This window comes from Emys orbicularis, chromosome 7 (genome assembly GCF_028017835.1).
Source record: "Emys orbicularis isolate rEmyOrb1 chromosome 7, rEmyOrb1.hap1, whole genome shotgun sequence".
Classification (NCBI taxonomy): domain Eukaryota; kingdom Metazoa; phylum Chordata; order Testudines; family Emydidae; genus Emys; species Emys orbicularis.
The window spans coordinates 59086283-59230461 of NC_088689.1; the positions used below are offsets into that span (position 1 = coordinate 59086283).

General features: G+C 44.9%; 3 protein-coding genes across 6 annotated transcripts; all 3 read right to left on the reverse strand.

The window, feature by feature from the left end:
- Window positions 1-1870: 1870 nt before the first annotated feature.
- Window positions 1871-82525, reverse strand: TSPAN14 (tetraspanin 14). Of its 3 annotated transcripts, none has more exons than XM_065407178.1 (9): window positions 82305-82525; window positions 46610-46707; window positions 25475-25525; window positions 17533-17679; window positions 16550-16720; window positions 12355-12480; window positions 10430-10474; window positions 9363-9482; window positions 1871-6584 (listed from the first exon to the last, which is right to left on the reverse strand). In XM_065407178.1, exons 2-9 carry the CDS (start codon window positions 46688-46690, stop codon window positions 6513-6515), a joined length of 813 nt encoding a protein of 270 aa, XP_065263250.1. In that variant the 5' UTR covers window positions 46691-46707; window positions 82305-82525; the 3' UTR covers window positions 1871-6512. The 3 variants fall into 3 exon arrangements, with proteins under 3 accessions (XP_065263250.1, XP_065263251.1, XP_065263252.1); XM_065407179.1 differs by having other exon boundaries at window positions 82088-82525; XM_065407180.1 differs by lacking the exon at window positions 82305-82525 and adding an exon at window positions 47051-47095.
- Window positions 82526-96643: 14118 nt separating this feature from the next.
- PRXL2A (peroxiredoxin like 2A) lies at window positions 96644-118144 on the reverse strand. Of its 2 annotated transcripts, none has more exons than XM_065407717.1 (6): window positions 117951-118144; window positions 109628-109807; window positions 107555-107646; window positions 101155-101295; window positions 99868-100032; window positions 96644-97190 (listed from the first exon to the last, which is right to left on the reverse strand). In XM_065407717.1, exons 2-6 carry the CDS (start codon window positions 109803-109805, stop codon window positions 97083-97085), a joined length of 684 nt encoding a protein of 227 aa, XP_065263789.1. In that variant the 5' UTR covers window positions 109806-109807; window positions 117951-118144; the 3' UTR covers window positions 96644-97082. The 2 variants fall into 2 exon arrangements, with proteins under 2 accessions (XP_065263789.1, XP_065263788.1); XM_065407716.1 differs by lacking the exon at window positions 117951-118144 and adding an exon at window positions 113235-113400.
- A 14970-nt stretch (window positions 118145-133114) lies between these two features.
- EXOSC3 (exosome component 3) lies at window positions 133115-143475 on the reverse strand. Its single transcript, XM_065407825.1, has 4 exons — window positions 143191-143475; window positions 138578-138727; window positions 135276-135427; window positions 133115-133913 (listed from the first exon to the last, which is right to left on the reverse strand). Exons 1-4 carry the CDS (start codon window positions 143473-143475, stop codon window positions 133712-133714), a joined length of 789 nt encoding a protein of 262 aa, XP_065263897.1. The 3' UTR covers window positions 133115-133711.
- Window positions 143476-144179: the final 704 nt, after the last annotated feature.

Sequence of the window (144179 nt, forward strand, 5' to 3'; positions counted from 1 at the left end):
TTACACCCTGGCTGCTGTGGTAATCTGTTTGGGAAGTGGGCCAGGACCACTGCAATTTTTTCTTCCCAACATGCACAGAGTCCTCTGCTGAGGCAGTGTTGGCAGGAGGCCTCGGAGCTGAGAGTCTTGACATGCACACTGTGTGAGATGGATGGAGCAGTTCCCACTCTCTGGGCTTTCAGAATGTCTGCTGACTCATTACGTGACTCATTAAAATTATTCTCATTTTAAAATAAGATCCCTTTATGCTGGTCTGGCAGAGTAAAGTGGCCCTAAAATGGAAGTAAGCTGTATTTACATTCCTTTAAAGGCTCCGTTACAGCACCAGAGTAGCTCTCATGGTCTCAGATTCTGTTTTCCTCCCTAATTACAGCAGCTTTCCTGATCATGATGCATGACCAAATGTCTTTTTAAGGAATAAATTTCAGTAACTGCATGTATATACTAGGTTGTGTTTTGTTTTAAATCTTCCATGGTTATGCGTATTGTTCCTGGGGAAAGGACCGTCCCCACACTCCTTGCAGTATGCTTCACTACATTACTGACTGCACCAACTGAGAGGGGCCTAGCATCTACAGCTGCATGAGATGCTCCAAGAGACACTGCAACATGTCAGACTTTATAAGGTGACATGGGACAGATTCTGCCCCCCACTTGCCAGATCAGAAGCATAAAGGGCCAGGACTGTGCTGTAAGGGGCTGGGGAAGAACTCAGCTCCTGCACACTCTAGGGCTGCCATGAACAGACCTACCCTGGCCTTCTCTGAATCCCTGGCACAGGGGACACATCCAGGGTGAGAGAGGGAATCTCCACAGTCCAGGTCATTATGAAGATTCTGGAGCAGTTCATGGACAGCCTGCAAGAAACTGTTTTAAATTGGCGCATCCCTCAGAGTAAATCAAACATTTGTACCCTAGAACAAACATTTGTGGAATATTTAGATTAAACCTTTACAAAGGTGTTAGTCAACTCCAGCTAATTAGCAATCTCTCAACTCAGATTAGAATAGGGCTCTAAACTCCAGTCTAAATGTATTCTAAAAGGAGAATCAGGGCCAAAAAAGTTTAGTTCTGAATGATTTCAAATATTCAATCTCTACACCAAGGGGCATATTCAGTCAGTTTTCTATAATAGGAATCTTACATGGCTGCATGAATATTCTTGTAAAAAATATTTAAATGTCAGCCATGTGACATCAGAAAAGCTAGTCATTAAGTAAAGGAAGACAATTCAAATCGAATGGAATGTTGATAGAAACCAAGGTGCAACAGCATAGAAGACTCATTACACACAAGGAATTAATAGAGGTTTGTGCATATTTGTAACACACACGTGTACAACTCACCTTTCAGCAAGGGCTGAAATACAAAATATTGTCTCAATTTAATGCTTTCAAATTCAATTTCAGATATCTTCATTTTTATCCCTAGACCCTTCCGCCTCCTGGTGAAGGATTTATTGTTTAAACATGGTTTAAATTTTTCAATAAATTCCAAGTACACCGCTACCCCTATATAATGCGACCCAATATAACATGAATTCGGATATAACACGGTAAAGCAGTGCTCCGGGGGGGGGGCGGGGCTGCACACTCTGGTGGATCAAAGCAAGTTCGATATAACGCGGTTTCACCTATAATGCCGTAAGATTTTTTTGGCTCCCGAGGACAGCATTATATCGAGGTAGAGGTGTATAGAAGACATTTTTCAAATTAGCTATATTTTTTTTTTAAATTGTCCATGTAGCTGGTCTCAGAAGCCTAGGAATGTGCAATATCATCAAGTGCTGAAATTAACAGACCAGAAGTGTCATGGCAGAGAGGCGTTAAAGTCCTTTCTTAAAAAAAATAAAATTAAAAAGAATGTGATACATGTAATGAAAATTAACTTTATTTATACAAATTTTAGGGACTCTGCCACTGTTTCTCTACAACGCATTTTACAGTTCTCCTTGAAACACTTTGACACTGGCTTTCAACACTCACTCAATTACAGTCTTTGAAGCAGACCATACAGAACGCATCTGTGCAATAAATCATAAGCAACATTTGGCAGCTAGGAGTGCAACATAAGAATGAATTAAAAAGGTCTCGATATAAAAACATACCAAAAGCACCTATGCTAAAGGCACCATCTCATTTGTTTGTGCTGGTCATCAAAAGCAACAATAAAGAATTTAAACCTCAGCAATAAAAACACTCAATTTACAAATGATTGGGTCCAACAAGTCTCAGAGCTGAAAAGAAAACACGGCTCCAGTGATGAGAGACATGAGGTTTGATATATTAAGTCAATTTATTTTAAGGCTTAGAAGACAAAGGTATTGGAAGAAAAGGAAACCAAACTCCAAGGAAAACAATTGGGGAGCAGAGTTTGATCCATCCTTTTGTGGATTAGAAACACTGTTAAAGCTACATGCCTAGCTTCTGGAAGAGGGGAGCCGCTTGACATACAACTCAGGCTGAGTTGTGGAGCAGCCTTGACAGACTCTGGTGGGAGCACACTTCAGCCTTCTTGTGCTGTAGAAAAGATCGTTGCAACATGGGGTGGGGATTGTTCAGATTCCCAGGAGAAGGTTCTCCCTTGGGAAGAGGATACACTTCTGTGTGCTTTGCTCAGTCTGGGGCTCACAAAAGCATCTATTCTCATCTTGATCCGTAAGCAGTTGTGTGTCTGAATCCAGGTGCATTAAGCGGAGACCAAAGCCTATTATCACTGTCACTCATAACGGTGAAAAAGTAAATAAAGATAAAGTATCCCAGAAATAAAAGCACTCACTTCCTAGAAATTAAATGTCCTCTCATAGCCCAGTCCATTAGTTCTGCTTGTGTCTCTCAAGTTCAGGTCATATAAGTTAGAGCTCACATCTGATATCTTCATTTAAAAAAAAAAAAAAAAAAAAAAAAAGAACTTGTTTCTATTGTAGTGTGGTGGACTTGGTCTGAATGCTACCATTGAGATCTCAACTTCAAGCAGTTATGAAGTTTGGTGGTGGAATGATTTGAGTTGCTCCTCATTAGGAGCCTTAGAGGCAGCAGAAGCAGTTAGCTGGTTAGCTTTGCAGGACTCAGGCAATCAGAACCTACATATCTCTAGCAATTAAGGCACTGCAGGTTCATAAAGGATGTTCTGTTTAAAGATGTGTTTAATAAGCAACGGGCAAATGTTCATGTTTCACATCAATTCAGGGATCTAGTTTTTGTTAACTATATTTGCCACTGCCAGCAGAACTGCTCTTTAAAATGGCTGGGGACAAAATTTCCAGAAGTACCTAAGTGACTTAGGAGCCAAACTCCCATATTGAAAGTCACTTTTAAATACACTTAGGCTCCTAAGTCCCCAAAGTTGCTTTTATATGTGGGATTTAGGTACTTTTGAAAATTCAAAAGCAGAAAAGTGAAAAATGATATAAAACCCTATTCTCTGCTTTCTTGAGGCGTTAAGCATTATTTACAAGAGCACTGAAGCAGTGTTGTAAATAGCTGCTATTAACTTTAAGTGTTAACAGGAGTAAAAGCAACAGGAATAAGCATCTAATTGTGAAAAGCTACACTTCAGATTAATTTTGTTTTGCATAGAAGACATGATTGATAAGACAAGAGGAGTTAGACACTAATTTGCCATCAAGCAAGCAGAAGAAACCTGATGATACAGAGAACTACAGAGAGGTCTTACTCCAGCCCAGATCCTCAGCTGGTGTTGGGGTAGTTCCAATGAAGCTAGTGGAGCTATGTTGATTTTCCCCAGCTAAAGAAATGGCCTGCTGGTTTTATTGGTCTTTCAGGAAAGTGCTACCTCTTTACAAGTTCAGAGAATAGTGAAATCTATTCCCGAGATGCAATTCAGGTGCATTTCACAAGCAGAATGTAGTGTTTTCAAACTAAATGGATTACTGTATCGTCACAGGTCACAAGCATAAATTGGTTGATGTGGCTTTACGCCTTGGGTTGTCTGGCACTGCAAACCAACGTTCTTAGTGGAAGAACTTGAAGCAATAACTATAGACACTGCTGTGCTCCCTACTAAATGCAAATATCAGCAGAGAGTTTGAGCCTTTTGCCGCTGCAATAGATACAGCAAACATGTGGCACAGACTTCAGTTTCAGGGCTCTGTAGAAGAAGTTTCTTTTGCCCTCTTTCCAGCTTCTCCTACTTACTGTTTTTCTTCTTGTTGCAGATCAAAGAAAAAAAAAGAAAAAAAAGTCACAGCATATGCCTGGAGATTTTACCTTCAGGTCTTGCAGAAGAATACAATAGACACTGTATTCTTTGTCGGTCTCTGAAGAAATCAGCCATTCTTAGACAGGCTTCCTTTTCCCGTTCTGTCTCAGTCATTGGCCAGAAAAAGAAACATGAAAGCTCAGCTGAAAGCCACATACAAAATATAGCATTGTCCATGAAATGTTTCACAGAATGTCAAAGCAGCCTTCTTCTAGCTTTCATGGAAGAAAGGCTGGTACAGATCCCTATTGGTATCACCTTTCTTCCAGTGAATTGCTCATTAATACTTAGATAACACATAAAATGTTACACACATGTATATAAAAAGATATATTCAGAAGTTTGGCATTCTAAGAAAGCATAACACTTTGGAAACACAAGCATTAATGTAGTAAAATATAATTACAAAAATATATACTTTACTAGAATTTACACTACGTTAGGCACTGCAAGTAACTGCTATCCCTGAAAAATAGGGTGCCATTACAAGCAGTGAACAGTTTGTTAGTAAATAACCCATAGTAAAATTGACACTGCAACAACTATTTAAAAGAGTTTCTTATTACGTATCACACCTTTCAGCTTTTACAGTTAATTCTATTCTGACTTTTGATTTCACAGAAGAGCAGAAGAATGATTTGGACTAGCACTACAGGCCTGATCCAAAGGACACTGAAGTCAATGGGAGTCTTTTCATTGGCCTCCGAGGACTTTGGATCAGGTCTTAAGCACCCCAGTTTGCAGGAAACGTCATAAGGCCTTAATTTCATCCCTGGTGTAAACAGGAGCCACACCCATTTGATTTCAATGGAGGCTGCACTCACTTTGGGCCAGGGCCTACAGCATTATTCTGGAGACGCAGCTCTGAGCATTTCTTCAGCATGACTGGATCTGGCATTTTTGCAGGAAAGTCTGAGCAGCAAAGAACAAATGGAATGGGAAACAACAATGCATTCAAAAGATTTTTTTAAATAAATTAATGCTAGTAACTCCAGTGCTCCACTAGACTCTTATGTACGTTATATTAGCTTTTGACTAGCCTGGAAAATCCTGAATCAAAGGCTTAACAGAGTTTAGCTTGTCCTTTAATTTCTTTTTAGTCCTAATATAGCAATCAACAGTCAAAGAAGATGATAAACAACAGTGCAGTGGACAGGTGTGAAAGAGAACAGATGGCAGACTAGAGAGCTCTTGACGGATACAATCACATATTCAGTGATCTCTTGTACCAAGCAGCATTTTTAAATGCCTTCAGCCCAGCAGATATCACTCTTTTTAGAAGTAATTGCTCTACAAAACAGTGTAAGCAAACGGTGAGATTTTCTCCTCTATAAATTAAAACTATTTACAAACATCTAAAAAGGAGAAATAGCATCAGAGAATCCACCTACCCTCATGAAAAGATTTCCAAATATGCTATTAATGTATAATTAAATTACTCCCTCTTGAGAAACGTATGTTGGCAAGAACTTTCAAAATAAGTGGCTTCTGTTACTCAAGCATTTGAGTCCCTACTGAAATATCTACATTAGCTCAGGTCATATAGGGACATTCCCTACTTCTGCACAGCTGAGGTTCCATCTGACAACTGGAGACTTAATGGCATTTTTTTACGGTCTCTAATACCAAGACTATCATGACTCCCAATAATCCAATGACATAACTACCTGGGCCTTCCATTCAAATAGGACACAATGAAATGCTTGGTGTTTCGAGAACTACAATGTTTTGAGAATAGACATTAAGTAACCTCCTTTGCCTATTCCATCAACGTGGTCATTGTCGATCTTTAGGACACTCTCTTCTAAGACCATGACAAACACCATAACAGATGCAGCTATGATCCACATAATGAATGCAACATTTGCAACCTCCAATGATAGTAGCTGGGAGCCAAGACAAAACAGCCCTTACAGCAGCAAGTTCTTCAAGGTACGGGACTGGTTTATAGCAGTTTCCATTTCTGCTTACTGGAGTCTTTTAGTCCATCCCTCATACATTTAGGGGAATCTCTTCCACATCAAAAGAGGTTTAAATCTAGTCTTCCCCTTGGAAAAAGAAACCGATGTTGCATTGGGGAGAAGGGGATCTGGGGGAGGAAGCAGTGTGTTCTTTCTGCACCAGCCTGCAGCAAAAGCAGAAGCAGAGTAACATCTGGCTGATACAAAAATAAGGCTTTTAAAACCTGGAACACTCCAAGGCCTGTGTGTGTGTCAATTTCTTTTCACCTTGATGTCAAATCAATAGCAGTGAAATGTATTTGTCTTCACAGCTGGTGTCTGCTTTAGTCTTCAGAAAAGATGACCTGCCTTTACAACTTCAATATCCGAAATCAGTGACCTGGCCAGGAAAATCCCAAAAATCTAAAGACAAACACAAAAAGACACAAAACCTGTAAGCAGTCTGGGAGGGAAAACACACATTCAGAAGATTACCAAGTTGTGAGGCTGCTCTGAGTAAAGGGCCAGATTCTGCTACCCTTAGTCAGGCTCCAATTCTGCAAACACTTAAGCACATGTATAACTCTTCTCAAATGAGTGTTCCCATTAAAGTTAATGAAACTACTCATGTGAGTGAAGTTATGCTTAAGATATTTGCAGGCTCAGGGACTTCTCACCCTACACACTACCCGGGGGTAAGGGTGGCATAATCTGGCCCATAAAACAAAAAAAGATGCTTTCATGCAACACTTCTACAGGGCTGGGAACAATCACATGACTTCTGTGTGTCCGAGTGGGGAGCCAGGCACAGCTAGGTTCCTTTAGGTCTAACACTCTCCCATTACTTCAGTTACTTTTAAACATTTCAGGCATTTCCATTTTTCTGCCCAGTTCAGTGATTCAACTTGAAGATTTTTAAAATCAGAGGGTTAGAAGGGACCTCAAGGGTCATCTACTCAGTCTAACCCTCTGCCAAAATGCAGGATTTGTTGTGTCTAATCCATCCAAGACAGATGGCTGTCCAACCTCATTTTGAAAACCTCCAGTGTAGGAGCTTCCACAACCTCCGTAGGCAGTCTGTTCCATTGTCCTACTGTTCTTAAAGTTAGAAAGTTTTTCCTGAGAATTTAATCTAAAACTGCTATGCAGTAGTTTGAACACATTGTCCTTTGTCCTGCCCTCTGTGATAAGAGAGAGGGGGGAAAAAAAAAACTTTTCTCCATCTTTTTTTAGGGCAGCCTTTCAAGTATTTGAAAACCACTATCACATCCCTCCTCAATTTCCTCTTTTCCAAACTAAACATACTCAGTTCCTTCAGTCTTTGCTCATATGCCTTGCATTCCATCCCTTTGATCATCATATAGCCTGACCCTCTCTCTCTCTCTCTTTCAGTCAATATTCCACTTTGAAAGCTTTTTGTAGGTTTAATTCACATTTAACTGTGCCAAAGGGATGAAACATTTACCACAAACTTTAGTGTGAAAAATATCATATCATTTTGAGCCTTTCACCAAAACTGATTTTCAAAAAAAATTGCCATGAAATGGCCTTTTTCAAATTAAACACCCACCCACCCCCAACATTCAAACTTTTGCAATGTTTCAATGAAAACTGGTTTTGGTTGAAAATTTTGGGAAAAGGTTGTGCGTGTGCATGTGTTTCCCCCCCCCCCCCCAAAAAGCGGTAAAACTTAAGTTTTTCACAAAAAGTTGGGCCATTTTTGAAAATTCAATTTTCTCAGATTACATTTCATTGTGGGTACATCATGCAGTGTAAAATAATTTACTGATTTAAGGAGAAGACCTAGTCACTGAAGACTTCTATGATAGGGTTACCATAATTAAAAATTTAAAAAAAAAAAAAAAAAGAGGACACACTCCACAGGGCCCTGGCCCCGCCCCCCGCCCCCACCCCAACTCCGCCCCCCTCCCCTGAGCGCCCCGCATTCCCCCTCCTCCCTCCCAGCCACGCGAAACAGCTGCCCGAGCGCTACCGGCTTCACAGTTTGCCGGGCAGCCCCCAGACCTTCAGACCCTGTGCCCCCAGCCGGGTGCTTCCCCAGTGCATCCGGAGCCCGGGAGGGGAAGCGCCCGGCCAGGGGCGCAGGGTCTGGAGGTCTGGGGGCTACCCGGCAAACCGTGAAGCCGGTAGCGCTCGGGCAGCTGCACAGAGCTGAGGTGTCTGGGGGGAGCTGCAGGCGGATTCCCCCGCGGTGGTGGCGGCGGCTGCTGCTCCCCCCCCCAGATACCTCAGCTCTGTGCAGCTGAAGAGCCGAGCTGCCCGAGCGCTACCGGCTTCACTGTTTGCCAGGCAGCCCCCAGACCTCCAGACCCTGCGCCCCCGGCCGGGCGCTTCCCCTCCCGGGCTCCAGCTGCGCTGGGGAAGCGCCCGGCCAGGGGCGCAGGGTCTGGAGGTCTGGGGGCTGCCCGGCAAACAGTGAAGCCGGTAGCGCTCGGGCAGCTCGGCTCTTCAGCTACACAAAGCTGAGGTGTCTGGGGGGGAGCAGCAGCAGCCGCCGCCGCGGGGGAATCCGCCTGCAGCTCGCAGCCTGCCGGAGCCGCTCTAAGGTAAGCAGGGGACTAGTATTTTCCCGGACATGTTCGGCTTTTTGGCAATTCCCCCCAGATGGGGATTTGAGGACCAAAAAGCCGGACATGTCCGGGAAAATCCAGACGTATGGTAACCCTATTCTATGATCTCAAAGATGAGCCAGTTAAAGATCAGACATTGCTACTGTTCTAGTCCTGGGCTTCTCCTGAGCACAGATTACCAAATAGGTTCATTGGTACCAGATCATGTGGTGGTTTTAGGATATTGACGAAAAGGGGCATGAAAATGCAATGAGACCAGCAAACCCACTTTAACTTGTGACAAAGGCAAGCTTGAACATAGGTCTATGGAAATGAGAGGTTACAACATCTCCCCAATTTGCAGCCTTGTCCTTACTAGTGACTAAAAAACCTAAAAACCATGCATTTTTTTCCCTTAAAGAGAGTTAACATTTCACAAAGCTAAGAAATTAAAATAAAACCACATACACTTTCATCCTGCAAAACACAGTGTTAAATTTTTCCCATACTGTTCTCACAAAACACAAGGATTTCAAATTTTCTAAAATATTATTTTCCTCCAACTACCATATATTAGGCAGATGAGAGGCTGAAGCTTTTACTGTAGCAGTAGAAGAATGAAACCACTGACCTGCAGCAATGAGATAGCTATGAAGGCTCCTGCAACAATGTAGATGTTTCGGGGTAGCCAAGCTTCAAGAGCAGGGATACAACCCTTGGTGAAAATTAAATTGTCCCATTGGTTTTTCTTCTGTGTAGAGAGAGGGGGGAGAAAAAGCATGTTACTTTTTCCACTTATATTTACTATAACTATGCAGCCAACATTTATTTGTATGGGTCTGTAGTTGACAGAACTAGTATTTTTAAAAGGAATCCAGAAGTACAAGAACTAGAGACTTGTAACTCAGATCATCTTCAGTTTCATGAATCAGTACATGTTTCTTGCTGCAAATGGACTATTAATTAGGAACACCCTTCAAAAGTTCAGATAAATAACCAGAAGCATAGAAACTTATTTAGAATACACTTGAACTTTGAGTCTCTTCTTTCAGTGATAACAGCCCCACCTCACCACCTCCCGCCGATGAAACACATCCAGGGCCGGCGCTTCCATTTAGGCGACCGCACCAGGATTTGGGGGGGCGGCATTTTGCCGCCCTCAGCGGCAATTCGGCGGCGGGGGGTCCTTCCGTGCTCCGGGTCTTCGGCGGCAATTCTGCGGCGGGTCCTTCACTCGCTCCGGGACCCGCCGCCGAAGTGCCACGAAGACCGGGAGCGCGGAAGGACCCCCCCGCCGCAGAATTGCCGACGACGACCAGGAGCACGGAAGGACCCCCGCCTAGGGCGCCAAAAACCCTGGTGCCGCTCCTGAACATATCCATGGTCTCTCTCCCCCTGTCCCTAGTACAGGCAGACCCTCTGACTGGGTACAGGAAATTCCCAGAGCAGCTTCCATGCAGGTGATGTTATAGACCAGCATACAGTTATTTGTTCTCATAGTTTTGCCTTGCTGATCTATGTTATAGTTCCTGAATAAACATTGACTATTACTCTTAGTTTCTCAAATTTAAAAGATAGGCCAAAATATTTAAGTTTTCTTTTAAAAGAGTGACCCAATCTAATTTATCAGTGTGTTAGATCACACATCTGAACAACCACCAGCTAGAAACACCAACACTGTGGGTAGCAGATGCTCACCTGTGCTCTGATGTCATATCCACATTGCGTATTCACAACCTTTTGCTGGGAGGGGGGGAAAAAGTTAGAAATATTAATATAATCCTACCAGCTTGAGTTGACAGGAAGATGTTTATCTGTTAGAAGACTCATGATCAAACTACAACCAACACCAACTGAGGGAACTTTTCTGTCTTCTGTTCATGCTCCACAATTTCATTTTTTTTTAAAGCTTATCTTTTTATAAGACCATGATACATGCTGAAGTACATGGATGTGTTATCCCATTACTTTATAGGCCCCACATATCCTTACAAACTTGTTTCTTCCACCCCTCAGCTTTTATCACCAAGGCCTACCCAACATAATAAATTACAGCCCCCTTAGCTGTATCACTATTCTGCAGACATCTCCAACACCTACTTCTTGAAAGGCTAACGACCAAATACCTACACCTTCAAAAACTTGTGTCACTTCAGCCAACTGACTTCAACCAGCTTTATGTAGTTGTGTGGCTGAAGTCCCACGCAACGACAGTTGAACATTTTGAAGAAGGGATTAAAAAAAAAAAACCCAGCCTATTTATTTACACAAGAATGCAGGGGATTTTTGTAAGCCAGTCGTGCTCCCTTTCTTCCCCCTTTTGGTGACATGTTTGTGATTTTGATCAGCTAATAGCTGGACTCCTACATATCACAAGCTATTTGACTTGGATTATTTTTAGTGCATTTAGTTCAAAAGTCTACCAAGTAACCAGACTCTAAAATTCTAACAAACCCTAAAAATAGGACCGGATATTGAAGCGCACTGAACTCTAAGCCTTACAGAGCACAGAGAGTACTGAAATTACTTGTGGCCTCAATAGATAAAGAGATACTTGTGTGTGTGAGCAATTCTGAGATTCATTTCAAGACCACAGTTTTGTTAAGAGGAAAGCAAAGAAAAATAAAATAAAAATGAAAACCTGTTTGCTTCATAATTATAGTTGTCAATTTACCATAATTTGCAGTTATAGGAATTAAATGCCAAAAATAGCATCTTGTGCAAAGAGGTGTTTCAGAGTAGCAAATGCCAGAAACAACAGTTTGTGATGAAATCAAACTGAGTGGTACTAATTCAGGCTGCTATTAAAAAAAAAAAAAAACATACACACACACAAACACAAACCTTGAGAGAGGGGCATCCTTCAAATCTCTTCTGAAGCACTGAGATCCTACAGTCCTCATGCCCAACTCAAGGTTCATGTCACTGCCAGGCAAGCAAGCCAGACCAACTGCTTTTGGACCCGAATCCAGCAAAGCACTAAAGCGCATAAATCCCACTGAGGCCAATATGATTACTCATTTTATCAATACAGCCAGTGAGTCCTTGCTATTGTATCTATCACAAGGGTGGGTATAGAACAGTTTTAAGACCCTTCACCCTAGGGGCTGAGCACACTGCTCAGACAGAACTCCCAGATCCCATCAACTTTGGGAACAAGAGACCAGGAACTCAAGGAAACAATGGATTTCTAACAAAACAATACCTAAACCCAACATCCACAGGCTTCGGGGGTACAAAAATAGTTTCTCTAGTTCTGACACCAGTGTGTTTCAGCAATAGACTAAGGTTTCTTTGGATCTCTGCGGAATCTGGAATAGCAATGTACAGCGAGACAGATTCTCCAGCAAGATAGGAGCAAATGTAGCATACATTCTCAGAGGCTCTCCCCTCCATCATCTTCATTTACTCTTCCAGTTCTTTTTCTTTAGGTCTTTTCATACTCTTCCCACTCCCAAACACATAGAAAAGGAGAAAATATGCTGGAAAATAAACTCTCTCTTCCTCCCAATCTTTATTTCCCTTCTTCTTAAAACCCTAGACATTACAGCATATTCAGGAAGCACATCCCTTCAAAATTCTCCAATAATAATATAGAAATACAAAGCCAGGAAACAACTCACAGCAGGATCAGGTACACAGCAGGAAAAGGGGACCCCACACTTCTCACGACTTTTGCTTTCAGTACTGCAGTTGAAGTAAATGTTAAGATCCCAGTCATCTGGCCCCTGAGCACCACAGCAATGGTTCTGCAACAGATGAAGAAAAACTTAGAAGTGCTGTATAAAGAAAATCATCTTCATAATAGTCCTGTGAGATAGACAAGTGTTATCAGCTCAGTTTAACAGATAGAGAAACTGAGGCAGAGAGGTAAAGTGACTTTTCTAAGGCCACACAGTAAATCAATGGCCAAGCAAGAATTAGAATTCTGAAGTCCCTAATATCCAGCTCCATGTTGCTTACCCTAGACAAGTGGTTTTCAAACTTTTTTTCTGGCAATCCAGTTGAAGAAAATTGTTGATGCCCGTGACCCAACGGAGCTGGGGATGAGGGGTTTGGGAGGGGCTCAGAGCTGGGGCAAGAGGTTGGGGCACGGTCTTATCTTGGGCGGCTCCCAGTCAGCGGAGCAGCAGGGATGCTAATGCAGGCTTCCTGCCTGTCCTGGCACCGCAGACCGTGCTGCACCCCGGAAGCGGCCAGTTGCACGTCCGGCTCCTAGGCAGAGGCACGCAAGCAGCTCTGTGTGGCTCTTGCCTGCAGGCATCACCGCCCTCCACCCCAGCTCCCATTGGCTGGGAGCCAGTGCTCGGAGTGGGGGCAGCCCCACTGGGGCAGCCTAGGATCCGGACCTCCTGCTGGCCACTTCTGGGGTGCAGTGCGGTGTCAGAACAGGTAGAGACTAGCCTGCCTTAGCCGGGCAGGACCGACAGAACTTTTAATGGGACTTTTAACTTTTAACGGCCCGGTCGGCGGTACTGACTGGAACTGCCATGACCCAGTGCCTTACATTCCGCGACCCAGTACTGGGTTGCGACCCGCAGTTTGAAAACCATTGCCCTAGACCATGGTATCTGTTAAAATTGTAACTTCCATCCAGTTCCTGGAGACAGACATCAGCATGACAAGAAATGTCATCACAACTGGCACTCTAAATGGTAGAATCAGAAGAAAGGCTATGGACAGACTTGGGCTCAGAAAATGAAATATCACTTCACTTCTATGAGTTGACCCCACCGGTTTCAGGTAGATACATTATGGAAACCATGCACTTCCACTGTCCACTTATGCTGTACCCATTTTATATAAAGAGGGCTTCATTCTCATATTAATCAAGCAATTTATGTGTTTATATACTTTAGATGAGGTACTGTTAAGCAAAGCAAAACTACAGCTGGCAAATTTTGAATAGTTATGGGGTACAACTTTGTCCCACCCTCTACAGACCAGTTACACAAGCATTTGCCATAAGCAAATATAGAAAAATGTTACAGAGATTGAACTTTCCCAAAATGTCAGTGTTTTATGAAACTGTAATTAAACACTTAAAATCTCCACTACAAAGTAGGATTTTCCCATTCCCATTTTACTATGAAATTTGTATACAAAACCCACAAAATTCACAAAGCTTAATCAGAAACACATTCGTGAAATGTTTTCACCAAAAAGATATATACATGATTTGAGCTAACAAAACAAAGAATCAAACAAACAAATTTACTGATCCAGAGAAAATAGCCTGGTTAATGAAACAAGACATTTTCAAAAGTCTCCATTATAATTTTAAAATGTTATGGGAAGTGTGGACCAAATATACTGTGTTCCATTAGAGAGAAAAAACTAAACAACATCCAACACTCAACACTGGAAAATAAGTTTGTTTTAGAATGGATAGTGTCACAATAGTTTGGGCAATTCAGAAAAAATGCATTAAACTTTGGAGGAAAAAAGGTTTGCAATAGTGGCTAGAAGGAGGGGGGGGAACTGCTAAAAATTATTCTGGGTCAATACCTTCCTTCTACTTCCTTATATCAATATGGTTCAGAGGTTGTACATAAAAACTTGGAGACAACAGTAAGTGGATTTCCGCCTTTTCATCCACCACTTCTCCCTTCCCACTCTCCCCCCGCACCCCCCCCCCCGCCCAAAAATCACTGCTAGAAGCCATGCACCTACTAAAACTGCCAATCAGTCTGTGCAAGTAAGGTAAGGCTATAAAGGAGAAGCCCTGCTCAAATGTAAGCCACAAGGTAATATGACTTTGCATTAGTCAGTGCAATGAGCTGTATACAAAAAGCTCTTTCACTATCCCGGAGTCACATATTGAAGGCACTGCAAGTCGGCCCATGCCTAGTTAGAAGACAGATTTCAACGTGGCACTGAAAGAATATGGCAGTACCTTCTTCAAGGGTTTCCTCAATCTTACAGAGCTACATTTAGTGATGGATGTCAAGTTGTTTCCCTGTTGCCTAACTGTTACCCACTGGGTGAGTGAGGCTTATTCAGAGATTTTCTGGCTTTGTTATTTCCACTTTTCTTAGCCTGATAATCTAGCCGTGGAACTCTCTTTCGGGGAAATTTAGCCTTTTATTTTTATTAAGAGCATTTAATAAGGGTTCACCTGTAAATCAGCTTAGCACATTAGCCTGTCTCATTGCATTAAACCTGGATCAATAGCAACACCAGGAAATATGAAAATAGTATGCTGAGCTGAGACATTTACTGATGCTGAGAACTCATTGCGAGCAGGTAAGAATGAGCTGTGGTGACCTAATCGAGTCTACTAAAGAGCACCACATTGCACAAATTGCCTATGGCATCTGCCAGTGTAGAAATCTGAGAATTAGAACATCTCCAAGGGTCTACATGACTATCTGAGCTAGCAGAAAGATAGTCTTTCTGCTAGTCTTTAACCACTTCTACATCTAGTGGTTAACACCTGGAGGAATGGACAAAAAGAGCATTGGGGCAGGGGAAGCTGTTGCTGGTGCTACTTGCATCAACCATCCAAGTGGAAGGCAAGTGCAAGATTGCCAAGGATTCAGAAACTGGTAGCAATGCTAAGAGACTGATTTCTGGTTCTTAGCCCATAAAGGATGGAAAGAAATTGCCTGTAAAAATCTTCTGTGCCATGGGGGAAAAACACTGGACAGAGGAAGTTGACCCCCTTCACCACAGCCTGTGTGAGATCACATACACAATGGTTATTCTTTGAAGTTCTATTAGAAAGTTTGTCCCTAATGAAGTGCTTACTGAGCACCTGGGTAGCATTAGAGGTGTTCTTTGCCTTGCATACTTACATTATGGTAAGAAGCTGTTGGCCAACTGATCTAGAAACCATCACTCAATTATTACTGTAGGCCTTGTAATATCCTGGTGTGTGCATGCATGCCATCTAATGGATGGAATGTTAGCACCACTCCCATTAGTAGAATTGTCTTACTCTTTAGGATAGGCCTTCACTGCACAGAGTGACCTGGGCTCTTGCTCAGGTGTTGTTCTTAACTCCCCTCCTGCCATACACACAGACCTCTCATCTGAGTATAGTGGTGCTTTCAATCTGGGCTAGCTGGCCCAGGGTTAGAGCCCAGGTTCTGCTTTCAGTGAGACTGGTAACTTGCCAACTTTGCAGGACACAAGCTAAATCACTTGAGTGCTGATAGGCCTGCAATGCCTTCCCACATACCCAGAAGGGCAGAGAAGTTCTCCAACAAATCATTTTGAAAGAACCAGAGAGCAGCTCAGCTTACTGAAGCACAAAAGCCCATGGGACATGCCCCCCAGAAGTCCTCATAATACATGCAGGTGAGTGCACAGTAATTCGGGTAGGGCTTTGCAGTATGGCTGCTCACCCCTGAGCTAGGCTAACCTGGGCACCCAGGCGTTGATCACCCAGGCTAACTGTAGGGAAGAAGTACCCTTTGAGACTGGCCCCTTGAGGATAAGACCCAATATCACTATACTTGAGATATTCTCCTTTGGCTCAAGTGGTAGAGGTCTAGGTTTCTGAAACAGAAAGGTCCTGCACAGTGAAGTCCATGTAAACACAATGTGACAATTAAGTCAACAACTATGCAGTTTGCTTGGTAGCAGAATTATTTTAGGGTATTGAGAGTTATCTTCATTTTGCTGGAGGGACACAGCTATTGACACCATTGAGTAAAATCAAGGCAGTCCAAAGAAGGCAGAACGTAAGTAATTTTTTTTTTTTAGTCTCCTGTGAGGAAATGCTATCCCAACAACTGGAAAACCTCAAAAGACTAAGATTGTTCTTAGGGTGAAAAAGAGGAAGAAAATGTGACAAGTTAAAGGATGACTTACAATTTTCTGCAATGAGTCAATGAGGTTCTGTAGGTCGATGTCATCTCGGTAGGATTTAATGTTATTCTCAAAGAATTCCTTGAACCGGTCCCTCACCCAGTCCTGGAACAAGAAAGCCAGCACGGCCGCAGCCAGCTCCAATGTAAATATAAGTACGATTGCTCCACAGAACTGCAAAATAAAGTCACAGGACATAGATTATAAAACTCTTATTTCAAATATAACCACGTCTCAACTCAATTAAAAGTAGATACAAGGACTTCAGTAAAATGCTCACAAAGTACAAATCTGATCAAGACACAAGGCCAATTAAATTAAACACAGTGGGAAACAAAATACAATAGGTGGAGTTATCTTCTTATTTGGTCGTCTTAAAGTCTGCAGGGAACATAGACACTGTCATAGTCCCATTTCACAGAGATAATGAAAAAGGAATAAGCCAGTCAGAGATGGCAACACACGAAAATAATGGTCCTGACAAAGGTAGCTAGCTGGATTTTTATTTCAATTCTTTTCTCAATTTAGCAGTTAGCTTCTGGATCCAGTGTAACATTAAAATTAAAACTGAGTTAAGCATTGATTTCTGTGCTGGGGTCCTACAGTTCCACCTACCAACCATTCAGAAGAGAAATGCATTTTAACTTAAGAAAATAAAAATTATAAAAACTTTCCACGAAATCCTTTCAACATTTCCTGTTTCATTGAAGGTATCCTAGAATGCCTAATTTTATGACATTACAAGTGCTATGGGTTGCAGTGAGACTTCTGGTATTGGAACACATTCCAGAATGTAAGCGAAAGAAAGAGGTAAGTCTAAATGTACTGCTGTTCTGGATACCAGCCCCAGCCACGTCAGCAGGAACATTGACCACACACATCTGCACTTAATTCAAATGTCTGGTTTCACTTAGCAGTTCTCCTTTAACTGTGACACCATCCTCTCTTTTCCCTGAGCCACCATACAGCACCACCAAGTTACTTACAAACTTCAGAAGGCAGATGTTTTCCCTCAATGCTCCTACGCAACCAGCAAATCCCAGAATGAACATCACTCCTCCAACCACCAAGACAAGTACCACCGGGTCAAAGCCATGGAGACCGGTTACCTTCGTGAGATCAGATAATACACCCTAAAGAGAATAATCACACGGGAAAATAGGTAAACAAAATGAGCATGTTTTTCATGATCAGGAGATGTATTTTATCCCCTCCTCTCCCCCCCCCCCCCCCAAGTTCTACTTCTGTCTCCTCCTGCATTCATTACTTGCTTATTAATTCAACGTATTTGCAAATAGCCATCATAACACAGAAATACTCTCCGGAAAATTTTTAATATGCAATCTTCCACATGCTAATTTGTGTATTATACCTACAGATATGTCCCACAAAGGTCAAGCCATCCAAACACCAGGCCTCCCTAACCTTCAGCTTCTCCAGCTCCCTGACCTGCCTCCCCACAGGTCACCCAACAAACCAGAAAAAATAGAAGGGACAGAGTGGGAGGGAAAAGAGATGGGAAGCTCAGAGGGAAAGAGAGCAGTGTGATGCCTTTCTGCCCCAGAGGGAATGAGACAGTGAGATTACCCCAGGAAGACATGGCAGAGCCCAATCCTCTCCCATTTCACACCTGGAAACACAGAAAGCTAGAAAAAAAATACTCTGATTCATGGTAATCTGCAGCTATGCACATTTATGTCAACTTTCCACAAACGTAAGCTTTCTTTTACCCTTGTGTAGGCAGAGCTGCTGAAACTATCAGGGAGAGAAGAGTTTCAAATGTGTGAAATCTTTATTTTAAACAAAGTCTACTTTATTTTGTTATTGTCTTATGCCAAATTAGAGCTAGGGCAGGCTTTCAGTAAAGGGAATGCAAAGGCACTTAAAAAAAAAAAATTAAGCATGGAGGAGCCACTAATGCCACATTGATGTTTTAGAGGAAATTCTGGAACACGAGTAAAAAGGTGCATAGACAAAAGTCTACTTGCAAGTGTAACCCACACACCTCGTGGGTGTGGTGTTCTGTCCCACTTGTAACACTGACAGACCCTGGTCGTGGGCAGGCAGGATCGAATGGACCTCTGGAGCTTAGTGCATGAGCCTCTACCACATGAGCTAAAAGCCAACTGGCTATTAGGTAAGGCGTAGAGCAGACTCATTAATTGCTCTCTAAGTGGTCTTGGTGCCACTAGATGGGACAGAACACCACATCCAGGAGATGTGTGGGTTACATACTTCCCCTAGCTGAGGAAGCACGTCCCGAGCTTCAGTCTCTTCCCAGTTGAAATCCCAGACAAGCTCCCACTTGTAACGGTGACAGACCCTACTCATCAGCGGGCGGGATCAAACTTGGGCCCTCTGGAGCTTAGTGCATGAGCCTCTACCACATGAGCTAAAAAGCCAACTGGCTGTTAGCTAAGGCTGTAGAGCACACTCATTAATTGCTCTCTAAGTGGTCTCTGTGCCACTAGATGGGACAGAACACCACACACAGAAGGTGTGTTGGTTACACAAGGCCCATGAACACCTTTTGCATGTGACCCTCTAGGCCTAGGGGAAGCTTGCACACCACAAGAAGGTTTTCCTGGAAAATTGTTTATAAATAGGTGTTTGATCAGAGACACCATTTCTTCATCCAGAACAGCAAATTAGTTGAAGCAGAGTTGAGGTAAGAAAAGGTGACAGAAAACTCACAATGGAGCACTAGCTTTGCAGAAAAATAATCTTCATGGAGATTTCAACTAAACAGGCTACCACAAGATGGTGCTAAAAGCCTGGAACCATCACAGCATTTCCACCTAGCTTCAAGCCATAGGATTTCACTAGGGCCACAGCAAAACAATTAGCATGCTGAGTGTGGCAAGGGAGCTTTCACGCTTCAGAACCACCTTTTCCCATTAAAGCCCTGAACAATGTCACAGCTGCTAAGGAACCGGTTACAGATGATAGATCTGTGAGGGATGTTTTTGTCTTGAGAGACATGGGTGTTTTCCCCTCAAGACATTTTGCTGTGCTCTTGAATTCTATTCATCTTGACTCCTACCATGCTTTGGGTGTCTCCTTGGACATCTTGCTGCAAACTGAGGGAAAGCAATGTATTAACAAACAATCTTATGCCAGTGTTACAGGGGAACCTACATCAAATTAATAGTTCCTTGAGACCATATGATGACATGAACACATAACAGTTATTTAGCAACACTTCCCTTCCCATACCAAAATACAACATTGTTTTGGCTTTCATTGACCATTATGACTAGCTTATGCATATGCACCTGTCTTTATTATATCCTTGTTCATCCTCCTCCTCTTTGCTTACTGTAGTTTGCCTAATCTTAGAACATGAGGTCTATGAGACTAACTTTCTGTTATGTGTTTGCATAGGACTTAGTATGATGAAGCCCGATCTGTGCTGAGGTTCTTAACACTACCATAATAGAAATTAACTAAAAATTACATACAAAATGTAAGTGTACAACCAGTTATAAATGTACACAAAGATGATCTTTCTAGACGGATGAAAGTAAATAAGAGCATAATTGCAATAATTTTTAATATAGTAATAGAGCATGGGACAAACTAAGGTTAGTATTGTTTTATTAAGAGAGACAGGACAAAGAAAAGTGGGGAGTACAAGACCGATCTTTGGTGATATCCATGTGGTCGCCAACTGTGTGAAAGCATGAAGGTTTCCAACAAGTTACCAGCAATATGAATACAAGAAGCATTCTAAACTGAGGAAGACCTCGGTCTTTCACTCTATACTGAAAAAATGGGTAAAGATCAACAGGTTATAGAGTGCCATTTACAAAGCAGTGCTGGCAATTATGCCATGAAATGAAGATGTGTGGTTCTCTCAACCAAACTAAATCCAATAATAAAAAGAGAGGTCACAGAGAATTCAGAAATATAATTCACAGAAGCAGCCTACTTCTGTCAAAGTATTGTATATTGCCATCTTGCTATTCAACAGACACACCAGTGCTGGAATAACTAAAAATACACATCACAAAAGGAGGATTTTAGAGATTCAATACTATCCTCTAATAAGCATGTAAATATAAGGCAAGGATATTGCTTTAGGGAAATTTTGTGGGTATGGGTTGCTGCTTTTTGGACATGGCTAGCACCCCAATGATATTTAAGAGTTATTACACCTTCCTCTATAATTTAAAAACAAACTGCCAAACTGGGCTATAATTAGAGCTGCCAGGTTGGCAGCAGTAACATGCTAACAGAACTTTACTTTTAATCAGCATTTGTCAAAAAGTACAAGAACTAGAGAGAAGCAGTTGCATGCTAGACTTCACTCTGACCCATTCCAAAAAGTCACTGAGAATATATAGATCAGGGGTAAGCAACCTATGGCACGCATGCCAAAGGCGGCACACAAGCTGATTTTCAGTGGCACTCACACTGCCCGGGTCTTGGCCACCAGTCCGGGGGGGCGCTGCATTTTAATTTAATTTTAAATGAAGCTTCTTAAACATTTTAAAAACCTTATTTACTTTATATATAACAATAGTTTAGTTATATATTATAGACTTGTAGAAAGAGACCTTCTAAAAACGTTAAAATGTATTACTGGCACGCAAAACCTTAAATTAGAGTGAATAAATAAAGACTCGGCACACACTTCTGAAAGGTTGCCGACCCCTGATATAGATTCTCTCAGGATTATGAATGTCGAATATAAAAAGTGTTCTTGCTAGATGAAGCAGTGAGTTGTCCATCCGGTTTTTACTGGAGACATGTTCTCATTCTCTGCAATGGATACACCTGGAATCTACATTTACCATTTCCAGCCCTTTTGGGTTACCCTTTCTTAAGCCCTGACTCATCAGAACCCACAAATGGGGAAGCAGCACCAACATAAACTCTGGCATAACAGTGCTTTTGCACAACAACCACAGAGCAATGGAAACCATCAGTTAGTAGCAACATGTTTGCACACTAATGAAGCTTTCCACAACCGTTCTACTAATTTCCCCCCATCTTGAACTCATTTTTTCTTCCAGCCAGTCGTCAGCTCAAGCACGATCTGGATGAGGTTTTCCTGTGAACAAAGGTTGTTTTGGGAAAAAAGTAGAACAGGCTGGACTCTGGCACTCACTCCCAGATAGAAAAATTAGGAATGAATCCAGATGATAAAAATCCCTGCTGAAGAATCAAGCTGAATTAATTCTGTCTGGAGGAAAAAAATGTGAGGAATTCAGAATTATGCAGGAGCCAGATACGTTTGGATGAGATTAACTGTTTGCATTCGGGGAGAGTTCAGAACTTCTCCTTGGCTCTTCCCACATCCACCTCCATGGTTGGTGAACTCTGTTCTGCTTTATAAATAAATTCATCTCCCCGGTTTATTGCAGCATCATAGCTCATGGAGTTGTTTCTTTACTGTACATTCAGAGTTCCATCTGCACAGGCAAGTAGACAGGACAGATCCACACTTCATCTGCACCAGAGCTGAAGAATATCAGTAACATCAAGGGATTTAGACACTAGTTTTTCTCACTGGTTGTTTTATCTTATCTGTAGCTAACTACATGCACAGCTTATGGGTCATTCACATGTTTAAGCCACAGACTTTAGGTATCTTACTGCTCATTGTCAAGATTTGGGAGTATCAACAGCAAAAGCTAACTGGTGGGAAAGCAGAATGCCACGTGCAAAAATTACAGAACTGTTAAAGAGATCTAACAATTTACAATGTAAGAATATAAATTTAGCAAACGTTTCCCTTAAAACAAACCCAGTGTGTTGTATAAGCCATCAGGCAGATGGAGAGGGTTATGCGTTAGTCATTTCTGTAATTACAATACTAGGCACCTCTTTTAAACTGTGGATAGCATAGGAAGAGCTTAATTAAATTTAAGAAGAGAATGCAGATTCTTCAAGACCTGTTTGTGTTTTATATACAGAAAAGTGTTAATTACGTTAAAATCTCTCATATCATTCAGAGAAAATGGAATTTAGGTAAGAAAGTTTTGTTAATTGTTTATCTTTACAATGTTCACAGAATGACTAGGAAATGCGTAACAGGAAGTAGCATGGTCTCATACACTGAACTAGGTTTCATACTGCAGTCCTATCAGAACAGGGAGAAATCCAAAACAAATTAATGGTTTGCATTTTTTTGACAGTGGAAAACCTTGTATGTTATAATACAATTAGCTCAAACTTTCTCCATTTTCCAAAACAATGAAGGAAGAATAGGCCCCATTACATACATGGCTTCTGCTGGACCACTGAAAATGCTCAGATGGATTTCTATAATCACTAAGAAGGGAAGCAAACATTTCATACTTGTCTGTATTTAACATGCACATACTGAGCAAGGTAGCTGCTTAGAGAGCAGGTCTGTCCAACACCAATGAAGTGAAAACTTCTTAACAAAACCAGTAGATAGACTGGCAAAAATCAAATACACAAATATAAAAATGGAGAATAACTGACTAGGCAGAAGTACTTGCAGAAAAGTATCTAAGAGTTATAGTAGATCACACATTTAGGGTTACCATATTTTAAGTGTCCAAAAAGAGGGCACTCCATAGGGCCCCGGCCCCGCCCCAACTCCGCCCCCAGCCCCGCCCCAACTCCGCCCCTTCCCCAAAGTCTCCGCCCCCTCCCCTGAATGCTTCGCCCCCCTGCTCTTCCCCCTCCTCTGCTTCCCGCGAACATTTGATTCGCGGGAAGCCTGAAGCAGGCAGGCAGCAGGTAAGCTGGGGCTGGGGGCGTGAGGAGGCGTGGCCCAGTCCGCCCCCCCCCAGCCGAGTGGCTCCCTCCGGTGGCTGGCCCCGGCCAAGAGGCTCTGGCCCCAGCGTCTCCGGCCCGGCTTGGCTCGGGCCCTGGGGTGCCAGCCCCGGTTCCGGCCGAGTGCGCCGGCCCCGGGCGAGCGGCGCCGGCTCGGGCCCCGGTTCTGGCCGAGCGACTCCGGCTCCGGCCCCAGCGGCTCCAGCCCGGACCCAAGCCCCACGACCCCTCCCTCCCTATTTTCCCAGACATGTCCGACTTTTTGGCAATTCCCCCCGGACGGGGATTTGAGGACCAAAAAGCCGGACATGTCCGGGAAAATCCGGACGTATGGTAACCCTACACACATTGAATGTAAGCCAACAATGTGAGGCAGTTGTGAAAAAGGTGACTATCATTCAGAGATGAAAATAAGCTGGTCCGGTCCGGTATGGCGTACTGGTAAGAGCCGGAACACAGACGACCGTACTGGCAGGGCTGTTGATGAGGGGGCCAAAAGGAGCCCGGCAATTTAAAAGGGCCCGGGGCTCCCGGAAGCAGCCAGAGCTCCTAGGCTCCCAGCCGCCGCCACTGCTACACCAGCCGCGATTTAAAGGGCCCGGGGCTCCCAACTACCACAATCGCTACCACATCAGCAGCCGGAGCCCTAGGCCTATAAATCGCCTCCCGAGGTCCCTTCCAGCCCTACATTTCATGATTCTAAGTAATATCACCCTGGCCTACTGTATATGAGAAGACAGGCGAATTGAGAAAACAGACAGAAAAGCTCTTAGATGTGCATGTTTGGCATGTCTTTCTTTAACCAATTAAAAGGAAAAGATTTTTTTGCCTCATCCTTCTCAGATCTAATTCACTTCAGTTGTTGGTCAAATCTGTAACTGAAATTCCAATAAGTGCTTTTTCTCCCAATACTGTTTTAATTTTGCCAATTCCAGCCCTTGCTCTCAAATCTATTTAGCAGTTCCTCAACAGCGTATGAAGTGAGATGGGGAATAGATCTCTCAGTTATCTACCACACCTAAGGAGTAATGGGAAGAAATTAAGGGTATGTCTAAACTTACTGAGGATCGATGCTACAGCAATCGATGCACTGGGAGTCGATTTAGCGAGTCTAGTGAAGACCTGCTAAATCGACCGCAGATCGCTCTGTGGAACAAGACGCGTAAAGTACTCCACCGGAACAAGACGCGTAAAGTCAGCCAACGGGAGAGTGTGTCTCCTGTTGACCCAGAGCGGTGTAGACACCGCAGTAAGTCAACCTAAGCTACGCTGACTCCAGCTACGTTATTCATGTAGCTGGACTTGCGTAACTTAGGTCGATTTACCCCCATAGTGTAGACAAGGCCTAAGAAAGGGAAAATTTAGGTTGAATATCAGGAAAGCTTCCCAACTATTAGCCTTTGGAATAATCTCTCACATCAAGTGGGGGAAATCTCATCTCATTTAAAATTTGACTAGATAAAACTCTAGGAGGTGTACAATAAGATGATTTACTGGCAGGGAATTGGACTAGATAACCCAAATAGGTGTATTGCATCTCTACAGTAGAGTCTAAAATAAAGTTTGTTAACAGAAGTTGCAACATTAGGGCTCACGTTTTTTTCCCTACAAATATCCCACCTTCACTACCAATTATTGCAACTCAACAATACATACACCAGGCACTGGCAGTTCCAAAACCCTGTTTAATTCCAATCACAAGCAAGTCACAGCAATGTTGGTAGCAACAGAAAGAAATTTTAAGAAAAAAAAAGGTCAAAAACATGTGACTAAAGCATACCATTATCAACATAATGGATGGTTCCAGCTATCACACTTGGTAGATTGAATTGTATACCTGTACATATTTAGTCCAGCGCATTCCTAGTGGCAAATGGAAAAATAATGGCGTAATGCTGGGGTGACTACCACAGGGCTTTGAAGGGGAGAAAAGATTAAACTAGCAAAATATAAGAGGATATTATACCTGTGCTGTGTATTGTACATATGCCCTACAGACACAACCATCCCTATGAAGGGAAAAACTAGGACTTTCTATAAAGTAGTAAATTATTTTTTTCCTTAAGAATTTAGCTCAGATGTTGTTTTTAACTCTTATTGTTTCTTGAGGATGGGAAGCTAAAAAACACTTAAGATATTGGTTAATGCAACATCAACAGTCCATCATAGTCTTACCTTTTCACTCCATGCCCAAAGCCCGGCTGCAAGGAAAGCAACTCCAGCTAGCTACAGAAAAGAATAAAGAAAATTTGATTAGTACACTAATCAAGAACGAAAACAAGACTTCCCAATGTGAAATAATATGCTTCCCTCACCCTCCTTTGAAATAATCACCATAAATACATATAATAAAGTAAATAGGAGAATGTATTTATGAGTCTCTGTATGTGTATAGGCTTACATAGAACAGCAATCCTCTTCTCAGAAAAAATTGTTATAGCATAACATAAAAATAATCTGATAGAAGAGAATTAAGTTTACATTTCCTGTAGGAACAGAAGGGCTTGTTAGGACTCTAAAGTTCTGTATAAGTGTGTTCCCCTCATGTAAGGTCAACCTTTGTATCCATACTGAAGAAACAAAAACATAGGACAAAGACTCACAATGATTGAGGGACACAGGAAAAAGTCTTGATTTCAGGAAGCATCACCTACAGTTTTCATTAATGTTAAGCAAATTTAGTACTGGCAAAGGATATCTGCTCTATAGCGCAACTAGAGAATGAGATTCTCTGGCTAGCCACATGGCTCGGCAGTGGCAGTGCATGTTCCCTCTTTGCCATTCCACATGTATGCCTTAAGCTTGTCCTGGGGGAAAACATCTCTCAGAGATGTGCTGAATCCACTCAGTTCTCTGTGAATACCTCTGAAGAGGCTCTAAGCACTTCACAGGATCAGGCCTGACAATCAGCTGTGGCTAGTGCTAGGTACTCGAATGATGAATGGATCTGAGCCATCTCATCCCCAGACTCTCGGACTTGTGATTCTGGAATGTTGATACAAAGAGTTTGCAACAATAAAAGGCAGAGAGCAACAGATGTGCTTGAAAATAATGTACATTGGGTTTAAGGCCCAGATATTGAAATACTTATGCATATAAATAATCCCATTAATTTCAAGGGGAATACTCATTTGAATAAAGAAAAGGATGTAAATAAATGTTTGCAAGATCAGGGCCTAAAATAATAATTATAGTGTTTTCCTCTTTAAATCTCGGAGTACTTTGAGATGGTTAGCATCATATCCCCATTTTGCAGCAGAGAAACTAAATCTAATGACCTCTTCTTAGCCAATGCTCAGAACCAGTACTCCATCCTCATCCTCCTTGATGACAGTTGACCATGCTCTCCTCCTTTAAATCTTGCTCTCCCTTGGGTTCCGTGACTCTGTACTATGCTAGTTCTCCTGCCTCTCTAATCACTTCTTTAGCATGTCCTTGGAGGATACTCCTTCTCACCCAGCTTTCTGCAGGGGTTATAGATGGCTTTGTCCTTGGTCCGCTTCTCTTCTCTCTCTCTCTCTCTCTCTCTCTCTCTCTCTCTAAGTAATCTCATCTGCACAACACAAATTCAACTACCATCTCCACATGCTGACGATGTGCAGATCTACCTCTCTACTCCAGGCTTGTCTCTTTCTGTCCAAACCAAAATCTCAGCGCCTCTCACTCTCTCCCCGACATCTTCTTGTGGATGATCAATGCAAGCCTTCCCAGGTCCTCTCGCAATTACAGTGGACACCACCACAACACAGGCATGTAACCTGGACATCATCTTTGACTCAAACCTCTTTCTACGTTGTCACATCCAGGCTATACATGCCCCTTCTCCTGTTCACTTGTCCAGTATGAGGTTGTTCAAGATAGGGGAAGCCTGTCTTGTGACTTTTTACACAACTTTTGGAAACTGGACCTTAGGCTCCTTTGTGCTCTGTATTGTGTGTCAGTGTGTGTTCACCCACTCAGACAAGCCACCAGGAACAAGGCTTTATTCTGTAAAGAACATAGAACAGGATTACAGTCCAGCAGCTCCTCTCTGCTTGCTTGCTATGTGCTCCCAGCTCAGTCAGTGCTGAAACCTCCTGCTGGGGGAACAGAGGGTACATCCTGGCAGGAACCAGGATGTTCTCCCAACATGCTGCAGTTTGTGGTCCACAACTTGTAGTTCCCAGGGCTGCTGTTGAAGCACACTGGACCTTGGGCTACATATATCTAAGTCTTGCGGGTTATGCCAAAATAATCTCTCTAAAATACCACCTTTCCTATCCATCAATGCAGCTAAAACGCTCACCCAGGCTCTTATCTTGCATCTCAAATACTGCAACGTCCTTCTCTCTGGCCTTGACAAATACAATCTTGCTCCACTTATACCCATTCACAATGCTGCTTAAAAAAAAAAAAAAAAAAAAAAAAAAAATCACTCGTAGCCCTTTGATTTGACCACATCACCTCCCCCTTTGCATCCCTCCACTAGCTTCTGCCTCTACCGCACCAAAAACATAAGCCGCTTATTGTCACTCTCAAGGCCCTTTACAGCCTATCCCCACCCTAGCCATCATGTTTCATTCAGTGTCAAATTCCACGCCTGATAGGTCAATAAGTGTAGCCTCCATTGTGCAATTATTGTATTTTCAAACAAGCATCTTCATGCCTTCCTCCCATGCTCCTCCCTTCATGTTTGGGAGGAGATCCCCATAAACGTTCACAAACCTACCTGATTATCCTCCTTCAAATTCATCATTTGCTGTCATGCCTACAAAAAACTTGACTACAATTAGGCAGTGGTCTCAGCACACCAGCAGCCTGTCACGCTGACCAATATGGTCTCATTGTTTCCTTGTATTCCCTCAGTCTGTCTGTAAGTATCCATATTAGATTATAAACTCTGTGGGGCAAGGATCTTTTTATTCTGGTTCTTATGGCACCTAGTGCACTACTAGCCTCAATCATAGACCAGAACCCCATGAATTACAGTAGGGTTGCCAACTTTCTGATTGCAGAAAACTCAACACCCTTGCCCCCTGCCCCACCCCTATCTAAAGCCCCGCCCCCTGTTCACTCCATCCCCCCTCCTTCTGTTGCTCGTTCTCCTCCACCCTCGCTCGCTCACTCAATTTCACTGGGATGGGCAGGGGTTGGGGTGCAGGAGAGGTGAGGGCTCTGGCTGGGGTTGCAGGCTCCAGGGTGGGGCCAGAAATGAGGGGTTTGGAGTGGGTGGGGGTGCTCTGGGCTGGGGCAGAGGGTTGGAGTGCGGGGGAGTGAGGGCTCCAGCTATGGGTGCAGGCTCTGGTGTGGGGCCAGGGATAAGGGGTTTGGGATGCAGGAGGGGACTCTAGGCTGGGGGGTTCAGAGTGCAAGAGAGAGTGCAGGTTCTGGGAGGGAGTTTGGGTGCAGGAGGGGGCTCAGGACTGGGGCAGCAGGTTGGGGTGTGGGCTCTGGGAGGGAGTTTGAGTGTGAGAGGGGGCTCAGGACTGGGGCACGGGAGGGACTGCAGGCTCCGGGCAGCGCTTACCTCAAGTGGCTCCCGGAAGCGGATGGCATTTCCCTCCAGCTCCTAGGCGGAGGCACAGGCAGGCGGCTCTGCATGCTGCCCCCGGCCGCACATGCCACCCCTGCAGCTCCCATTGGCCTCTGTTCCCGCCATGCTGTTCAAGCCAGCACTTGAGGTAGGGGCAGCACGAGGAGCCCCCATGGCCATGCCTTTGCCTAGGAGCCGGAGGAAAATGCCAGCCACTTCCAGGAGCCACGCGGAGCCAGGGAGCCTGCCTTAGCCCTGCTAGGCTACCGACCGAACTTTTAACAGCCCACTTATGGTGCTGACCGGAGCTGCCAGGATCCCTTTTTGACCGGGTGCTCCCTGGTTGAAAACCGGATGCCTGGCAACCCTAAATTACAGCAATAACCACTTATTTGTATCTGACTTGTCCAAGGCCACAGAACAAATTGGCGATGAGCCAGGAACAGAATACAGATCTCCCAACTTCCAGTCCTGTACCTTAGCCTCTGCAGACTGCCTCTCATGAGGTACTACCTTCTAATAAGCAGCATTACAAACATAAGAATGGCCATACTGGGTCAGACCAATGGTCCATCTGGCCCAGTATCCAGTCTTCTGACAGTGGCTGGTGCCAGATGCTATGGGGGAATGAACAGAACAGGGCAGTTATTGAATGAGCCATTCCCTGTCATCCAGTCTCAGCTTCTGGCAGTCTGAGGTTTAGGGATACCCAGAGCATGGGGCTGTTTCCCTGACTGTCTTGGTTAATAGCCATTGATTGACCTATCCTCCACGAACTTATCTAATTCTTTTTTGAACCCAGTTATACTTTTGGAATTCACAACATCCTTTGGCAACAAGTTCCACAAGTTGACTGTGTTGTGTGAAGTACTTCTGTACATTTGTTTTAAACCTTCTGCCTATTAATTTCCATCAGGTGACCCTTGGTTCTTGTATTATGTGAAGGGAATACAGAAGTGTCATTTATCACTTTCTCCACACCATTCATGATTTTAGAGACCCCTATCATAGCCTGCCTCAGTCATCTCTTTTCTAAGCTGACAAGCCCATTCTTTTAAATGTCTCCTCATAAAACAAGCCTTTTCAGGGCTTGGTTTTAGCCCGCTTCATTTTTTCCTCCTACAAATAAAAAATTAACTCCTTTTAAAAACTGTTAATCAAAAAAGCGCGTGCTGCCACCTTAAGGGACCATTCTATATATTCCTGTGTAAAGGATATTATCCCATGGCCCATTTTTTTAAACCGCTTATCTGCGCTCTGATGATGATTTCAGAGAATTTCATGCACTACTTCCCCCAGCTCATTCCCCTGTTTAGTAATTTTATAGAGTAGTACTAGACTGAGTGCTCCTATATTCCTTTTTTTTATGATCTGTCTATGTCAAGACTCGTTACCTAACCCCCTTCCCATTCAATTAGATAAGCCATTTCTTTGCTTCCTGCTCCTAACTTTAAGCCACTCTGAATTAGGTGGTAGGGATGGTCTCCAACTCCTTCCTTGTCAGAAAGCAGCAAGTTTGAGAAACACCTAACCCAGATTTTGCACTGACTTAAACATTGTACAATCCCTATTAACTCAGCTCTTTCATGTGAAGCAAAAATTGATCCTTGTTCTGACCTCGTGATCTCTCTCTCCAACCTCAACACTTTGTAGTCACAGGCAGCCTTTGTCTTCACGCCCAATATCAGTATCCAAACAAAGATGACATTTTCCACCCCCAATGTCTGAGCTAACCAGCTCTTTATCTGCTCAAGCAGTAATTTGCTCCCCTAGAGCATACCTGCTGACCTTGTAGGTTAATAATATGCTGCTACAGCAAAAGCTTTTCCATAGTTTGAGAGTAAATGAGGTCTCATTCTCACTTCTCTAAGTCTATAATAGAAACCATTTACCCAAAAGCTTGGAGGCATCTCAGAAACCTATGGATAAACAGTTTCAGATGAAGGAGAGGAGACACCCACCCAGAGGCCACTAAAGATAAACAACATTTCAGCGTGCCACCTAGGCCTAGAGTGGCAGATTTAGCCAGTCTGCCCCTCCTTCATGATAGAGGGGTGAACGGGCCAAATCTGCCATCTTAGGCTGCTGCCTAGTTTACGGATACCCAACCAGCTTTGGGAATGCTGCCTTCTGGGTTCAGAGTAGTTAGAGATGGAAAAAACTCTACCTTGCACTTGGCAGGGAGGGTACAATTCCCCAGAAACAGGCTGAATCCAATATTAAACTGACACCATACTTGCTTTCTCTCAGCCAAAAGGAAGTGCAGTAGGCATACTAACTAGAGTGTGCTGAGCCTGCGATCATAACCAACTTTCAGGAGTTTCAGTTGGCAAGAGCTGCATTGTGCTAGCAGAACACTGGTTTTTAAACTGAAGTCAGCTCTTTGCCATGATTTCTACTTTGTGCATTCTTGCTTCTTCTTAGCATATGTGCAACATGCCTCACATGGCACGTGACCAGGAGTCAACAAAGTATTTGGTCCGCTGGTTGGATCATTAGCTTCCCCAGCCCAGGCACTGATGGGGAGTGCAGTATGAACGCTGCCCCCTGCCCCGCTGCATTCTTGCTGACAGGCCATAACCAGACTGTAGATACCAAACACTGGCTTTTCTAAGGTGCTTAACAACAAGGTACCCAACCATCACTTGCTAGGTGTCCCCCCGCTGCTTTTTATAGGATGGCTTAACCGTGTTCCAGATTGTAATGGATTTTTTTAAATTTCTCAGACAATTTCCTTATTACTTACAGCAATTCCTCCCAGGTCTGAAATTGTTTGTTTGCGTGTGCTATAGTCTCCCTCCCTTCGTTCACTCTACAGCAGCACTTTTGTTACTATTGGTGAGTGCTAGGCAGCTGGCCAGATTTCTTTTTAATTAATATGAAGAACTGACATTACATATATAATTTTCAATATAATTTTTGGGCTCACCACAGCATGTCTTCTGCTCTTCTATAGTAAGCCTGAATTCTCCCCTTGAGATCATATTAAATGGTGTTCTTACCTGACATTTCCACTATCTCAGAACCAGTACTTCTATTACCACTATTTAGGGCTTCATTTCTCTTGAGTCTGTGATCTGCTATTTCCCTCTAAGTTTGACAATACATGCCTGCTGAGAAGTAGAGCCCAATATCTTAAAAAAACAAAACAAAACAAAAAACCAAAAACCCTGACAAAAAAATAACCTTTTTCTAGCAAAAGCAGCCATATCTGGAGCTACCACCTTCAACGAGCTGAACACTACAGCTAATTCCACATGATGTAGTAAAAGAGGAGAAGACAGAGCTTTATCATCATTACACGTTAAGCAGATGTCAGGATTTTGAAGTGTCACAGCTTCTATTGTCCCAGGTATGGCACTAATCAGAGTTGGAGAAATTCCTGGTTTGCTCTGTGGCTAAAAATGCTGAGGGTGATGTATAAGCCATTTTATACCTAGTTACTCAAAAGAGTGTCAGATGATTCTGCAAGAGCTCAGTACCACATAATAGGACAAGCACACAGAAAGTGATGCAAAACAATTATGCATGAAGTAGCCATGGTTGGACAAAGTGATGCTAGTTAAACCTCTCATTTCAAGGTTAGAAGAGCAATAGCATACAGTGAACATGCAACTTGGTCATGTTGAAGTAAGTACACACTTTGAGTGTTAAAAAAAACCTCCCCCATTTTAATAAGCTTTGAAAAAACACATGGATGTGTCAAAAGTAGTAGTGACCTAGACCGCACCTACGTCTCTAAGCAGTGACTTTTTTCAGGTAGGGAATAAAAGTGTTTCATTGTGAATCTTCTACTATACATTATACAAAATTCAAAGCTAAAGCTAGTTAGGAAATTTTCCAGCACAAATTTTCATCAGAAATTGCTGATCCATGGAAACATTTTGGTTTCAACAAGCTTCCAACAGAACCCTGCCTACTTTCCTGCCAGGTCACCTGGAGGGCTGCTGGGGAGCCCGAGTTTCCAGCATCAAGCTTCCAGGACAGCCCTGCCATTTAGCTTGACTGGGGGAGTCCAGGACTTCCAGGGTCCCTGCTGTGGAACTGAGAGTCCTGACTTGAACTGGGGTTCTCATGGCTTCTAGGCTCCCCCAACTCTAGGAGTCAGCCCAGGGATGCAGTTGGGGAAGAGTAGCGAAAGGGAAGGGAACAAATGGAAATATTTCAATTCCATCCTCTCCCCCCCCAAATAAAAAAAATTGATTTTATTTTCTTAAGGAAAATTTTGAAAATTTCTAGGTTTTGTTCCAGTTAGGAACAATTTTCTTTTCAAAGTACTGGCATGTCCAGTGGAAAGGGATTTCTGAATTTCAATCAGCTCTTTTTAAGACATCCATCTAATATTTCCTACTCATGTGACACAATGATGCCAGAAGGCAAGAGAAGAAGAGGCTGGTGTAGGTTGCAGTAGACAAGGTAGCAAGTTGCCACAGCATGGGTTAATCTTGGCAGCAGGTAAAGGGTTAACTGGAACTTGAGGAAGGTTTCTAGAAAATTAATTAAATGGGACTAGCTGATACACACAAAAAGAAGAGAAAACCATGCCGCTATTCGCATACTGAGTGATTTAACACGTTCATGTTTGTTGTGTTTGAACGGATTATAGCCTTCCTGTTTTGTTCCCATCCTAATTTAAAAAAAATAAATAGATTTCTTAACTGAGAAGCATTTATTTTGGTTTCCAAAGCATTTGGTTTAGGCGGCATATTTTACCCTGCCTAGATAGGAGTTATTGGGCAGGGGGACTGGACACCCAACAATTAAAACAGCTGAGTGTTGCTTCTGATTATTTATTACTGCACTGCAAGAGGCCACGGAGAATTTTTCAGAGACTGTGACAGGAAAACTGCTTCCACTTATTAAGATTCAGCAGAAGAGACATTTGCTGTCCCATAGAAGGAAAGGGAAGACCGTCTCTTTTGATTTCTTTCTACAGTTCCATGCGTCTTTGATGCATCCAATCTGGGGATGGTAGAAAAACATGTTCATCTCTTTGGTATAACAATGTTTTAACTCTAGGTGAAGGATCCCAGGGGCCTTTGGACATAACAAATCAATTTTAATTTTGCTGTGCTGTGTACATTCCACTTTTGCCCATTCCCTTATTATGTTACTGTCTCATAGACTCATAGACTTTAAGGTCAGAAGGGACCATTATGATCATCTAGTCTGACCTCCCGCATGATGCAGGCCACAAAAGCTGACCCACCCACTCCTGGAATAATTCTCTCCCTTGACTCAGCTGTTGAAGTCCCCAAATCATGATTTAAAGACTTCAAGTCGCAGAGAATCCTCCAGCAAGCGACCCCTACCCCATGCTGCGGAGGAAGGCGAAAAACCTCCAGGGCCTCTGCCAATCTACCCTGGAGGAAAATTCCTTCCCGACCCCAAATATGGCGATCAGCAGAACCCCGAGCATGCGGGCATGATTCTCCAGCCAGACCCACATTGACCATTGATACTAATTACCATTGATGGCACGTTATTGACCTATTGACTAAAATCACGTTATCCCATCAAACCATCCCCTCCATAAACTTATCAAGCTTAATCTTAAAGCCAGAGAGGTCTTTCGCCCCCACTGTTTCCCTCGGAAGGCTGTTCCAGAACTTCACCCCTCTGACGGTTAGAAACCGTCGTCTAATTTCAAGCCTAAACTTCCAGACGGCCAGTTTATATCCATTTGTTCTCGTGTCCACATTAGTACTGAGCTGAAATAATTCCTCTCCCTCCCTGGTATTTATCCCTCTGATATATTTAAAGGGAGCAATCATATCCCCCCTCAGCCTTCTTTTGGTTAGGGTAAACAAACCGAGCTCCTCGAGTCTCCTTTCATACGACAGGTTTTCCATTCCTCGGATCATCCTAGTGGCCCTTCTCTGTACCCGTTCCAGTTTGAGTTCATCCTTTTTAAACATGGGAGACCAGAACTGCACACAGTACTCCAAATGAGGTCTCACCAGTGCCTTGTATAACGGAAGCAGCACCTCCTTATCCCTACTAGAAATACCTCGCCTAATGCATCCCAAAGACCGCATTAGCTTTTTTCACAGCCACGTCACATTGCCGACTCATAGTCATCCTGCGATCAACCAGGACTCCGAGGTCCTTCTCCTCCTCCGTTACTTCCAACCGATGCGTCCCCAGCTTATAACTAAAATTCTTGTTAGTCATCCCTAAATGCATCACCTTACACTTCTCACTATTAAATTTCATCCTATTACTATTACTCCAGTTTACAAGGTCATCCAAGTCTCCCTGCAGGATATCCCGATCCTTCTCCGAATTGGCAATACCTCCCAACTTTGTGTCATCCGCAAACTTTATCAGCCCACTTCTACATTCGGTTCCGAGGTCAGTAATAAATAGATTAATCTGTCACTCAGAGAGGTTGTTGACTTGGCTGTTACAAGTTTGTCTCATTTCTATTATTTCTTTCAAAGTGTAGGTCTACTCTGAAAAGTGACTAAAAACAGCACTGTGGGGTTCCATGTTAATCACCTCCAGCACCTTCCAAGTCCCATATGCTCAGTTTACAATTAAGAGGATATATTTTTCTGTCACCACAAGCTCTCAGGTTGTGCTCTGAAAGTCAGCTCCATTCTTTCCTTCTTGTGCATCACTAGCCAGCTACACCTCTACCCCGATATAACGTGACCCGTTATAATGTGGGTTCGCATACAACGCGGTAAAGCTCTGACACGCTGCTCTGAGCAGCGTGTTAAGGGTGCCAGGCCAGGCCGGGGCCGAGGGGTTGGATAAGGGGCAGAGGGTCTTGGGGGTGGTCAAGGGCTCCCCCCGCCCCAGGGTCTGGGGGGGCAGGAGCTGTGGGAGGACACTTTTGGAAGCCCCGCAGTCCCAGAGTGGCCCGGGGGATTAGCGGGGGGCTGGGAGCAGCCCACTCTACTTCCCTCGTCCTGGCCCCAGCCGTGTCGCTCGGGGGAGGGGGCTTGGAGGAAGGGATCCCCCCCGCACTCACCAGCAGCAGCAGCAGAAGCGGAGCAGCCCGGCCCCAGCCCGCTCCACTCCGCCAGCTCCCAGCCGCATCGCTCCGCTTCCCACAGCAGGTAAGTACAGGGGGCGTCCTTTCCCCAACCTCCCCACACTCACCGGCGGCGGGAAGCAGAGTGCCACAGCTGGGAGGTGGCAGAGTGGATCAGGCTGGGGCCGGGCTGCTCCGCTTCCCGCCGCTGCCGGTGAGTGCCTCTCAGGGAGTGGGGGTGGGGGATGGATAGGGGTCGGAGCAGTCAGGGAACAGGGGGGTTGGGTAGGGAGTGGGGTCCTGGGGGTGATTAGGGACGGGGGTCTCTGGAGGGGGCAGTCAGGGAAAAAGAAATGGGGGACAAAGGAAGTTTGATATAACACGGTCTCACCTATAACACGGTGCGATTATTTGTCTCCTGAGGACCGCGTTATATCGGGGTAGAGGTGTATTTTGTAGACCAGATCACACCGTCAATACCTTTGCAGCCTCACTGTTGAATCTCAGTCAATTATGCGTTGAGACTCAACAGCAAAAATAGAATCAGGCTCAATCCTTCTTAGCCATTTCGCTCTGTAGGACTAAGAGATGTAGAAGCTTATTTCATCAATGACAGCCGCAGTGCAAGCTGCCACGTAGGAAAGAGCTGTTTCCTTGTTTAGATTCCTTTGAAAAAAAATGTTTTGGATGAATGCATGTTAGCTTATGAATTGCAGTCACTGGTGCACTATGGGCCAAATTGTGACACCCTTACTCACTACATAGACTTTAGGTAAAGGTATCCAAATCTGGCCCTAGGAGCATTGCTTCCAGTAGTCACAATTTGTGGAGGCCTATCACAAGTTACTGTGCGTTCCCAATTGACTAAGCGCCAAACATCCAAATTCAGCAATATGATTTGATGACCATGCAAGCACTTCTGAAATGAATACACATTCTAGCATGACCGCACAGTGAACCAGCATGTTTTTCCAGGCATGAGCTTCCACCCTCACCTCCTAAATGCTCCAGATATCCATGAGAACAAAATCTTACACAAGTGAGTGCTGAAGGAGCTGTGTGTGAGCACACCCAAATTTAGATTTCACTGTGATTTTTATTCCCCACTATTCTCCCAGATCTATTTCCCAGCCTGTGTGCCTCTAACTTTAGCTAGAAGGCCCACCTCAGAGCTGGAGGGCCTTTCAGTCTCCATGCTCATTTTATCTTTGGTGAGAGGTCAGAGACTGCCAACAAGAACTGCAAATAAATCTAATTGTGGTGCTGTTTTTGTGATGTGGATAGCAGTCCAGAAGCAATGGACAGAGAGCAAACCCATCATTACATGGGTCATCAGACAACCATGCTATTTTAACAAGTTTTGGTCACTATCCACGTGGGCTGGGAGTTGATCCAACCATGATGGTGGTAGTAGTAGTAGTAGTAGTAAGGTGACTCACCATCAGAGGTGGTACTCTCCTTGGTCTAGGTGCCTAATCCTCCAAGATGTTGAGCCCCCTCAACCTCAAATGGGAGCAGGGGGCACATAGTACCTTGCAGGATCAGGCCACAGATGCACTGCATTTTAAATAATCTGCTGTAATAGGTCAAAGAACTCCACATCTACCAGTGAATTTATAGAAGTGGAATGACGGAGCAGATTCACATGGCTGCCAAATTGCAAATATTTAAATGAGTTAGAATTCCTTGTTTTTAAATTCCATGTGAGACTTTAAATGCCTCATTGATAACTGCTGAAAAAAATCTGTAATGATATTCTGTAGTGACAAATGGCCTTAAAAGTTAACCCAGAGTGAGTGTGTCATGCTGCAAATTAGTGAGCCTTGGAATGTTACAAAAGTTTCTGGTTTAGACATCTGCCTCAAACAATGTGTTTTAAAACAAGAATGTCATCTTGGATCATCCAGATGGCCTCTAAACTTTACAATCAGTAAAACCACAGGCACCATGAAAGAGGTTGGATGGAAACATATACAACAAATCCGCCACACCTCTGCAAACAGGAAGTTCAAATGAGCCACCAGCAGCTGCGCCCTTCCTGCCTTTGGGTTTATAGATCCACAACAACTTTGAAATGTTCGGTTTTCTTTTTATATTCTGTTCAGAAAGAAATGCCCTTTTATTTTGTAGGATTGAATTATTCATGGTTATATAGAAAAACTGCACTCTGAAAGGAGACAGTAATGCTCAAACTTACTTTTAAAAACCCTCTCTGAATCCCCTCATCTACGTCAGCAGAAACACCTCTAACTATTAAAAACAAAGACTTAAAATCCAATTTGCCTCTCATCACATAGGGCTAAATTGGGGCATTTAGCCATGGGGAATGGTACACAGAAACATTGCTTCAGAGGTATTCCGTCTCAGGGCCTGATCCAAAACTGCATGGAAACATTCCTACTGACTGGGAGGCACAATGCTTCTTGTAGCTCACCAGTTGCATTGGGAAGATAAGAGTAATTTGCTACTCTCCTTCAATGGGTCCACACATTCTCTTGCCCATGTGACCAAACCTGCTTTGCAATTTTTCAATACACCACATTTGTCAGCAAACCATCACTTTAAATACTCTGATGTTTTCCTGGCCCTGCTTGCAGCCAGTCCTCCCTGTAAGGAAGCATGTGATCAGTCAGCCTGCAGACAGACTGCTTAGAGTAAAGTGGGGTGAGTTCTGCCTCTGAGACAGCAGCCTGTTTAGTCTCTCTCTGGGGCAGGGTTCTTAGGTGTTATTCTGGGTTCTAAAGTAGTGTTAAGCTACAACCTTCCAGCATATAGCAGGGGCGGAGCCATGGCTCAATAGACTCCCCCTCCCCCCACCTTTCTCTCCCTGTCCCCTTTCTAGAAAGTTGCTCTTGAGGTCAATAAACAACTTGGTAACAGCTGCTTTCTCCTTCAAGCATAGGGGCTGCTGTTCTGGATGTCCTTTCAGGGCTGTACAAGATACTGCTGATTCCCTTCCTCGCTCCACTGCACAGCTGAGCAAAGAGAGGAGCTGCAATTTAAAATCCCAAGAAACCTTTTCCATTAACATCATGAAGATGTTGATATTGGTCTTGGATGTAAAAGATCGTTTTATTTTTATAAACCCTAAATTTTGTACTAAAGTTGACCTGAGATGACTGTAGCATTACCTTGTTCAGAGCAAAGATATTGGGCGTGGCTCACCCTATGGTTTTCCACCTATTACTGTATTTTTTCTAAACATCTGAAATCCTAATTGCTAATGGCCAGGAGCAGAATTAGGAAGTAACTCAAGGTGCATCACAATAAGCCTCATTCCGCTCTTCCTGTCGAGATGTAGTCCCAAAGCTATTTGATCATCATCATCGCTGAATTCATTCACCATACAATGAGCTTCCATGTAGCAGAGGGCAAACACAGTGACACTTCCAGTCACTAGGCTTGGGTATGGATGAGGAGAATTCTGGACTGCTCAAATCTTTCCCCCTTTCGCTCTGTGATTCCTGGATTGGCTCTCAAGAGTGCAAGCAGTTCAGAATAAAAGCGTTATTGGGGTATCCCTCCTACCCTCCACTGAGTTTTCAAGGTGAAGGGTAGGCGTTTTGGAGCACTGCTCTACAGCCAAGAAACACAGGGTTAGAGCTACAGCTGTGACTCATTGGGCATGTCTACACTGCAATTAAGAACCCATGTTTGGCCTGTGCCAGCTGACTCGAGCTCATCACGGGGCTTGGGCTGTGGAGCTGTTTCATTGTGGTCAGGGGCGGCTCCAGGCACCAGCACAGCAAGCGCGTGCCTGGAGCAGCAAGCCGTGGGGGGCGGCATGCCGGTCGCTGTGAGGGTGGCAGTCAGGCGGCCTTCGGCGGTGTGCCTGCAGGAGGTCCGGCCGGTCCCGCGGTTTCGGCGGCAGATACGCCAAAGCCGCGGGACTGGCAGATCACCCGCAGAAACGCCGCTGAATCCACGTGACCGCGGACCGCCCGCAGGCACGCCGCCAAAGGCCGCCTGACTGCCGTGCTTGGGGCGGCAAAAAACAGAGCCGTCCCTGATTGTAGTGTACACTTCGGGGCTTGGGCTGGAGCCTGGGCTCGAGGACCCTGCGAGGTTGGATGGTCCCACACCCAGAAGTCTATACTGCAATAAAACAGCCCTGCAGCCCCAGACCCACAAGCCCAAGTCAGCTGGCATGGACCAGCCACAGGTTTTTAATTGCAGTGTAGACATTCACATTCTGACTAGCGTCCTACCTTTCCTCAGTCCCACTGACATCTCTCTCTCAGAAAAAGGTACTACTCAGCATAAGGGTGTCAAAATCTGGCCCTTGGAAGCACAGAATTATCACCTTATCCCGTAAAGCTGTCATTCATGATGCAGCACAACAATGCTGCGTTTGCCCCAAATTTGTTTTAGAACACAGGGAAATCTCAATGGGAGATTCAGCCCTAGTCATGCTAGAGTGGGGGAGACAAGGTGGGTGAGGTAACATCTTTTATGAGACTAGCTTCTGTTACCTCACCCACCTTGTCTCTCTAATGTCCAATATCCTGGGACCGACATGGCTATACTATATATAGTGTGGAAGACACAGTTCTGATACTGTGTGAAGGACTCCCAAGGTAATGAAAGACTTGCCCACCTAATGAGGCAAAGAACAGGTATATTGTGAAGGCTCATATTCAGCTGTGTGAGAGTTCTTGGCTTTAGAAAGGAGTAGTGCCTCTAAAATGTTTATTAAGACAATGTATTGAAAAGCACAGGAACCTTCCACCCAGAGGACCATGGGGGAGAACAGGACTCTTACTCACTTCTATACTCCCTCTGCTTACAAGAAAGGATGGACAAAGCAAAGAAATTACTCACTGTGTGGGCTGCATCATGTGCACACGTTCACAACTGATTGTACCGTTATGTTCAGGCATACACATGGAGAAGTTAGAATTCTATGTTTTTAACTATTGTGGAAGGTTGCAACAGAACACTATTTCTTAAACACAACCCTTAACACACAAGAATTAAAAACCAGAGAGACAGAGGGTGCAAGCGAGCAGTTCCCTAAAACAGAGAGGCACAACTCAACCCATCTCTCTCGAGGCTGGCTCTCTGCAGAACTGACTGATTGCATGCTTTTCTGCAGAGTTCCTTGGCCTGCTAACAGGACCAGAAAAACCCTTAGGATTTACAGTGATAGGTGGTAATTTTTACAGAGCTTCCAATATACCATATAGATACCAAGAGACCCATATTTCTCATCAGAAAATGAGATATCAATAACTTCTTGCTTACAACCCTTGATCTGAACAACAAAGGTTTTAGAAGCATGGAGAATTTTTCTAGAGCCTAGTTAAACTTTGGGCCTGCCAGGGTTACAATTATACTGGTCTTAAAAAAAAAAAATCATACCTGTATCATTGCTCAACTACATTCTATATACATCAAAGCCACTGATCATGGTTACTGGTGGCTTGTCATTCAGAGTACACAGGGAAAGGTCACAGCCTTGTTAAAGGGTCTAAATGTCTGATCAGCTAGACACATGAGAAAAAATGAAAGCATAGCGAACACTGGGCTAAACTTCATAGTTTAAACTGCTACCTTTCAAACAGCAGACATCAGGCAAATCAACAGCAGGACATGTTCACAATGTGGTGTCTTCAATAAGAAGGAAAGAAAAGAAAAATATATTTTGTATCTATTTCAGAGAAATTGAAAGTCTGTCTCAGCAAATCTATAGGCCACAGCCTGACAGCTTCTGGTGTGAGATAGAAGAAAAAAGGGACAACAAATTAACGGAAAAATGTAGTGCCATAACAGAGTGAGAGACCATCTCAGGTACTCAAGAGATTTAATGCAGAAGGCTACGACAGTTTCCTGAAAGGAAGCACGTTTTTATATTTTTTCCCCCCAAGGAAATGGACGTCTCTGAAAATGGCTATTTGCAAAAAAGGAAAAAATACCAAATTCCCTAAAGAGAGAGTTATGTTTATTTAAGCTGTATAGTTTTATTCAGCCTTAATGAATATCTATTTGTTCAGGCACAAGAGCTACTTGCCTGCTCTCTCCCACGATGAGTGAGGACAATGAAAAACCTAGAGATTTTACTGAGCCCTAAGCAAGCAGAATCTTGCAAGCCTGACTATATAGCTGTAGTTGATTTGAAATATTGCAAAGAAATATTTTAACTATACGTACCTAGATTAAACACTATCCTATTTTTAGCTAATCCAGTTCCATTGGATCTCACAAGCTAGGGAAGATTAGGCTGAGTCAGGTAAGTATTTGGATAGGGATCACCAAGTAGCACTTCAAGCCTTGTCTACACCATGAGCTTACATATGGAGGTATGTCAGGGGATTGAAAAGGTGGCTGCAACACCAAAACTGTTATGTAGACAGCAGGGTATGTGGTACAGGAAATGGCACTGGAGATTCCTTCCAAATCTGTATTGAACCAATATCCTACCTTGGCACTGGGGAACTCTGTTGCTAGCAGACTTTATAGATACAACATAAATACATTTTGGAGCTTAGTATGTTTTAAGCACAGAGTCCTGACCAAACCTCACTCAATATATTTCATTTTTCCTTCCTACTTCTCCATTTCCTGGTCTGAGCGGTCTAACAACTCACAGCAATACTGCTCAACAGCTCATGCAATTCTAGTCCACAGATGGCTGGCTTTTTTAGGAGTGCGTGAAATTAACCCTATCCCTAGCTTAGGGAATGTCTACACTACAGTGATACTGTTATGACATTCTCTGAGAGGTGGGAACTGGGTTGATGGAAGAACTCTAGCTATACCTACACCGGGGGTTAGGTCAACTTAACTATGGCATTCAGGGCATGACATTATTCACAGCCTGAGCAATGTAGTTAGGTTGATCTAATTTTTAAGTGTAGCCCAGGCCTTACTGGGGCTCTTCATGCTCACAAGGCATTTTGAGATCCTTGGATGAAAGAGTCCCCATCAGTGCAGGAGTCCATTATAATATTGCTAGTTTGTCTGTGTCACCGTTTTTATTTTATGTACATGCAGTCAAGAGTGTATAGAAAAATCTGTTTCCTGGTGGCAACTGAAGGCACTGTGGGGTTGTGATAGCTGTAAGCCTAGGTTTGAAAGGTGCACGAACAGGCATAATGTTCTGTGTGTGCTTAGGGTGACCAGGTGTCCGGTTTTGGATTGGAACATCCAGTCAAAAAGGGACCCTGGTGGCTCTGGTCAGCACTGCTGACTGGGCAGCTCCCAGGTTGGGAAGCAGCTGGCATGTCTGGCTCCTAGCCTTAGGAGTGGCCAGGGGGGTCCACGTACTGCCCCGCCCCCTGGACAGCTTCAACTGGTTGGGTCAGGGCAGGGGAGGAACTAGCGCAAGCACGACTCACGAGTGCTCAGCAGGCGGCTGTTGAGGGGTCGCGTGGCACGCACCTCTCCCGCTGCTGCCTGGCCCTCTTCTCCTCACAGTCCTCGTGTGGCTGGGCTTGAGCTGCAGCGCATGCCGTGCGGCGAACCGCGGTCTGTCTGTCCCCCCCATTGCCGGCACCCAGGAGTTCGAGGTATGTGTACCCAGCATTCGGAGATGGGGATATGGGGCTGCACCCCCATCTCCCTGCACCACATCCCTCCCCAACCCCCCACACCCTTATCCCCCTCACTGCATCCCTCCACCATCCCATCCTGCCCCCCACACCTACCCATCCCAACCCTGTACCCCTTACAGTGCTCTCCCACCCATCCTCTCCACCTCTCAGAGCCGCCACCCTCATGTCTCTCACCCCCCACAGCCCTGCACCCCAGTCACCTCCATACCCGCTGCACTCCCATTATGTTCCTAAACACCCCTGTGCCCCCCCATCCTCATGCACTTGTAGCCTTCTGCCTCCCCCTGCATCCCCATCCACCCCACATACTCCCCCCCCCCCCCCCACACACACACACCTCCTCCTTCACTGCCCTCTCACCCGCACCCTGCTCTCGTCCTTGGCCTCTTTCCCTCCCCATCCTCTCTCTTCCACCACCACCCCATCTTTTCCCCTCCAGCCCACCCTCCTCCCTTTCCGGATGAGTGATTTAGGCAGCCCCTGGAAAAAAGTGTATGAAAAAGTGTCTCTGTGTAGGCAAGTGTGCGCATGCTTGCATTGTATGTGTGTAAGAGACTGTGTGTCTGAATAGGGAGGTGTGTGTATACCTGTGTGAATAAAATTTGCAGCCTAACTTTTGGACTTTTAGTCTTTTTGCTGGCTTCTGCACAAAAAAATTGAGGACATAAAATAGATGTGTATTCATTTCATAACAAGTTTTTAAAAAGAGAAGGGATCTCTAAAAGAAATGTATTATTTCTTAAAAAGTGAATGTTGTTGACTAGTAATTGCAGAAGAGCCAATGTATCAGACATTTCTCCCCACCTTTGTCTAGCTACAGGGAAGAGTGAGTATGTAGGAAGGAATCTCAGGACTGTAACTAAGGAAGTTATTACCCCATCCTGATAAGTTGGCTAAGGACCTTTCAGATATGCCTTGCAATCTTTTACTTTGAGATACTGCACACACCCACAGCATTTTTCTTGAAGTCTTATGCAAGACAGAGACAAGCCCCTTCCAAGATCACTAACACAGCACTGTAAACGGTTGAGATGGGCTTGTGAATGTGTTTGGCCTGCACTTTTCTGCAACTCCAGCCTTCCTCCACAGAAAGAAGCAAAGTCTTGAAGTCACTGTCAAAGCACAATCTGACCCTCCCAACCACTATAGTCCTGACCTCATGCAACAGACTGCCAGGTAAGCTGAGAGAGGTACTTCCAAGGCTAATTAAATAGCCTCTTCTACAACAGATAGGTCACCATATTGTATCTTATCAAGGCGGTTTGAGCCTGAGGTACAATCATTTACCAACACACTCAGAGTTTTTAATGCAAGCCCCAAAACATTAAATTGGAAGGGTGCAAAGACTCAACTATTATCTCTTCAAAATTACAGCCCTATGATTAAATTCAGCACGTGAAACATTAAACAGTGATCCGGAAGGGGAGGGAAAAGCTGTAGCTCAAAACCATAATGCTCAAGTTCTCTGCCCCTTTATCCCTCTTTAGCAAAGAGCCTTTGCAAAATCTTTGCTCTTTCTTCTCTCAGAATCAGCTCTCATTCCAGTGAGCAACAAGGCAAACTGAACGCCAAGAGGTAAGGAAAAGGAACAGTTAAAGATCACTATCAGTTTTTAGAAAGGTTGGGAACAGAGGGGTAAAGAAAAAGGTCACTCTATCCTTTGTGAAGAAAAAGAAAAAAAAAGTGATAAAGGATGGGAGAACTTAGAATGAGAAGGAAAACTAAGTTGCTATAAGAGACCAGTTACAGATCATTGATAGTCTTGCGGAAATGTCAGGGACTTCTGACCCTTTCCTAGTGCTGTACATTCCTATTGTCAAGTTACAAAAACAAAAATGATTTGCCAGTTACATGACAAGCCTAGTACAGAAGGTTAGGACTATCATAATGCTATCATGGAAAACAGAAATATCCCCTGCTGGAGAATCTTTCCTTTTTCCACATTACTTGCTCTATTGTGAACTATCATCTACAGTATCTCAGTTTAGAGGTCCCGGTTTTCATTAAAAATGACTTGCCTTCAGCTAAGGATACGGCCTACTAAAGAAGAATGGTCACCAGTGAGCGCAGCTTCCAACATAGCTAGATCCCAGCTGGTGTAAGTCAGTATGGTTCCACTGGCTTTAATGGAAATATGTCAATTTATACCCCTGGCGTCATGGTATCAAATTTTATGAAGGAAAAACAAACAGTCATTTTGATGTCTTCTCTCTCGCTCTTCCCCCCCTTCCCCCCCCCCAAAAAAAACACAACACACACCACACCCAGGAGGTGTGTGGGTTACACATACACCTCTCAAGCCCTTGATCAGAAATTTTTCCATTACTATCCATTTGCTCTACACACACACTTTGTACAATCTCATGCCACAGAGAGGGGATATAGAGCTGTGCGGGCAGTTCCTTCTTTATCTGAACGTCTAACACAGAACACAGTCTAAAGCAGAGGGGAAGGAGAGCAGTAGCGGAGCACCCATATGAACACACACTTTGAAGAACCACAGTTCCTGCACAAGGGGAGTAACCTCTTCTTCTTCGAGTAGTGTCCCTATGGGTGCTCCACTTTATGTGACTCCTGAGCGGCATCCCCACAGTGCTCAAGAGGTGCATGCGCATCTGAAATGGAGCACCTAAAGGGACACTATTCAAAGGAAAATTAATGTTTTTGATGTTCAGAAGATCTTGGATAACTTCCCATGTTACTCTTCTTCAACACACACACAAACACTCACTCGGTACTTCCTGGTTCCAGCCTGGATCAGGACAGAAGAGCCACAATGTCCAGGAAAGGCTATTCAAGTAGTATTTCCATACCCAAAAGATTCAGACTGGAGAGGCATCTGAATCAGTCCATATACCTGAATGTCTCTGCCAGGAGTCATCCATATTCAGATGGACATCCAAGATTCTGAGACTAGACTATCAACTTCTATATTGTTTTTCTAACCTAAACTGTCAATTCACTGGAGCAAGGACCACATTTTTCTTTATTATTTGTACCGGATTGAGCCTACTGACATGCTGAAACCAACAAGACAATATCCAAAAATCTGGACATTTGTCTGCCTCCAATTTAAGTTGGAAGTGAAGTTAGTTTGAATGTTTCGGTCATGCTTGGCCATATCACAAAAGCCTCCATCCAAGTCCATGCCATTCACTTTCTCGCTGAGTAATATGCACGTGCTGAAGGACATCATTTCAGGGAGACAAGTCCCAGGCTGAGGACCTCATGCTACAGAAGAAGAGTTTTGGCCTTGTACTCACCCAAAAGATGATATTGTAGCTGAAAAGCAGGTATTTGTACCAACAGCTGATTTCTGGGTTAGAGTATCGGTAATAGTGCATCTTCTATACAGCAATATCTGCAGAGGAGGAGGAAAAGAAAAGAAAAAAAAGTCAGTTCAGTCTAAAAATTCAGACGTTTAATGTGAGCTTTCTTCAGACTCAGAAAAAGTAAAGTCCCTATTCCAAAAGTTTATATTAAAAAGATTACTGTAACTTGAAATCTAGTCAATTTCAAAAAGATATTCAGTGAAGTTTCAGATACCACACCTGACATCTGGTTCTTCAAAAAAGAACTAGATAAATACATGGAGGATAGGTCCATCAATGGCTATTAGCGAGGATGGGCAGGAATGGTGTCCCTAGCCTCTGTTTGCCAGAAGCTGGGAATGAACGACAGGGGATGGATCACTTGACGATTACCTGTTCACTCCCTCTGGGGCACCTGGCACTGACCACTGTCGAAAGACAGACAGGATACTGGACTAGACAGACCTTTGGTCTGACTCAGTAGGGCCATTCTTATGTTCTTATGACTCCAAGTCCCACTGACAATTCTTGTGGCTTTACAATATTTTCTAGTTTTTAACCAGTTCTGTCTCCCTGTTGCCATCTGAGAGAGATAAAAACAAAACTGACTATACAGTTATAGTTAAACCCAAAGACCCACATCGATGGGTTCAGGCTCTGTATTAAAACAGACACAATCCCTTCTGTGCCCCCCTTGGCCCAAGACACTCCATGCACATACATGGACTTGGACTTTGCATACAGGCTGCTTGTCCTTTTCCCACCATGCCTGATGGACTTAAGATGTGATGGTAAATATGGTGGTACGCAGTGAGATGAAGAAGACGCAGCTTTAAGTAACTGAGAAAGAATGGTGCAACAAACAACAAAAGCAGTGGGAGCTTTTGTTGTTAGGCTGTGACAGACTGTAGCACTGTGGTATTTTTAATCTTCCTATACTGCATCAAATTTGCATAATTGGTTTTATTTAGATCACAAGTCATGCAGTTACGAAAGCTTTGATCTGTTGGGCATTGCAGAGTTCTGCTTTCTGGGATTCTCGTATTCTAAGGACGTCAGCATCAGCCACGGGAGTTGCTCAATGTTTCAGAAAACTGAAGCCTTCCAGGGCATTATGCCTAACCCATCTCTCTACAGGAATGCAGCAGAATGCCCCATATGGAAAACCAAAACCACAAAGAGCAAAGCTTCCCAGCCAAAAGCTGTTATGCTGAAGAAGTCCTAAAGAACCCAGTGTATGAGAAAGGCCCAGCAGCCAACACCAGTTGGTCTGTCACTCTGAGACCTGGGCAGGAGAGGGGTTAACACCATTTCCACATTTCAACCCTCTAATCATGCCTTTAAAAATCAAGAGTTTCCCTCCCAGGAGATTTTCATAGAGGCTTAGCAAGGGAGAGGGAGTAATAAGATTTTTCAAATGGTTTTACCCCAAATAAGAAATGAGACAAGATGTTTGTTGTGGAATTACATTAAATGGTGTAAAAGTGAAAGCGGGGGGAAACTGACATCCACAGTACCAGCCTGATAGGGCCAGACTGTAACTTTATAGACTGCCTAGAGTAAGGCAGGGGCACATAGCAGGGTTGTCCCAGAAGCAGATTCAACCACAACTCCTCCCCTTTTGATTTGGAGAGCGAGAAAGTTATTTCAGCTCTTTTTGCAGCGCAGCATACTCCTGCATGTCAGCTGGCCATCTGGGAGGAGGTGTAGAGAAAGGACAGTTCTAGGGTTACTTCTAACCCCCAACCCATCTGCTCACTTCTTTGTAGCGGGGGAATTCAGGGTGAGCAACTACTGCTCTTCCATCACCCATGCTGTGGCTGGGTCACAAGCTGTGTACGACAAGTGGTTGAATAGGACCCTCATACTTAATTAAGCACTTCTCTAATAATTACCCCTTGGTGTCTGTCTGAGGCATCACAGAATGGTCTAGCACAAAGTTGTGTTGTATTCTTGGTTGTAACAAGAAATTCAGTAGGATGATGGAGAGGTTTGTCACACAGATTCACTATAAAAATCATTCCACCCATTACCACCTTCACGCCCCACCCCCCGCAAAAAACAAAAAAACAAAACAAAAACCATCCACAATTATCTATTTTGAAGAATACCCCATTTTACATAAGACTGCCTCTTTGAGCTTTAAAAAGACATTGCTAAATGTTTCCAGCAGCATGATGGAGTACTGCCACCAGGTCCGTTTTTAAGTTTCATAATCAAACCCTGTCTCATATCAAGTTGCCATGAACTTGAAACTCAGCACCAAGCACAAGCTTTTGGCTGCAAAAAGGGAGTAATGCCAAATCAAGCCCCTAGGGAGAAGTCAAGATTATCCTTTGCCCATGGGGTTCCATGTGTGGAGTGTCCAAGATGCACCTCTCTCAGAAGGAAATTAAGTGGTCTCATAGGTCTGGGGACATCAAGACCAGATATCACCTGGTGGTCACGTTGGGGCCCCTGCAGTTTTCCTGACAACCAGCTGCATCTGATGGTCTTCGCCTATTTAGAAAATAAGTCAAAACGTCCTCATCCCATGCTTATTCACTGACATATTCCGCATCCAGCATTCCTTTATGATGTTCCTCACACAGCTTTTGGGAAACTCCCATTAATTCAAACACAAATCCTAATTAGGAGGTCCATTATCTACCTCAGACTATGGGAGTAAGGTTTACTTATATTGGGCTATACGTAGGCCCCTCAATCGAGATACAAAAGGAGCGCTTAAAGAAGATAAAGTCATTGCGGAGAAACTAAACGAATTCTTTGCTTCAGTCTTCACGGCTGAGGATGTTAGGGAGATTCCCAAACCTGAGCTGGCTTTTGTAGGTGACAAATCTGAGGAACTGTCACAGATTGAAGTGTCACTAGAGGTGGTTTTGGAATTAATTGATAGACAACATTAACAAGTCACCGGGACCAGATGGCATTCACCCAAGAGTTCTGAAAGAACTCAAATGTGAAGTTGCGGAACTATTAACTAGGGTTTGTAACCTGTCCTTTAAATCGGCTTCTGTACCCAACGACTGGAAAATAGCTAATGTAACGCCAATATTTAAAAAGGGCTCTAGAGGTGATCCCGGCAATTACAGACCGGTAAGTCTAACGTCGGTACTGGGGAAATTAGTCCTAGAAACAATAGTAAAGAATACAATTGTCAGACATATAGAAGAACATAAATTGTTGGGCAAAAGTCAACATGGTTTCTGTAAAGGGAAATCGTGTCTTACTAATCTATTAGAGTTCTTTGAAGGGGTCAAACAAACATGTGGACAAGGGGGATCCAGTGGACATAGTGTACTTAGATTTCCAGAAAGCCTTTGACAAGGTCCCTCACCAAAGGCTCTTACGTAAATTAAGTTGTCATGGGATAAAAGGGAAGGTCCTTTCATGGATTGAGAACTGGTTAAAAAACAGGGAACAAAGGGTAGGAATTAATGGTAAATTCTCAGAATGGAGAGGGGTAACTAGTGGTGTTCCCCAAGGGTCAGTCCTAGGACCAATCCTATTCAACTTATTCATAAATGATCTGGAGAAAGGGGTAAACAGTGAGGTGGCAAAGTTTGCAGATGATACTAAACTGCTCAAGCTAGTTAAGACCAAAGCAGACAGTGAAGAACTTCAAAAAGATCTCACAAAACTAAGTGATTGGGCAACAAAATGGCAAATGAAATTTAATGTGGATAAATGTAAAGTAATGCACATTGGAAAAAATAACCCCAACTATACATACAATATGATGGGGGCTAATTTAGCTACAACAAATCAGGAAAAAGATCTTAGAGTCATCGTGGATAGTTCTCTGAAGATGTCCACGCAGTGTGCAGAGGCGGTCAAAAAAGCAAACAGGATGTTAGGAATCATTAAAAAGGGGATAGAGAATAAGACGGAGAATATATTATTGCCCTTATATAAATCGATGGTACGCCCACATCTTGATTACTGCATAAGAACATAAGAAAGGCCGTACCGGGTCAGACCAAAGGTCCATCTAGCCCAGTATCCTGTCTACCGACAGTGGCCAATGCCAGGTGCCCCAGAGGGAGTGAACCTAACAGGTAATGATCAAGTGATCTCTCTCCTGCCATCCATCTCCACCCTCTGACAGACAGAGGCTAGGGACACCATTCCTTACCCATCCTGGCTAATAGCCATTAATGGACTTAAATTCATGGTGGTTAAGTCCATTAATGGCTGTTAGCCAGGCTGTTTGTCAGAGGGTGGAGATGGATGGCAGGAGAGAGATCACTTGATCATTGCCTGTTAGGTTCACTCCCTCTGGGGCACCTGGCATTGGCCACTGTCGGTAGACAGGATACTGGGCTAGATGGACCTTTGGTCTGACCCAGTACGGACGTTCTTATGACCTCTAAATAGCCAAGCAGCAAATACAGGTACTGCTAACTAACATATTATTTCATACAGAGAAGCGTCTCTTAATATCAAAACATTGAACTCAAAATTAAGTTCATAGTGCTGAGGACCTAGGGAGGTTTATTTTGGAGAGAGAGAAGGCATACGAGAGCCAAAGTCAACTTCCAAGCTGTTGGACCAATTCCCTCCCTTTCTCGTTAAGATATTTCAGCCAGCGTGCCCTTTCACCTATCAGCAGAAGCTCATAATGGAAAACTAGAAGGTAAAGTGATGAGATATGGACTCTGGTCATTTATGAACAGTGAACAATCCCATTATTGATAATCAGGTCTTTCCTTCTCCTGGGATCAATTCACTCAAAATATACTGGTTGGGCTTAGCCTAACATGGAGCAGTTTTGAAAGCTTTTGAAGTCAGTGGGAATTTTACTAGACTTCAATGTGAGCAGAGAATTAGGCCACTGTAGAGGTCTTTTGAAAAATCTCTCCACTGAGTGCTTATTAACTCCCCCCTTGACGTACAGAACAGGCAGTAGGGTGGAAACAGCCAAAGCTGGGACTACTGCAGTGTGGGGGGAAGTGGTAAACTGGGGACCAGCTGGGGCCACCCCTTCCCCCAGCAGTGTCCTGGGGAGACTCCCACACTCACACACTGGGGACAGCAGGACCCAGGTGGTGTCAAAATTACCGATAGGAGCAAGCCAGAGACTCCAGGCAGTAGAGGGTAGAAGCAGCCAAAGCAGGGACCTTGGTAGACAGTTCTCCAACTGCAAAGGATCGGTTTTGATTGGACTTTCGCTGACTGGCTGTTTGCTGCAGCCCTCCCGCGGAGTCTCTTCACTCCATATCTGCCCTTCTTCTCCTGTCCCCCCTCAACTTCCTTTCCCTTTTAGCTGATCCCCACCTATCATACTGTTCATTCTGCTACTGGGTTCTACCCCTTCCTGCACCTGTGTCTCTTATCCATTTAGATTTTAAGCACTTCAGGGAAGAACAGTCTGCTACTCTGACATTTCCTAACACAATGGAGCCCCACTGCTGGTTAGCACTTAGTCACTACTGTAATAAAAATGTTAAAACAAGAAAAATGAGAGAGAATGCTGAAGAATGTGGTATTGTTGCTACACAGCACCCCAAACAAGAATACCCGTAGCTAGGGCAAAGGAATTGTTCACGTGTTTTATTTTAAACAAAAACACAACAAACGACAACTCTGGTTCTTGTACTGCGTGAAAATGTGTTCACTTGTGCTCAGAAATTGCTTACATGACCTTTATTCTTTTAAAAATATAGAGAATGGTAGCACCTAATTCAGACCTCCAAAGTCAAGGGCACACGAAAGAAAGTACATTTCAATTTTCCTTTTCGCAATAGATCGTACCTCAGTGCGCCTTAAAACTTTATGATATTTCCCCTTGAAACACAGAAAGAGTATGCATTTTAGCAAATGAAAGAATAATTATAGTACATTCTTGGCTGCAGGAGCAGTACTGTGCGGCCATATAAGGCTTTAATAGATTAATGAGATAGTAAACAACTTCTAAAAAAACTACTGAACTCACAGAGTCTCCACTCTGATGTGGATACAAACCTTTTCAATGGCCACTGAAGGACTGGGGGGACTGATCTGTATTAATTTATAAATACTGTAAGCAGGCGCCTGCTCAAGAGGGAGAGGGGGGCAAGTAGGGGCACAGGCCCTCCAATAACGGGTGGGGGCACAGAACTCTTCTGGCCCCAGGACCGCAGTGGGGAGAGTGAGCTCCTTCAGCCCCAGGGCTGCGGCAGGGGCACAGAACGTGCCTCCTCCAAAAGTGGTCAAATTTAAATTCCTGCACACGCCCCTGACTGTAAGTGAGCAACTCATGGGAAATGTTTATTGTAGGAATATACGGAAAGGTTTCCTGTGGGCACATGGAGGTTCAGGTTCATAGCCGGCAGGTAACACAACAGCTCCAGCTATAAATGCTTCCTGGTAAAGAAGGCAGGAGATTAGGAAACAATGTCTGTGTTATTAAACTGTGAAGATGATACTGAAATTATAAAGCTTGTTTTGCCCAGATAAGGAACAGGCTGGACTGAAGGGGTCTGAAATACTTGAACCCTAGAGAGGGGCAAAAAGCTGCAGCTACCTCTGTAATTATGACAGACTCCCATCAGCTTGAGAAGACCCACATACCATCTGACAGTATTACTCCTATTAGGGCTAAACGTAGCATCTAAGGCTGCTAAACAGGATTACAGGGCTGTCCCCATGCACCCACACTCTTTCAGTTTGTGCAGAGTCAGCTTCAAGGTTTTGCTACTTGTTAGTTGCATTTCCTGGGCCTGTTCTTCCACTGCCTTGTACCAGGTTCCCTTTCTCATGCTCTAGCACTGCAACATGACTTTCCATGACGTGTTCTGGGGGAAACCTCACAGCCACACCCTGGCACAGGACCTGCAAGATGGTGTTTACCAGAAACAGCAACGCCCAAATGGAAACTGAGCAGACAGACATGTCCACAAAGCGTAAAAGGAAGGGTGGCCCAACATTAGCACTTCCGTCGGTCACGGGTGTGAAAAAAAACCCACGCCCCTGACCAACAGAAGTACTGGTGTGGACAGCACTATGGCGGGAAAGCATCTCCTGCTGACGACATAGCTCCTGCCGCTCGCTGGGGGTGGCTTAATTATGCTGGCAGGAGAGCTCTCTCCCGCAAGCATAGAGCGGCCACGTGCGAGAGCTTACAACTGCAGTGTACAGCTGCAAGGTCTGTAGTTTAAACATAACTAAGATGATGCACACAAAGAAACAAGGGCTAGAGTCTCCCTGGTTCATGTGGGGGGAGGAAGGGTCACGGAGTATTTCAATTTAAATATGTTGTTAAGTATCAAGCTGCAAATAGAGAATTAGTTATATAACCAAGGTATCTTGCCTTGGATCTAGTAGACCAGGAGGATCCAGGAGAAAAAGCAGCAAGTTAACAGTCCTAAAATGCAACTGAAACAAAAAGACAGCCAAGCTATTGAAGAACCCAGAAGGAACTCCCTCCCCCCCCACCCCACCCCCACTTCGAGATCTTATTTTCTGCCTGGCTTCCTCCCCTCACTGTTTCCCAGACCTACTTTGATTGTTCAGGCCTTAACTTCAGTGAAAAGCCCACTACAGGAATATCAGCTTCTTCCACATCCTTACTGACAAGCAGGGATCCCAACTGCCTAATCATCTTGACCTTTCTATGACTGGTAACACATTTCTCCCTACTTCCCTTTCCGTTGGCCAGCTTCCCAGCCATGACGAACCAACTGCCTGACCTGGAGGAGTGTCACTATGTAGGTAGTGAGGAATGCTACAGTACCACGTGATGCCAGGGGATTCACACTTGATCAAACCACGCTGCTACAAGTCATCTCCTCCCCCCCCCCCTTTCAGGAGGTAGGGTGGATCTCCAAGACACTGCATCTGCAATGGAGATCCTTAAAAGGGGCACCACAGCAGAAACACACACAGTTCCCCTTCGGAGCTGCCAGGATGAATGTTCAGCAATGTGGAAGGAGACAATCTGTTCCACCTTGTATTCAGGGGTGACACACTGAATGCCTTTCCCAGACCTGAAGAACTCTGTGTGGCTCAAAAGCTCACCTCTTTCACCAACAGAAGTTGGTCTAAGAAACAATTTTCTTACCCCCTTGTCCTCCCAAATAGGTGGCTAGGGAGCAAGCAGGACAGCACGCCATGCTCCCAAAAAAATTCCCTCCTCCACAGCGCTGACTTCCAGGAAGGGGTAGGGGAGCATGTGGGGACAGCTGGCTGTGCAAAAATTACTGCAAAACTGAACAACAGCTTCCTGAAGGGAGAAAGGACGACAGAATGGGGCATTTCTATGGAGTTCTTCATCCTCTTTAGCAGAAACTTGGGACCTATCTTCAGAGCTGCTTCAAAGCCCTTCTGACCATCCTGGAGTCTTGAAAATAGAGAGGTAAAGGGCTTCTGTGCCCCTTACTCCCACCTAAATTAAAGGTCAGGATTTGGCCTACTGCCACTTTGGGGCGGGGGGGGGGAGGAGGAGAGAAGAAGAGTGACAGAGATGGTATCTTGCTGTTATAGACAAAATGTTCTACGCAACTAAGACTGGGCACATCCAACTCCCTTCCCAAACTTTATTCCGAATTCTGCAAATGGATTGGCTACGTGCGCTTGAACAGGTCACTTAATTTCTTCCCCTTGGTACGTTTCCTAGTGTAGAAGATGCTCAGAAGTGTCAGTTGCCAGACCAAAATAAGACATGTGGTTAGTAATATTAGCTTACCTCATAGATTTCACAGATTAGCTAATTAATATTGTGAAGTGCTTTGAAGATATATATATATAGCGATATGTAGGTGGTAATCATCAGCTTTCCCTGCAGTATATCTTCTTCTATATGGAGTTACACCGACTCACTCAGCCAACAGTTGTTTCCCACTTATAGCAATGGGAATTTCTTTCAGAGAACTAATACAGAGGGATACTTCTAGCTTTCTAAAGACATATCATTTCAGCTCACAGCTGCATTGAGAAAAAGATATAACCATTCAGCAAAAGAATGCTGCAGTTTCCAGTCAGAGGCAGTTCAACACCCACAGCTTACACTGTTATCTACAAAGTGCCAGGATTCTAAAGTTTATAATTGTGATGATTCACTGCCAATAGATTTTTAACCCTTGCAGCACATGCATGACCTAAACAGGATAAGCCTTTTCCATGTATATGGTCTATGAAATGGCTTTAAAAACAAACAGAGAAAAGGGAATGTTACAGATTTCCAAAATACTGCAATTTTTCTACAAAAGCATTGAAAAGAATGGACCAGAGCCTCAGCTACTGTTAAGGTAGCAATGCAGATTTAAGTCAATGTACATGAGCTGCGGATCTGACCCAGTGTTTTTAAAACTATCCCAGAGCAAACCCAGGCAAAAACCAGAGCAGATATGGAAATGGGGGGTGGGGATGGGGAAATGAAAGCTCCACCTAGTAAACATTAGGTAAAGACGGGACCGTCGAGTTGTGGGGGGTGAATGCATGGTTACGCAGGTGGTGTCGGAGAGAGGGCTTTGGATTCTTCGACCATGGGATGTTGTTCCGGGAAGAAGGATTGCTAGGAAGAAATGGGATCCACCTAACGAAAAGAGGGAAGAGCATCTTCGCAGGCAGACTTGCTAACCTAGTGTGACGAACTGGGACTGTTCTTACTGTGGTCTTTGAATGCTGACAGGGGAGTGTGGCTAGGATGGTCTGCGTTGGGGGATGGGAGACTGACCGAGGGAAAATACCTGAGCATGTAATGTGAGAACCCAGGAAGGGGTTAGAGGCCAGGTGACACCTTTGCCCGGGAAACTGAACAAAGGCTGTGGGAGGGGTCGCTGAAGGGAGAGTTTCAGGAGCTGGCTGGTGATATGGCTGGGAGGCAGACAGGGCTCTGACCTCCCAAGGGGGCTGGGGCGCCCTGGGACCCCAAGATGGACCTAACTGGGGGGGATCCTGTTGTCTGTGCCTGCAAGACCTGTCTTGGACTGTGTTCCTGTCGTCTAAATAAACCTTCTGCTTTACTGGCTGGCTGAGAGTCATGGTGAATCGCAGGAAGCCGGGGGTGCAGGGCCTTGTGTCCCCCCACACTCCGTGACACCTAGTAAGGAGGGCTTTAAAACTAGGTTCGCCAGGGGATGGTGACCTAAGCCCAGAGGTAAGTGGGATACCAAGAGGAAACACCAGGAAGAAGGTACAAGATGGGAAGCCTCCTGATTCATACTGAGAAAGTAGGGAAATTGGCTAGTTATCTTAGGTGGATGTACACTAACGCAAGAAGCCTGGGAAACAAGTAGGAAGAATCGGAAGATCTGGCACAATCAAGGAACTATGATGTGATTGGAACAACAGAAACTTGGTGAGGCAGTTCACATGCCTGGAGCACTGTCATGGATGGGTATAAATGGCTCAGAAAGGACAGTTAGGGGAGGAAAGGAAGAGGGGGTTGCATTGTATGTAAGAGAGCGGTATGCTCAGAGCTCCAGTATGAAACTGGAGAAAAGCCTGTTGAGAGTCTTTGGGTTAAGTTTAGAGGCAAGAGCAACAAGGGTGATGTCGTGGTGGGTGTGTGCTATAGACCACTGGATCAGAAGGATGAGGTAGATGAGGCGTTCTTTGGACAACTAACTGAAGTTTCCAGATCACAGGCTCTGATTCTAATGGGGGACTTCAAATCACCCTGACATCTGCTGGGAGAGCAATACACAGACAATCCAGGAAGTTTTTGGAGAGTGTTGAGGACAACTTCCCCGTACAAGTGCTGAAGAACCAACTAGGGTAGGGATAGGGTCCAGAGTGACCTAGACAAATTGGAGGATTGGGCCAAAAGAAATCTGATGAGGTTCAACAAGGACAAGTGCAGAGTCCTGCACTTAGGAAGGAAGAATCCCATGCACCGCTACAGGCTGGGGACCGACTGGCTAAGCAGCAGTTCTGCAGAAAAGGACCTGGGGATTACAGTGGACGAGAAGCTGGATATGAGTCAGCAGTGTGCCCTTGTTGCCAGGAAGGCCAATAGCATATTGGGCTGTATTAGTAGGAGCACTGCCAACAGATCGAGGGAAGTGATTATTTCCCTCTATTCAGAACTGGTGAGACCACACCTGGAGTACTGTGTCCAGTTTTGGTCCCCCCACTACAGAAGGGATGTGGACAAATTGGAGAGAGGCCAGCGGAGGGCAACAAAAATGATTAGGGGGCTGGGGCACATGACTTTCAAGGAGATGCTGAGGAAACTGGGGTTATTTAGTCTGCAGAAGAGTGAGGGGGAATTTGATAGCAGCCTTTAACTACCTGAAGGGGGGTTCCAAAGAGGATGGAGCTCGGCTGTTCTCAGTGGCAGATGACAGAACAAGCAGCAATGGTCTCAAGTTGCAGTGGGGGAGGTCTAGGTCGGATATTAGGAAACACTATTTCACTAGGAGAGTAGTGAAGCACTGGAATGGGTTACCGAGGGAGGTGGTGGAATCTCCATCCTTAGAGGTTTTTAAGGCCCGGCTTGACAAAGCCCTGGCTGGGATGATTTAGTTGGTGTTGGTCCTGCTCGGAGCAGGTGAATGGACTAGATGACCTCCTGAGGTCTGTTCCAACCCTAAATATTCTATGCGTTAGACATGTGTTAGCAGATCCACATAAAACTAGCTAGTGAGGCAACAAACCGTAAAATCAAGTATCAGAGGGATAGCCGTTTTAGTCTGTATCCACAAAAACAACAAGGAGTCCGGTGGCACCTTAAAGACTAGCAGATTTATTTGGGCATAAGCTTTCGTGAGTACAAAACCCCACTTCTTCAGCTGCAGCCTTGTTGTTTTCATAAAAATCAAAACAGAGAGCAAAGCAGAGTTTCAAGAAGATTACAAGGCTGTTGGTAACAAAACATTGAATTATTGGGAGAGAAACATCCTGTCAAATCTTTTGGCATGCTAGTTACTTCCATTATTTCATCCACACAGTATTGTTCTAGCTTGTTATTTTTTATAGTATAACAAGCTAATTTTTTTGATCTGGCAGCATGTGATTTACCACCTGTCCAGCTGAATGCTTGAAGCTGACAGGTTAATGTCTATTTAGAAGTGCCAACTATGGTAAGCATTTGTGAAAGCAAACTATCCCAATACAGAATTACCCTTTTCTCACCCTGTCAGGGTAGATTAAAATCAAGGCAATTTAAAACACCAAGTGGAAAGTCTCCATTTAAAAAAAGTCACTGAATTCAAATCAACTTTTCTTTAGGAAATAACTGAAGTACAAATGGAAGAGTACACTCGCACTGGTTGATATAACCATTAAAACATGCTGATTTACAACTTAATAAAGCCTTAATACTAGATGGGATACATCTTTTTGCTACTTATGAGGGTACACCATAGCTATACACATTTAAGCAATTACATCAGAATCTCAAAATATTAAGCTAATTGTACATTTTTTAGTATATTAGAAAATGGTGAATGACATTGCTTCTTCACTAGATAATTAACTTTCTGCTCATGATTTGTAGCAAGCTGCATTAGGGTGGCAATTAGAATTTAAACAAACACACAAAACAGCATATAAAATGTATTTGTATTAAACAAAAGAAGCTCTTAGCACAGTACGACTCACTGCGCCATATTTAAAAAGGTTGATCTCAAGTTAAATGGTCCTTCCCCCGCCCTCCCGATTTTCTCTTTATGTAGAGAAGCAGCTTTTAAATTTAGACAGATGCATGGATGCAGCATATTTATTTAAATATTCTGAGATAATATAAAATATGCTAAGGTGTAAATTTTATTAAGTTCAGATTTTTAAAAGATTTTTGGAAAGATATTTAAACAGAATAAAAAAATCCAATATAAAAAGATCCAATTATTTTGGTTAAAAAAAAATTGATTTTTATTCACCTTGCTCCCAGTATTCCATTTCACAGCACTTTTCGCCAGTTCTCTCTACAAAGAAGGAAACCAGTCCACTGACATTTCTCTCCTCCCCATTAGTATCCTCCAAATATTCCATCGGACAGACCAGGTGCAGTGATGGTTCTACTAACTGTTATGTGCAGCAGCCAGATACAATGGAGATGGCTGTATTAAAAATCTTTACATTAAGCTGATGAGCTGTAAAGAAAAGAAAAACCTGAGGGATCCCCAAGGCTGCAACAAACACCATAACTCTCTTACTGTGAGGTAAAGGGAAAATAAGAGCTGTTGATTCTTTCAATAGAAGGGATGTGAATCATCAAGTACAGTATCAGGTAAATCTGAGGGCGTGCACCTGTGAGTCATTGAACAGTCAGTCACTTTCCCAACAGCTCTGACTGAGGCTGGAATGAAATGGCTCAAGGATTATTTCCTTAAGGACATACATTTACTTCAGCTGTGATGTGAAAGCGTGGAGGAGGCTCTGCTCACTCCTGGGAGACAGGTGAAGCATTTAATGTTGAGAAAGCTACAAGAAAGGGAGATCTGGATCACGGCACCTGAGAATTCAGTGGGGCAGGCAACTTCAAACTATAAATCTATAGTCATGCAACGTACAACCATATCTAACATGGTGGCCTGACTAGAAAATAGGGGCTGAGAATTGTTCTAGGATTCCTGAAGTCAGTGGAAATGGCAGACGATATCTTTGCTAAGGAATTTTTGTTTTGATCATCAGTGCCGTTCTGAAGGTCCAGGTCCTCCATTTTTCCGCAGAACAAGTTCAACATGAGCAGTAGCAGTGCAGTCTACCCCACATCACCAGTGAGCCCATACTGGATATAGGGGAATCCAGTCTCCATGACTGTACTATTTACTGAGACCAACTACAGAGCCTGTTACAACCAGGTCTCATGGAATATTCTATGACAGTGACATCTCTCCACTAGGAACTAGACAGAAACCAAACTCTTTCACATAAACCAACAGATGGTCACTGAGTAGGGAGGGACAAAGTTATGCAGAGACTTTAAAAGGAGGACAAGAGTTCATGTAGTGGAGAAGGGGGAGCCAATGCAGGTATTCAGAAAGGCACAATTCACACCGATTGCTCTGACCAAGCAATCGGCATGAAAGATCATCTGCCATCTTCCATTCAAAACTGCTAAAGAAGTCAAGCCAGGCGATGAGGTACTGAATGAGGAATTGTAACTGCCTGGACAGAGAAAATGTTGAATCTTAGAAATATTGTGGAGGAAGAAGAGGCAAGGTAAGGACACAGGCTGACCGCAAGGAAGCCAAAGCTAATACCCATTATGTATAGGGATGACAGTGTAATCTTCAACAGTGACAGTATTGGGGTGCAGAAAGTTCAGGAGGAGAGATCAGGAATTCAAGTTTCTCCATGTTGAGCTTAATTTGACAAGAAGACCTCCAGGGGGAGTCTTGGGAAGCTCCCATATGCCAAGAAGATTTTCCAAATGAATTTACACTCACATACTGCAATAAAGAGTGATATGCTTCCTAGAGTCTCAGCAACTTGCAACAAAAATGAATCACATCAGACAGGATGAAGTCATATTAACAATAATGATTAACTAGAGTTCTGACTAACTGTTTACAATGCAGTCATAAGAGACTTAGGCCTGGTCTACACTAACCCCCAAATTCGAACTAAGGTACGCAACTTCAGCTACGTGAATAACGTAGCTGAAGTCGACATACCTTAGTTCGAACTTACCGCGGTTCAGACGCGGTCCACACGCGGCAGGCAGGCTCCCCGTCGACTCCGCGGTACTCCTCTCGCCAAGCTGGAGTACCGCAGTCGACGGCGAGCGCTTCCGGGATCGATTTATCGCGTCCAGACCAGACGCAATAAATCGAACACGGAAGTTCGATTGCCAGCTGTCGAACTACCGCGGTAGTGTAGACCTGGCCTTAGAAACTGCAGGCATGTGTCTCATTTCTTTCGGTGTAAGCAAGCAAGCATCAGGCATCACAGAAAATAAGTTGTATGTAGCCAGTAACAGACTTCTCAACAGCAATCTTCAATGGTTGATTACAGAGCAGCAGTGAAAAGCTTCCAGTGGAATTCCAATCCATCCCCCTTAGCAGGTGGATACACTGAGGGCCTTCAAGGAGGAGGGCTTGTTAAGCCAGGCACTCTCTCCAGCTTTAATAAGGACCCCCCCCAAGAAATCCCATCCCAAATATTTTTTATATTGCCAGGCTTTTTAAAGGAGATGCATCATGACCAAAAGTATTGAGCTTTTTTAAAATTAATGTTTACATGGATTTATTTCCCTACATAATAAATAGCAATGTCCTGCATTTGGAAGCCAATCATTTTCCCAGGAAGTTTGCACTGGTAAATTTTCCTCTCTCCACCAATTAATGTGTTTTCTTACAGAGTCTGTAGACACATTGTCTGAAGAAAGCCATCTGGGTGTGTGTTTTTCCTCTCACGCTCATGCCATGGGTCCCAGCAACAGGAAGAAATGTAGGTCTTGAAGGATTTTAAAGGAACTGATCTTACTCATCTTTAAATGTTTGCAACTGTACTCACATGGAGCAGTTCCATTAAAGTCAGTTGGACGATTTGTCTAATTAAAGTGACATGCTTAAATACTTGTGGGATCTCAGCTTGTGTGGTTTTATTATTAATTATTATTATTATTATTAATAAAGGTTTGAGCAGAGAAGAGTACATTTGTTTTTAAAATAAGATCATTCTCCTCCAGTGAAGTTTAGGAGTCCAGTACTAGATCAGGGGGATAGCACAGAAGGGGGGGGGGGGGGGGGGGAGAGAGAAATGCATGCATTTGTATTGTAGGCATTAGGAGTCCACTGAAACTTCACCTTATGTTATCTTCCTCCAAAAAGAACTGGAAGTTAAGGCCATTTTCACCCCAATATGTAATTCTCACAATCTTAGTTTGTTAAAAAGACATCCATTAATAGATTATTAGGTCTTTATAATTAGAATCTTAATACATGTTACCAACTCAGATTCATACATTTTAAGGCTGAAAGGGACCATTACGACCATCTAGTTTGACCTGCTGCATAACATAGGCCAAAGAGTCTCACCCAGTAAATCTTGCATCAAGCCCCTAACTTCTGTTTGTCTAGCTTTACCTTCTAACAATTGGAACTTGTTATCCATTCTCACTATCTTGTTGTGTGACCCATTTTAGGCACCAGACTTTAACAAATTAGAGGGAGACAAGAGGGCTACAAAAGAAATTTGGAAAACCTGACATAAGGAAGTGTCAAAAAAATTGGACATGTTCAGTCTAGAAAAGAGAAGGCTGAGGTAGGACTGGATAACAATCTTCAAGTATATAAGAGTACAGTGACCAATTGTCCTACCTTTGCTGGAAGTGGAGAACAAGTAGTAATCTACTTAGTTTACACAATGGAAAATTTAGGTTGTATAGTTTTATTCTCTAATTTCTAACTATAAGGATTGTAAGAACTGGTAAGTTTACCTAGGGAGGCTGCAGAATCCCAGTCACTGTTTTTTTTAAGAGCAGGTTGGACAAACACCCTGTCAGGGATGGCCTAGGTATACTTAATCCTGGCTCAGTGGGGGGAGGAGGGGGGACTAGAGAACTTCTCAGGTCCATTGCAGCTCTACATTTCTATGATTCTATAATTGTGTCCTACATCAGCTTTTCCATGGTTTTGCCTAGGATGTGGGTCATGAAAGCTAGCTTATAGTTAATTTCTCAGGTCTTTTAAATACTGTACTGGCACAATGTTAGCTTTCCCCCCTCCCCCACTCCTCTGGAGCCCTCCCAGTGTTCCAAGATTTGTTTAAACACACCCACCCACAGTTCAGAGAGTTCCAGAGCCAATTTTTTTTTTAAATATCCTTCAGCACAAGTTATCCAGTCATTAATATTTTATAAGTGTTTACCTCTTTAATGGTTACTATTGCAACATTTTCCATAGTTACAGGCCAAGGCAAGTATTTTATTATCTCTGTAAACTATGAATACATCATCCTATTGCTTTCCAAATACAGAACAGATATTTTTCTATATCACAATTGACATTTTTACTATCCTTTTATAGTATCGGACCTATATCATTGCTAGGATTTAGTTTGTTCCTGATATATTTAAAGTACTCCTTATTGTCCTTAACCCTACTGGCCACAGTTTTTCCATTGATGCATAAAATTAATAAGGAAAGAAAGATATTGCCACCTAAACTGCTGATTTATATTCATTGTGGCAAAGCTGATAATTTTTCAGTTTACTTATATTTAGATTGCTGTCGTCACCTCCCCTTTTAGTAAGGGTATGTTTGTGGGTGAGGGGACATAATGCACTCAACTAATTTCCAATCATTCAATATCTCCTCCCACTGAATTATGCTCAATTATTTCCAGCTTTGGAAAATTGGCTTTTTAAAAATCACCAAAGGGGGGGGGGGGGGAAGAAAGAAAGAAAAAGTGTTATGTAACTGGCTCAGACTACACTCTGCACGCAGCAAATGAAGTTACATTGGCATCACTTGTACCTAGGCAACCACCAGTTTTCAGTCCACATTTATCTGACAGAATGAGGTCTCATAATAGAATTACTCAAGTTAATTGCAAGTGTTAGAAATGTATCATCTATAATTTTTAGAAACTCCAAGAAGTTTTACTAGTGGCAGCATGAGACCTCATCAAGTCCCCCAGATTGAAATTCCTTATGATAATGCAATACAGATAGATATTTTATGACAGGCATATCCTATCCTCTCAGCTGAATTAGTACAACCAATCCACCTATATGCATTACAGGTCCTATCAATATCAGGCTTGTCAGCAACTCAAAAGCAGGTAAAAAGTATCCCTAGCATAGAGTGTCACCCCACCTTCTCTTCAGCCCATTCTGTCTTCCACTAGAGTCATCCTACTATAACATTCTAGTCACATGAATCACCCCACCAAGTCAGGAATAGCAACCATATCAAGTTTCTTTTCATAAATGAAAATTTCTAATTCTTATTTACCACCCAGACTTCTAGCTTTGGTGTACAGGCAACTGGAGAATTTATTCTCTTTACATCTCTTGATTTGTTGCCAGAGTTATATTTGAGTAGATGTCCTGTGTTTATCCTCTTAGCACCCTCCCCTTCTGATGCTAATTTAAAGCCCTCATGACTACTTTATGTCTAGTTTGCTATCCAGAAACTTAGTTCCCCTTCTATCAAGTTGGTGGCAGTTGTGGGGGTAAGACCTAATATTGATGCAAAAATAAAATTTAACTTAATTCTTTTAAGTTGTTACAAACTTGTTTGCACCTTCGCTAAATATCAAGATGCAGCTACAAGAACGTTATAGCAGGATGTTTGGAAATAACACAATATACATAGTTAGCTTATTGTTACAAAACTTTAAAGCTAAAAATCAGAGAAATTCCAGAATGTTTATACTTTGATCTCTCTAGACTAAGCAAACATCAAGCCTACAAACCACAAACACTTGGAAGAAATCTGACTGTGAAAAGAATGCAACGTTGTGTTATCAGAACAATAAACCCAGAGGTAAAACAGGCCTATAACAAATCCTCCTCCACCACCTTCCCCCACTCCCCCCCAGTAAAACTTGAGCTTAAACCCACCAACAAAGTATTCTAGAAACATCTTTATTGAAATTGTTTTCTTCTATACACACAGTAAAGTCTTTTTCATTCTTTAAACTTGGAGAACATTTATGGTGGTAAGTGATCTATAGAAGACACTGGTTACATTCAATTCATTTTTCCACTTAAAGGAGAAAACCTTTGTTGGTTCTCAGATGCTTAAGATTGCATAAGCTTCTTTTAATGTGTATATTTGAAAGTATTTTTGTATCTAAATGCAAGCCTTCACATAACTGCCTGATATTGTTATATGACTAATAAGATGTTTTATGTATAAATATAGAAAAATCATTTGGTACTAGGCTAATTACTAATGTAAGCAGGATTTATATTAATGGGGAATTAATTAATTACTGATGGTGCCTGAGCAAATCCTCACCCAATGCAAGATGACAAAATTTGAAATGATGATTTTCTCATCATGTGGAGTCAACAACTCAGGCTAAAGGCTTTCTAGAGTTATTTAATTTTAAAAGACTGTTTTGAGAACCAAACACTCATGCAGAAGAATTGGAGTCTCTGGATCTTTCAAAAAAGAGAATTTCCTGTCAAACTCTAATAAAAAAAAAAAAAAAAAAGTCAGAAAGTGTACTGGATAAAAAAAAAAAAAAAAAAAAAAAGCTTTCCTGCCACAAGAAGAATGGAAGCAATTAAAGAAATGTTGCATATTCGTTAATCAGACTGTATATTCAGGAGCTGAAAGCGTCACCTAAGCAAACAGAGTGACAGCAACCAATTTGAATCTAAACAAGCATGAAAGATGTGTTTTCCTATAATTTCATTAAAATAAGAAAGGTATAAAAAAAAAAAAAAGACTCTGAAGTGAGTATCCAATACTCACATGCTGTCTAAGCACAGTAACAGGAAGTACTTCACAGCGCATCCTGTCCATTTCTACAAGCAAGTTGCCACAGACAAGAAAAACAGAAGACTCAAGATAAAACCAACCCAAGACTTCAACATGGATTGGGGAGAGGAAGTTAATTAAGACACAGCCAATGGATTAGATTTAAAACTCCTGTAATAACTGTTGGAATTTTGAAATTCTGTTGTAACTTTAAAAAGACAGTTACTCCTGTTAATCACCAGGTGGTTGGGTAATGTATTCGTGGAAAAGTAAGCAAGCAGAGGAATAATGGAATTTAATTGGATTTATGATTCCTAATACTGGTTAATTTGCCTGTCCCAAGACAGTTCCTTAAATGGCTTCTAAGCAACTGATTTAAGTATTCTCTTTGGTTGATGTTAAGATTGCTTACTTTGTAATGTGACCATCCGTCCCGTTTTTAACAGGACAGTACCGTATTTAAGCCCTCTTGCAGGTGTCCCTCCTTTTAAAAACAAACAAAACAAAACAAAACAAAACCAGGCAAATTGTCCCGTATTTTCCGCTCCCCCGCTGGTTGGTCAGTGCTGCCCCAGCTGCAACTTGTTTGCGGCTGGCGGGTGAGTGCGGGCAGGCGGTGGCTAGTCAGTGAGAGCACCTGGTGGCCTCAGGACAGGTGGAGAGGCGGGAAGAGGCGACGTCAGATAGGAGAGGCAGACCTGTGGGTGTGGGTAGGGGTGTATGTCACCCCTCCCCATGTGAAACCTAAAGCAGAGATTCTCAAGGGGGGGGTCCGCAAGCCCTTTCGGCGGGCCACTGTGGGGGAGGGATAGCTCACTGGTTTGAGCATTGGCCTGCTAAACCCAGGGTTGTGAGTTCAATCCTTGAGGGGGCCCATTTAGGGAACTGGGGTAAAAATCTGTCTGGGGATTGGTCCTGCTTTGAGCAGGGGGTCCTGAGGTCCCTTCCAACCCTAATATTCTATGATACTAGGCCCCTATGCTGAAACCCAGAGCTTCAGCCCCAGTGCCCCCCACAGGGCTGAAAACCCAATCTCTGGCACCCTCTGTGGGGCTGAAGCTGGGAGACGTGGGGCTGAAGTCCCGATCTCCGACACCATCCTCCTTCCCCAGCTGAAGCCAGGAGCTGTGGGGCTGAATGCCCAAGTCCTGGCAACCCCCGAGGGACTGAAGGCAGGAGCTGCAGGGCTGAAGCCCTGATCCCCAGTGTGCTCCCCCCCACCCCAGGCTGAAGCTGGGAGCGGCAGGGCAGGATCCCAGATCCCTGGTGCTCCCCATGGGGCAGAAGCCCCCTGAGCAGAGTTGGGGGGCAGAGATATTGCCCCCCTGAAGTACAGTGGAAGTGCAGGGCAGTCCAGGGGGCAGCTCCACACCCCCTTCTCTCCCCACCCCCTGGCCAGTTTGGAGGCAGGAAGCTAGAGCCATAGAGCAGGCAGCTGTGGTGTTCCCTCCTCTCCTGCTAGGGCTGGGGGTTAAAGCTACTCCTCAGCTCCCAGCCCCCTTTTTTCACATAGCTGGTAAGAGCTGCAGGGGTGGGGGGACTGGCCCCATGGCTGGCAGAGCCCTCAGGGAGCAGGGACCGTAGGGGAGCCCTCCTAACACAGCCCCTAGCTACCTCCTACCCTGCACCCTGAGCTACCCCCTGCCTGCACACAGACCCTAGCTATCCCTTCCCCGCACCGAGCTACCCCCCTGCCTGCACACAGACCCTAGTTATACCTTCCCTGCACCCTGAGCTACCCCCCTGCCTGCACACAGCCCATAGCTACTGTTCTTTCTGCACCCTGAGCTGTTTTCAAACTGTTTGAGCTAACGCCCTCTCCCCCTCCCCCCCCCCCCCCCCCCCCCACCGCCTTGAGTTATAATTTTTGGTTGCACCTCCCCCCCCCACCACAACCAAGACAGGCTGAGTGGCCTGTTGAGGTGAATCGGGGGTGGAGGTGGCACTCCCTCCCTGGACCTGCCATATGGAACTGGCTTGAGCCCCACTGCCCCCTACCCCCAAAATAGAAATCATACTACGCCTATGCCCGAGGCCCCACTCCCCGGCTCGGACCCCCGAAGCCCTCCTTCCCCCGCTGGGCCCTGGAGTTGTTATAGCATGTTGGGGTGGGGGCACTACTGCATAGTTCTGATTGATTGCCATTGAACTCGCTTGAATTTGAGCAATTTTACCAGGTGTCCCATATTCAGCATACAGAAATATGGTCACCCTATTACTTTGCCAACTGTAAACTGAGTGGTTATACATTAATAACCAAACAGGTCCATCTACCCTGAAATGAAGTTCTGTTGCCCACATAAATATTCCTAGGTATCTAAGGATATATTAAAGAACGGATTCACAATTTTAGGAAACAATATACTTTGGTTACTATTTCTTCTGTATGTGTGTCTGTGGAGAGCTTTTAACAGGTTACACCCTTGAGAGTGCACACCTCTTCATAAACAAAAACCAAAATAACCAGTGTCTCATGTGTTTAATGTTTCCTTTCTTTAATAAAATAGCCATGGTTACTAATTGTGATTATTTTGCTTGGTCTTGATCCTGGTGTCCCCTAAGATAAGTAAAAGAACCCCCGTGATTAAATAGTGGAAACCACAACCTTGAGTTGGCAATAGCTAGGAAGAGCTGGCCTAGCATTTCTTCTTTCTTGAAGCAAACTATTTTTAAAACAAAAGGTTACTTGGCATCTGACAAATTAAAGCTACACCTTTCAAACCCACATAGTCCAAACATACATCTTCCTCTCCAGATAGGTGGCGGCCCCATGTTCCACAAAACGGAAACCCTCTACTCTACAATGCTTAACTCCAATATCTTCTGTTGCTCTTGGAACAGGAAGAAACTTTGAGAAGATCACCTGTACTTCCCCCTCCTTCAACTCTCTTACAAGATCCCTGAAGTGTCAATGTGTATAGCCAAATGGATCCTTGCCTGAAGTCTTCAAAATCCCATCCAACCTTTAAGCGACATGTATTGTCTTCACTCCAAAGAGACTGCACTGAGTCCTGCTGTTCTTTTGTCACCTGCAGAATGTATTGTCCACTCTCTTTAACAATGAGTCCCCACTGCGGGGATGGTCTAGCCCAATGGTTCCCAAACTTTAACAACCTGTGAACCCCTTTCACTAAAATGTCAAGTCTTGCAAACCCCCTCCTAAAAATGAATATTTCCAGGGATTTTCTCCTTTACCCGAGTATAAATTATAAAAGCAGTGATCTTGGAAATATAAAGTTTGTTTTTATGACATGCTTATTACACACTATTATTATTATTTATAATTACATTATTTTTATTACGTTATGAAAACAGCAACACCCTTCCTAGATCTCACTTCCGTAGCTTGTATCACTTTGAATAAGCCTGTTATAAAACAAGGTTCCTATGTTTCATCAAGGATTATCAGATTTGAAACAGCATGAAGGTATTTAAGAAGCCAACTCAAAGAGTTCCTCCTACATATGCATTCAGGTCTTGAGTAGTCCAGGCAAACAACACACGTTACAACAAAGCTTAAACTTGTTCTTCATAATAATTTTAAAAACAATACTACCTGCCTATTTAATTTTAAAAACAGCAAAAAATATCCACCTCCCTTTCCATTTCTTATAAGGAGTCTTGAAGTTTAAATCTCCTCAGTATGATAGATATGCTTGCTTTGATCTGCTTAGCTCTTGGAAGTCCAGGGGCTCCAGGCTGCTGACCCCATGCAGTCCGAGGTCCCTAAGGACAGCTCTGTCCGCCATTAGGGAATTTCCCCCTGTAACATTTCGTGAACCCCAGTTTGGTAACCACTGGTCTAGCCCAGTGGTGAGCTGGAGCCGGTTCCCACCGGCTCGCAAGAACCGGTTGTTAAAATTTAGAAGCCGGTGTAGAACCGGCTGTTAAAGGGGCGGGCGGGTGGACAAAACTCCAGTCTGCAGGCCACATCTGGCCCGCAGGACCGTCCTGTCCCCTGCCTGAGCTCCCAGCTGGGGAGACCGAGGCTCCCCCGGCCCCTTCCCTGTTTCTCCCGCCCCCACAGAGCCACAGCGTGCTGAGCCGCCGGTGCCAGCGCTCTGGGCAGCTCAGCTCCTGCCACTTTGAGCGGCAAGGTAAGGGGGGTGGGGGGGACTGCGAGCTCCAGCAGGCTGAGCGGCATGACCCGGTATCCTTACACGCTGCCCTGAGAGGCATGGTAAGGGGGCCGGGCGGGGCTGGGAGGAAGGGTTGGATAAGGCAGGGGCCGGGCTGGGAGCGGTTGGAGGGGACGGAGGTTCTCGGGGGAGGGGGGGACGCGGTCAGGGGCCGGGAGGGTTGAGTAGGGTGGGAGTTCCGGGGGTCTGTCGGGGTGGTGGTGGATGGGGTCAGGCAGAGGTGAAGCCGGTACGCCCTGGTTCAGCGTACCGGCAAGAGTCGGTGCTCCGTACCAGGGTGGCCAAGCTTCCCCAGGGGGCAAGTTAAGGGGCCTGGGGCTCCCCAGGCCCTTTAAATTGCCACCAGAGCCCTGCTGCTGGAGCCCTGGGGTAGGGCTGTGGGGCTCTGGGGGCCTATTTAAAAAGTCCAGGGCTCCCGCTGCTTCTACCGCCCCGGCCCTTTAAATAGCCACCAGAGCCCCGCTGCTTCCCTAGGGCTCCGGCGGCTATTTAAAGGACCGGGGTGGTAGAAGCAGGGGAGCCCTGGCCCTGGCCCTTTAAGTAGCCCCCAGAGCTACTGCTGCTACCCCGGTGGCAGCAGGGGAAGAGGGGGGGGGGGGGGAAAGAGAAATTTGCCAGTTCTGAGGGGGGCAGTCGGGGTCAGGACGTGGGTTGGGGTCAAATGGGGGGGGGGTGAGAAGAGGAGACAGGCACACGGGGCTTGTACTCACCACACGGTTCCCTACCGGGTCTTTGGTGGCACTTCAGCGGCAGGTCCTTCACTTGCTCCGGGTGAAGGACCTGCCGCCGAAATCCCGGAGCGAGTGGACCCGGTAGGTAACCGGGACTTAGGATTTTGGGAGCTCATCACTGGTCTAGCCTCTTCTCTAGATCCGTCTGATGTCCTCAAGGATTGGGCTGAGCATCCATCCTCAGGCCTATCCAATGGAGATCCCTTTTCCTTCCCTCTGGATGAATCTTCCAATACATTCTCTGTGGCCGATTTTAATTGCAAGTCACACGATATTTGGCAGGAACTGAGGCTTTAAGCAAAGGATCTCAGTTTCCGTTTAAAGAAAAAAAATTATAGAATTTGTAGCTGTGTAGAAAATCTTGAAAGCCATGAGCCAGAAAGGATCAGAAGCCAAAAGGCAAATAAAAGCCATCCCAAAATATTTTTAAGTCTTGTTATTTTTAAGTTAGTCTCATGATTCTTCCATGTTTGGAGTTGGCAATATTCTTAATAGAAAGTGTGACTGAAAAAAAGAGGCTGTCCAAGATAGCGGCACATCTCAGAGGAATGCAGAAGAAGTGAGTTTAAGTCCAGAGTAGGTGCGAAGCAAGGCAAACATCAGGCACCAGTTCTGTTCTCATGTATGCCAGATTTGCACAAGCATATCTTCATTTAAAGTCTGTGATACCCAGGGCCGGCTCCAGGCACCAGGCAACCAAGCTGGTGCTTGGGGCGGCACCTGGAGGGGGGCGGCGCGGCGCTCGGGCCGCCGGGGAGAGCGGGGCCACAGCCGGGCTCGCCGCCCTCCCCCCGGCGCTCTGGCCGCCCTCCCCCCCCGCGCCCTCCCCCCGGCTGCCGGGGGGAGAGCGGCGAGCCCCTGTTGGGGCTCGCCGCCCTGCGCTCTGGCCGCCGGGGGGAGAGCCGAGCCCCAGCCGGGGCTCGCCGCCCTCTCGCCGCCCTGCCCCCGGCGCTCTGGCCGCCGGGGGGAGAGCCGAGCCCCCGGCGGGGCTCGCCGCCCTGCCCCCGGCGGGGCTCGCCGCCCTCCTCCCAGGGCTCCGGCCGCCCTCCCCTCCGGCGGCAGGCTGGGGGGCGCGTCCCGCCGGGAAGGAGCCGCAGCCGCAAGTGGGAGGGAGAGGCGCGGGGCTCCCCGGCAGCAGCAGAGATTCGGCCCACGCCCCCGCGCTGCCCACTGGGCCCCTGCCCGCTCCGCCTGGACTCACCACGCTGCCCCACGGGCTGCAGGGCTGGAGCAGCCTCTGGGCTGCGCTCCCGGCCCCAGTGTGCAGCGGCCCGGGCAGAAGCCCTCTGGTGCGGGGGGAGAGCGGAGCCCCCGCCGGGGCTCACCACCCTCGCCCCGGGGCTCCGGCCGCCCTCCCCCCGGCGGGAGAGCGGAGCCGCCCTCCTCCCAGGGCTCCGGCCGCCCTCCCCCCCGGCGCCCTGCCCCCGGCCGCCGGGGGGAGAGCGGAGCCCCCGCCGGGGCTCGCCGCCCTCGCCCCGGGGCTCCGGCCGCCCTCCCCCGGGAGAGCGGAGCCCCCGCCGGGGCTCGCCGCCTACCCCCCACCCCCCAGGCTCCGCCCCCCCCCCCCCCCCCCCGCGGGGGGCGGCCGGAGGCTTTTTTGCCTGGGGTGGCAAAAAAGCCAGAGCCGGCCCTGGTGATACCCTCTATCCTCAGGCCTGGAAGAACAATTGTGATTTGTCCAGAGTTGCACTCACTGAGCTGTGTGGCCAAAGGACAGTGCCTGGCCATGCTGTACGTGACTTTTTATTTGTACTTTTGAGCACTGACAACTCTCAGAAAACTCAAGGTTCTTATGTAAAAAGGCAGCCTGAACTATCCAATGCTAAGTTAAAAACCACACCCTTCTGGCTGTTAAATGAGAGGGACGTTGGTAAATCATTGAAAGGCAGGCATCTGCATATTGCACTGAATCACATATGTTTATTCAGATACTGAACTTTCTGCACAAAAAAGCAGGAAGATTAAGACCATAAACAAGAAAGCCATGTGCACTTGGCAATTAAGGGAGCCGTTTTTCCGATTGTCTGTCAGTTTCAGGAAGAAGGAGATGGGGTTCTTTGCTTATTGTACAATTCAACTAAAATCTTTACTATAATAAGTCATATTTTAAAGGAGTCAAGACAGGAAGTGAACAGTTTTCTTTGCCAATTTTAAAGTAACACCAATTTTAAAAAGCCCGACACTTAACCATACCTCACTGCCCTTCTCAATGGACGCCACTCATTTTAGTCTCCAAGTTACCAACATGCCACACTAACCGGCATCCTCTTGCCTTTTACTATTTAAAGTTATTTACATGCAACTTTCAATACAGTTATTTGCACAGAAGGAATGAATCCTGCAGCATTGAAGTTTGGTAATTTTGTTTAATTTATTTAAACGTCTCTCATTTTGGGTCTGTGTCACACACTGTGCCCTTGGCAGGCCAAGAATTGTGCTTCAAACTGAGAAGTTTTTTAACCTACTATTGTAATAAGTTAAAAGGATACTGTTAATTTCAAAGTTTAAGAAAGAAAAGCTCTTCCAATATCAGCTATCTTGTGATAAGAAACAGATGCATTTTTCTATGCAATGCCAGCTACATTTGTGATTTGTTTAGTATAATCAGCCAGATAATGTCCGTATTACTGAGACATGTGGGGCTGAATCACTGAAAGAGTTTGATTTTATTTTTGTCTTTTTAAGACAAAGATCACTGTTCTCCCATGTAGGAGGAACTTTTATAATAATAAAGCCACACCCCATCACCACTGGATGCACCTTCCGTTTAGGCAAATCATATCAGGTTTCTGGCATATTCAAAGCTTAAAATTTCAGAGCTGGTTGCAAAGGAATGTATGTCCCAAGTTGCACTGAAAACGCACTCAGAGAGGACTTTGTTCTACATGAAGTTCATGAGAGTCAAGCACATGGATCATAAAGAAAATGGCTCTTTGTGGCCATTAAGACAGCTCAACAACTCTATATGGTAATTAATCTGCCTACCAACTGAGCCTTTCTGATAAAGAGATGGGCTTGAGAGACTTTTGAAAGAGAACTAACAAGGAGAGCCCTGAAACACAAAGCAGTGGAGACTATGAGAAAGAGTGACCAAAAGGCACATTCTCAGCCTCTCAACAACTTATGCAGCTGAGCTAAGGGCAAAATTTTGGCTTGTCATGAAGGATGTCCCCAACTGCAAGATAAAGTGAGCCAGTTTGCACTGTGAAAGAGACACCCAAGTTTGAGGAGATGTGTGTGGTGACCAGGTTTATTCAGGGCCCATCACTGCAAGACAAAAAACAAACTGCTATAGTCGGATACAGCTGGCAGACAGTCTCGCTTTTCTCCCCCTCCCCCAAACACACACAAAGGGCAGGGATGGGGTCATGAGAAACTTTGTCAATTGTTTCACTAGGACTCCCTATCCTCCCCCGGAATCAGGACAAGCTTTCCACCTCTTGTGAAGTATGCCAAGAAACAGCCGCCTAGCTCATACTGATGAAGGCAGCAAAGCAATGTCAATAAGAATGTCTGAGCTCCTTTAAATGCAGACTTTGCCTTATATATTTGTCACCCTTTGTGAAAAAGCAACGCTTCCGTATTTGTAATCATTTGAAGGGCACAAAGGATGAATTACAACATAAAAACGTTCTAATCAGTACCTGTAACAGAGAGGTAGTTCTTTTTTCAAACATCCTTAAAGTGAGAAGTTACAGCTGAAACTACTGTCCTGACAGGCTGATGATATATCTGGTGACAAAGGAAGTACAGCCCAGTTGTGAAAGCATGAAAGGCAGAGCATTTCTATCAGAGGAGATCTTAAAAATTACGAAGTCCTGACTTTTTTTTGGTAAAACAAGGGCTCCTTTTTCCACCACCCCAAGTCCCAAGAGTCCCTTTCCCTCATTGTTGAGCAGTACCCTATGGGCAGAGGAGAGCATCTAACTGGGACCTCCAAGAGCTAGCTGCATTTCACTGATAACGTATAATGTCTAACAGCACTCTTGAGATATGAGACTTCCAAGTGGTAGCTCCAAATTAGCCAGTTCCTTCAGTAATCCTACTTCCACTCTACGCTATTGTTTTTCCATTTGCTTGCTGTAAGTATCATTATGGTGTCTATGTGAAGATTGCCTGGCTGTTCTCTGACCTGCCTGGAGGTTAAGTGCTTCCTCTAACACAGGAGTTCTCAAACTGGGGGTTGGGACCCCTCAAGGGGTTGCAAGGTTATTACATGGGGGGGGGGAGCACAAGCTGTCAGCCTCCACCCCTAACCCCACTTTGCCTCCAGCATTTATAATGGTGTTAAATATATAAAAATATTTTAATTTATTGGGGGGGGGGGGGTCGCACTCAGAGGCTTGCTATGTGAAAGGGTTTCAGAGTAGCAGCTGTGAAGTGGGTTGTAGCCCACAAAAGCTTATGCTCTAATACATTTGTTAGTCTCTAAGGTGCCACAAGTACTCCTGTTCTTTATGTGAAAGGGGTCACCAGTACAAAAGTTTGAGAACCACTGCTCTAATACAATTTAACAGCCAGCTGTCAGAGACAGAAACTGGGCATGAAGATGATCAGCTACATGCCTTGGCAAGGAGCAAACACACACTGTCGCACAACAGACCAAAGTTCAGCACCTGGGCAAAGTGATGCCATTTCCCAGTTTCTCTCCCAGGTGCTTCTGGTGTCAGGCTGTGGCTTTTAGAATTATTTTTATGCCTCAAAACAGCAGACCAAAACAATTTAAAAAATCATTGTGCCACTCCTATAATTCACAGCATTCAGCTGCCAGCTATCCCAATGGAAAGAGCTGTAGTGCTTCATTCTACTTCCTACTGCTTTGGAAGCTACTTTAAATATTTAATATCCTGTTTTTCCTAAATACTAGATGGGGGTTTAGAGGATGGGGTTTTTTTTGTTTTTAAATCTGGCACAGAAAACTTGCACTTTTTTAAAAAGTCGTGAATTTAGGGTTGTCCAGTTTTCGGCCAGAAATCCGGTCCAAAGGGGACCTGGGCAGTGTCCAGTCAGTACTGCTGACCGGACATCAAAAGTCTGGTTACCACAGGCGGGCAGGAAGAGCAGCTACTGCTGGAGGAGTTCAGTGATGGACTGGAGAGAAGCTTAGGAACTGGCTCCCGCAGAGGAGGTAGGTACCGCCTTCTCAACCTCTTGAGACCCCAGCTCTAGAAACAGACCCTTCCCCACCCAGATTGCCCCCAGCTCCTCACCCCTGCCATGCCACGACTGCCCCCGGCTCCTTGCTTTGGGATTGACACACACCCCTCCACCCTGGGGCCTCCAGTGTCCGGTTTTAACAAATTGGAAAGTTGGCAACCCTATATGTACTACTAAAAGGACAACTATGGTACCAATCCCTATTCAGTCCACCATCAATCCATTTTTTAATTACAGACTCAACTAGGGCCTGAGACAAAGCCCATGACTGTTGAAGGAAAACTGCCAACCAACTTTAATGGTCTTTGGATCAAGCCCTTATCATAGAGATTTTTACCATTATTTACTTATATTCTCAGTCACAAAACCAGACAGGCAAGATAGAGACATTTAGTCAAATAATAATATGTATGGAGTGAAGGATGACCCTAATAGTCACTGCTTTGCCAGAGACTCCAGCCCTTGACACTCCAAGGATGAGGATGGACAGAAGCTGTTCTCCAAGCAAAAACAATGTTTGGTTGTGGAGAGGCTGATTAGAAGGGGGAATTCACAGTTTTTAGAAGCATGAGCTTCATTCCCAGCAGAGAGCACTTATTTGCTTCTGAAAGAGGAAGAGAGAGAGAAGGAGGGCTGGGGGCAGGAGATCAAAACAAAAAGAAGACTGTCAGACCCACTTGTTAGCTGGGTTCTATATGGGCCTTCCGACTGCACAGGAAACACAGGGCGTTTGCTTTGCTTCCACATCCTGCTGGAAGCACAGGTTGTGGAGCCATTTCGTCTTGGGGGGCTATATTTGAACTTCATTTTCCAACTATATGTTGCATATTTAGACACTGAGGTGCAGGTGCAACGCTGAAGCGACGAGTCAATCAAGCAGAATGAGGCTTATTTTCCCCCCTACACAGAGCGGCCACTTGGAGCTTTGTTCAGAGCGGTGATGCTGTAAATAAGGTCAGGTCGATAAGAGCCAGAAGAGTTTGAGTGTAATAAATACACTGATAACTGAAACTCCTAGAAAACAGTCTCATCTGCTGAAGCTCCCTATGAACTTCCAGCTTCAAGATGGATAAATCCTCACTTTGTGCAGATCACATGACCTGAAGAGCTCACATGCTGCTACACTCCCTTCCTTTGACTCATCCTCAGCAGGAGCAGCTGATACAAAGCAGGAGAGGAGCAGTCATCCCTTGGCCTCCTGCCCATACAGCACAGCTATCCCCAGTTGTTGAAATCCAGCACTACTCAGTGTACCCAGGTAGGCTTACGAAACCTGGAATGGTCCCTAGTAGGCTGTATCTGCCAACAGTCCTGTTTTGGAAGTGGCAATAGCAAACGAGGATGTGGAAGAATATCGAGCCTGCACTGATGGAGGCAGATGCTTTCCAAGGGAGGTCTCTTGTTCTACCTTTATTGGCTGAGACAGCAAAACACACATGCATATTTCTGTTTGTTCTGATTGGAAGGTGAGAGGGCCAATACGTGTCCCCTCATAATAAAAATTGAAGCAATAGATAAAGAATATATACAACTCACTCTAAAGTGGAAACCAAGCTTGGTTTTGTTCTTTTAAAACAAGGTGGTTCCGCAGAAACAACTTGTCCCAAAGAGGTAAACACAGCATCCATGAATTATACACTGTTAAGTACTCTTAAAAACACATTATTTATACCAGCAGAAAGCACAGTACCATAGTCTCCTTATTTTGAGAAGTATTGGCCCAGAAAGCCTACCGTGCACAGAAGCATGGCATGAAAATAAGCTAGTGGGTAGGCACACTCTTGGCTCTGTAATGCAAACTTTGAACAAAAAAAGCTCAGTTTCAGATTTATACAAACCACACATTTTGATCTGCCCCCAGCCAACTGCAGTTTGGTGGCAGAAGATCCTCTACTTTGTTAATGAACTCTAATAGAGATCAACATTCAAACCCTGCAGAGTTCACACTGAAGAGAAAAAACAGACAACACAGAACCAGACACAAACTCAACCTGTTCTAACTAACAGTGCTCAAACTTTGCAACACCTGAGGCTGCTCAGGCAAAACTTGATAGATGAATAGGGAAGATTTGCTGTGGTCAAGGCTCCAAGCAATAAAATCTTTGTCATCTTTACCCTGCGGTTGCTGGGAAAGGATGGCTACTGTTCACATTTCAAAGCTCCATGGACCACATTTAACCACCCTTAAAGGAAGAACACATCAATATCACAACATACTGAGTACTGCTTAAAAAGAGTAGCTCCCCAACTGCTCATCCACTGCAAGTGTGCTATTTAACTTCCTGCATCCCAAGTACCCATCGACTTACATTAAAACACAGCAAATTGTAATCTTCAGTCCCAGAGAAGGTGCTCTAAATTGACATCTAATCTAGTATTATGCTTCTCTGGCCGCAGAAAGATGCCTGAGGGTGGTCACCTCCTACACAAATGGACCCTTTGACAGTACTGATTTATGGGCTATACATTGGCCTTGTTCACATCCCCCAGTTTAGGGCAGATTGGGGAGTTATTCTGGGTTTTTCAGGGGCCATGGGAAGCAGAGCACAAATCAGAGCAGTCTCAAGTTTGCTCTGACTTTCACTAGGGGCCTGGCAGACAACTGCATAGCCCCAGTGTATAAAGAGCTCAAAGGTGGCTTTGCCCCACTCATTCCTGCCTCAAACAAAGGTAGGGAATAGGGTTGCTAATTTTGGTTGGATGTATTCCTGGAGATTTCATTACATGACATGATCTTTAAAGATTATCTTAAATCCTGGAGACTCCAGCGGGTTGGCAACCCTAGCAGGGAGTAACCAAGAATCAGGCCCCTGGATTCTATTCACATCACCACCACTGACTTGCTGTAGGAGCTTGAGCATGGCACTCAGGCACCAGGAGCTTCCGCCACCTCCTCCTCTGTAAGAGGAGATAATACAATGTCTACCCCCCAGGAAGTTGCCAGGCTTAGTTTTTAAAAAAATGAAAACTTACAAAGTACTTCAAACTACTCACTGACCCACCACAACAATGGTGCTATAAACATTTGTTTCCAGATTATTAAAACACCAGTTCTGTTCTTTTATTTAAAAAAAAAAAAAGCTGTTTCAATAAAAACAAGTTGTGTTCCTATTTTCTTAGGAAAGCATTGCTGTTGTTTTCAGCAGTTTGCTCAAGATTAATATAACCGGCCTTCTTTTAATACCATTACTAGATGGTATTAAAAGAAGGTATTACTTTTAATACATACATGCCACACCATGCCCCACAGACTCTCTCTTCAGCGTTAATAACCCCACATCACAAACGCTAATCCGAGGCAGATATGCGTTTTTAAAGACAACAGAGAGGAATTAAAATACAAAACAGCAGCACTCTTCCTCCCCCACAAGCCCAGCCACATTTTATCCCAATTAGGAGGCCCAGAATGGATTACGATTCCCAGCCCATGCTTCCCACAATTCCCCCACACAGAACTCCAGTGTCACACAAACAGCAATAATGACACACACTCATCCATGCACAAGCACTTAAAGCTAGTCATGTACGCTTAGCTACTTAGAACTAGTAACTATAACGCTATCAACACTGGACCTGGCCTGGGGATTCACAAGTGGTTGGTGCTGATAGGCATTTATCTAGAGATGCAGCCTGGAGCTAAGAGTGACTTTGTATCTCCAAGAAACACTCTTTGCTTTCATCATTTTTCTTAGATATTCATCGCTTTAAGACACTGCCAGTTTTAATCACTTAAACAAGAGTTGCAGAGTGCCTAGATGTTACAGTGCTGAATCATTTTTTCCCTCCCATGAGAGACTAAGGCCTGATTGTCCATCCCCTCCCTCATACCCACCCCGGCCATCAGAGTGTAAGCTCTTATTTACAGTATTTTTTCTTCTTTGCAACAGGGACAGGCTTTTTTGTTGTTTCTGTACAACACCTAGCACAGTGGGGTCCTGGTTCATGACTGAGGCTCCTAGGTGCTATAGCAGGGGTGGGCAAACTTTTTGGCCCGAGGACCACAGCGGAGTATGGAAATAGTATGGGGGGGGCCATGAATGCTCACGAAACGGGTTTCGGAGGGGGTGAGGGCGCCGGCTGGGGGTGGCGCTTACTTCAAGCAGCAGCATGGCCCTGTCTCCTACGTGAAGGTGTGGCCAGGCGGCTCTGCACGCTGCCCTATCTGCAGGAGCCACCTGTGCAGCTCCCATTGGCCATGGTTCCCGGCCAATGGGAACAGCGCTTGGGGTGGGGGCAGCATGCAGAGCGCCCTGGCTGCCCCTACACGTAGGAGCCGGAAGAGGGACATGCCGCTGCTTCCAGGAGCCACGGCACGTGTGGAGCGGGGCAAGCCCCCAACCCCGCTCCCTGGCTAGAGCACTGGAGCAGGCAAAGCCCCGGACCCTGCTCCCTGGCAGGATCTCGAGAGCCAGATTAAAATGTCTGAAGGGCCGGATACGGCCCCCGGACCGTAGTTTGCCCACCCCTGTGCTATAGTAATATAAATAATAAATAAGCATCATGAAGGATTCCAAATGGAATCAATTTAATCAACAAGGTGCTTAAATATGTGCCTAACTTTAATCTTAGGTTAGGCATGTGTTGAATTGAGGCCTTAATGTTCACACAGCACTTTGAAGCTAATAAAGTTCTAGTACCTTGTCTACATAGGAAAGTTTTACCAGTTACACCAATTCTGCAGTTACACTAGAATAGCTCCTGTGTGGGCACTTGTGGTATGAGTTACTTTACTGAGCTTAGCTTAAACCCCTTCCTTAATGAAGACTTTAAAGGGGGGGGGGGGAGAGGCACTCATACTATAATGGGGGAAGAGAGAGGTTATACCAACATAACTACAGAGGTTTACATTTACACCCTTTGGTTATACCAAAAGAACCTTTCCCATGTAAACAAGGCCTAAAGATGGAGTATTGCTCAACCCACCTCTCTGGGTGGAACAAAGCAACTATTAAACAGTGCTCTGTAACAGCATATTCAGTTGAAACTGCAGGGGGAGGAGCTAGTTAGAATGCAATTGATTAAACTGCAATTGGACCTGCACATGTTAATTCTACTACTGCAAGATGCCCTTTTAATGGCCTCAAGTGGACAGAACCTCCACTTTCTGATTCATCTGGAAGATAGCCCATCCAAACCCATCTTGGCAGTATTTTGTAATTGAACCAGAGGGCAGAGTGCCACCTGTGTATTGATGTCACCACTTCCTGCAGCACCTTATCTTCCTCATTTAAGTACTGGCTCAGTTGGATCCTAGTTAGCAATATCAGATCTAACAACATTACAGCTGGGCGATATAGGAAACCCTGTCACATTTTAAATACTGTTAACAGAAGCCAAAATAGGCCCTGGTGATTTCGATGGAGCTCCATCGCAGGCTCAGGAGTCTGTTGCAAGATCAGAGCTTCACTCATCAGGGAAGGTTGTAATTGAAACCATTAGATAATACAATATACCAATGCCCTTTAATTGCATGGTTATGAGCTTTGAGAAAACTGTGTGTTTGGAAGGGAGGGGGGAGAAACACTAAAAGAAATTGTTGTGAGAACATCCCCATCAGCCCAGTAAATCAATATTAAGTGACTTGTAGAATTCAAAGTGGATGGTTTAAAGGGCATTGCACAGTGCAGGCAGACCTGTTTCTTAAATAGCAACACTACGGTTACAGGAAACTTTCTCCCATGTGGAACTAATTGCATCTCAACCACCATAGTCAAGCCCTGCTACAACTTTAACTCCCAGAGAAGCCTCTCAAGGTTGCCTTCTTGATCTTCTTTTCTCTTGAGCCTCCGGAAGATTCGATCTGCTCAGCATTTCAGAAGTTTTAAGCAGATCTTTTCTCTCTCCTATTTACGTGGAGGTGGGAACTAAGACAGACTCACGCACACTCTCCAAATAAATTCCACGTAGGCTCTTCGAACCCACCCCGGCGAACATGATCAATTACAAAACTTGGGGCTAATGTACATGAACCGTGTGAGTGCCCGCCCACTTCCCGGAACCCAATAGGACCGAGTCCCGACAAGCTCGGCAGACTAACGAGAGAGAACATTCTCATTCATTGTCTAAATCCCCAAGAGAGAGAGAAGAAATACTTACAAACAGAAGGCTGGGTGCAGCGTTAACAATGGGGCTGCCCCTGCCCACGAACGAGAATCGCTCTTAGAAAAAGCCCAGGGAGAAATTAGCTGGTGAGAACGATTGTAAAGAGCCGAAGACCGGGAAACAACAGCACCTAAGATAGAGTGACACAATGACGGCAGCACACAAGGAGGATCGGTGCACAGCCGAGATCAGCACAGGAAACGAGACTCACCCAGGAGCAGCCCTGGAGTCTGCTTAGTAAGTTTCACCAACTTGGGTGAAAGGCAAGAGGCTGCCAAAAACACAGGCGTTCCTCGGTTGGTTCCTGCCTTGGTTAGTCTATGAAAGCGGATCCCACGTGAAAAGAAACTCCCCCGCGCTCAGTAAATAATGACACCCGATTCTGCAGAGCGGATTTCCCTGCCAAGCTCTCCAGTGGTGTGCAGCTGCTGTACTCCTTCTTGGCAGCACAGGAAATGTACTAATCATGTCTATCAGGCCACGCCTCTCTTTCGCAACAGGACGCACACACAGGCAGGGTCATTTTACACAAAGGAGAACTTCCAGGGAGTATTTGCCTGAGTTTGCCTCTCCTCCTGGACACAATTCTACCCTGACCTCTCCATGCACATTAGCTAGTTCCTTATGACATAATCTAGCTCTTTTTTTCCCCCAACCCATCTCTCTAATGGTTTGCAGGGGGAAAGTTCATATACTGGCCTAAATTTAGCTAAGAGAAACACCCAGTAATTCCAGTCACGTGCATTTTCAGACACTCCCACCAGTTAATTTTTTATTCAGTTTAATATGATTCCTCCCCCTCCACACCCACTATTTATAATACTTGTAACACTCATCAGCCTGACAGTGGCTCAGCTGAACTTCATACACTCCAGGAGATTAATTAAAGCACACAGCCTTCCTGAGAGGTTATAATTAGCCTAGTTCCAGACCTGCCCCTCTCTATCCCTTGTTTTAGATTGATTTTAAATCAGTTTTTAAAGTATCATACACAGCATTGCTACAATCCTCATTTTAATCACAAGTCTTTCACTATTTGCTGTTTGCCTTCAACCCCCCAGCTCCTGGAGTCCTGTGACTAGGTGACAACAATAGTGTAATCATGCCTCAGAGGGCCCCGGTGCAAGAATAGATTAGGGGCCCCCTTCCCAATTCTGAAATCTAAAATTTTGCTTGCCCCCCAATATTCCCATTTTCCCCACAGCCCACCAACATCCTCCACTCCCTCACCCCCGCCCACCAACACCTAGCCCCTAGCCCCTCACCCATTGCCACGGGAAATTTGTTAGTCACTCACCCCTACTTCAGTGTTCTGCCCCATCCCAGCCTAAGGGCAGCTGCTCCCATCACCTGACCCACCCAGTCACAATACCAGCCAAATTTGAGTGATGAGTGGCATCACAACCTTGCACGTGGAGTCAAAGCTCAACCCAGGTTTGGCCCAGCCTGCCCTGCACCATGAGGTTGGGCCAAACCTGAGTGGCACTACAACCCCATGTTTCAAGTTGCAATGCCACTCGCTCACATTTGGCCCACCTGCCTCCTCTGCAGTGATGGGGATGGGCAGCAGGGCCAACTTTGAGTGAGTGGTTTTGCCAAGTGAAGTGCCAGAATGTCATTCCATTCCCTAACCTTCTTGGGGGGGGGGGGTCAGGTTCAACTGTGCCATTGTACAGTGGAACCTCAGAGTTATGAACACCAGAGTTACTAACTGACCCGTCAATCACACTCCTCAATTGGAAGCAAAGTACACAATCAGGCAACAGCAGAGACCAAAAATAAATAAATAAAAAGCAAGCACAGTGCTGTGTTAAACGTAAACTACTAAAAAAATAAAGGGAAATAAAAAAAGATTTGACAAGGTAAGAATACTGTTTCTGTGCTTGTTCCATTTAAATTAAGATAGTTAAAAACAGCACTTTTCTTCTGCATAGTATATTTTCAAAGCTGTATTAAGTCAATGTTCAGATGTAAATTTTTGAAAGAACACCCATAACGTTTTGTTCAGAGTTACGAACAACCTCCACTCCCAAGTAGGGTGACCAGATGAGATGAAGATAATATTGGGACACTGGGGGGGGGAGGAGGGGAGCAAAAAAAAAAGCTGAGTGCTGCCGGCAAGCCGAGCAAAAAAAAAAAAAAAAAAAGCCAAGTGATCCCGGCGGCGCAAAATATTGGGACAAACAGCTCAAAATCGGGACGGTCCGTCTGGTCACCCTACTCCCAAGGTGTTTGTAACTCAGAGGTTCTACTGTCACTATGCCACAGTGGAGAAAAGCTTGAAAACATTTAACTGAGGACACACTAAAGGCTCAGCAACCAAAGAAAAAGAATCCAAGAACACATTTTTAAAAACGTCTTGTGATTTTTAAATCAATCTCCTGCTTGGGGGGGGGGACTAATTAATGGGTTTTGAACACTTGCACTTGGTGATAATATTCAGAGAGATGAGAGTAATCATATCATCTGGTTTTCTGGGAACACCCCCACGTAAGGAGATTTCCCCAGTCTTCTGATTGTGTTTATGAAAAACAGCTCCCTGTCCCTACCAGTCCCTGAACCTGGCAATCATTAGATTGCTCAGACCACCTTCACAGGCTGCCCCTGGCTATCATTCGATTGCTGTGCTGAGATCCTGTACATTGATGCCTCTGCTGGTCACCGGGAACAGCTGCTCCCTGACGGTTACCACTCAGCTATTCAGGGAGCACCAGTAACTTGGCTTTCCTGGGTGAGTGGTAGGCTGGACCCTCCTGACCCACAGAGTCTCTGCTGGGTGATATTAGCAGGGATCCCCAGCACAATGGCTCTTAGAATTAACACACCACAGAGATACCTGGGGCAGTTCCCACCCCTCAAATTTAAAAAAAAGGGAAAAAGGTGAGAGTCTGATGTAATTCCATGCCCCCTTGAGCTGGAGCCTAAGGCACAGGCCTTATGGTGTCTATGTCTTGGTGTGGTCCTGTTGAGTGGTTCTGCAGTGAGGAGAAGAGATCCAGTGGTTCTCAACCTATTTACCATTGTGGGCTGCATATGTGGGCCACATCTAGTACGACCTGTATGGCCCTGAGGATGTCACATGGGCCACAGCTCTGTGCTGATTGGGCCATAAGCAGGCTGCAGGTTGAGAACCACTGACTAAGCATTGCAGGATGCAGTGCTGGCCCTTGGTGCCTTCTTCTCTCCAAGATGCCCTCTTCCTCTTTAACAGTGCAGAAAGTTGGGTGGGAAATGCACTGTCACACTCACACCACTCCTCTCTGTACTGGTGTATGTCGGCAACTTCTCTAATCTCTGTCCATGCCCTTTGCCTGTGGCCACCCATCTCCCCTGCCACCAACATCCCAGACTTTCATTTGAAATGATCTGATCAACAGGGAAGCGGGGGGGGGGGGGGAGCGGAGAGGGGAGCACAGAGGGAGTCTAGGAGGCTTTGGTAGCCTCTAGCCATGGAGATTCCAGCAATCAACATTTTAAACAGAGATTCCACATCCTTTGTGACAGGCTTGTGAAAGGGTTGCTGTTATACTGTATGCAGGGGACATTCGAGTGGGGTATATTTTCACCTTTAAGAGTGGGGACTACCGCAGCGGTCACTCTTAAAAATGTTTCAATTGCCTTTGCCACTAACCAACCAACGTTCCCTCTATATTCACAATATCGCCTCATTATAAAGTTTAAATAGTATCCCCTCTATTGCAGTAATTGCAACTACAAAGGCAAACTTGTAAAGTCTGTAAAGCTTTGCTTGGCCAAGGCTTCAATTCTCTCACCAGAATGAAGATGCTGAAGTGGAAAACAAGACTGATGGAGATGCAAACTGTCATGTTTACACATAGCTCATCAACACCGTTTCCTGTGGCCATCACAAAACGTTTCCTGACATTAATGAGGGACCAGGAGAAGTTACTGGCATGGGGCACAGGGACCACAGCTGTAGTTTGGCTGAATCAAACAGCCAGTAGGATTAGACTGGACCATTTATTTCAGCTAACTCACATTGTAACTGCTATTTCATATTTCTCCATATTTTCCCCCACCCCATCTCCCTCTAGCATTTCCAGTTGGGTGGTGCATGTACTGGCTCATCCACTAACTTAGTCTCAGATGTAACAGGCAGTGTACTAGGGGAAGTGATTGAGGAACATTCTCGCTCTCCAAGAAGAAGCTTGATAAATAAAGCATTAGTGTGGGAATGACAGGGAGTCTATTATCCTCAATCCACATGGACTGAACCACTGTCATTCCCACTAATGTTTTATCAAGCATCTTCTCTGTAGTTCTATTAAATTAGTAATTTCCTCCCAAGCTCATTTTTATAAATGCATATCTATGGTGTATTTATAAAGTGGCCAGACTGTACCATTCCCCCCATTAATCCCATCCCAAATCTCCTATATTAGGAAAGTAAAATGGACGTAACGGTAAAAAGAACACAAGATTATTTGTCTTTCAGCAGCTCCTGTTATGTCTTTTTTAACAAGTTTCTTCTAGCCCAGTAAGAATCCATGGTGTTCAATTTCTGGCACATTTATTTACTATGCAAATTCTTTGCAGTACACCTTTAGCACCGACCTTCCTTGCGACTGGAGAAGCAGTGACATCCAGTGGTGAAACTATACAGAGTAGATTTCCTTGTATGTCTGCCTTAAAATGCTCTCTTGTTTTGTACGAAATAAATCTGAAAAATGCAGGGATGATTTGTTGGAATTCTCTTCTTTTGACACAAGCTTATAAATGGCACCAACTGCAGGTGGTCTCACAGCAACAAGAATATATTGACAAAGTGGAAAAAAAACACAGCATAGAAAACAAACAGAAAAGACCCTGTCATGTAGATAGTTTACTAGATGACTTAAAGGGACACTGTAAACCTGAGATCTACAACATTTTTAAACGAATGAGTTAAAAGCCGTTTCAGCTACTAGCATCTGCCCCCAAGTCTTCCGGCTAATTTGGTGATTTCACAACAGTATTCTGTTGTTTAAAAGGATGTTCTCATATTTGTGTGGGGAGAAAGAAAAAAAACCAACACAAACAACCCATCCCCAGACAAGGGGAAATAGGCTATAGTGAAACAGACCTTACACAAATTGCTTCCTTTCACAGAGTAAACTAACTGAAAAACTAGAATTTGCTTTCTGATCTCTTCTAGTTATAGTCATTTTACCATACGTTTTACTTGTAACTAAAGTAGGTAAACAATTTCCAGACCAAAGGGATTTAAAAGTTGAGGATGTCTCTTTAAAGGAGTCGCTCAGATTTTGTGTACCTATTTATTAAAAAAAAGAGAGCAGAACAAATGAAAGAAATATAAGAAGCTGAGCCAGAAGGGGTCACTGATGCTGCACAGCAACCATCAACACAGCAGCTAATCGCAATGAGCAAAAAGACATTGAATTTTTACATTCAAATAAAGAATATTGTGATAAAGCAGCTATTCAGACTCCTCCTCCCCTGCCCACACACTGCAGTGAGGCAGATTCACCAGGTGCTCTGTTATCATTCCAAGTAGATTTTGTTTTTCCTTCGCATTCTCAAGATCACTTGCGTTATTTCCTAGAGACTGTCTGCTTCACACAATTTATCCAGTTTCCTATTAACTTTCCCTCCCAACCTATTCCCTGTTTCTCTCGCAGTCCTGGAGCTCTCACTAGATTTTTTTCAGTCCTCTCTCTCTTCACTATTGCCGCATGTTCAAAAAAGACAGGTCAGGCCCCCAGAAGTCTCACAATTGGTTTAAAAATCATGGGATTTTAAGATTTTTTTAAAATTCTACATTTGGAGTTTGTTTGCCTTTTGAACCTCTAGGGTTTTGGGGTTTTCTCTGAAACCAGGAGAAACTGGAAACTTACATTTTAAAAGACCGAAAGAAAACTGAGATGCTGATACAGCCACGACTCGAGAGTCTCAGGCTTCAAGCAAGACACCACATATCACCGGAGTTGGTAGCACTGCCCCGTAACTGCTCATGTCCAACTGCCACGGGACATTCTGATTCTAACATTCTCTCCCTTCTCCGGCCGGAGGCATCACCTGAATAGTCTATGTACTGTGTCTGACCTGAGTGCCAGAGGGCCTGACAGTCCCTAGGGGTGACTCCAGTCCTTGATAAAGCAGCTGAAGCATTGCACAGGGCCTTTTGAGAGGTATAGTCATAGATCAGCCTGGCTGAACAGGGTACAGGGATACATATAATGCCCTCTTTGCAAGGACTAAGCATTTTAAGCCTGAAGTGGGACAGGATGAAAGCTGGCTTCCTGTCTCAGTTTCCTTAACCCCACTGGATGGCAGAAGAAATGGATGAAAGTGTAACCGTGACTTGGATGGGTCATGCAAGGGTTGAACCTGCAAGCTCTGGATCTAAAAGCATGACCCCTCTGCCAAGAGAGCTAGATGAAGGTCCATTATGTTGGAGTCAACACCAGACTTAAAACCTCTTACATGGTATAGCCACTAGAGAGGGACATCGGCCCATGTTCTGGCAGGATGGGATACAAAAAGCACTGGAGTTTCTCAGCACCCCACAATAACAGTTTATCTACACTCACAAAATGTAACCTTTTAACTATATCAACATATTAAAATGGTACAACCTTCCAGTATGGATTTCATTATAGTGGTATGAAGGTACTTATACCAGCATAATTTATCGCTGTAAATTATACTGCTATAGCTTATTCCCATAAGGCACCTTTATGCTGATCTAACTGCACCCCCACTGGAGGCTGAATGGGTTTAATTATTTCAGTAATAAACACACACAAACTGAAAGAGTTAAATCTGTACATAAACTGAGTGTAGACCAGGGGTCGGCAACCTTTCAGAAGTGATGTGCCGAGTCTTCATTTATTCACTCTAATTTAAGGCTTCGCGTGCCAGTAATACATTTTAACATTTTTAGAAGGTCTCTTTCTATAAGTCTATAATATATAACTAAACTATTGTTGTATGTAAAGTAGATAAGGTTTTTAAAATGTTTAAGAAGCTTCATTTAAAATTAAATTAAAATGCAGAGCCCCCTGGACCGGTGGCCAGGACCTGGGCAGTGTGAGTGCCACTGAAAATCAGCTCGGCACGCGTGCCATAGGTTGCCTACCCGTGGTGTAGACCAAGGGTATGTCTACACTACGGGATTAATCCGAATTTATATAATTCGAATTTAGGAAACCGATTTTATAAATTCGAATGTATTCGGCCACACTAGGCACATTAATTCGGTGGTGTGCGTCCAAGCTACCGTACTAGCATCGATTTCCAGAGCGTTGCATTGTGGGTAGCTTTCCCATAGCTATCCCATAGTTCCCGCAGTCTCCACCCCCCTTGGAATTCTGGGTTGAGACCCCAGTGCATGATGGGGCAAAAAACATTGTCGCAGGTGGTTCTGGGTACAGCCTCCCCCTCCCTCCCTGAAAGCAACAGCAGACAACCATTTCGCGCCTTTTTTCCTCAGTGAACTCTGCAGACTCCATACCGCAGCAAGCATGGATCCCGCTCAGCTCCAGAACGCAGTCATGAACATTGTAAACACCTCGCGCGTTCTCGTGGAGTTTATGCTTACCCAGGACCAGAAAAAAGAGGCGAGGAGGAGGAGGCGGCGACTGCAGCGCAGCGACAAGCGTGATGAGGACATGGACCGTGAATTCTCTCAGACCACGGGCCCCGGTGCTTTGGAGATTATGATGTTAATGGGCCAGGTTATAGGCTTGGAACGCCGATTCTGGGCCCGGGAAACAAGCACAGACTGGTGGGACCGCATAGTGTTGCGGGTGTGGGACGATTCCCAGTGGCTGAGAAACTTTCGCATGCGTAAGGGCACTTTCATGGAACTTTGTGACTTGCTTTCCCCTGCCCTGAAGCGCCAGAATACCAAGATGAGAGCAGCCCTCACAGTTGAGAAGCGAGTGGCGATAGCCCTGTGGAAGCTTGCAACGCCAGACAGCTACCGGTCAGTCGGGAATCAATTTGGAGTGGGCAAATCTACTGTGGGGGCTGCTGTGATGCAAGTAGCCAAAGCAATCACGGAGGTACTGCTACGAAAGGTAGTGACTCTGGGAAATGTGCAGGTCATAGTGGATGGCTTTGCTGCAATGGGATTCCCTAACTGTGGTGGGGCGATAGATGGAACCCATATTCCTATCTTGGCACCGGAGCACCAGGGTACCCAGTACATAAACCGCAAGGGGTACTTTTCAATGGTGCTGCAAGCACTTGTGGATCACAAGGGACGTTTCACCAACATCAACGTGGGCTGGCCGGGAAGGGTTCATGACGCTCGCATCTTCAGGAACACTAATCTGTTTAAACGGCTGCAGCAAGGGACTTACTTCCCGGACCAGAAAATAACCGTTGGGGATGTTGAAATGCCAATTGTTATTCTTGGGGACCCAGCCTACCCCTTAATGCCATGGCTCATGAAGCCATACACAGGCAGCCTGGACAGGAGTCAGGAGTTGTTCAACTACAGGCTGAGCAAGTGCAGAATGGTGGTAGAATGTGCATTTGGCCGTTTAAAAGGTCGCTGGCGATCCTTACTGACTCGCTCAGACCTCAGCCAAACCAATATCCCCATTGTTATTACTGCTTGCTGTGTGCTCCACAATCTCTGTGAGAGCAAGGGGGAGACCTTTATAGCAGGGTGGGAGGCTGAGGCAAATCGCCTGGCTGCTGATTACGCGCAACCAGACACCAGGGCGATTAGAAGAGCACACCAGGAAGCGCTGCGCATTACGGAAGCTTTGAAAACCAGTTTCATGACTGGCCAGGCTACAGTGTGAAATTTCTGTTTGTTTATCCTTCATGAAAACCCGCCCCCTTTATTGACTCATTCTCTGTAAGGAACCCACCCTCCCCCTTCCCCCAGCTTGCTTTCAAAGGAAATAAAGTCACTATTGTTTAAAAATCATTTATTCTTTATTAATTGATTATAAAAAGAGGGAGAGAACCTGAGTGGGGTTTGGGAGGAGGATCAGCGGGAAGGAAAAGCCCACTAAAAAAAGGTTAAAAAAATGGCAGCCTTTTGCTTGGGCTGTCCACTGGGGTGGAATGGGAGGGTGTATGGAGCCTCCCCCCCCCCCCCGTGTTCTTACACGTCTGGGTGAGGAGGCTATGGAACATGGTGAGGAGGTAGGGGGGTTATACAGGGGCTGTAGCGGCACTCTGTTCTCCAGCAGCCGTTCCTGAAGCTCCACCAGACGCCGGAGCATGTCTGTTTGCTCACGCAGCAGCCCCAGCGTTGCATCCTGCCTCCTCTGATCTTCCTGACGCCACCTCTCATCTCGAGCGTCTCTCCTCTCCTCACGTTGGTCCCTCCTGTCCTCACGTTCACTGGCTTCTTTCCTATACTTGCAAACCGTGTCCTTCCACTCATTCAGATGAGCTCTTTCACTCCTGGTGGATTGCATGATTTCTGCAAACATCTCGTCTCGCGTCTTCTTTTTCCGACGCCTTATCTGGGATAGCCTTCGGGAAGGAGGAGGGAGGCTTGAAACATTTGCAGCTGCTGGAGGGAGTGAAAAAAGGAGAGAATTTTTTTAAAAGATACATTTTTCAGAACAATGCTTATACTCTTTCACGGTGACAAATACTATTCACATTACATAGCACATGTGATTTCTGTGCAAGGTCGCTGTGACGTTGTGCAGTCTATATGGTTTTATAAAAACTTGATAATAAGTCAATATAATGTAACTGGGATAGTTTTAGAAAAATTTGACAATAAGTGAATGTAACGTAACTGGGATATGCTTCATGCAAAAGGTCTCTTGTAAGGTATCATTACAAAGCTTATAATCTACTGAGTATGATCATCTGATTTGTATAAATGTACCACTCTTGTATCTAAAACTAGAAATATAAAATGTAACTCTGAGGGCCTATTGTAATTATGTAAAGTGTGGGCCATTAATGATGGTTTGGAATCTTGATGACTCCCATTAACCAGGACCATTGTCTGCAGATGGCTGTTTACCTGTGAGTCTCCCTGTATATGTGTGTGCTGGCAAGTGAGTAATGAAGTCTTGCAGTGACATGTGATCATGTCACCTGAACTGGAATCCATCTTTAACCTGGTGCTTTTCCAGTGAGGGGAGGGGGTGGGAACCCAGAGGAACAAAGGGTTCCCGCCTTATGCAAAAGATATATAAAGGGGTGGAAGAGAACTGAGAGGAGCCATCATGGAGAATCCCCTAGATAACACCTAAGCTGGAACAAAAGCTGTACCAGGGAAAAGAATTGTGCCCAGGCCTGGAAGGTGTCCAGTCTGAGAAAAACTTACTGAAGCATCTCTGAGGGTGAGATTATCTGTATTTAGTTTGATTAGGCATAGATTTGCGCATTTTATTTTATTTTGCTTGTGACTTACTTTGTTCTGTCTGTTACTACTTTGAACCACTTAAATCCTACTGTCTGTATTTAATAAAATCGCTTTTTATTTAGTAATTTACTCAGAGTATGTATTAATACCTGGGGGAGCAAACAACTGTGCATATCTCTCTATCAGTGTTATAGAGGGCGAACAATTTATGAGTTTGCCCTGCATAAACTTTATGCAGGGTAAAACGGATTTATCTGGGTTTAGACCCCATTGGGAGTCTGTGAGCTGGTTTTCAGGTAAACTTGCAGCTTTGGGACAAGTGATTCAGACCCTGAATCTTTGTTAGAGCAGACTGGAGTGTCTGGCTCAGCGAGACGGGGTGCTGGAATCCTGAGCTGGCAGGGAAAACAGGAGCAGGGGTAGTCTTTGCACATTGGGTGGCAGCTCCCAAGGGGGTTTCTGTGATCCAACCCGTCACAGTCGCATTTTGCCTCTTAATATTGAGTGCCTGTGGCTTTGCTGCTAGAGATCACAGATGCAGGTCCGGGCAACAGAATTCAGCTTGCATGCTGCCATGGTAAGCCACTGTCTTTAGGCTTCTGCGCCCTGCTTTCCCACATACCAAGCAAAGCCCGTTGTGCTGCAGTTTTCCTGTTAACCTTCAGCAGCAGAAAACAAGCTAACACCCCCCCACCATCCAATTCTCTGGGCTGAGTGCTTTATCCCTCCCTCCACCGCGTGGCTGGTATCAGGGAAGATCCCTGCTAGCAAAACGCGAAAAGCTCTGGGCCAATCCTCCCCCCCCCCTTTGCACTTGGCTAAATGCAGGGAAGGATTTCTTTTCAGCCACAGGCAAACAGCCCAGTAGGAACGGCCACCTCTGTCCCCTTAATTAAATTCCCGTATTTCAACCAGGTTACCCTAAGCGATATCACTCTCCTGAGGATTACACAGCAAGATAAAGAACGGATGTTGCTTGAATGCCAGCAAACACCGGGACCATACGCTGCCAGGCTTTGTCATGCAATGATACCAGATTACTTGCTACTAGCATGGCGTGGTCAAGTGTCCTACCATGGAGGACGGAATAAGGCTGCACTGCCCAGAAACCTTGTGGCAAGGCTTTTGGAGTACCTCCAGGAGAGCTTCATGGAGATGTCCCTGGAGGATTTCCGCTCCATCCCCAGACACGTTAACAGACTTTTCCAGTAGCTGTACTGGCTGCGAATGCATCCCAAGTGCTCAGGGCAAATTAATCATTAAAAATGCTTGCTTTTAAACCATGTTTTATATTTTAAAAGGTAAACTTACATGAGGTCCCTTCCATGGGGTCATGGTCTTGGGTACTGGCTTGGGAGGGTACTTCAGTCAGGGTGAGAAACAGATCCTGGCTGTTGGGGAGAACGGAGAGCTGGGTGCTCTCTGCCAGCTCGTCCTCCTCCTCCTCCTCTTCCCCTTCTGCGGAATCATCAGGTGTACCTGATGAGATTATCCCCATCTTGGAATCCACAGTCAGAGGTGGGGTAGTGGTGGCGGCCCCCCCTAGAAATGCATTTAGCTCGGCGTAGAAGCGGCATGTCCGCGTCTCTGACCCGGAGCGACCGTTTGCCTCCTTTGCTTTTTGATAGGCTTGTCTGAGCTCCTTGACTTTCACGCGGCACTGATCTGAGTCCCTATTGTGGCCTCTCTCCATCATGCCCTTGGAAATTTTTTCAAAAGTTTTGGCATTTCGTCTTTTCGAACGAAGTTCTGCTAGCACTGAATCCTCTCCCCATATAGCGATCAAATCCAGTACCTCCTGTACGGTCCATGCTGGTGCTCTTTTTCGATTATCAGCCTGCATGGTTACCTGTGCTGATGAGCTCTCTGTGGTCACCTGTGCTCTCCACGCTGGGCCAGGGCTTTTCCTGTCCACCTGGCCAGCGCATCAGAGTTCAGATTGCTGTCCAGAGCGGTCACAATGGTGCACTGTGGGATAGCTCCTGGAGGCCAATAACATCGAATTGCGGCCACACTAACCTTAATTCGGATTGACAATACCGATTTTGACGTTACTCCGCTCGTCGAGGAGGAGTACAGAAATCGAATTAAAGGGCTCTTTAATTCGAATTAAATGGCTTCGTTGTGTGGACGGGTCCAGCGTTAATTCGATTTAATGCAGCTAAATCCGAATTAAAGTCGTAGTGTTGACCAGGCCCAACTTAAGATGTAGGAGAGTCTAGGGCAATTTCCTGAAGAAAGGCAGAGACATGGGCAAGAATGGTTTGCTTGTTCTGCCGGAGGCTGACTAGGGCTAAGAGTAAGCTGTTTGTGGACAGATGTTTACATGACATTTTAATAGACCCGAATCAGAGAAGGGATGCTGTTCTAACAATATCACTGTCCCCGTCCTAAGCATCCACACTTTCTTTTTAAATTTGGAACGGTGTGCAAAAAGTACATCACAGCCTCTATTAATGACCTCACATATTAGACAGGGTTACCCAGAGTAAGGTCAAATGAAATTATTATCTGATGTAGAAGCTGTACTGCATTTGGACCCCACACTAAGGATAGAAAAAACAAATTTCAAAATGATGGCAGTAAGCAAGAGATGGGCTCAAGTATGGCTTTCAAATCAAATGTCTTAATAAACATGTGGGTACCAAATTTTAGATGCCATAGGCTCACGTACATCTTCATCACACAGGAAAAACAAAAAGGTGGGGAGGGACAGCTGTTTAGTCAAAATAGTTCTCTCTCTCTCTGGGCAGAAGTATTTAAAAAAAAAAAAAAAAAAGTGTCCTGAAGAGTGTCATTTAAACACTGTAAGAGTTTTAAATAACCTAGATGTGCTAATACTAGTCTGCAGTGGTTGGGAAATTTTAGATTTCTTTGCAATTGCCTTTTTTAGCTGCCATGAATAGACAAGAAGAGATCTCTCGAGTTGAGAATACACTAAAAGAAGAAACACACACATAGGTAGCAAGAGTGACATGAGCCACAGTCAAATTTAAGACTCTGTTTTCAGAGCTGTTAAGTATCCACTCCTCCATTAAAGTCAATCGAGTTAGGGTTCACAGATTTTAAGGCCAGAAAGGATCATTATGATTATCTAATCCAGGGGTTCTCAAACTAGGGGTTGGGACCCCTCAGTGGGTTGTGAGGTTATTACCTGGAGGGTTGCAAGCTGTCAGCCTCCACCCCAAACCCCGCTTTGCCTCCAGCATTTGTAATTGTGTTAAATATATAAAAAAGTGTTTTTAATTTATATGGGGGGGGGGGGGAATTTCGCACTCAGAGGCTTGCTATGTGAAAGGGCTCACCAGTACAAAAGTTTGAGAACCACTGATCTAGCCAACCTTCTGCATAAACCCAAAACATAGAACTGCACTCAGTAATTTTTGCATCAGCCCAATAACTTGTGGCTGGGCTACAGCATTTATTTTAGAGAGAAATCTAGTCTTAATTCAAAAGACTCCAAGTGATGGATAATCTGCCATATCCCTTGCTAATCTGTTCCAATTATTAAAATTAATGGAGATATCCTATCTCCTAGAACTGGAAGGGACCTTGAAAGGTCATCGAGTCCAGCCCCCTGCCTTCACTAGCAGGACCAAGTACTGATTTTGCCCCAGATCCCTAAGTGGCCCCCTCAAGGATTGAACTCACAACCCTGGGTTTAGCAGGCCAATGCTCAAACCACTGAGCTATCCCTCCCTGTTAAAATTTTCCATTTTGAGTGCTCATGAAAAACCCAAGCCCTTCATTTCCCCAAAGGCAATTAATTCCTTCCCCCATATCAGGTCTTTTAACAACATACAGTTAGATCTAGGTATTTGGCTGTACCTGGTACTGTATCTCACATGATCTGAATGTGTAATGGCAGGCCCACCTCCCAATATTACAGGAGAGCATGCCAGCAGCCCTGTCACTGTGTTGACATGTTTCACTTTTGCTACCTGATATGCACTTATTATTCTCTGCTGCATTTAGAATCCTTATTTCACTTATTACTGGGCACGTCCCACCTTGTGGTCATTATCACCACCTTTTAAATAAGTCCAATGCTGACTTTTAATTTTCCTTACAAATCAGAATATGAAGCATATAAGGCACCATCTTCATTCAAACAAAGCCAACGGCAGAACTACCACTGAAGTCAAAGGGAGCAGGATTGGACCCCATATGTAAAAACTGTAGCAATCAGACATGTGTCTAAGATTCTCAGTGCAAGGAGAAAGTCTGGACAAGTTTTAATCTCTCATCAACACAGAGGCTTCTAACTATTTTAATAAAATTAGAAATTTGAAAACCAAGACATTTCATTTACATAATTTTTATTATCTTTCAACCTCACTTACTCCTGCTTTAGCAATGTCCTACTCCCCAGGCACCCAGATATTCTTATTTTTCTGGCTAACTGGACCCATCTAGGTTACGCCTTAAGATTTTGGGCCCAGCCTTTCATTAATGCGGTAAAAGACGAAAAACTAGTAGAAACAGTGGGTGCCTAAGGGGCTACAAAGCACAAACAGGTCAGCTACCATCAAAGAGGTTGTTCATTTGTTGACTAATTTCAGAGAGAATCCTCCAGCTGAGCTATTACTGAATAGTCTAAGAAAGCAATTACACTGCATGTTCACATACAGACATGTTCTACATTTTCGAGCCAAGACTGAACATGTGTAACTATTAGTCAGTGTCTGCAGCTTGTCGTTTTATCTTCTCAGCAGCTTCAAGAACAGACTGAAGGCTCACTTTGTCTCCAAATTCTCTCTCTCGATGCTCCAAGAGAACACCCTAGTGAGAGGGAAAGAAAAAAAGTGCAGTGATTCCTTTTTATATGGGGATACATTTAAATAGAATGCAGTATTTAGGAACTCAAAAACATTGCTTTTTACTTTCTATCTGACTGAGAAACAAGGAGTAAAAGACAATATGATCCAATTTCTCAGATACAGGATTAATCAAGTCAACCAAACAAATATATGAGTTTCCCCTCATATTACTTATGTTAGGGCACATTATGCAAGGATACATGTTGTGGCATTTTCTTATAAACTAGATAAACTCTTCTTACAGTACATTCACACTTCCATCTCAGGAAGATTAGTGCAAATACAAATTTCAAGTAACCTGATCAAGGCCATGGAAGCACCATTAGTAGGGCCCTACCAAATTCATGGCCAGGAAAAACGCGTCACGGACTATGAAATCTGGTCTTTTGTGTGCTTTTACCCTAAACTATAAAGATTTCACAGGGGAGACCAGCGTTTCTCAAATTGGGGATCCTAACCCAAAAGGGAGTTGTGGGGGGAGGTCACAAGGTTATTTTAGCAGGGGGTCACACTATTGCCACCCTTACTTATGCGTTGCCTTCAGATCTGGGCGGCTGCGGAGCAGCGGCTGTTAGCCGGGCACCCAGCTCTGAAGGCAGTGCCCCGCCAGCAGCAGCGCAGAAGTAAGGGTGGCAATACCATGCCATGCCATCCTTACTTCTGTGTTGCTGCTGGTGGCAGGTCTGCCTTCAGAGCTGCGCTCCCGGCCAGCAGCCACTGCCGCTCTCTGGATGCCCAGCTCTGAAGGCAGTGCCACCATCACCAGCAGAGCAGAAGTAAGGGTAGCAGTACTGCAAACCCGCCCCCCCCATAACCTTGGGACCCCCTCACAACTCCTTTATGTAGGGTGACCAGACGTCCCGATATTTAGGTATTTGTCCCGCATCCCGATCGATCTTCGGTCGGGACGCTGCACTCTGCCTTTTTTTTTTTTTTTCCCCGCCCCCCCCCCCCCCATCTCCTCTGACTGCCGGCAGCACTCAGCTGTTCTCGGTTGGTTTCCCCCCCCCCTCCCGAAAACCAGAGGCTGAAGGTATGCATAGCTAAGGGAGGGTGCATAATCTCCTCTGACTGCCGGCAGCACTCGGCTGTTCTCGGCTTCCCCCCTCCCCCCGACTGCCGGCAGCACTGGGCCACAGTAGGGAATTGGGAGAGGGAGCTGTTTGTGTCGTTACACCGGCAGCACTCGGTTTTGGGTTTTTTTTGCTCCGCCGGTGACCCCTCCCCTTGTGTACCGATATTTTCTTCCTGTCATCTGGTCACCCTACCTTTATGGGTCAGGACCCCATAAATTACAACACTATGAAATTTCAGATTTAAATAGCTGAAATAATGAAATTTACGATTTTTAAAATCCTATGACCATGAAATTGACCAAAATGGACCATGAATTTGGTAGGGCCCTAACCATTAGGCTCTAAGCACATTTAACCAAACAGCAAGTTAGAAGTTCCCATAGCACATAGATATAGCTAAAACAGATTTACAGTAGACTGTGTATACATGACATTTGTTTTATACTTTATATAAATTATTTATACCCTGGTAGCACCCAATCTTCGGCACTTTCAAGACAGAAAGACACCCCCCATTATAAATCTTGCTTTGACGATCTGTGTGATTACTGAACAAGCAAATGTTTCTTGGCAGCATGAATTACCCGGGACTAAACTTCCAAAGGCGACTAGTGATTTTTTGGGTGCCCAACTTGAGACAATTTAAAGGGGGCCTGATTTTTAGAAGGTGCTGGCATGCCACCTTTGGAAATTTAAGCCCAAGTTTTTTGCTGTTTTAAATCACAATTTATGAAGTCTGCTACATATTTATCTCCATACTCTTAAATTTTACAAAACCATTTGATAAGATCATACTATACAGTAAGTCTTTAGGATGTTATATTTAAAGATGGACCCCAAGTTGGATCTAGAGCTGATTTTTTCCAAAATGTGATGAACTATAAATCTGGATTTAACCACCAAGCCCATCTTTCAGGTATATTGTACTATGTTGTTTTGTAAACAAACCGAGGATGGTTATCAAAAATGTGTATCGATCATTCGTTCCATACAGCGTTTGATTTGAGTCAATGTCATCATGAAATCTTTGTTTGTTTAAGAACATGAACAAATAGCAACAGTATTTAGGACTGAGGTTTCCCACCCCCACACACATCATAACCAGTAATGGGAGAAGATCACTTATTTGGTGCAAAGTCACCTCCAAATTTTAAGTTAAAAATGAGAAGTCATTACCAGGGGCACATCCACCAGCTGAGTGGAAAGTTATGTGAACTGTCAATTGTAATTTTTAAGAGAATGGTAGCTCATCAGTGAAGAGTAGCAGATGGAAAATCTCCTTAATGGGTAAGTGTCAGAACATTTGGAAGTGATTATAAGAGATTTGTTTTCAAGGGCAGCAAGCTGATTGAAGTTTGTGTCAGGCATTGGAAGATGTTCTGTGAACCTCACTGCACAAGACAAGAGATGCCCCAAGCCCACAACTAGAACGTAGTGCAGGACAGAAATTAGTGGCTGACTGTGGCCTTGTCATGTTCTAAGAGTAAGTGGCTAAAGCAGGAGGCCTTTGGGCTCTCATAGGGGCATGAAGGAAACTGAAGGGAAGAGGGGATGAAGAAGTACCTGTTTCCCAGCACCAATCACATAAACTCCTCCCAGGATGAAACCTTCTCCTTCCAGGTTACCACTGTATCCATTCTTCCACGCGCGAAGGAAGTTCTGCCAAACTCCTAAGCGGATAAGACCCATCGACAGCATTTTTCGCTTGTGAGGACCATAGAACTTTTTCTGTAGGACGACAGAAAGAAAACTCAAACAAGAAACAACAGTGACAGAGGAGACTTTCCTAACTGTAATCAAGGCAGTCAGATAGAAACTGTTCTGGATGCAGAGGCTAACAAGTAATATTTGGGTATACAGAACTGAATGATGCCTTTAGTAATCTTATCAGGACAGAAGTTCCTTTAAAACATTAAGAGGTCACCTACTTTCCACACAATCAGCAACATCCAGTTGTTTTTGTCACTGCTGCCATTCCAGATTTATGGAGCTGATCAACCTGCTACATTCACTTCCTGGACATCTTGACTGCTGACATCAGCAGCATGTTTTTGAATTAACAGATTTGTTTTGAACTACTGGGCAGAACTCCCTCTAGAACAGCCTGTCTTTTTTCATGTGCTGGAAAAAAGGGACGGGGTTGCCACCGCTCACCATTTTATTACCAGTCTCATGATATTGTTTTTCCTAAAGTCCCTGCTTTTGGAATCATGTAATTGAGAGAACCTGAGCTTTCACTCAAGAGGCTGTTCCTAGAACTCAGTGTTGGAGAGATATGTTGGGAAACATGACCCAGAAAGATCCAAAAACAACAGAAGGCAAATAAAAGAACCATTTATCATGATTTCTAAACCTCAAGATTTTGAGGGTGTGACGCATGATTTCTGAATTCTTGTGTTTGGCAACAGCATAAGTTTTCAGTAAACATAGCAACAAGCAGTTATATTATTACCATTTGCGCTGCAACATGAACTTATCACACCCTTCTATTTTATTGTTAGTCCTTGGTTTTAATACCAGGATAATTATCAGACAGTGCATCCCAGTGCAAGAAAAGAGAAAAATAGTTGGCACGATCTTACTGTTTGCTTAGGTGTGTGTGTGGGGGGAAAATCATGCAAGAACATGTCAACAGTACACAGCAGAAAGACAGCTAAGCTTGTAAATTGAGCAAATTTATATATAGAAAATCTAAGATGATTAACTTCTTAAGCTACAAAAGGCTATTAAATCAATTTCCAGATACCTAAGTTTCATTCAGGCCACACTATGCAGATTGCTTGAAAAGGCTTGGTGGATATAGATGCTGACTCAAGAAAGCTTAAAACAAACAGAGCAATACAAACATACCTTTTCATCCAGAAATATTTCCCCTTTGAAATAATGCTGAAAATCCTCCACTTCAGTCCCAATCTTTTCTTTCACAACAGCATAGAGGGGGACGCCAAGTTGGTCGAGCTGAGGTTTGAGAGAGGAAAGCTCAGAAGCCTCCTAGAAGACAATGAGTGTGATGCCCGGTTTAACTACTGGATGGAAGCCTGCAAGGCTCAACATTTGGCATGTAACCACTTAGGTGGATGGTGGCTAGAGGTGCAAAGTGGATGCAATGAAGTGTAATAAACAGGGCATATGAGTGAGTTCTAGTCCTAAGCCTTCTATTGGCATAGAGACATCTTCACCAGAGATGAAGGTGTGATTGCAGTGCGGGCAGGTATATGCATACTAACTTTAATCCAGATGGTGCAGCTAACAGTGGGTATGTATTCAGGTTACTGGCCTGTGCGAAGATCCATGCTACTGCATATTCACTGCTATTGTTACCCATGCTAGGTAGATTAAAGCTAGTGTAGGTATGCCTACCTCTCTGCAATCACTCCTTCATTCACAGTACCCTTACTAGGGCTGACTTCACTAGGAGAGGGGGATAGTTTTAAGCATGTATTTGCAAAAATCCTAGCAAAGGCTATAGCAAAAGTCTTAATTAATACTATAACTTGCCTTGTCCATGCTAGGATTTTAGCATTTGTTAAACACACATTCTTTCCTAGTGAAGATATGGCCACTGTGTGCAAGTCACTTAGCCTTTCTGTGCCTCAGTTTCTCCACCTGCAAAATGGTGAATAGGCATGAATGTACCCTTTTCATGCTGCAGCTTTTATCATACAAGGAAGAGGTAAAAGTTAGTTATTTTTTCTAGTGTATACAGTGAAACTGTGTTTCTTCTGCATGCACCTTCAGGATACCAGCAGTTATGCTGCTTTATGTGTCCCAGGCAATGTGATATACTCCTGGGGGAATTCTGCGCTACTGTGCACGTGCATAATTAATGAGCCATATAAGCATATTTTTAATTTTTTGTGCAGAAAAAAGCTTCTGTTGAAATGTTGCTGCGGTTCCTCTAGACTCAGACTCATAAGGGCTAGTGGGGGAGGACAGACTGGGGCAGGGGTTGAATGGGAGTGGAGGCACAGGGCCACATGGGGGAGGGAGGTGCAGGGCCACATTGTGATGGGGCAGGGGATGCAGAGCTACATACGGACGGGAGTGGCTGGGTGGGGGCACAGAGCCACATGGAGATGGGGAAGTGGGTGTCTGAGTGAGGGTGGATGGACACATGTGGACGGGGTGCAAGAACATATGGAGACAAGGGCAGATGTGCCTAACTGAATGGGAGAGGCTAGGGGGGTCAGCCAGGGTCTGCATGGGGGAAGCTCCCTAACAATCCCTCCCCGTCCCCCAAAGAAACCTGTTCTATACTTTTCCCACCCATATCCAACAACCCTTCAAGTTCACACCCAGGCTCCTTCCCAGCAATTTACTTCCCTCTCCCTCAGCTTTTCCGTTACCCTTGACTCCCCCAAGCCTTTGCATTGCTTCTGAGGGGTGCGGTAAATATACTTCTGTATTGTAGTTTAAGTGAATTATTACTCAGAGTTCTGTATTAACATGCCTAGTAAGGAATCTATTTGTCAAAAAACATTTCCTGAATCGTTTTTGTTGTCTGTATTGTTAGTGTTTGACAGGAATTTTGAAATAAATGACCAAAAATAATTGAAACTGATGTGATTATAGTGTGTTATTTTGACAAATAAAATATGCAGAATTTTAAAATACTGTGCACAGAATTGTTAATTTTTTGTTGCAGAATTTTTAATTTTTTGGCGTAGAATTCCCCCAGGAGTAGTGATAGCAGCAGCAACACTAACCCATCTATGGGTTTTCCACTCTGCAAGGGAAACTGTAAAAGCAGTTTGTGGAGGGGGAAAGTTTTTTCCAGCATCTCCTAGCCTCCAGTGCCAGTTCCAACAGGGAAAAGATGTGACAGAGACAGTAGCTGAGGGGCTTTTGTGCATTTTAAGGGAGAATATGGCCTTTGCTATGCAAAATAACTCCGACACCAGACTTATTGCTTAAAGGGCACAATCTGCATACAACCAGTTTATGAGGAGAAGCGACTGAATTGCCTTGACTGAACAAAGTGTTGCCATAATTTAGGGAAGATATCAAGAGTTCCAAGTAGAACACTCAGGGGAAGGCAGATGGCAAAATCCACAGACATTACAAGGCAGATGTCAACAGGCCAGAGTGAGTCTGTGTAAGGGTAAGGGCAGAGCTCCAATCTGCTACTGCCAATCCCCACACAGAAAGCTCAGAGGAGATAAAGAGAGGAAATAAGTAAGCATGAATCAGCCCTATGACAGTCAGTGAGTAGGGAATGGGAGGTATACTTAATACTCCTATTTTTGAATATATCCTTTAGGGAATATATATATATATATAAAGGCTTCTTGGACTCACTTCATCACCAACCCCCACCCCCCCATCTGTTTGCAAAGTTCTGTGAATTCTTTGCTGTTTACCCTAAATCAAATACTTGGACTCTCTTTCTACAATAATTAAGCAAAACTCCAAGACAACTCAGCATGCACCAGCCACCACGGAGTACTCCCTTTAAAGAAAACCACATCTCTATTCCATGATAGTTGTCTAAAATTCTGAAACATGATGCTGCAGACCATTACTATAGTTTTGCTTATAAAAACAAAAAGCTCCCCCACAACCAGGAACCCATGTACCCCTCAGTAGCTTGGGGGTGGGAAGCCCTAGCACATAGGTGGGGGAACAGAGGCAGAGAAAGAAGTCAGAGTCTGCTTGGCTTTTTTAAACTCCCATCAAAGAGGATAATACAACTGTGCCCTGAGCATGGCAACATGTGCCCACACAAGAGAAAAAACCACTCCCTTGGGCAGGGTATGCACCTGGTCGGTCTAAATGAGAGAGGGAGAGCAGACTGAACAGCGGCAATTCCCATGCAGGGAGGAGAACCTGGCTCTGCCCTTCCCTGCCAGCTAGCAAACCAGGTTTGCACCAGAAACAGATTATTTCCACCCCCATCCACCCACAGCAAGAAAGGTGTGACCAGTGAGAAAAGTCAGTCTGTCACAGTTCCCTCCCTGGTCTGCTCATGGGGTGGTGCAGAAACTACACCTCACTCCTTACTCAGGACACAGTGAACATTTGCAGCTTAGCCTATGGCATTCAGCATACCTCTGGCTTTTTTGCCCACTTAAATCACTGTATAATCATCTGCAAAACCAATGGTTAAACAGTAGTTTTCTCTTCCACGTCCATCTCAAGGGCAAGCTTCTCCCCAGTGCCCCTAGTGAGAACCACAAGGTAGAAAGAGCAGTAAGAGACTGACAGTGAGTTAGTCTCAGATCACCGACTTTTCCTCCTAAGTTGGCAACCTGCTCCCTCACGTTTACATAGATATTTTTAAGATTCATATTAAAACTTGGTTAAAAGAAGTACAATTTAATACAGTGAAGACTGCTTACTGTCAGGGGACTGGTTTAGGGGATACATGATGGTATACAGAGCTTTTCCCCTCTAGGTCACTGGCTCAACTCTACTCCAAGTCCACACGGCCCAATTCTCAGAGCACTAATTTCAACGGGATTTGTGGGTTCTCGCCACCTCTAAGGGGGAGGCCCATAGTGTCACTACATCATGCTGTTACCACCTGATGGCCCACAGCTTGGGACCTGTGTGAAGCAAATGGCTGGTCTTAGCCCCAATCCTTGTGGAAAAACAAGTATCCACATCTCTTCTACACAACCCCACCACTACAACTGAAACCACCGTTGGCCATCTCACCAGAGAAGGCAAAGATTAAGGAAGAGATTCTCAAAGGCACAAGTCAGTGGTAGCTGGGTACCTAACTGTCTTTTATGACTTTGAAAAAGCTCTCCCCCCTACCCCCCAGGGTGAGAGGGAGTGTGGCACTCCCTAGTGGTGGTCCCCTCCAGTTCAGAATTGAGGTCCACTGTTGAGGCAATGGGTGTGAGGGGGGTGGAGCTTACTCTGTCCCTGCCTGCACGCTACCTGTTACTCCTGAGGGAATTCTGCACCAAAAATTAAAAGTTATGCACACAATATTTTAAAATTCTGCAAAATTCTGGAAATTTTGTCAATAAATAAATGCGGCTCCAGCACGGTAGTGGGGAGCACAGGCCACTGGCTGCACTGAGGTGGGAGATCACCTTGAAGCCCTCACCTCCCCCCAATACAGAGACTTGGCAAGGATGCTGCACCTGTTCCTCACACAGTGCAAGGGCTGGGCCTGCCCCAGAAACGCCCCGGGGCCCTGTCCCTCTGCGCCAGGTGTGGATGGACAGGCTCAGCCCAGCAGGATCCAAGTGTGGAGGGGCTTAGTGTGGGGGGATCCAGGTATGGGGTGAGAGGTTTCTGTGTGGGGCAATCTGGGTGTGGGCGGCTCAGTGGGAGATCTGGATGCAGAGGCTCGTTGGGATGTTCAGGGTGCAGGGGCAATGGTACTCTGCAGGGGACCCAGGTGAAGATGGTTGGGGCTCAGGAGGTGGGGGGGTCTGGGTGTGAGGGGGCTCAGTGGGAGGGTCTGGATGTTGGGGGATTGGGGCTTGATGGGGTGGGGTCCAGGTGCAGCGGGTTGGGGATAGGTGGGGTAGGGATCTAGGTGTGGAGGGCTCAGAGGGGTCCAGGTGTAGGGGGGTAGGGCTTGTCAGGGTGAGGGTTCAATGGGCCTGCTTAATGGGGGAGCCCCAGCTGCTGCCAAGGGGATGCCACATGGTGGGCTCCCACTTCCTCCCGCCCTATCCCCTTTTCTTCTCCATCCCCCTCCCCTCACTCCCACATTCCCCTCCCACCTGCCCTATTCCACCCCCACTTCCTTCTCCACTGCCTCTTTCCCCCACCCACCCCGTATCCAGCCCCACCGCGGGCACTAACTGTTGCACAGAATAGAAAACAGGAAAGCTCCCAGCACACAGAAGGGGAGCACAACTGGCACTAGGACCCAGGAGGAGGCGTTCAGCTGCAGAGTCAGTGGAGCAGAGACACAGCCTCCTTCAGCTGGGCAGCTCTGCCTTTGCAGAATGGGGGGAAGTGACATGTAACCCCATGTGCCCACCCCCATGCTTTGCCTCTGTTTGGAGGGGGCAATCCCCCCCAAAAAACTGCACCCATGGTTGCCACCCACCCCACCCCACGGTTTCCCTTTGCTTCCCTGCCATTTTCTGATAGGAAACACACAAATCTGCCGGGGGTGGGGGGAGAGCAGGGGGGAGGGAGGGGCACGGCACATTTTGTCCCGCAGAATCCCCCCAGCAGTAAGGACTTGTTCCATGATCATACTATTTCAATCTGTCTGTCTCTTTCCATGAGAACTAAATTCACTGAAGCATACAACGCTTTCCAATATTATGCAGTGTAGGGACAAATACAGTGTAGGGAATCTCCGGCTGGAGATTCTTGCCTGTATGCTCGGGGTTCTACTGATCGCCATATTTGGGGTCGGGAAGGAATTTTCCTCCAGGGTAGATTGGCAGAGGCCCTGGAGGTTTTTCGCCTTCCTCCGCAGCATAGGGCAGGGGTCGCAAGCTGGAGGATTCTCTGCGACTTGAAGTCTTTAAATCACGATCTGGAGACTTCAACAGCTGAGTTAAGGGAAAGTGGGTGGGTCAGCTTTTGTGGACTGCATCATGCGGGAGGTCAGACTAGATGCCCACAATGGTCCCTTCTGACCTTAAAATCTATGAGTCTATGAGTCTATGAGACTAAGTAGACCCTATAATTAAATGGTTGCTAGACTTAATTAAATTGCTCTGTTTTATTAACTGGTGAGTAATAACATAATTGCTAAGGTGGAAATATCCTAATAAGTGACCAAAATATAAGGCACGTTTTACATTCAGTAGAGTATCGAACAGATCGTGAACAGCAGATGTGTGAACAGCAGGCTTTTCCTTCCTCCCTTTGAAAGAATGACTAATCTCCAGGATTAAATGAAACACTGACTTGAGCAAATTGGTGATAGATGTTTCCCCCTCCCATGCAACGCTGCTGTATCAGTACCTGCAAGATTCCTGCTAGTCCGTTTCTGGGCTTCTCTTGACCACAGACCACCTATATAGCCAAATTTATTTTGGATTTGCGGGGCCAGATTCTCATCCCGTGTAAATCAGCATAACCCCATCAGTCAATGGATGTATGCTGATTTAGACCAGCTGAGAATTTAGCCCATAATATTGGCAAATGGAGACAGAGATAAACTAAGCTCATTTTCACGTGGGAGCAAATCTGGGATTGGAAACAAGATTTTCAGATATGCAAGACTCGTGCTTTAGCTGACTGCCTCCCTGGTCACATCTAACACAAAGACACGTAACTAGAGCAAAACTCTCTGAATTAACCCCCAAGCCCATCACAATACCTCTCTGCACAAAAAGCATCCAGGTCTCCGCACAGCCATGATCACTGCACCATTCTTCTTCCATAGCTCACCTGCCTTGAATGTTCTCTCTTCTGTTTATAAGGGAGAAATAGCATGAATTATGGCATCTATTTACATAACTACAACTTCTGATGAAGAACACTAAGCATGGTGAAAGATTCCCAGTTCAGTATTCCATTTGGGTTTATATTCTAATCAAGACAGAGGGGGAGATTTTCAAAGTGTATTTAAATTCCAATTAAATGTATATAAAAAAAGTCCATTTTAAAGTATCAGTTTTATTAAGATCCCTGAATTTATAGCAATTTTCAAAAACAGGTATGAATGATCATCTCTAGTTTTGCACATGGGAGTCAGCTCCCAGCTCTGCCAAACATCCTAACTTTCCGTCCCCTGCTTGGTTGCCTCCAATTGTATTTATTAGTGGTGCACGTTTTGAATAATATTGCTTATGTTCTGAAACAAGAGCTATTGCCACAAACAGCAGCCCATCAGTTTGTGCCATAGAATGAAACCCCTCTCATTTTCAGATTTTCCACGGTGTTATACAAGTTTTGTGCTACTATAACTCTACTGAACTCAACAGTCAAACGTAAGCAATGCAGAATCAGGCCTTATGTCTGGACATAGCATTATGGTGTACAAGTTACTTCCCGCTCAAGCACAAAACATCCTCTTTCAGTCCTCCTGTGTACATCTGTCAATTAGATGTCAATGTGTTCACTTGAATTTTTCCCCCCACCCTGCAGTAACAGGCAATATTAATGACATTGAAAACTCTAAAGAGGCATTCTCTGTTTTAACCTCTATTGACTCCTGCATGTGACTTTGCACACGTGAATAATTCTCCACCTTGTTTTGGGCTTTTGTAATAGAATTAAACTGCACAGCACCTTGGGGAAGGGTTTTAAATTTTTTGTTTATGTTTACTCCGAGTCTGTTTTCACCCTTTAGCTCCTATCACAGGAATTGGCAACCTTTGGCCCGCAGCCCGCCAGGGTGCTTACCACAGACCACCTATATAGCTTGTTTGTTTGTTTACCTGTCACGTCCACAAGTTCAGCCGATCGCGGCTCCCACTGGCCGCAGTTCGCCACTCCAGGTCAATGGGGGCTGCGGGAACGGTGCGGGCCGAGGGATGTGCTGGCCGCCGCTTCCCTCCGCCCCCATTGGCCTGGAGCGGCGAACCGCGGCCAGTGGGAGCTGCGATTGGCCGAACCTGCGGACGCAGCAGGTAAACAAGCCTGCCCAGCCCGCTAGGATGCTTACCCTGGCAGGCCGCAGGACAAAGGTTGCCAATCCCTATCCTATCATCAGGCATGTGATGGTTTGGACAGGCTGGAAAAAAGTGCTCTTTGTGAAATAAGCAAATCAACAGGAAAAAAAACATTTTGTATGTTAGGCAGAAAAATTATCTAGCTGACATGAAGAATGATCAGAAAGCAGCGAAGTCTGCAAAAGACGACACAGAAACAGGGAACTGTAGAGGAGGCCACATGGCCTAATGAAGAGAGCACCGGATGGGATTTAGGAGACCTGGTTCTATTCCCAGCTCTGCCATTGGCCTGCTAGTTGACCCTGGGCAAGTCACGTCACCTCTCTGTGCCTCAATTTCCCTATCTGTAAAATGAGGATAATAATACTGATCTCTTTTGTAAAGTGCTTTGAGATATATGGCTGAAGAGTGCTAAATAAGAGCTGAGTATTATCATCATTCATCTGGCAGCTATTAACTCAAAATTAGATGCATCTTATTTTTTCAGAGAGATCTGTCACTCCAAAACCATCCTTCCCCTCTCAAGAAAAGTCAGCTACTTCCCACACCATTTACTGAAGCAGGGAAAGAAAGAGTGGTTTGATGCCCTCCCTGAACTGCTAATAGATGGGGTCTAGTCTGGGACAACTATCTCTTCCAAACACACTCCACTTGTCCTAGGAACCTTTGTTTTCAACCCTGGCCTTAAACAGTAAGATTAGCTCTACCTAGGTACTTTTATAAACTCCATCACTGTAGAATGTGAGCTCAGATTTCCAGAGGAATCCAATTCTTACCTTCTCCCAGAGATCTTAGCTCGGTCATCTCTAAAAACTCCAACGATGCTGCCTCCGGTTTGGAGAGAAACAAGTCAGTGTTAGCAAGAAGAATCCCTGTCACAGCTACGCCAATAGCCCCAAGGCCGATAGACCACATCCCCATGGTGAAGAGCTCCAAGTCTGGCAGGGAAGACATTTCTGGAAATAGGAGGAGGAAGAAAGAATTATTCCAGCTGCTGGATAGATTCCAAGGAGAGGGGAGGGAGAGTTAAGAAGAAGAAGAAGGAGTCAGCCAGTGGTGCCCAACCTTATTATACAGGAGAGCCACATAAACCTAAGCACAACCTTGTGTGGGCCAAACTGATTCTACATATTTTAATAAGATTTAAAGTCACCTGTATTGATTTATATTTTAAGTTCAGCTTGTTTTGTATGTACACCTCTACCCCGATATAACGCGACCCGATATAACATGAATTCGGATATAATGCGGTAAAGCAGCGCTCCAGGGGGGCGGGGCTGCGCACTCCGGCGAATCAAAGCAAGTTCAATATAACGCGGTTTCACCTATAACATGGTAAGATTTTTTAGCTCCCGAGGACAGCATTATATCGGGGTAGAGGTGTATTTAGATAGGTTGTTTCTATGTACAGTATTGTCTATTTACATACCTGTGTAAACTAAAATGATGTAAACATGATGACAAAACACAAATGAATCGTTTAGTATATTGTGTTGAAGCAGGCTGTGGTCCTTATGAAATACTTTGGCGGGCACCCCTGGATAACACCTTTTGGCATAGGTAAAAGGATGGTCTGATGGTTAAGGAGACCTACGTTCAATTCCAGCTCTAACCCAGACCGCCTCATCAGTAAAATGGGGTATTGTTACTTCCCTGCCTCACAGGGGTATGAAGAATAAATACAGCCTGCGAGGCAATCAGCTATTATGGCATTCTGCTGTGTAGAATGATTGTTAGAAAAGGGATTCCCTAACTACAGTAACAAAAGATGACATTAGGATTACTCAGCAATGCATGTTAAGCCATTACTGTAAAACATGGCAGACAGTTTAAACCAGTGGGTCTCAAACATTTTTATTGGCGATCCCTTTCACATCGCAAGCCTCTGAGTGCGACCCCCCCCCCAATCAATTAAACACTCTTTTTAATATATTTAACACCATTATAAATGCTGGAAGCAAGCAGGGTTTGGGGTGGAGGTTGACAGCTCACGACCCCCCTTGTAATGACGTCGCGACCCCCTGAGGGGTCCCAACCCCCAGTTTGAGAATCCCTGGTTTAAACCAAAGGAATGTTGGTAGGGCTACAATGGGCCCTGCCTTTTTTTGGTCTTGATATTTTAAAAAAGTTCAGATGATTTTGCAAGTATGCTACAGTGCGTCTATGAGAGAAAGAACTACAGAACGTCAAGATACAGTTCAGCACAATTGGCTGTCTCTGCTTCAACCCTAAACTGAAGCTGCAGAGTGAGACAGAGCAGATCTGTCAGTTTGGAGCGCTGATGCAAAAACATCTAAGCCTCTGACATAATTCAGATCACTGTATATGACCCAGCCTTACAAATACACTCCAGACAGCACCTACTGCCCGTTAAGGCCTCTGCAATTTAGCCTTGATAACTAGATTCTATTTATCAGTTTGTGCAGACATGTCAGGAACAAACAACTTAACCTTAGCCTGGCTGGTTGAAATAGATAAAGCTGAAATGGAAACAAATTGTGCTGACTGTCCCAGAGGCAGCCATTGGATGTTATGAACATATCTGCACCTCACCAAAACGTTGGTGCCATTCTCTCTGTAGCTCAAATCATTTTATTAAAGGCTAGACATATCCTCCCTGAAGGGCCCCAAACGCCCCATTTTTATTCCTGCCAACATTCAAAGAGTCGGCCCAGGCTACCACTCCTGGCAGTACTGTTTCAGTGAGAGAGCAGCAGTTGTGAACTTTGCACAGAAGCAAATATAAGCCTGTCACTATTGAAGGGAATAGTGGAATCCAACCAATGAACTGAAAATGGTACAGAAAAAAAATTGATTGGATTTTGTTGGTTATGCATCAAAGTTCTTTGAGGATGGAGATTCCCTGACACCATCTTCCCCCTTCCCCTTTAAAGCTAGACTCTCAGTTAGAAGTGGTAAAAAATCCTAATTCCAGAATTGCTAATATTTGCTGCAAAACTTAAAGGAATTTGGAAGCATTTAATCATTGTTTTGTTTTTCTTGTGCTGCATTGAGTCTCAGCCTCTTACATATCTTGTATTTCAGGACACTGAATGGGAGAAAAGGCCGGTTTACACAAACGTAGTGCAGATAAGAGAGCAAGGTCTAGCCAGTTGCATCTCTTCTTTCCAATATAGAAGTCTTCACTTGATGTTAACCCTGATTTCCCCTATGTGGGTTTTTAGATGCAATGGCTTTTCAACCTAAGGCCATATCATGACAGTGATTTTTAAATTAGTGATCACCTGTTGAAACTGGCCGGCCAGTGAATGTAGTTTACTAAGGCCATTTTAGAAATGGTCTGTAAAACTCTGAAAAGAAATTAACTGAGTCAGAGACCAACTCATTATACAAACTGCTACAGCTTGTTTGTATAATGTAACCTGATATTGCAATAAGTATTGAGAGGTCCCTTGAGAGATAAGATTTTGTTGGTATCCCCACTGATCCATCACTCTGCTCCACTGAGCTTGTCCTTTCTATCATAAATTAAGAAGTCTACTCTTTAGGTTTGAGTCTGGTCTGGTCCTGTGTAATTAATTACCACCTGTGTGGGTGGCGGATGGTAAAAGTGGAGGATAACACCCACCAGCTCCTATCTTGCCAGACAGGAGAAGTATTGCACAATTCTTGATTCCTCAGATGATTACTGCTAGTGGCTGGGGCAGATTATCTTTCAAGAACAAATGTAATTTAAAAAAAAATTCCCCACAAACCACTATCATGTCTTTAAAAACCACAGTCAGATCAGCAGCAGGTATAAATGGAGCTATGCTGATTTATACACACTTCAGATCTGGCCTGTAGTTTACAATTCTATAAGGAGTGATTTTCGTTCCAGTAGAAAGGACAGCATTAGCCTGGACCAAGAGACAAAACTTTTTCAGCTGTACTGGGTTCATTTTGATGTTTCTTTCTTGGCTAACAGAAAGGCTGTTCTAGAGAAACTAAGAGCAAACCTGCTGATCAAGCAAACAGGGGCATGGAAGAAATAGCTCACTCCACAATAACATGAAACTCCTGCTTCTGCTCAGCTGAGTGGCATCAACAAACAGTGAAGTATACTAAATAATGCATATACACAGCAGCAACTACCATGATCAATAAAACACTAGCAGACAGAAGAGCTTGAGCCCTGAAACATCTGCTCTACTGCTTAGAAAGTTAAAGATAGTTTTCTCTTTAGTCTCACTGCCCATATGCTGTAGCATTGCTTTCTCTATTTCCACAGATCAGTTGCAGCTCTTGTAATGCCTCTCAAAGTGGTCCAAAGCTCCACAATATTAATGCTTTTTGATTCAAAGCCATGAGGAGTTTTACATGTAAAAACCCCAAAGCATCCCATAATAGCAGACTGTTAATATTTTAGAATAATGCACTCACCAGAACCCATGGGGCCAGTGTGCACATACACCTCACCAACTTTAACACTTGAACTCCATTTGAATCAGGAGAGAAACGGGAATGGTCCAGGGGAGAAGGCAGACAGCTACTGTGTGCTACTGCTGGTCCTGAGGAGGTTCCTTAGACTGTTCCTCCTAAAGAAGGCAGATTAGGTGGGCAGGACTAGGCAGGATTCCAGCAAGGAAACCTTTATGTTACTGCCAGTGCGTAAGTCAGAACGTTTCTGAGCAATACTCATCACATTCAAATGCGGTTGGATTACAAGATAACAGCTGTCCCTCAAGAGATGAGACTGCTTAAAAAGTATTCCGTTTAAGATGCTGAGAAGTTGAAGTCATCTAGGTTATAATGTTACTCTCTTAGGTAGTGGTGGTGGGGGAGGGTCACAGGCAGCCCAAGGGAACACCATAGCATTGAGGAGAGGGTTCTGTACTATAATGCTTCATGCAGTATTCTTATTGAGGATTTTTAATGGTAAATATTCAACTCCTCATGTTTTGTTCATGTTCATATTTTAACCTCCCCTCCTCCATGGACTGATAAAGCAATTCTGTGACTCTGGAAACAAAGCAGCGCTATTGGAAGGAAGGTTCAACAACATACAAGACCAAGTTTTCAGAACTGGCTGCCTAAATCACACAATTAACCCTACTGTGTATGCATCAGGTTACCAGTATTGCCTGAAGCTTCCATTCACTACAGAGTGACAGGTATTGTCCATTCACAGATATTGTCGGGGCCATTGTATGGCTTGAATGACGACAGGATATATGATTTGTATGATAGAGACAGTTTTCTTTAAAAAGTACACTCAATCAATAACTCCCTCCCCCCACTCCTTTGTTGGGATCTCACGTGGCTCCTGATGCTGCAGCCATATATTTTAAGTTTTGTCTACAGTATACAATTAGCCATCTTCGAACATGCTTGTGCTCAGACCAGAGCAGGTCCAGATAACTTGTTGGTTAAAATGCCAGCTAATGCTCTACAATGTATAATTTAGTTGTGAATAAGCCTCTTTTGTGTGTGCCTCTATGTGTGAAGAAACCAGGCTAACACATGATTCTCTAACTTTAATTAATAAAAAAAAAAAAAAAAAAAAAACCCAAACCAAAACAAAAAAACAAAAAAACTTTCCCATATGGACAGAAGAGGAATTGAATTAAGTGTTATCAAATATCACAGCCATCTTTAAACAATTACTTTTGTAATGTATCCATGGCATCTGCAGGTGAGATGACCACACCAGAGCATAGCCACTAACCTTCACAAACACACATGCGTAGCCAGCTTTCTAGAAGTCTTATCAAATAAACTCTTGCTGCACATTACCAGATCTATTGTGGACTGTCACTCTTTCTACCACAAGCATTCAGAGATGCAACATAAAAACAAATGAGACAACTGAAGATAACCTTTTAACAAATTGTTGAGGTGTGAACATAAGTGGTTCTCCCACCATGGAGAAGATTTTTATTCATTACTGTTTAAGAACTTTCTCCTTTTAGCAGGTCATTTCCTGTATCAAGCATTCTGGTCAGCTAGGCTTTTATACAGCACTCATCAGCATAGCATCTAGTCCAAGAGAACTCCATTGTGTCAAATAAGCAATGCTATGTTCCACCGTTCTTTCAAAGAAAGGGAGTTTGAGACCAGATCACATGGTCTAACAGCATTCTCTCTCTTTATAAAGACTTATGTTAAAAAAATCCCTGCTCCCTGGCTTCCCAGTCCCCTCCGGGGAAAACATCAGCAACAGCAGATCTAGCATGGCCCTCTACCCCTCTCACTTATCCAAAGTTTCCAAGCCCCACATGTGGTATTCAAAAAGTGAATAATAATAAGTTAGATACTATGCTAGGGTGAATGCAGAGCTCTGCTCAGCCACGAAGTGGAAAAATCCTCATAGCTCCTAGGTGGATGTGAAAAGGGGAGAACTGGCAGTGTCCATCTAGCAGGATTCTATGGGCTTGATTTTCAGAAGAGTTGAGCTCCCCAAACCCCAACAGGGGCTGCAAGAGTTCTCTGTACACTGCAGAGCCAAGCTCTGTGGAAGCTGGTGGATAGGCAGGAGCGTAGGCAATAGAACTGTAAACTGTGCAGAAACACTGTTCCCAAAAAGCACCCTCAGGGCTCTCTTCTCCTGCTTAAATCCTGTAGTAGCTGCCATGAATGCAAGTTCAGATTGAGAATTTCCTTCTTTTGCCCTGTGCCTTTTGACCTTTGTGAGCTTGGCTCTACGCTTAGGATTTTAGCTTTAGTGTCTGTCACAGTCTCCAAACCCAGAGCACTAGCAACTGTTTCTTTTGTAAGAGGGAAGAAAGCTCTGTTAATTATTGTTGCACCATTTCTATTATCACTGTTTGTGGTGTACCAAGTAGGGCCTCATTGTTCTAGGCTCTGTACAGACATGCTGTAAAGAGATAGTCCCTCACAATCGAGGTTGTGACAATAAACAGATGATGACATGCACAAATAGCAATAGGAAGGATGAGGTAACAGTAATGTGCATAAGGGACCTTGCACTGACACTAAAGGGTTCTGATGAGGCACTATTATAGTTTACATCAAATGTATCTAGCATCTCAGATCTTAGCAACACAGTATAAACTACTCTTTAACAATACCTAGAATCCCCCGCTTTCCTTTTATTACTTTTGTTGTTCAGCGTATATACTGTCTAATAAGAGGGAGAACAACTAGTAATATAGAAACACCAGAACAGGTAAAATAAGTCATCACAAGAAGTGCAGCCAATAGAAGTAGCTGTTAGATTTCAAGGCCACTGTGAGATGAGTAGACTGGTGAAAGGATTATAGCATCAGAAGTAGTTCAGCCAATCACACAAATGACTTGAATTCATTTTTATAATGCACCACTAACACACAGAGGCGTAGCGAGCGCCCTCCGTACCCTCCGACCGGAGGGGGCCCCGCAAGGAAGGGGGCCCCTAAAAGTGGCAAAATAAATACCGCATTCCAGTTTCTGCATTGTAAGGGGCCCCGCCCGGACATATGTTCGGAGGGGGCCACGTTCTTTGTTGCTACGGCCCTGCTAACACATCAAGAATGGAGATCAGTTTTGCAATCATACAAAAGTGATGATAAAGGGACAAATTCTGCCCTCAGTAACACTTTAAGGAACAGAAGCAAGTCCTTCAGAGCGGGGATTGTGTCTTTTGTATGTTGCACAATGTTCCATGGGCATTTATGGAGCTACACACGTATTTATTAATCAAAGTTCAAGTCCTTTGCTCCTTGATACAGGACTCCAATGTCACTGCCCTGCTGACAGATGTCTGTCAATCAGTAACAAAAAGAAAACAAGTTTTTCCTCCACCTCTTTCTTCCTCAATCCAACAGGCTTAAACCCTTTTAAAAGACAATTCCAAATCCAGTTTTATTGGACAGCGATAGCTCCTTACTCTGATACTTCAATCACCCATCTGAATCACCTCAACAGGTTTCCCCCAAACTCCTCCAGCAACCACTGCGAAGCAAAGAGCTTGAGCTTTGAAGCTGTAGCAGATTTACAGATACCAATGTTTCAAGGGCAAGTCAAGATGCCTTCTTGCAGACTCAGCACTTGGCAACCAACAATCCATTTCCATACATGCACAATTTCATTGGGGAAAAATTAAATTAAGCAATCTGGTCTGGGTTTCAAATACATGAAAGTTACAAATTTACTACCAGAAGCCCAAATTACTCCAGAACACAGGTATACCACACAATGCTAGTGCATCTCTCTTCCCCGCTGAGAGATCTTGTGTAGAAGCCATTGGACTGGAACTCAGGAGATCTGGGTCCAATTCCAGTTCTGCTACAGATTCCTTATGTGACTCAAGGCAAGATCATTTAATCTCTGAGTTTGAGCTCCCCGTCTGTTAAATGGGACTAGGAATACCTCCTTGATCCTACCTGTTATCTGTCTTGTCTATTTAGATTGTGAAATCTAGCCTGGGATCCTTGTGTACGTTTTGTGTTATCAAAATAGCCTTGGTCCCACACAGGAAAGATGAAGCTTAGCAATGTTGTGGATTTACTGTAGAGCAAGGCAGAGATTGCTGCTAATGCACCTCCCCTTACCCAATACGTTTGCACAAGTCCAGCCTGTCATCACAATTCAGGTCACCAAGGGTTTATCTACTGCACAGCTCTGCAATTCCCTCCTCCCAATCTCTAACCCTGTTTCCTCAATCGCTCAAATGATAAACATGTCAGCTTCCTGCTGGCTGATGATGAGCCCCTTTGCGAAAATACAGAATTAAATCAACCAGCGTCAAGCAGATTTTCCAATCCGATCATCTGGCCCCACGCTAATCAGACAGTTAGAAACCCCGCCTAAGAGTCAGCAAAGGAGGGTCCCGGCTTTCTTTGGGGAGGCACTACAAGGAGAGATCGCCCCCACGGCACCGACCTACAATTTCCAACCCGGCCCCCTTTGTGCTGTATGCAGTTCTGCAGGATCGTGCTTCAGCCCCCCTCCAACCTGACATGCGGGGTGCAAGGGACAGAGTCAGGAGAGCCAGCCGCCTGCCGCCTCCTTGCACTTTCTACACCCGGACTCGCCAACCCGCTCTCCCCAGTAGGGACTGGGGCTGCTTAGCCGCGGCCGTCAGGCTGCAGCCCTCCAGGCAGAGCAGCGATCGCTGGGCCCGCCAGCCCCGGGGTGGGGGAGGCCGCTGATACTCACACTGGAGCTGCATCCCGGCAGCGCACGTGCGCAGGGAAGCCCTAGCGGCGACTCCTCCCTAATCCCTCCCCAGCACCTGCGAGCCAGGCCCGCGCCTCGGCGCGTCTGCAGACAGATCGCTCGCAGCCCCGACGCGGCGCGGCATTCCCAGCCTCCCCGCAGGGTGGTTAATCAACACCACGTGCCCCGATTCCCAAGGCGGGAGAGTCCCTTTGCAGCGCGCCGCCGGGGATTGCCGGACTGTGTGTGCGCGCGTGACTCAGCAAGACAAGGGGGTTAAAACCAGGGAGAATGAATGCGTTGTTATTTGTGACGCCTCAGGAACATGGCTTAGCTGAACCAAGCACCAAGAAGAATCAATACCTGCAAAATCTGAAACCAGAGAACCAGCCTTAAATCCATCCGCATTCAGAAAGCATTTAATGAGGTGTTGGAGTCCCATTAAGCCTCAATTTACAGTTAAAAAACCTATGCTCAAGTGTTCTGTTGAAAGGGATGGGCATGGAAACAGGCATAAGCGCTTTCATGTTCAACCCACTCAATTAAAACCTTGCATGTTGATATATTCTTCCTTATGCCGTTTAACACTAGTAGTTTGTACCTAATCAACTCTTTGCATAATAAACATATCTCTTGGTCTCAGCCATACTACACTGGAATTACAGAAAGCTCTTTTTGATAAGTAAGATGACAGTATCTCATATTTAAGAAGGCAAAATGAATAAATGCCCTTCATAGAGTTTTTTTTTAATGAAACAAGAGCTTTTTCTCTCTTCAGTAGGGTTACATTAGCTGTCTGAGGTGGTGGAGGGCAAGATTTATTTTGAGAGTTTTCACTGGTGAATTTCAGTTTATTAAAAGTGGAAAGAGAGAAATCACTGGTTTAAAGGCAAAGGCAGTGTATTCCAGTATTCATTAGTTAATACAATGATAGTTGCTTCTGAAATGCTTACAGGTAGATTCAATTATTCAATAGAATATACTTCCTCACATTAATCAGCCAGTAATGTGTCACAATGTTTAATAAACATTGAAGACCCCCAAGAACAGAGACTGCCAATTGCTTGTGGTTATTAAGCATCACCCACACCCAATCCAAGTGCTTATCCTTAGAGCCCTGTGCGGATACAAAATTTGTATCCGCATCTGATCTGCGATCTGCAAACATGGTCAGGCGATATAAAGCGGATATCCGCAGATTTGCAGGGCTCTACTTATCTTCACTAGTGAGTTAATATGATGTACAGTTTAAGTGTTCTCATGAACTTGACCCCTGTCCACACACAAATGCATCAGTCATGTGCAGTTGTTGTAACTACACAAGTTGCGTGGAGTGACTGGGAATAGAGGCAAGACCTTGAGTAAGTTTCCCCTGAGAGCTGCTAACTCAAGCTATCTGTAGTGTGTTCACTGGTGCCACAAAACAACGAGAGCTTTTAGTCCCCCAGTGCCTTCCCACAAACCCTCTTCTCTGTGACCATTTCTTGACATCTACGCATTCCCTGTTCCTGCCTGGAAGTCACCTATAGATCCTTGAAAATCTGCAGATATCTGCTTTATATCTGTGGACCATTTGTGTGGATTGAGTGTGTGGATACAAATTTTGTATCCGCGCAGGGCTCTCATCATCTACCATTGCAAATAGGCCTGCTCCGTGCTCTTCCAGTTGCTTGCAACTTCAAGTACCAGCAACTGCTCTCATTGCTGGTACAGAGCTCCATTTTCTGAGTATCTTCCCCCTAGCATGTTCCCAGTATGTTGTCAACAAACCGGAAGCTGGCACCAAGGTACTCGTGGGTTTCTGCTGCAAGGCTAGAAAAGTCCACAGTTTTAGGGTTTAAGAGGCATTAATGGGATTCCACTACAGAATGTCATTGTGAAACATTTCTCCAAACTAGGCCTTAGCATCGCAATAAATACCTAAAAGCATATGAACACGACTATTAAATATTCTACAGGACATTATATTACTACTATAAATTGGAAAGTACTGCAGTAGAACTTTACTGAACTGCACTTTGGCAAGCCACAAATCTGCAGTGCAATTGTTTAGGGGATTTGCCATGATGGCAGCAATGTCATGATTTTAGCCCTCCTAAGGCTCGTGTCTTTGCTGCTAGGCCATGTATGCCTTATGATGTCTGGAGTAGACTTTTTATAATAAAGCGTTTGTATTTTAAACATGATGCTGCAGTGCTGTTACTCGTGTTGTTTTGCTTTTAAAGTTTATCAGTTAACTGAAGCAATAACCAATATATACACCTTTTAGAAATGTAATGAACTGTAATTGACACCAAAGTAGTACGAGCACTCTCACCAAATATATTCAAAATCCACAGAAACTCCAAGGCAAAAAATTAAGTTAATCTGGAGTAAAGTTGGAAGAATGCCTGTCAATAAACTATGGGAGAGAAACATTTCAGAACATTGTAGTTTTCTCAAAAAAATACAAATATTAGAAATCTTGGAAATTCAAGTTTGATCCTACGTATAGACATTACAATGTTCTTTGGCAGGGTTACTGGCCTAGGGAATGGGGGAAGCAGTCAATGTGACATATCTTGATTTTAGTAAGCCTTTTGACACAGTCCCATATGAAATTCTCAAAAGCAAACTAGGGAAATGTGGTCTAGATGAAATTACTGTAAGATAGGTGCACAACTGGTTGAAAGACTATACTCAAAGACTAGTTATCAATGGTTCGCTGTTAAACTGGGAGGGGGTATCGAGTGGGGTCCTGCAGCTGTCCTGGGTCTGGTACTATTCAATATTATCATTAATGACTTGGATAATGGAGTGGAGGGTATACTTATAAAATCTGGAGATGGCACTGAGATGGAAAAGGTTGCTAGCACTCTGGAGGACAGGATTAGAATTCAAAATGACCTTGACAAATTGGAGAATTGATCTGAATTCAACAAGATGAAATTCAATAAAGACAAGTGCAAAGTATTAAATTTAGGAAGAAAAAAAAAATCAAATGCACAACTAAAAATGGGGAATAATTGGCTAAATGCTGACAAGGATCTGGGGATTATAGTGGATCAGAAATTCAATATAAACAATGTGATGCAACTATGAAAAAGGCTGATATTGTTCTGGGGTGCATTAAAAAGAGTATTGTATGTAAGACAAGGGAGGTAATTGTCCCACTCCAATCAGCACTAGTGAGGCCTTAGTTGGAGTACTATGTCCCATTCTGTGTGCTACACTTTAGGCAGGATGTGGACAAATTGGAGAGAGTCCAGAAGAGAACAACAAAAATAATAAAAGGCTTGGAAAATCTACGAGGAAAGGTTAAAAAAAACTGGGCATGTTTAGTCTTGACAACAGAAGACTGTGAGGGGGGAAACCTGATAGTCTTCAAATATGTTAAAGGCTGTTATAAAGAAGATGGTGATCAATTGTTCTTCATGTCCACTGAAGGTAAGACAAGAAGAAATGGGATTAATCTGTAGCAAGGGAGATTTAGGTTAGATATTAGGAAATATCATTGTTTTTGAGGGAAAACTTTCTAACTGTACGGGTAGTTAAGCACCGGAATAGGCTTCCAAGGAAGGCTGTGGAGGTTTTTATCATCACTGGAGGTTTTTAAAAACAAGTTAAGACAAAACCCTGTCAGGGTTGGCTTAGGTTTACTTGGTCCTGCCCCAGCACAGTGGACTGGACTTGATGACTTCTCAAGGTCCCTTCCACCCCTACATTACTACGATTCTATGTATGGAAATACACAGCTAAGGTCACTCAAACTACCTTAACTCTACTCCTCTATCTTTGCCCACAACTGAAAAATAGAAGACAGTCAATAGATATTTTCACTGCAGTAATGTGTGAAAGTTGAAAGTGAGTTTACTTTATTTTTATTCTACTGATTGAGAATTATTGTAGCAGCAAAACTAAACTGGCTTTAAAAATATGAAGGTACCAGGATTCACATAGCTACACAATACTGCTTTCTTTAAGACCATATGCAATCACTAGGGGGAAAAAACAACAACACAGGCTTTTACATCATTTTAGCAAATGTTTGGGACAATCATACAGGGCAGTTCCCCAAAAGTATATGGATGTTCAAATATAAATATTGTGAGACTCAGACTATTCATGAGGCTACTACATCTACGGATAACAACACTTTGAGGGTCAGGCCCAAAATTAGGTGGAGTATACATCAGGGATGTGCGTGATTATCACATTTTACATACTATAGAAACACACACACAAAACCAGAAACATGTGTCTGCCGTAGTATTCCTCCAAATTATATTTTTAACACATCACACAACATCATGTTTCAATAGTGGGGCTCTGTGCACATATAGTACATCCTGTGCACCTTCTAATATATAGTGGCTTGTCACTATGCATGTGCACCATTACTGTTTGCTTGATAGAATATCTGATCTTAAGTTTGTATGATTAATGTTTCTTCTATGGGCTGCATCTTACTGAAGCTATGAGCCTTAAGACCCCTACAGCCAATGTAGATGCTTCTTTAGGTCAAGTGGCTGTATTTTGTTAACTGAATTCTATGCCCAATGACAGCCATAAAGCATATGTGACCATGGTGTGCAGAATATACAGGAGCACTATGAAGTCGATGAAGCCATGAAATTGTTACAACTGCCTTTGAAAATGTACCCTAATTGTCCCAGGGGAAGGCAATGGCTAGAAAATAATCAGGAAGACACCTTGGTAGTGAATAACCAGGCTAAATTCAACATTTATAAGAACAAGCAGAAGAGAGATTTTCTAACCAAGGCAGTCCCAGGATTTAGTATTTGTGATGGGAAACAGGTTGGTGAGAGTTAAGAAGATATAATTCCCTAGTTAAGACCCCACCCGGTGCAAGAATTCTCCCTTTAAACCACTAAGCATAATACAGCTTATTGCCTTTCTCACTGTCTTGAAGACAAATTGGAAACAAAAGAGATTCTCTCCTCCCCACCTCACCGTACATAATTATGATACAGTGATAACATGACTGCCATAAATCATGCCTGTCATCATATATTAAAATCTTGGTTTCTGCAGGTTGTCAGCATTCCTTGCTTCTAAACTTTAAAACTGGCTTTGACTTTTCACCAACAGCACTGGCCCATCCCTAATAGCATGTTTGTTTCCTTCTTCTCAGGGCTGGGTTCTTTAAATGGTAACTGTTAAACCTAAGGGCAGTTATCGCAACAGGTATAAACATGAAATCCTGTTTTCACAGATCAAAAAAGGATTGAAGAACAAATTGCATGATGAAAACCTACTTTAAAACTACTATAAATAAGTGTAGCTTTTTAGAGCTGGAATAAATCTGTGCCAAGCAGGAAAGCCTAGGAGCCTAGCTTAATTATAAATATTTAATTATTCGTAAACTGTATGATTAGTAAAAATACCCTTTTAGTGTGTAGCTTATTTACGGTAGATGAGATACTGATTCTCTGTATTCAGATTTTCACTGTTCGTCATTGCCTGTATTAGAAGATGCAACATCCATTCCTATGGCAGTTTATGCCTAATTTTTGTATTATACAAGAGCTAGTTAATTCCTCCATGGTCTGCTGCACTGAGTTTGCAGTGGAGTTTTCCAGAAAGACTTACACATTTAATAATGTGTGTCAGTGCTCTGGGTGCATGTACACTAAGGAAAACAAATTTTATAAATTAGCTATCAGCAAATTCCAATCACTTCTTCACCCCAGTAGCCCACAAGGAGTAATGCAGATACTACACTTCAATAGCCTTGCAATTCTGAATGAAACCAATCAAGCAAGAAAACTCATCAGAGGTAAGCTGGTCTTAAAGGAGGTCTCAAATCTGTTTGGCCTAAAATGCAGGTTTTGTTAAAAGAAAAAGGAAGGGGGGGGGGGGAAGGAAAAGCGTGTTAGGGAGTGGAGGGAGCAAATGACATTTAAGACTACCTAATAAATGCTTTCATAACTTTTTGATTTTTTTTTTTTTTTTTTTAATTTCAGTGAACACAATTTTTGCCGGGATGATTTAGTGCAGAAAATTCTAACCCAACAGGCATTGTACTAGTGGTTCCCAGAGAACAGAGCACTGGAGTGGGACTCAAGAGACCTGGCTTCTATTCCCAACTCTGCCACTGGCCTGCTGGTTGGCCTTGAGCAAGTCACTTTACCTCTATGCCTCAGTTTCCACGTCTGTAAAATGCAGAAAATAATATTTGCTTCCTTTGTAAAGTCCTTTGAGATCTACTGATGAGCTGTTAGCGCACCCATTCTCAAATTCTGCATGGTCCAACTCCCCTTCCAGCCTCAGTCCCATAGCTCCCCTACAACAACTGGAGCACTTGACTACACAGAATTAAAGAAACAAGATAAAAATAAAGTAGTTTTAAATTGACGGATGTGACTGCTTGACCCTGGCCCCCCAGTCTATATTTTTTCTGTTTATTTTTTCTCTGACTGTAGGACTTTACTTGCATTCGATCTTCCCACAGTGCCAGGAGACACAAGATCTCTAATCTCTTCTGATTCTAGTTTTGTACTCTTGTATGTTCATTGCCCCTCCTGTTTTGCTACTCTGTACAAATGTAATGGCAAGTTGAATCTAAGATACATTTTAAAAAATACAAAGCAGCCATGCAGTGTGGACCGAGGTGCTTGGGGTGTTTTTAGTCTGCAGAAAAATAATCTCTGGAAAGCCTGAATGTGTTCTGGACTAAGTTCCAATTCCCAGGAAGTGTCACTGCTTGGAGACCACCACTTGTTTTTGCTTTGTGACAGAAGACCAAAACTTGGATGACCAATGTAGAAGAATCAGAAAGAGATGATAAACAAGGAGTGAAACTAAACAGTACAGCTAGGGTATCCAAGCTAAGAGGATTTAAAGAGTAAACAAACAGCATAAAAGGCAAATTATTTGCTGTCTGAATGATCCCACACGTAGGTATTTGTGACCCAAGAACCCCTCAATGCCAACTGGCAAGGGGGGGCAGAGTACAAGAATATCCTAATTCTGGTATAGTATGTACATTCTAGTTCATCAAAGAATGCCATAGGAGGTTTAGATGACAGCCAGGGTCATACCAGTCACGAATATAGTTGTGAAATGTATTCACAGATACTATATAAAGGAGTTATGTATATATACTGCAAATATGTTTTAAAGTCCGTATGAAGGCAGAGTTAAGACAGGCTTTCTATCAGACATTGGATGTTTATTCTCCTGGCTCTCTGTCGGCATGTAAATTAAGCATTGTAGGCTACGGGGAGGGAGGCACGCTTACATGTTAAATCAACAGAGAGATGTGAAGTCAACAGAAAGAACTAACAGGTATAGGTACACAACGGGGAAAGAGAACCTTATTTTAACATGAACTTCAAAGCTTTTTTGGACAACAAAAAAGACACCCCGTCCTCCCCAATTTAGGAAGTAAACGGACAGCGGTTTACATTCATGAAAAAGAAATCACAACCAGTCTGTGTTGCAATGCTGCGTAGGACATTTATGATAAGATAAAATTCTTTAGACGGGGTTAGCCTGTTAGTTTAATCTCTAGAAAGCACATTATGACTTTGTTTTATATGTAACCTTTTGTTTCCATTATCCTTATTCACTGTCTCTTGACTCTTTGCTAATAAAAAATATAGTTTTTACCACAAATATATCTCACTGCTGTAGTATTAAGCAAGGTGCTGATCCTGCATTGACTCATACAAGCTGTTCCCTTGGGGACAGCAGACCCAGTATTTCTGTAGTGAGAGGATAAAGACCGGAGCCTAGAGCCCTGCACGTAACTAGTGTAGAACCCTGCAGCGGGACTGGCATCCCATGGGTCCAGCAGGAGCTGCTGCTGCCATAATAGCAGGGCTCTAATGGAGACTACAGGGGAACACTTCGAAGGGACTCATGCACTAGAGTGCACTTACTGTTAGCCTGCAGGGCAAAATAAGGGCTGCCACAGGCCGGAGGAGAGTGCTTGGGTGGCTAACAGGCTGGTGGTGTCAGGGAGCTGACACCTAGGGTATGTCTACACTACGGGATTAATCCGAATTTATATAATTCGAATTTTGGAAACAGATTGTATAAAGTCGAATGTATGCGGCCACACTAAGCACATTAATTCGGCGGTGTGCGTCCATGTACCGGGGCTAGCGTCGATTTCCACAGCGTTGCACTGTGGATAGCTATCCCATAGTTCCCGCAGTCTCCTCCGCCCATTGGAATTCTGGGTTGAGATCCCAATGCCTGATGGGGCAAAAAAGATTGTCGCGGGTGGTTCTGGGTACATCCTCCCCCCTCTCCAGGGAAGCAACGGCACACAACCGTTTCGCGCCTTTTTCCTGGGTGAACAGTGCAGACGCCATACCACGGCAAGCATGGAGCCTGCTCAGCTCAAGACAGCAGTCATGAACATTGTAAACACCTTGCGCGTTATCGTGCAGTTTATGCTGAACCAGAACCTGCAAAACCAGGCGGCGAGGAGTAGGCTACGGCAGCGCGGCGGCGGCGACGAGAGTGATGAGGACATAGAATTCCATGTACATCAAACCGCGGGCCCCGGTGCTTTGGAGATTATGCTGTTAATGGGGCAGGTTATAGCCGTGGAACGCCGATTCTGGGCCCGGGAAACAAGTACAGACTGGTGGGACCGCATAGTGTTGCAGGTGTGGGATGATTACCAGTGGCTGCGAAACTTTCGCATGCGTAAGGGCACTTTCTTGGAACTTTGTGACTTGCTTTCCCCTGCCCTGAAGCACCAGAATACCAAGATGAGAGCAGCCCTCACAGTTGAGAAGCGAGTGGCGATAGCCCTGTGGAAGCTTGCAACGCCAGACAGCTACCGGTCAGTCGGGAATCAATTTGGAGTGGGCAAATCTACTGTGGGGGCTGCTGTGATGCAAGTAGCCAAAGCAATCACTGAGCTGCTGCTACGAAAGGTAGTGACTCTGGGAAATGTGCAGGTCATAGTGGATGGCTTTGCTGCAATGGGATTCCCTAACTGTGGTGGGGCGATAGATGGAACCCATATCCCTATCTTGGCACCGGAGCACCAGGGTACCCAGTACATAAACCGCAAGGGGTACTTTTCAATGGTGCTGCAAGCACTTGTGGATCACAAGGGACGTTTCACCAACATCAATGTGGGCTGGCCGGGAAGGGTTCATGACGCTCGCGTCTTCAGGAACACTAATCTGTTTAAACGGCTGCAGCAAGGGACTTACTTCCTGGACCAGAAAATAACCGTTGGGGATGTTGAAATGCCTATAGTTATCCTTGGGGACCCAGCCTACCCCTTAATGCCATGGCTCATGAAGCCATACACAGGCAGCCTGGACAAGAGTCAGGAGCTGTTCAACTACAGGCTGAGCAAGTGCAGAATGGTGATAGAACGTGCATTTGGCCGTTTAAAAGGTCGCTGGCGCTCGTTACTGACTCGGTCAGACTTCAGCCAAACCAATATCCCCATTGTATTGCTGCTTGCTGTGTGCTCCACAATCTCTGTGAGAGTAAGGGGGAGACCTTTATGGCGGGGTGGGAGGCTCAGGCAAATGGCCTGGCTGCTGATTATGCGCAGCCAGACACCAGGGCGATTAGAAGATCACACCAGGAAGCGCTGCGCATCAGAGAAGCTTTGAAAACCAGTTTCATGACTGGCCAGGCTACGGTGTGAAAGTTCTGTTTGTTGAAAACCCGCCCCCTTGATTGACTCATTCCGTGTAAGCAAACCACCCTCCCCCCTTAAATCACAGCTTGCTTTTAAAGGAAATAAAGTCACTATCATTTAAAAATCATGTATTCTTTATTAATTGATTATAAACATAGGGAGAGAACCGACAAGGTAACCTGGTTGAGGTTTGGGAGGAGGATAGGAGGGAAGTAAAAGGCCACTGAAAAAATTCAATATAATGACAGCCTTTTGGTTGGGCTGTCCACTGGGGTGGAGTGGGAGGGTGCACGGAGCCTCCCCCCCACCCCCGCGTTCTTACACGTCTGGGTGAGGAGGATATGGAACATGGTGAGGGGGGAGGGAGGTTATACAGCGGCTGCAGCAGCAGTCTGTTATCCTGCTGCCGTTCCTGAAGCTCCACCAGACGCCGGAGCATGTCCGTTTGATCACGCAGCAGCCCCAGCGTTGCAGCCTGCCACCTCTCATCTCGAGCATCCCTCATGACCTCACGTTCACTGGCATCTTTCCTGTATTTAGATACAGTGTCCTTCCACTCATTCAAATGAGCTCTTTCATTGCGGGTGCATTCCATTATTTCCGGAACATCTCGTCTCGCGTCCTCTTTCTCAGCCGCCTTATCTGAGATAGCCTTCGGGACGGAGGAGGGAGGCTTGAAAAATTTGCAGCTGCTGGAGGGATGAAAAAAAGGAGAGAAGTTTTTAAAATGATACATTTTACAGAACAATGCTTATACTCTTTCATGGTGAACAACACTATTCACATTACATAGCACGTGATTTCAGTACAAGGTCGCATTTTCCATCTTAATATTGAGTGCCTGTGGCTTTGGTGTTAGAGATCACAGACGCAGGTCCGGGCAACAGAATTCAGCTTGCATGCAGCCATGGTAAGCCATTGTCTTTCGGCTTCTGCGCCCTCCTTTCCCACATACCAAGCAAAGCCCGTTGACTGCTGCGGTTTTCCTGTTAACCTTCAGCAGCAGAAAACAAACTAGCCCCCCCCCCCATCCAATTCTCTGGGATGATCGCTTTATCCCTCCCCCCACCGCGTGGCTGGTATCAGGGAAGATCCCTGCAGAAACCAAACTAACCCCCCGCCCCCCTTCCCGCCATGAATTATCTGGGATGATCGCTGTACCCCTCCCCCCACTGTGTGGCTGGTATCAGGGAAGATCCCTGCTAGCCAAACGCGAAAAGCTCAGGGCCAATTTCCCCCCTCCCCCCTGCGCTTGGCTAACTGCAGGGAAGGATTTCTTTTCAGCCACAGGCAAACAGCCCAGTAGGAACGGCCACCTCTGTCCCCTTAATTAAATTCCCGAATTTCAACCAGGTTACCATGAGCGATATCACTCTCCTGAGGATTACACAGTGAGATAAAGAACGGATGTTGCTTGAATGCCAGTAAACACCGGGACCATACGCTGCCAGGCTTTGTCATGCAATGATACCAGATTACTTGCTACTAGCATGGCGTGGTCAAGTGTCCTACCATGGAGGACGGAATAAGGCTGCACTGCCCAGAAACCTTGTGGCAAGGCTTTTGGAGTACCTCCAGGAGAGCTTCATGGAGATGTCCCTGGAGGATTTCCGCTCCATCCCCAGACACGTTAACAGACTTTTCCAGTAGCTGTACTGGCCGCGAATGCATCCCAAGTCCTCAGGGCAAAGTAATCATTAAAAAACGTTTGCTTTTAAAACAAGTTTTATATTTTAAAAGGTAAGCTCACCCGAGGTCCCTTCCATTGGGTCATGGTCTTGGATACTGGGTTGGGAGGGTACTTCAGTCGGGCTGAGAAAAAGATCCTGGCTGTTGGGGAGAACGGAGTGCTGTGTGTTCTCCGCAAGCTCGTCCTCCTCCTCCTCTTCCCCGTCCGCAGAATCCTCAGGTGTAGCTGATGAGATTACCCCCGCCTCGGAATCCAAGGTCAGAGGTGGGGTAGTGGTGGCGGCCCCCCCTAGAACTGCATGCAGCTAGGCATAGAAGCGGCATGTCCGCGGCTCTGACCCGGAGCGACCGTTTGCCTCCTTCGTTTTTTGATAGGCTTGTCTGAGCTCCTTGACTTTCACGCGGCACTGATCTGAGTCCCTATTGTGGCCTCTCTCCATCATGCCCATTTTTTCAAAAGTTTTGGCATTTCGTCTTTTCGAACGAAGTTCTGCTAGCACTGAATCCTCTCCCCATATAGCGATCAGATCCAGTACCTCCCGTACGGTCCATGCTGGTGCTCTTTTTCGATTATCGGCCTGCATGGTTACCTGTGCTGATGAGCTATCTGTGGTCACCTGTGCTCTCCACGCTGGGCAAACAGGAAATAAAATTCAAATGTTCGTGGGGCTTTTCCTGTCTACCTGGCCAGTGCATCCGAGTTCAGATTGCTGTCCAGAGCGGTCACAATGGTGCACTGTGGGATAGCTCCCGGAGGCCAATACCATCGAATTGCGGCCACACTAACCCTAATTCGAAATGACAATATCGATTTTGGCGCTACTCCGCTCGTCGGGGTGGAGTACAGAAATCGATTTTAAGAGCCCTTTATTTCGAAATAAATGGCTTCGTTGTGTGGACGGGTGCAGGGTTAATTCGATTTAACGCTGCTAAATGCGAATTAAAGTCATAGTGTAGACCAGGCCCTAGTTAAGCACAAACAAGTCTCCCTCCTCCTAGAGGCAGGGCAGCAACAAGCGACTCTCACTCCTGGGTACCCTGAGAACCATCATAGTATAACATTACAAGAGGCTGGCCCTGCTGTTTGTCAAAAGGCAGAACCCCTGGGCTCCTGAAGCTGCAGCCTTCATTTTAATCATTAAATTATGGTGCCTTGGGAAGGCAACAAAACAAACCAAGACAGACCTTTTTGTATTAGAATTCCGTATCTGGAGAAGACTATAAAAGTTACAAGACTGGTTACTAAAGAGTTAAGCCCTTCAGATCAGGTTGATAGTTTTATTGCTCAGAAGCAAGGAACATCTCTTTTCAGCTTTTTTGTCCTCTTAGTTTTACTTACTGTAGAAATCCATTGTTATTCAGAGCTCATCACATATTTCCTAATTAAACTTTGACATTTTTGCAGAGGGGTGGGGCATAAATTAAACAAAATTAGTCCCTGGTGTAACTTAATTGAGTTCATGGGACTTACACCAGGAAAAAAAAAAAAAGAGCCAATATATTTTGAGTATAAGCAAGGCAGTTTTCTTAATTTTACACTGCAAAGAGAAAACTTCATACTATTAGTTCAGTGGTAGATCCAGAATAAAAAGAGCCCAGTAGCATAATTAAAATGGTAGAGCCAAAGGACTGGAGACGGCATGGCTAACAGACCCCCTTATCACAAAGGCTCAAGGCCACACTCGCCACTGGGGAAAGGGTTCAGCTGCTCTGTAGTTAGAGGAATTTCACCATCTTATTCTAGCAGTTATTTTGGCCCTCTTTGGGCTGCTACTGCCTTATTTCCCATATGATGGTAGAAAGGCATCTAGGTCACTGCAGGAAAGCTACCTGGAAAACAAGTTAACTTAAAAAAAAAATACATATTTTTAACTGCACTCCTGCTGTCTTCATTATCTCAGTGAAGGAGGCTCCTTGTGATCAGTGATAGTTTCATTTTCCAATACAACCCCTCAATAGATTCTTTCATTAAAAACTGTGTTAATAACTATTTTGAATTAAATGTGCTGAGAAAACACTGCACAGACCAGGCAGATACCAACATTAAAGAACAAACAGTATTTTTGCTGTCAGATCTTTTAATAATGCTAATAAAAAGAAAACCCAGCCTGCCTTATTTTCCTTTGTTCTGCATAATCTGTTGACACAGCAGCATGCTTGACTGCATTTGAAGAATGTTTTTCTGAAAACTTTCCATGTATCACTTGCCTAATTTTTCCCTAACATGCCATTACATAGCTCATCACTAAGATTTGTAACAACAGATACCCATCATCTATGCTAAAAGGACAACACTCCCAGTGTTATGATAGAAACCTGTAATGAGTGTACAGCATCCCGAGGCCTTTCATGTTATATTAACATATTTCCATTTCTTGATTAGTCCTGCTATTACATATCATGCTTTGGAGAAAGTGCTTAAAGAAGCTGATAAATTATTTAATCTTTTTTAAAATCACAAAGCAGGAAAGCCAGCAGGCAAGCATGCAAACAGCACAAAATGGCACTCTAAGGCAGAATCCAGGTCCTTTGTTTGGAGGGAGGCTTCCAAATTTAGGAAGTCTGAGCACTGGGCTCCAAAGAATCCATCACCTTTGGTATAGGAATAGAAAATTATGCCTCAGAGCCTTCTGCTTCAGCGCTGGCTGAAAAGGTCACTCTTCTCCTCCCTCCAAGAACAGTCAGGGAGAGAAGGAGATAAGCACCACTTGCCATACTCAGCCCAAATATTTTGGTGTTTTGGCATCAATTCCACCTCTGTGGTGGGTCAGCAGGAAGTGCCAGCAAGAACCATATCTCACTCACGAAAAGATAGAGGACGACTTTCTAGGATATCTTCGCTCTTTCAACAAGATGCCAGGCAAAGAATCCACTGAGATCCCCTCACAATCATGTGAAAGAATGAGTAGGTCTCATCTCTCAACCAGGATTGAAAGGCAATGGTTAAAACCCGATTATCAAGAGCTGAAGAAGGGTGTTTTCCAAATCCCTATCTTTTGGAAGCCAGAGAGGGATTCATGTATGCAGCATGACTGACTCAGCATGCTTCTGAACATATTATTGTAGGATAAAAATGACTAAGGCTTATACACCGCCAGATTGGTATGCAATGGAACCAATGACTGTGAATTAGTAAGCTTTAGCTAACACAAACTTGCAGGATGAGGGACAATTGTAGAAGAGTTCGAGAAAGGTCCTGAAGTGATGTCCCCCCATGAGTTATTCAGGGGTATTTAACATTATTAGTAGTATTATCTTAATGCTCAGCAGCCCCAATTAGGGACAATGACTTCATTGTGCCAGGCACTATACAAACAGAACAAAAAGACCATTCCTGCTCCAGAGAACATACAATTTAAGTGCAAGACAAGAGACAACAGCAGGTTGTAATGAAAACTGATGGTCCTTTAGTTATGCAGTCTGATAACAAGACAGTCACTCACTCAGTGGCCAGTAAGTTTAAAACAAATACTTCACACAGCACTGGTATATCCAACCTGTGGAATTTACTTCCACAGAAGACTGAGTCATGCCTGTGGAAAGAATTCAAATAGAGCTGAATAATTTTATAGCCAACATTTGCAGCTGTGTATGCTAAGATAATGGTAATCAAATATGCCTCAGGGCATAAAGTGTTCCCCATTGGGAGGGCGGGTATGTAGCACTATAATCGCATCAATTTTGGACACTTACTAATTACTGTGGCATAAGATGATGTATTTTACACTAATCTTTTCGCTTAACTATTGCTAGCCATATATTTCTAGGAGTATGGAGTAATTTGCTTGGCTTTTTCTTTAAAGGCTGTTTGAACCATCATGTAATTCTGGATCAACTGTTTTTTGTTCAGTATGTCATTTCTAGTGCCTTACCTCCCACGTAGCTTATTAAAGAAACATGAACTTTCGTCCTCATGTCTTCCTCACCTTCTATTTTAGCATTTGGCCTGTCCCATCCGGATCTTTTGTTAAGGCAGGCAGAAGAACTGGCTCCTTGAAAGTTAATATATTAAGGCTTAAAACACTGATGAGCTTGAAGAACCAGCAAAGAAAGCAATATACAGAACCTCTTGGTGGAAATAACACCAAATGCGTGTAGGTGATCAACTGAGATTTCTGCTCTCATTTGATGGAAGAATTAGTGTTACTACTGAATTCTGTGTTGCAAAAATCAGTGTGCTCTGCAACAACTCTTTATTGTGAGAGACTTTAAAAGATTGATTATTATGAAACAAATAGATGTAAACACTGCTGCTAAGAAAGTGAAGAGAATGCTTGAATGCGGAAGACTAAACAGATTGAGGGATCGGGAAAGAGGGACTGGTGGGTAAAAAAAAATTAAATGGGAGAGACGCAAAGTTTCAAAATGAGTTATTAATATACATCTGAATACAAAAATATTACAATAATTGCAAAGCCTGAAATGAACCCAAGATGTTTTCTTTATATCATCTCTCTGATAGTTTGGCAAATGCTTGTGTTCTTTGTTCTGCTGTCATGTGCTCACAGGCTTCCAAGATATTTGCTAAAATTAAAGTTTGTTGAATTGTTTTTGCCTTTACCCATATTCTTCCATTCATTCCAAACACTATCTCAAAAGGGTACAGTTGTCCCAATTCCTGAATGATTTCACAATTGGGAGCTAAAAGCCTGAAAACAAAGTAAAAAGGATGTCAGAAGAAGAAATTATTGTGTAACAAATACATTTCAGTGTTGCTAGTCAATAACAGGACCACTGCTAATACCACCAGTAGTATGAAGGCATGTGTAGCAACTTCAATAGTTAAGGCTGAGTTGAGTTGAAAGCATGGATTCAAACTATATAAAACATAGTAATATTTTGAATTTCTTGTTTAGTGCTCATGTATGAGTTTAATTTAAAAAAATTCCAAAACCAAGACGAAATTAAGAGTTAAGATTAAATTTTTAAAAAATCCCCCCCCACCCCAAAAAATCACCCTGCAGTGACACCGTGCAACAATCATAATGAAGACAGTCTAGTGTTTTTGAACCAGATTTAATTAAGTTGATTTTTAGCTCCTCATTTGTGACTGAGCAGTTAATAGGATTTATTCTAACCTGAAACAGCTCATCCAGACTGTATGTGAAAGAGGTGCTAATTAAAAATCTTTAAACAGAGGGTGTTTTTTGCTATTGCCCCTCCCTTCCCTCATCCCCTACACAGAGTTTGGAGGGAGGAAACTGATTTTTTGTTTGTTTCTTCACAGTCCTTTTCTTGGTTCTCTTTGGAAGACAGATTTCTAAGGATGCTTGAGAATGCCACTGAAGGCTGTGTGAAGACTGTTCAAGGAATTGATGTCATTCTCAGACCAGTTGCTAAATACAGATTCTACTCTACCATTGAAGACTGAATATGTTCATAGCAAATTTATGATTAGCCTCCATAGGTGACAAAAGCAAGTTTCTGATGGATTGGGTTCACAATATTTTCTAAATTATGTAGCAACAAGATCAAGTAGAAAAGAAATTCCACTTCAATACACTACCACCTATTAAAGTTAAAAGGTAAAGTCTACAGTAGAATATGGTTAGAGTACATCTTTCTCAAGGAAGCAGCAAACATACCAGAGGCTTATTAATTTAAAATGCCAGTTTGTAATTGAGGAACAGAGAGGAGCATTTTTAGTCTTGTGACATCTGTTGGTTTCTACTTATTGTATTTTATCATTAATTTCCCCTTTCTTTATACTATATTATATTTGTATGCAGATTACAAATTTAGGATCACAAAGATCAAATAACTTTGTCAGGCAATAACGTTGCCCTAAGAACAATACATGCCCTAAGAACAATATAATACACATCTGTTACTCCACTTGTCATACTGCTCAGACCTGCTGGTTATGGACATCCAATGCTACAGCATTAAATATTAGGGTGCATACCAGTTTCCATCAAGATAAAGAGTTTCACTCATCTGTCACAGCTCAAAAAATTGACAAAATTCAGCTTCTCTCTCATTCCTGTGAAGTTAAAAATTGTAATACTTACTTTCTTATTAGACCTAAAGAAACCTTAAACAACAGGCCTTCGTGTCCAATTACTCCCATTCCATTCGCTCTTCCACTGCTGTCTATACAGACCATCTCTGGTTCCATGTCTTTATTGGCTACAACGAATTGACCATAAATAAGATCTCCCACCTAAAACAAGTGATGGGAAATGTTCAGAGAAACTGTATCACGTCTGTATATCTTTTTTGTTAAACTCGTCCCTAGGTTCTTGGCTGCTGGTGGGTGCAGAGCACCCACTAATTTTTCCCTGTGGATGCTCCAGCCCCAGAGCACCCATGGAGTCAGCACCTATGGCTCAGGCAGGCTCAGGCTTCGGTCCCCCTGCTGGGGTCATGTAGTAATTTTTGTTGTCAGAAGGGGGTCGCGGTGCAATGAAGTTTGAGAACCCCTGTTCTATGCTATAAGAAAATATCTACATTTTTCTTTATAACTTTGAAAATGTTTGCACCGAACTTCTGAACCCAGGCACTGGAATCATTCCCCCACCCCCCACCCAGTAGGGCTATCAAAATCAGATGGGCCATCAAGGAACATTGAGATACAATGGATTAGTTAATGGCCCTATCCCATCTTGGAAAAGCTATGTGCAAGGAAGCTCATCATGTGGACTTGGAAGCTGAATGAAGGAAATAAAGTCTCAGGAAAATGTTCTGTCTCCCTCTTTGCTGTTTGAACTCTGACAGGGCCAGAGAGTCTAAGCTGAGGCAGAGATCCCCAGGGGTTACCCCTGGGTCTGCCCTGAAGGACACTTTGAATTGACAGATCATTACAGCTCTCATGCTCTTAGGATTTAGGTTATAACTAATTTATATGTACACACTTACTTGCTTTAACCTGTAAGTAACTCTCTTATTGCTTTTTCCTAGTTAACAAATCTTTAGATAGTTTATTACAGGACTGGCTACAGGCATTGTCTTTGGTATAAAATCTTGGGTACCAAATTATCTGGGATAAATGTCTCTTGGACTGAAAGCAACAAAGCAATCTGAACATGGAGTGACTTTTGGTGTAAGTGACCATTAGTCCAGCTTGTCTGGGTGGCAAGATAGACTGGAGAGTCTAAGGGGAGTGTCTGTGATTCCCTGGTAAGACTGTTGCAGTGATCCAGGAGTTTACATTTGTTACTGGCTTGGTGAAATCTAATTATAGAACACATCACCAGGTTGGGAGGGGAGGGGAGGGAGTCTACACTGTTTTAAAGTCTGCCCTGAGATAGGAACACACAGTCGGGACCTTCTCCAGACAGCATGACAGTCACATTTCATAAGAGCCTGTTTTATAAAACGTGAATTTTAGGCCTAAACCAGGGGTCTCAAACATGCGGCGGCCCGCGGGGTTATTTTCGGCGGCCCACGAGCTTCTTACAGCCCCCCTGCCATCCCCCAGCGTTTACCTAGAGCGGCTCCGGTCCGACCCGCACAAGGGCCACACGAGGACTAGTACATTGGCCCGAGGGCCGCATTTACTGACACCTCCCCCCGCCGCCGCCCTCGGCCCCGCCCCCACTCCACCCCTTCCATGAGGCCCTGCCCCTGCCCCCGCCACACCCCTCCTACCCCTTCCCCGAAATCCCCACACCAACTCCACCCCCTCCCTGCTCCCAGGGGATGTAGGAGGGGTGTGGCGGGGGTTCACGGCAGGGAGTTGCGGTGTGGGGTGCAGGAGGGGTGAGGGGTGCGGCAGGGGGTTGGGGTGCAGGAGGGGTGCGGGGTGCGGTGGGGGGCTCAGGGCAGGGGGTCGGGGTGCAGGAGGGGTGCGGGGTGCGGTGGGGGGCTCAGGGCAGGGGGTCGGGGTGCAGGAGGGGTGCGGGGTGCGGTGGGGGGCTCAGGGCAGGGGGTCGGGGTGCAGGAGGGGTGCAGCAGGGGTTTCAGGGCAGGGAGTTCAGCTGCAGGGGAGCTTCGGGGGGCGGGCTCCGGCCCGACGTGCACCGGGGCAGGCTCCCTGCCTGCCTGCCCTGCCCCCGCGCCGCTCCGGGAAGCGGCCGAAACCTGGGGAAGGAGGGGCGCAGGGGCGTGTGGCTGTTGCTTCAGGCACCGCCCTCAGCAGCTCCCATTGGCCGCGGTTCCCCATTCTTGGCCAATGGCAGCTGCTGGGGGCGGTGCCTGAAGCAACAGCCACACACGCCCCTGCGCCCCTCCTTCCCCAGGTTCCGTCCGCTTCCCGGAGCGGCGCGGGGGGCAGGGCAGGCAGGGAGCCTGCCCCGGTGCACGTCGGGCCGGAGCCCGCCCCCCGAAGCTCCCCTGCAGCCAAACCCCCTGCCCCTCTTGCACCCCGACCCCCCCTGCCCTGAAACCCCTGCCGCACCCCAACCCCTGCCACACCCCAACCCCCTGCCCTGAGTCCCCTGCTGCATCCCGCACCCCTCCTGCACCCCAACCCCCTGCCCTGAGCCCCCAGCTGCACCCCCACACGCCTCCTGCACCCAACCCCCTGCCCTGAGTCCCCTGCCGCACCCCTCCTGCGCCCTGACCCCCTGCCCTGAATCCCCTGCTGCACCCTGCACCCGGACCCCCTGCTGTACTCCGCACCCCTGCCCTGAACCCCACCCCACACCCCTCCTGCACCCCAACCCCCTGCCCTGAGCCCCCTGCCGCACCCCTCCTGCACCCCAACCCCCTGCCCTGAGCCCCCGCCACACCCCTCCTACATCCCCTGGGAGCAGGGAGGGGGCGGAGTTGAGGTGGGGATTTCGGAGAAGGGGTTGGAATGGGGGCAGGGAAGGGGTGGGAAGAGGCGGGGCTTCATGGAAGGGGTGGAGTGGGGGCGGGGCCGAGGGCGGCAGGGGGGAGGTGTCAGTAAATGCGGCCCTCGGGCCAATGTACTAGTCCTCATGTGGCCCTCGTTGTCATTTGAGTTTGAGACCCCTGGCCTAAACTGATTTCTGACTCTCTTTGAAGGGCTATTCCACCACAGAACTGCCATCTTCTGCCGGTGATATCTGAGAAGATACAGTTACAACATCCTCTGTACAACAAATGGCAAAGCCTGGCACCTACTGCTGTGACAGTTAGTGATCAAAAGAAGTAAATCCATGATCTGTAACTGACTTCCTCTGCCATAGCCCAACATAAAGGCCTAGGAGAAAGGGAAGGAAACAAAGCCACTACAGAAAGAAGTTTGTACATGTCATGGAAAATCTATCACATATCAGAACATCTTATAACTAAGGGATACAGGCAAATATTTTTGAGTATATTTTAAATGGTCACTTTGCAAGAAAGTGAAAATATAATACTTTAAAGGCTTCAATACTGCCAATATATATAACAAGAACATTACCTGCACATTTGGTCTGTTTCTTTTGGTTGCACCTTCAAATGCCAAGTAGGACAAAGAAGCTTGCTCACTTCCACCAACATCCACTTTGAATACGTCACCTGCCTTGATAGTCACTATGCCTATCACATGATCTCCCTTGACTGGGACATACTGAAAATTAAAACAAAGACATGTACAAGAAATAAATATATCTTTTTACATGTATATACACATCCATACACACACAAGCACCGTGTACAAAGAAGCTGAGTGCCCAAACTTATTTCCAAAATAAAAGTTGCTGAAAAAAAATCTTGACACAGTATCAAAATGAACTTCTATTTTTAGAAGGCACAGATCCCACTGAAAATACTTAGATTTACTTCAACAGGATTATTCATAAAAGTTAAGCATGTGCGTTTGCAAGATTAGGGCTTCACAGTCTTTATAAATAAGGGTAAATCTACAGTGCAGCTAGAAGCATGCTGTCATAACTATAAAGGGAAGGGTAACAGCTCTCCTGTGTACAGTACTATAAAATCCCTCCTGGCCAGCGACTCCAAAATCCTTTTACCTGTAAAGGGTTAAGAAGCTCGGGTAACCTGATTGACACCTGACCCAAAGGACCAATAAGGGGACAAGATACTTTCAAATCTTGGGGAGGGGGGGGAAAAGGCTTTTGTTTGTGCTCTTTGTTTTGGTTGTTGTTCGCTCTTGGGACTGAGAGGGACCAGACATCAATCCAGGTTCTCCACATCTTTCTAAACAAGTCTCTCCTATTTCAAACTTGTAAGTAAACAGTCAGGCAAGGCGTATTAGTTTTCCTTTGTTTTCTCAACTTGTAAATGTACCTTTTACTAGAGTGTTTATCTTTGTTTGCTGTACTTTGAACCTAAGACTAGAGGGGGGTCCTCTGAGCTCTAAGTTTGATTACCCTGTAAAGTTATTTTCCATACTGATTTTACAGAGATGATTTTTACCTTTTTCTTTAATTAAAAGCCTTCTTTTTAAGAACCTGATTGATTTTTCCTTGTTTTAGATCCAAGGGGTTTGGATCTGTATTCACCAGGAGTTGGTGGGAGAAAGGAGGGGGATGGTCAATTTCTCCTTGTTTTAAGATCCAAGGGGGTTGGATCTGTATTCACCAGGAGTTGGTGGGAGAAAGGAGGGGGATGGTCAATTTCTCCTTGTTTTAAGATCCAAGGGGTTTGGATCTGTATTCACCAGGAAATTGGTGAAAGGTTTCTCAAGGCTTCCCAGGGAAGAGAATTAGTTTTGGGAATGGTGGCAGCGGACCAGATCTAAGCTGGTAGTTAAGCTTAGAAATCTTCATGCAGGCCCCCACATTTGTACCCTAAAGTTCAAAGTGGGGAAGCAGCCTTGACACATGCTTCCCAGTGCGAGCAGACACATACACTAGCTCTGCTTGAACTAGCATGCTAAATATAGCAGTGCGGCCAGGGTGGCACAGGCTAGCCACCCGAGTACAATAATATCAGACACTGTGGGTATGTACTCAGGAGACTAGCGGCTGCCACACTTTTATTTTTAGCGGATTAGCTTGAGCTAGCACACCTATCTACCTGCACTGGGAAGCACACTCCCAGCAGTAGTGTAGACATGACCTAACTGCTGTGAAGACACACCTTTAGGGTAAGTGTTACCTAACTTGACTTCCATCCACATACAAATCTCTAGCTCAAGTTAATTGTTGCTAGCTGGCCCGTTGAGGGAGTGGGTGGGTTGACGCTTGAGTGACGCTGAATCTAGTAATGCTGTGTGAATGCAACAGCTCAAATTACAAGAGTCTCATCAGTAGCAAATCCAATTATTCTGTGTAACTCCAGTGTTGTTTTCTAGTGTGGTGGTCACTCTCACTGGAACTAACCTAGCTTTGAGAGTACAGTAATGAGCAAACTAACAAGAGCTAACAGCTACAGTGAAGACAAGCCATTAGAGCAGGGGTAGGCAACCTTTCAGAAGTGGTGTGCCGAGTCTTCATTTATTCACTTTAATTTAAGGTTTTGCGTGCCAGTAATACATTTTAACGTTTTTAGAAGATCTCTCTCTATAAGTCTATATTATATAACTAAACTATTGTTGTATGTAAAGTAAACAAGGTTTTCAAAATGTTTAAGAAGCTTCAATTAAATTAAAATGCTGATCTTACACCGCCAGCCTGCTCAGCCCGCTTCCAGCCTGGGGTTCTGTTCACCTAGGCCTGCAGCGGGCTGAGCGGGGCCTGCAGCGGGACGCCAGCTGGCAAGGGGCCAGCAGCCGGGACCCAGACCTGGGGGGGGTTCAGGGGTCAGGGCAGAGGGCTGTGTGTGTGGGGGGGTTCAGGGCAGAAGGCTGGGGGGGTGCGGGGTTCAGAGGTCAGGGCAGAGGGCTGGGGGTGAGTGGGGGTGCAGGGCAGAAGGCTGGGTGTGGGGGGGAGTTCAGGGGTCAGGGCAGAGGGCTGCGGGGGTGTGGAGGTGCAGGGCAGAAGGCTGGGTGTGTGTGGGGGGGTCAGGGCAGAGGGCTGGGGTGCGCGGCTCAAGGCAGGGGGCTGGAAGGGATATGCCCTGTTCCACCCCCTTCCCCAAGGCCCCGTCCCTACCTCTTCTCTGCCTGCTCTACGGAGCAGCGAGCACGCTGACGCTCGGCTCCGCTCCACTCCCCCTCCCCCTCGCAAGGGCCATCTGCTGATCGGCGGCAGGGAGGGGGAGGAGGAGGGGCAGGAAAACACCACGTTGGGGGGAGAAGCGGGGGAGGGGGGATGCTTGGCTGCCGCAGGACCAAGCTTCTGCCTCCTGCCCCTGCAGGGGAGAGCGGTAGGCGGGGGGGCTGAGTGGGGCTGGGGGCCGGGACCCCCCTCCCCACTCTCCCCTGCGGGGGCAGGAGGCAGAAGCTTGGTCCTGCGGCAGCCAAGCTTCCCCCTCCCCCGCTTCTTCCCCCAGCGTGGTGCTTTCCTGCCCCTCCTCTCCTCCTCCTCTCACCAGGCAGGCAGCGTGCCACTCAAAATCGGCTTGTGTGCCGTAGGTTGCTGACCCCTGCCTTAAAGTAATAGTATAAAATTAGGACTGCAAAAAAAAGTGCGGAAAAGACATCCTGACTGTGTGTCTCTCTAAGAGGAAGTGACAGGAAATTCACAAGGGACATTTAAAATTGTACAAGACATTGGTAATGATCCTATAACGAACAACCCTAACCCTACAGTAACTGGATAGATTAGAAGTAATGGTCTTCATTTTTAACTTCTATTGTATCTACAAATTTGTGTTAACACGATGGCTAGCGAAATAATCAGTAGTGCAATTTAAATCTTCATTAATTTTCAGCATTAACTCTCCAATAAGGTTACTACAACAATTTACACATCACAAAGATACTGTTTCAGTATGGCAGCAGAATGAGCAAAAACATTACACTGGTCTATGTTTGGATGGTTTCTCTTTTAGGAGGACCCTTGTCCACATTACCACTAGAACTGAGAGTTTGCAACCAATTAGGGTCACCGTCAGCGTCACCAATAACAGTTTGCCGCCACACAGCAACTTTTCAGTCATTAGGGCCATGTTTCTATTTCTGTAATTAGCAACTCTGCCTAACAGAAGTTTATTGTGAGAAATTTTGGCCAGCTATCCCATAGCATCCCATCAGTTGCTGCAGCCTGCACCAAGTGTGGTTATTTTAGTACCTCCTCAGCCCCCTTTTTTCCAGATGAGGTTACAGTTAAGTCTTCTGAGTAAGCTTAGATGCTGGGGAGGATTCCCACACTTTTGGCACAAAGAGGAAAAAAATCTCCCATTGTTACCAGCAGCAGTGTATTTTTACCAGTGATACCTCTAGCTTTCTCAGCTACCAGTTGCAACACTCAACCCAATAAGGAACATAACTAGCTGGTTTGTTGAACACAGCAAAGGGCAGAAAAACCCTGTATACAGTAGCACTCCCACTTTTGCTACCACTAGAGAAACCACATCAGTGGTAAATTAATGCCCAAAGCCTGGTACTTATGAGGCCCTGGAATTGAACAGCAATTTATGTACACCGTTGGATGTACAACTCAACAACTGTACAGTGTTATGGTAGGATTAGTTATTACAAGAACACAGTTGTGGGTGACCCCCACGCAACAAAGTAATAGCGTGCATAACTCCTTACAAGGACTGATCCCTGTGCCACACTAGGCTTCAAATCGGGGATTATTAGCAGCATCGTAAACAGATTGTAGTCAATCACGCCATTGACAAGTGGCACAGTATAGTTGCAATTTGTGTGTGGACGGGGACTAAGTGGACACCAGATGTTGCCTGCAGCCCCGCAATTCCCAAGAAAAGCAATGGAAGGGGTTTCCACTCCGGTTCTGCGACTTTGAGGCTCTGAATGAAGGGTGCCACCGCGAGCTTTAAAGAGGAAGCGAGGTGCAGCTCCTGGAGAGTGAGAAAGTGGGGCGAGGGGAAGGAAGAGAAGGACCGTCCCAGCAAGGCCGAGCTTCAGAGCAAGCTCACCAGGCTTCAGCCAAGGCGCTCTGTGCGCAGAGCCACACGGAGCCCACCGGGGGAAAGGCACCCACAGCACCCACCCCCGCTCTGCAGCGCCGCCCGCCCCTCATCCCTTGGGCCCGCCCCCGCCAGCTCCGGCGCTCTCACCCGCTTCTGCTGGGAGTCCACCCAGTAGGCCCCGCCCGAGCCGCCTCCGGCCCCGCCCGGCTGGCGGTGGCGCAGCACCCCGCACTTTGTGACCAGCAGCCCGGCCCCGCAGCTCCTCAGGCCCGGCCCGCACACCAAGCGGCCCGGCAGAGCGGCGCCCGGGCCCAGCCACAGTCGCTCCCCGTCCGCCTCGGGGTGCGAGGGCAGCAGCAGCACGTCCCCCGGCAGCACCACCTGCCCCACGCGCTCCTCGGCGGGCAGGGCCCCAGCCTCTGCCGCCGCCATGGTCAGGGTCAGGCCTTTCCTGGGGCTGGCCAGCTTCCCCGAGCCTAAGGCGCGTGCGCGACAAGGTGCCGCGTGCGCAGAAAGCACAGAAAAGCGGCGGAGAGTGTGTCACATCCGTGCGCAGGCGCACAACTAGTCTTTGCCTGGCTGCTGTTGGGGAGGAAGGAGCCGGGGTGTCCGTCACTCCGAACTGTCCCAGCCGGGGCCGTGCGCGCGGGGGCCCCGCCCTGTTCGCTGCGGCTCCTGCCATGGCGGCGGGTGTCAGTACCGGTGCCAGGGGGGCCCGCAGGCGAGGAGCGTTGGGCTGGTGCAGCCGAAGGGCCTGGCCCTGCCCTGTGTCACAGCTGTGCTGCTAGGCATTAACTAAGGGCCTCAGTGTAGCCCTAACTGGCTACTAAGCCTGTAAAGTCAACCTCCATCTCCGCATAACTCCCCCCCGCCCCCCGCCCGGACTTCACAATGAAACTGTGCGATCGCAGGTGGGGGTCTGTGTCCGTATGCGACACATTGCAGGACCAGCTCCCCGATGCCTGCAGGAACTGCAGGTAGTCAAATCTGCTTACTCGTAGGGATGACTGATTCTATTTGAAATATACACAAACCAGTTTTTTCTCTAATATTTTAATAATTGACTCGTGTACATATATACTAACTTCTAAACTAGAAAGCTGGAGTTAGAATGAGAAAACGGAACAGAAGACTGA

Bases quoted from the DNA above. Each gene is read 5' to 3' on its own strand.
- EXOSC3 (XM_065407825.1), bottom strand. From the start codon at position 143,475: ATGGCGGCGGCAGAGGCTGGGGCCCTGCCCGCCGAGGAGCGCGTGGGG. The intron at 135,428-138,577 runs GTAATGTTCTTG...CACTTGTTTTAG, and splicing joins GAAACAGACCAAATGTGCAG to GTGGGAGATCTTATTTATGG. The intron at 133,914-135,275 runs GTAAGTATTACA...CTTTGTTTTCAG, and splicing joins TCTTTAGGTCTAATAAGAAA to GCTTTTAGCTCCCAATTGTG.
- PRXL2A (XM_065407716.1), bottom strand. The intron at 107,647-109,627 runs GTAAGAATTGGA...CCTTATAAACAG, and splicing joins GCTAAGATCTCTGGGAGAAG to AAGAGAGAACATTCAAGGCA. The intron at 100,033-101,154 runs GTATGTTTGTAT...GTCGTCCTACAG, and splicing joins AAATATTTCTGGATGAAAAG to AAAAAGTTCTATGGTCCTCA.
- TSPAN14 (XM_065407178.1), bottom strand. From the start codon at position 46,690: ATGCACTATTACCGATACTCTAACCCAGAAATCAGCTGTTGGTACAAA. The intron at 25,526-46,609 runs GTGAGTACAAGG...TCTTTTCTGTAG, and splicing joins GCTACAATATCATCTTTTGG to CTAGCTGGAGTTGCTTTCCT. The intron at 6,585-9,362 runs GTCAGTGGTTTC...GTTTGTCTTTAG, and splicing joins TAGCTATCTCATTGCTGCAG to ATTTTTGGGATTTTCCTGGC.